Source organism: Leuciscus leuciscus, assembly GCF_965113295.1.
Source record: "Leuciscus leuciscus genome assembly, chromosome: 10".
Lineage (NCBI taxonomy): Eukaryota > Metazoa > Chordata > Actinopteri > Cypriniformes > Leuciscidae > Leuciscus > Leuciscus leuciscus.
The window spans coordinates 29,452,562-29,565,220 of NC_138734.1; the positions used below are offsets into that span (position 1 = coordinate 29,452,562).

The following is a 112,659-nucleotide window of genomic DNA, read 5'->3' on the forward strand; positions in this document are numbered from 1 at the left end:
AATTTATATGTTTGGGTGAACTAATCCTTTAAAGGTAAAAAGAAAACCATAAATGTAAAACACTATTAATGTATGCATTAAAGGGCTGACTGCAGTTTTAACTAAATCCAATTACTGTACCTGGTGAGTTACCATTTCAATGATCCATCAAACACATTGTAAGTACTAATAATTATTTGTAATCTTTGCTGACATTCTCTTTCAGCTTTACTCTGGCACTCTCAGACATGTTAAATCCTTTGAAAGGCTTTCATGTGATGCATCGGCGCTGATATCATCACAGAGCACGGCTTAGTCCCACTGTTCTTTATCAAAGTTCATCAGCTCTCAAATAAACACTTGTCTCTGACTTCAGAATGATGCCAAAGGAGGCTGAGCAAACATGTTATCTAAAACCCCAGGCTGATTTTCCCAGCATCCATTAAAAAGCAGATTTTCCAAATATTGCAACTTGGTTCAGGATAAATCCCAAATCAGTTTATCACAAATTTAACAGCAATAATTACTTTTTGATGGAATAGATCTGATGCTGCTGCTGTGAGCAAATAAGACATGCTGCTGCTGTGCAATATAGCATACATGAATTACCCATAGCAGATCTAAACAGGTGGAGCTGGGGAAGGTGGAGGGTTTCTGAAAGCACACTGCAACTGCTATAGAAAATGCTGACCAGCTATTGAAGGTTGAGCAGCAAGCTCATAGGCTACTGATACAGCCGGAACCAATCAGCTGTGCCCTTTAGAGAATGATGTGATTGCAAGCAGATCGAGTTAAGGACCTATCAGCCTGCGCCATCTAGAGTTTCATGACATAACTTTGTTTTTTGATCAAATAAATGCAGCCTCGATGAGCATAAGATACTTTCTTTTTTTTTTTTTTTTTACTAAATCTTGTAACAATGTTCAAGTTCAGGGAAAAAAGAGGCGGGAACCGGCAAACGTTCAACATACCCTTTAATGTCAAAGTAAATAAACACTATAAAATGAAGGTAAAGCGACAGCACCTCACGGACGACTGCCGCACAAACAAAAACACAACACAACGTAAGAACAGGCCTGGTCCTCTCTCCTCTATGGGACTTGCGTCAGGTGTGGCGTGCAGATTATCACTCGCGGCACCAGCCTCGTTCTGTTCCCAGGGCTCTCGGCCCCGCACTGCTTGCCATACTTACCGAACCCAAACTTTTGAATGGTGGTGTATAATGAAATTGTCATTAAAAATGTTAGTGATGATGCTTTGTTTTTGTTTTTTTTGGTTGAAATATAGCCTGAACATGCCCTTTAGATTTACCTGTTAACTGAAGACAGAAAATTGCATTAGGATAACCCTGAAAATGTTCTATTTTTCAAGACAGCAGTAGCTGCTGCTGTTGTTGTTAAGAACAGAGGTCACATAGGATAGCCATCAGTCCCTGCTCTGCAGAGCACAGTACAATACATCACATACAGTCACGCAAACACACTCAACGCTCCTACACTAAAGGCTCCGCTTTACTCACACAGCCTGGAGCACAGTTATGGAGGAGGACAGCGAGGGAGTGGAAGTAATACCCACAATTCATCTGCCTGTGTGACACTTCACCCACTACAACTCAGAGTGAGCACGCAGACACTGACTCAGAGAGATGGAGAGGAGAGATAGTGGCACCAAAAGAGACAGAAGAGATAGAAATGTAAAGCAGAGGACTAGTTTGAGTATTCATCAGCCCTGAAAAAAGAGAGGACTGACATTTATTATGGATACAAATCATGTACAGTACTACCAAACCTTAATTTGGCAAAAAGGATGCTAAAATTCCTTCCATACAGCAACAATATACACTCACCTAAAGGATTATTAGGAACACCATACTAATACTGTGTTTGACCCCCTTTCGCCTTCAGAACTGCCTTAATTCTACGTGGCATTGATTCAACAAGGTGCTGAAAGCATTCTTTAGAAATGTTGGCCCATTTAGATAGGATAGCATCTTGCAGTTGATGGAGATTTGTGGGATGCACATCCAGGGCACGAAGCTCCCGTTCCACCACATCCCAAAGATGCTCTATTGGGTTGAGATCTGGTGACTGTGGGGGCCATTTTAGTACAGTGAACTCATTGTCATGTTCAAGAATTCATTTGAAATGATTCAAGCTTTGTGACATGGTGCATTATCCTGCTAGAAGTAGCCATCAGAGGATGGGTACATGGTGGTCATAAAGGGATGGACATGGTCAGAAACAATGCTCAGGTAGGCCGTGGCATTTAAACGATGCCCAATTGGCACTAAGGGGCCTAAAGTGTGCCAAGAAAACATCCCCCACACCATTACACCACCACCACCACCAGCCTGCACAGTGGTAACAAGGCATGATGGATCCATGTTCTCATTCTGTTTACGCCAAATTCTGACTCTACCATCTGAATGTCAACAGAAATCGAGACTCATCAGAACAGGCAACATTTTTCCAGTCTTTAACTGTCCAATTTTGGTGAGCTTGTGCAAATTGTAGCCTCTTTTTCCTATTTGTAGTGGAGATGAGTGGTACCCGGTGGGGTCTTCTGCTGTTGTAGCCCATCCGCCTCACGTTGTGTTGTGGCTTCACAAATGCTTTGCTGCATACCTCGGTTGTAACGAGTGGTTATTTCAGTCAAAGTTGCTCTTCTATCAGCTTGAATCAGTCGGCCCATTCTCCTCTGACCTCTAGCATCAACAAGGCATTTTCGCCCACAGGACTGCCGCATACTGGATGTTTTTCCCTTTTCACACCATTCTTTGTAAACCCTAGAAATGGTTGTGCGTGAAAATCCCAGTAACTGAGCAGATTGTGAAATACTCAGACCGGCCCGTCTGGCACCAACAACCATGCCACGGTCAAAATAGCTTAAATCACCTTTCTTTCCCATTCTGACATTCAGTTTGGAGTTCAGGAGATTGTCTTGACCAGGACCACACCCCTAAATGCATTGAAGCAACTGCCATGTGATTGGTTGATTAGATAATTGCATTAATGAGAAATTGAACAGGTGTTCCTAATAATCCTTTAGGTGAGTGTATATATTTTTTAATGCATTAAAAAAAATATAAAATTATATATATATATGTATATATATACACTCACCTAAAGGATTATTAGGAACACCTGTTCAATTTCCCCCACCGGGTACCACTCATCTCCACTACAAATAGGAAAAAGAGGCTACAATTTGCACGAGCTCACCAAAATTGGACAGTTGAAGACTGGAAAAATGTTGCCTGGTCTGATGAGTCTCGATTTCTGTTGAGACATTCAGATGGTAGAGTCAGAATTTGGCGTAAACAAAATGAGAACATGGATCCATCATGCCTTGTTACCACTGTGCAGGCTGGTGGTGGTGGTGGTGTAATGGTGTGGGGGATGTTTTCTTGGCACACTTTAGGTCCCTTAGTGCCAATTGGGCATCGTTTAAATGCCACGGCCTACCTGAGCATTGTTTCTGACCATGTCCATCCCTTTATGACCACCATGTACCCATCCTCTGATGGCTACTTCCAGCAGGATAATGCACCATGTCACAAAGCTCGAATCATTTCAAATTGGTTTCTTGAACATGACAATGAGTTCACTGTACTAAAATGGCCCCACAGTCACCAGATCTCAACCCAATAGAGCATTTTTGGGATGTGGTGGAACGGGAGCTTTGTGCCCTGGATGTGCATCCCACAAATCTCCATCAACTGCAAGATGCTATCCTATCAATATGGGCCAACATTTCTAAAGAATGCTTTCAGCACCTTGTTGAATCAATGGCACGTAGAATTAAGGCAGTTCTGAAGGCGAAAAGGGGTCAAACACAGTATTAGTATGATGTTCCTAATAATCCTTTAGGTGAGTGTATATATCATAGATGTCATAGAGACAGACTGACCTCATAAAGATGGATATAAAACTGGTTTATTTGAATGCAGTTGCATGCTGTCAGCACGTCAAAGAAAAATGAAGGCATGAATTTGAAAGAACGGAGTAATTTGGTGAATAGAATATTAAGGGGCCGAAAACAGATTCCTGTGGGACATCCATGGAGAAAGTGTAATGCCAATGTGTTTAGTGGGTCATGCAGTGCAGTGTTGCCAAGTCTGAGGTTTTCCCACAGAATTATATGCTACTTTTAAAGTATGCCATGGCCTGATTTTTCTCAAAGGTTGAGCGTTTGACATGACAAGTTACTTGGCAATGATGACGGTTTATCAGGGTCAGTTTTTATGAATGTTTTCTAAGACTGCTACTTTAATCTAAGAACTTTGTATTTGCTTTGTAAGCAGTATTTTGAGTTTTGATTTGATTTGATGATCTTTGTCCTGGTGAGAACATTGTGACATTGACTGATGAGTTCAGAGCATTCCAGGGATTTAATGAAAAAGGGAGAAAGAACGTTTGTAGGCCATTTCTGACATCAGTCAGTCCTGAAATGTTGATATTAAAATATAATGGGACAAAACCAGTGGTGTTAAAATAGAAGGACAAGCACCTTTGCCCTTGCAGGATTAAACGGCATCCCCTATCAAAATTGGTGTGTCTCAACTGACCCCTGTTCTGTTTCACTCTGTAAAATAGGAAGAGCTTATCCAACCACTGTCAGGATGGAATGTGTTTAATCTGAGAGTTCTAACCCTCCATTTGGGTATTCACGTCTTCATATCCGCTCTGTAATCTCACATACTCGTGTACGCACATTACATAATCACGACCGTTGCTCTGTAAAAACATAACATCTGTTACTCGGGCAGCAAACACATGCTGACAGCTCAAAATATACAAGAAGAGACACACCGCAGGAAATATTTATTTTTAAATCAATATAATTGACTTTTAGATCTGCATGGCTTGTACACCTCGACACACCATGTCATAAATAACAATTACAGTTGAAATTGGACAATGTCACCAAGACATTGGGTTTCATTCTTTAATAATGTTGATAAGTATCCTTAGGTGTGCTGTTTTTTCTTTCTTTTGTGTGTGTACGTGTGTGTATGTGTGTGTGTGTGTGTGTGTGTGTGCGGGCGCGTGCGTGTATAAGGATTTAAAAAAAATACATATATGATATGAAATACTATATATATATATATATATATATATATATATATATAATATATATATATATATATATATATATATATATATATATATATATATATATATATAACATTGTTTTACATTATACTTTATATATTTAAATTTGTTCTAAAATTTGTCGTTAGTGTAGAACAATTTAAATGATGACTCATGATTTCTGCATGGAAATAATTGCACAGGTTTTATGCATAAATATATGCTCACGGTTAGAGAACAAGACCTACTGTGTTTTTACATAATCTCTTACAACCCTCCAGTTGGTCAGCTCAAGCTCTAAAGCTTTAATCCATGAGTGTCGGATATCAAGTGATACAAGTGATGAAAAGCGTTTGGCTAAGATGTGTGCTCCCTGAGCAAATCGAGTTTGTGCAAGGGACAGAGTGTCTCATTACTTCAGCTTCAGTCATCTAACATGAGAGGTTGTATTCTGTGTTAGAATATATGGTTCATTGCAGTTTCACATCACGACATCTGACAGTTTAATCATAGAAGTCAATGGCACTATTCTCATTGCATTTATTTCCTTTCTAACAGGTGCCCTCATAAATTCAGCTAACCCAACACGTGTCATTCATATAGACCTTGTCCCTCGGAAAGCTGCTGAAGTGACGAATGTAATGTATATTTTTATTGCTGTATTATGTGATAGCATCAGTGTGGTGAGTGACAGGCAGGCTCTCATTGACCACGGGCCAGCTAGCGTGTGTTTGGACAGTAGCAGTGGCAACAGCTGTGTGGCAGTGACGGCCCATAAATATTTGAGAAGAGACTCGATCTCTCAGTGTAGCACTGGATTACAGTAACCTCCCTAACTTTACACCCCCGTGGGCATGCAGAGCCAGTGAAGGTGATATTGAAGTATAACTTCTCTCCTGGTCATGAAAGTTACACCTGAAAAGTGATGCTATTTTTCTTCTGTGTTCTCTTCCACAACAACCGGGACATGAAACTCAAGGTCATCGAGTTCAGTTGCTTTGAGATGCGACGAGAAGGCCAAGGACTTCATTAGCAACCATTGGGAAAATGTGCCTCTCTCTGCATTTACTGCATTTCCAACTGAAATTAACTCTATACCAACAATTTGTATTCCTTTAACAATTATGATTACAGGGGCAGATTATCAATTAAGAAATACTTATTTTTGAATGGTTCCTTGCACAATACTATGTCCTGAGCTTAAAACGCTTTTACCATAAGCACATTATTTCAGTTCCATTTATGGCTTTTCTTTCCTGACAGGGTAAACTTGCTCAGTACCTCACCTGATACAGCATTGCACTTACGATACAACGCGCTGAGATACGAGTCCCGTGACCCACAAGTAAAAAAGCTGGTACATGTTTGTGCTAACACTGCTTGTTTGGCATTTTATGGTATTTTTTATTAATAGTTAAATCATAGTTGCATCACAGCTAAAATGTGTCAGAATACTAATGTTAACTGGAATGCAATTTTATAGTGAATTAAAGGGGAAAACCAAGTGTAAAACAACAATTTTGATTCATTTTGGCAATGCTGCTCTTTGAAGAGGCAAATATGTGTTTCTGATGGTTTTGAAGTTTAATAGGTATCTCTGAATCCAGCATGATTGTTCACTCATTTGTTACACATAAAAGCGTTCAGCAGTGCAGATGTTAACACGGCACTCCATATGCTGGGAATAGTGTCATTACGCACCTGCCTTTGTTATTCCAAATCATAGAGAGGGAACAATTATGAACCTCTAAGCAACGTCTCAATGCTGCACCACTAGAAAATGCTTTGCATTTTTATTTGAACATTGTATGTGCAGTTTGAAGTCCCTAAAAATATTTGAAATAATAGCATGCTGAGAAATTCCCCTCCAGTCCAAAACTAGTTTACAGAGACTAAGCTGCAAAGCGAATATCATAAACACTTGATCACCCATATTTAAGCAACAACAAGCATATTAAAGCATCAACAAAGCCTTTTCAGCGCTGCATAAATGTCTCAAGTTTTGATTATTATTATTTTGATTATTATTATTGTTATTATTATTATTATCATCATCATCATCATCATTAAATTATGGTTATAAGTCCTTGATAATTTCAGTCTGGCCTAAAAGTTTTTGTCTCACATGTCAGATTGATTTGGTCAGACTTTTCAAAAAGACTTATTGTTATTAAGACAGTGTTGCACCAACTACAGGGTGGGCCATTTATATGGATACACCGTGGTGGCATGGGAGTGGTTGGTGATATTGAGGTCCTGTTTGTGGCACATTAGTATATGTCATGGTCACCACCCATCTTGAGGAGTTTGCCCCCTCACATGTACAGGTGAGCCACAAACGGGACTTTGGTGTCACCAGCCATTCCCATGTTGTTGCGGTGTATCCATATAAATGGCCCACCCTGTACACTGGACTCAACAGCAAACCCACAACCTGTACAGTAAGTATGCACTACAATTTATTTCACATGCAAAGAGAGTATTCACATACGAACCGCAATGTAAAGGAACCGTGGGGTGGGGGGGCATGGGGGGGTGGGGGGGGGGATCTATTCTAATGGTCAGCAACAGCCCATGAGAGTTCATTTAGTTGCATAAAAGCTATAACTCACTTCCCTATCATTGTAATTGCAAAAAAAGAAAAAAAAGAAAAAGGATATAAAGCAATAATGAAATCCCAAAACTTTTGATTTGTAACCATATTGGATCATTCAAATGTCAAGCGCACAGTGCAGCAGATGGCCTCTGAATGTTTGCTTTCAGCTTGAAGACATGTTGAGGTCTGTATCCACATTGTTCCCAAAAGCAAACATTTACTAAATGATATGCCTGAGGTCTGGAGAGAGTGTGACTCATTAAAACAACATTGAGAGTCGAGGGCAAGACTTTTGAGATAGGTTTTATCCCCATCTTGTTTTACACTTCGTCAATTATACAGTGCTTAGTGTCTAGACCTTGCTATTGCATTACTCCATCAAGGACAGCATGTGGCAGGAAAATGCAGCTTCGGTAAGCACCTCACCTAAAAACTCATCAACAAGCCATGTCAGTCAAGCCTTCATGGTTTAAACATCCTCTCGCTCTGTGATTTATCTCGTTCATTTATTCAGAGAATGTCAATGGTGCATCTAGCTGTAAATGTTTTACTATCTATCTATCTATCTATCTATCTATCTATCTATCTATCTATCTATCTATCTATCTATCTATCTATCTATCTCTGTATATATTTCTATATATATATATCTATATATCTATCTATGTCTATATCTATATCTATGTCTATATCTATATCTATGTCTATATCTATGTCTATATATATATATATATATATATATATATATATATATATATATATATATATATATATATATAATATATATATATATGGCTTTCACTCTCTTTCTCACGCTTTCTGGGATATTGTATAAAATATCCGAGCGTCAGGGAGCCACTATCAAAATGTGGGAGACTCCTACACCTTCTGGGAGAGGTAGGATGTCTGTATAATATAATATAATAATGTATGGAATAATTGACGAAGGACTGTTAATAATATTAATGCAGTTATCAGAGAGAGAGAGAGAGAGAGAGAGATTTAGCATGTGTGAATTGCCTGAGTCTGTGCGTTTCTCAACAGTATTCGGCAGCAATGTCTCTACTAATAGAAAAAGTGTATCTGCTTCAAGAACAGCGAAGTTATTACCTCACTAGTGAGAAATGTCTTTTAGCTTTTAAGTTGCTAAACAATTTTACTGATAAAATCGTCAGAGCAGCGCTGACAACGCGTTTCTGCGCGAATGCGTCTCCGCACTGTATGTGTGTGCGTTTGAGTGGGAGCGAGAACGGGAGAAAGAGAGTATGTGCTTTCTATACATAATAAAACGTAAATTTGTGGGGGGAAAAACATGAAAATATTTCATCGTTTTTATCCTATTGTTTTCTATATTTTCTTTATTGGTCAGTGTCGTTGTGGGTTTTGGTTCTTTTGCTGTTGTAGGCTTTAAGGACCTTTGAAATAAATTAAATCATTTGGTGAAGTGATATGAACATATAATGCGGTCAAGACCAACCAATCAGATTGAAGCATTCAACTGATGTAGGATGCTGCTAGTTTTTAAATAATCCATCGAAAAGTTGCTATTCTCTTATCATTGCATGTTATTGTATGTACTGTGTTGTGTGTGATCGAAGTTGTGTACTGGCCATGTCATGCTGTCCAAGACAAATTTCCCAGAAATGGGACAATAAAGTATAAAGTAAAGTAAAGTAAAGTAACTGCCCCATAGTATACAATACAATACAATACAATACAATACAATACAATACAATACAATACAATATATACAACTGTATTATATACTCATATGTACAGCAGTTGCAGTTTATAGTGCTTTCTGTAACATAAGCTGAACCAGTAATGGTAAAAACCCACGCCATCCTCAAAACCTTCATATACCAGGCAGGATTTTTTAAGTACATAATCTCCTGCTGATTCTTGTCTATGCTCCCTCTATATCTATTATCCACAGCTGCCTATCTCTCTCTCTCTCTCTCTCTCTCTCTCTCTCTCTCTCTCTCCTGCTCTCTGACTACACACCACTACTGACTTCCTGCCTGGTCCTGATTGGTCTGTATTGAGCAGGAGGAGATTAGGGCAGTCCCTAGTCAGCTGGAAGGGTGTCCAAAGAGTGCCAGGATAGAGAGAGAGAGATGCTGTCGCTTTAAGAGTATTTTTAGGCTGATAGTTGATGATGGTCAGTGGTGGGGAAAATCAGAGTTAGTGGCGGCAGTGCAGTAGCTTCCTGTGAATATGGATGACAAGGGGAGACGCTGATGTATTGTGGATTTAACAGCTTTTATAACGCCATTAAACACACTGGACTTGGGGTATTTTTATGCGTTCAACCTTAATTTGTTGGGGCTAAAATTAGGTAAGTAGTTGCAATTATGTATTTGTTTTATTATTAATATAGAAAAGTTTTTTTGCTAGACTGAGTATTTGGACATGTTATTGGCTTCAAGATTATATATTCAACAGTATAACCGTACACTTTCATATATGCAAGCTTTATATCACGCTTGGCCTGCAGATATGAAATGATCTTATGATGGAGGATGGGGGTTGGTTGACCACTGTGAACTAGCTGTCAAGCTATTTGTTTTTCTAGCTGGACAACCCAGTCCATCTTCTTCCTCTCCGAGGCAGATATTTAAATTTAATGAAACTGGCGAACAGTGTGTGATCAAGTTACAGTATTGATTACAGCCTGACCCTCTGCTGTACTTCACATGCAGATAGGTTTGTGTGCATGTTTTCCTTTGGTTGTGTGTATGTGTGTGTGTGTGTGTGTGTGTGTGTGTGTGTGTGTGTGTGTGTGTGTGTGTGTGTGTGTGTGTGTGTGTGTGTGTGTGTAGATTATAGTAGATTATAACATCCAATTAATAATACCCGCATGTGTGCTTCAAATATACTCATATTTCATGAATATATTCTGCTGAGACAAAGCAAGAATATGCAAGACCTTGTGTGATGAGTGCACGTGTGAATGTGTATTTGTCAACATCAGCTTGTTTAGCTTGTCCATCTGTTTGTGTCCTCATGTTTTTGTAGCCTACAGTACATGTATATTTTTGCTTGCATCCTTTTCTATAACTATGTTTGTTTTCGCATGAGAAGCTGAGACACCTAAAGAGGCTGTAAGGGAGAAAGTTTGTTTAAGGACATGAAAAATGTCAAAAGGTTTAGGCATGGTTGATGGAATAACATGTCAGGGCCAGTGAAGCAGCAGAGCTTACCGAAAGCAGGAGCGAAGACTTGCTCCAACATCCCCAGACATCAATCAAACAAACACACACACACGTAAACAAACAAACAGAAGAGCTATACATTGTCCAGAGGGAAGCTTCAATAAACCATTAAAATTAGATCACAGTTTTAAAAAAAATGTTAAGGCGATCCTAATGGTCTTCTAACAACATAAATACATAAGGACAGCTATAGTGTGTGAGAAAAATATGAAGTGTAATATTATAAAGACATGTTTAAATTAATCTTGTCCTAAATTAAATGATTGGCTTTTATATTTACTAAAACAAATAAATAAAATATTATCTGGAAAATACTGCATATGTGTACATACATGTATGCAGTGGTGTAAATTATTTGAGTAAATGTAGGCTAAATAGTTGCCGTAGCCTACTTAAGTATCTTTTTGGCTACTTTGCTCTTTGACTGAGTATAAAGATATTAGCAACTCTCTACTTGACTACATTTTTGAATAAGCATAAGCACTCTTTACTCCAATACATATCTTGTGTGTTTTGCCTTTACTCACCCAAACTTGTCAAAAAGGCTACTTTACGTGAATGTGAGTGCAGGTATATGAGATGAGGACATGGCTGCAGCCGGTGAAGAGACCGAAACCAGCACATCTAGTGCAAGTAGGCTGTGACTATTTACTTAAAGGCCCACTGAAGTGCCTTGAAACATGCAGCATTATTCAATGTGTTGACGGAATTTCCACTGAAACAGGAACACAGGGTGGGACATATCGAGCAGCTCCTCCCCTTTTTTAAAATAGCCAATAGCGTTTGACAGCTTATGACAGCCACAGTCTAATAGATTCCCCTTTTAGATTTAATATGAAACTGTTACTAAAGCAAAACAGTGAACATAATCATGCTGAGGATGTGTACTTTGAGGAATTTATGTTGGTGCATGCATGGTACCAGTGTTATCACTTCTACTCGACTGTGCTGTTTCTAAAGCCGAGTCTGTCTAACCATTTCTCCTCCTACATCGCTTTAAAATGTTGCATTCTGTGTAGAATTTAAAAAGCGACTCACGCATATGATCCGCTCTGTGCCATCGTGTCTCTGGACCGGAGCAGATTGTGTGCACGCTGCGGCGGTTCGCGTGATATTAACGTGAAACCAGACTTATTTCGCCCCAATGGAGAGCATATTTACACTTTCTGAATCATTCCCTGTCTCCTAATACATTATGTGCTTTTCACCATGTAGAAAATAGTAATTGTGTGAACAAGTGACCGATTTTAGACGCAGCTTGTCTGTTTATGATGTAAATAGGTCCCCTTTAATATGTGGTTAGTGTTTCTCATCTATTGTTTTAATATTGCACAAATAATGTTATGGAATTATGTAATAATAATTTAGATTCTAGAGAGCATTGATTGGACAGAAAATCTGATGAGAGGATGAAGTGCAGGGTGATGTCATCAAAATTGTTGATCCATATTGGCGGAAGTGATGGACTGTAAGTTTTTAACGCTTAAATCTTCTAAATGCAAATGTTGTTATTGTTTTGGAGCGCACTAGCTTATAGATAACCTTAAGGCTAACATATTCATACTAAATGCTTTATTTTTTATTTTTTTATGAGGACTTTAAAGGGTTAGTGGAAATTCTGTCATTAATTACTCACCCTCATGTCGTTCCAAACCCGTTAGGGTTTAAACAGTCCATGTAACTACAGTGGTTCAAAGGCGATGAGTGTACTTTTTTTTGCACACAAAAACAAAACAAAAACAAAAATAACGACTTTATTAAAAAATGTCCTCTCTTCCGTGTCAGTCTCTGACGCTGTTCACCAGAGGTGGGAGACTCGAGTCATTATGACTTGACTCGAGTTGCAATTTTCTGGACTTGAGACTTACTTGACTAGATCTCTGAAAAGACTCGACTTGACTTTAGACTGGCTCCTTGTGACTTTAGACTTGACTCGGACTTGTGCCTATTTACTTGAAATGACTTGTGGAAAATATTTTTTTTCAATTTTTGTTATTAATTTATATATTTAAGAATGAACTATATATTTTCCAATAAGTCGGCGAACCCAACAATGCGTAAACCGCTGGACGCTATCCGGAAGCCGCTTGCCGCATGCCAAAACAGCAGATCCCTCCGCGGACAACATGGACATTCCATAGCTTAATGTGAGGGACAGAAGTCTATTTACATACGGAAACTCGTTTTACCTCCTCTGCGGCTGTCAATCATTCTCCATTCAGTATTCAAACAGCGCGCGCGCCTCTTCCGGTTGGATGCACGGTAAAACTCTCTCCAATATGATATATTCACATTATAATGCATGATATGTGGATAAAAGGCTGTGGATTTGCATAAAATGACTTTATTTTGTTGGAGTTTGTTGCTGTTTTTAAACGACTCACTACCGTGTGCTTGTTAGATCACACACATCACAAGGACTATGAATCGGCATCAAACGCACAATAACTGGAATTTAAAACTGTGAAACAAATGATCAATAAACTGTTGGACAGATATACACTAGGATTTGTGCGCTCGACATTTCTTCGCTTTGTGCCGTGAACTTTTAAATGCTTATTTATGACTCCATGTTGCTTTGAGTACATCATTCTGCACCCGCGATGCGCATACGCGCTTTGTGCGCTCTGTTTTGAAGCGTTTCATATTATCATGGTTTTGCGCACTGAAAGATTATTAAAAGCCTATATTTTTTTATACCTAGCCTGCTCAATACATTTAAAATAAGCATAATTTAATTGTATATTATTTCTGCATTTAAAGTGCTTCTTAACAATATTTTATTTATTAAACACAAGTTTATTTATTTTTGTAACCCATTGGCCCTCTGTGTCTAAATAAGTAATAAAAGTCCCAAAGTTAAAAAATGTGTAAAACGAGCCTGTGTGTGACTTGGTATGACGTATGGCGCCTTCACGTGCTATGGAAAAGATTATATTTTCCACTTGTGAACTGGTATTTACCAGTGTATTGTGTTCAAGTGCTTTTGTTGTCGTAATGTAGGTAAAAAAAAAAAGTGGACTCACAGATCCAGACCTGTTATTTGGCTAAAACAATTTTAGTTTGCTTAAGTCAGTAAATCATGGTGTCGCTGTACAAAATACACTCACGTGAGTAAATTGCCTGATCGCTCATTACTAGGAGGCTTCTTGACTGCTAGATAGCATCTGCTCTGGGTAGATAACACCAAACCATAACGGTATTTTTAAAACTGACACTGAGTGTTAACGCATTATATTACAATTGTTAATGACACAACATTTTATAGGCTACAAAAACTATCCGCTAACAGTAGCAAAAACGTTTAGTTGTGTACAATGCTTATTCACGACTCTTGCGTTGCTCTCCGCCATTTTGAAAAGGTCAAAGGTTATCTCATCTCGGCAACTCCTGCATCAAAATATTCTACGAGCTGCCCAGTGGACATGAGTGGGTGTGCATTTTCCACGTCGGCTTTTGGTATTTACCATAATTACCATAGCACGTAAAGGCACCATAAGTTGCGACTTGACTTGACTTGACTTGACAAAGAGTATGACTTGACTTGACTTGACTTGACCCTTACAACAGAATAGAATGACTTGACTTGACTTGAGACTTGCATTTAGTGACTTACTCCCACCTCTGCTGTTCACGTTGTAAACACAATGCAGCGCTTCTGGGTTCTACGTTAGAACAGCTGCTCAGTATTGGCCGGCTCCTGCGTCAGCACCACATGCATGCGTCGAGAAGTTGTTGAATAAAGTAGTCATGCTTGTTTTTTTGCGCTCAAAAAGTATTCTTTATAACATTAAGGTTGAACCACTGTACTGCCCTGCAAAGGCAAAAGACCTTAACTCGCTAGAGTGTGAAACTGAGAAAAATGACTTTAAAGTTTCTGTTTTGTCCAGACAAAAGTATTATAGGTAGGACTCCCAAAATTTGACAACTAGTTGCTATAATGAAGAAATGTTTGTATGCAAAAAATCTTGAGCTCAAACTTGACCTTTGACCCTTGTTTGGCTGTTACTGTACTCTGCCTTTGTATCATATGCCAAAAATAAGGAGTCGTGCAAAGGCAAAAGGCAGTAACTGACATATAATCAATATTTGCTTGCTGTCCCCCATACTTACATCCATTATAAGAACACCTAACCAAGGTCTAGTCATCATGGTATGTGTTTTAAATTATATAGAAGACCTTTTGGTTTGTTCCTATTTAGTGCTATAATGATCAGGATAGGGTGGCAAGCAGCACTAACAAAGTTAAACAGTATGACAGTTACAGATAAACAGATAAGTAAAACGTAAACAGATAAGTTACTTTGCAGTACAGTATGAATAAATGCAATAAATATTTCCACAAAAAAGATAATTTAATTATAATTGAATAGAAATGTATTTTAAACAAATTACAGAGGAGCAGTAATTTATCAATTTGCAACAAGAATATTTCATATTCATTAGGCGTTTTTAGGACTTTATTTTGAAATAGCAATAAACATGAAAAATCATGAAAGATTGGTAGAAAGCTCAGTTTGTTTTTATACCAAGAGTTCAAAAAATAGCACCAATTAAATGTTATATAAAAAAAAAAGTCAGATTTTTAAAAAATATATAAACAAAAATATTATGGATTCTCGATTTGTGATGCGGCTACCCGCTATAACGCACATATATGCTCTTTTTATGCGTTTATTAGAGGTTGAATTAAAATGACGGTGACAGTTAAAGGGTTAAGGGCCACCAAACTGCTCAAGATGCACAGTCAACGAACTCGACTTGGATTACTGCTTTTTAATTCTGAGATAATATAGACAGAATCAACCGAAAAAAAGTTGGAATTACTTTTACCATTTAGGTTAGCCTACTTTGTACGGACGTTAGCGATAACTAGCTTAGTGCTATATGGATTTGTGTAAGATCTGACATGAACACCTGCAAGAAGGAAATATGGCTCAAACACGTATGGATTGTTGTGGTCCGATACAGCAGATGACGTGCATTGCTATGGATTATATCGGATTGCATGGAAAGGTAGGATGCCTGTGTATTTAATAATTGGTTTTCGGCGTCTGATGTGAGGCGAGTGTCAACGTTAGCGCACAGATTAAATTTAGCTAGCTCCGGGCTGTCACTGACATTGATAGATCTGAACCATCGCCCTGAACGAAAATAACAACATTTATGACAACCTATTAGCTTGCATACCATCTAAGTATGGCTTGTTCACCTTGCTTTGTTTCTGATTGCATACTTGGAGCAGTTTTTCTGGCCAAAGATGTATTGTGTGTATGTTACGTGGTTTGGTGACAATTAAAGAGCGGCAAACTTTGACAGTATGACAAAGCCAGAGTACAGTAACATCACAGCGGCACCGTAACATCTCTCTTGATGCCAGGCTAAACAAAGTCAGAACACCGTAACTCAACTTCAGCGTGCTGGAACAAAGGCAAAGAGCCGTAACAACTGTTACGGTGTTCTGCTGTGGTTTCTCGTATGGTTTTGGAAGTTACGGTTGTCATAGCCCTTTATTTTCTCGTTAAAACAATCAAATTGACTCACGATATTTATTCACATGATAAAGGAGGTCTCAAATACCACAAAAATGACACTAACTCATTTTTGACCAAACATGATGTTACGGCGTTTTGCCTTTGTAGGGCAGTGTAGTTACATGGACTATTTTAACGAAGTCTTTACTACCTTTCTGGGCCTTGAAAGTGGTAATAACGTTGCAGTCTGTGGGGTCAGAAAGCAGTCGGATTTCATCAAACAATTACTTTATTTGTGTTCCGAAGATGAACGAAGGTCTTACGGGTTTGGAATGACATAAGGGTGAGTAATTAATGACAGCATTTTAATTTTGGGGTGAACTAACACTTTAACGTTATTTTATTTATCCGTTATATTGAAGAGACCTTTTTGAATTTTGAATTCTTTTGAATTTTGCATAATAGGTCCCCTTTAATATGTGGTTAGTGGTTCTCATCTATTGTTTTAATATTGCACAAATAATGTTATGGAATTATGTAATAATTAATAATAATGTGAACATGCATTGCGCTCTGAAGATGCCTGAATGTTTTGATAAAGTATTTGACTTGCTGCAGCCACATTATAATAGACATCGAGTTTAATATAAAATCTACAGACCAACATTACTCTGCATTGTGAAGAGTCAGTGTCAAGGTCCAGCACTTCTGAATAGTTTTCATAATCCATTTCAGAAATGGCAGGTGTCACTTTTATCACAATAATCACAATACCTGATTGGTAGAGTTAGTTTGTGGTGGCACATGCCCCTGGTGGTTTCAGTTTTTTAGTTGTGGCCACTAAATAGTGTCTATATATATATGTTTTGTATCATTTCAAATGATACAGTTGAACTGTCAATCCTATGCAAATCGGGGGGAAAAAAAGAGTGCTGTTCAGAGCGCATGTTACAACATGATACACGGGAGAAAGCGACATGTGTCACTAGGCTATTGGAGGTGCCACAACATACGCCGACATGTTCTGCAACAATGTCGGTGGCACATGACGCAATCCATCAGCGCATGTGACAAGTTTTAGTGCAACATGCCACTATCCACTGGCATATGCCAATAAGAACCGGATGTGCCACCGAATGTGCTGCTAAGCATAGCAGCATGTGCCAATGGCTTCTGTGCGTAGGATGCCATGCCACTTAATCTTAATACCACCTCTCTGGTTTTCACTAGCATGTTGAGGACTAGTACATCTTTGAGCCTACATTAGTACGCTCAAAGTCCCAGACAAAAATGCATGTTTGATCTGTTTTAACTGGAATACTATTGATTCTTGTGTGTGATTTTTATTTTTATTTTTATGAAACATAAATGAAAAACCCTTTCAGTCTTCTGAGCTTTGAAAGAGCGACATCTGAGCAATCAGAAGGGTGAGAATGGTGCTGTAACAATGTCTAGAGGAATATTCAGCCCAATCTGGCCGTGTGTACCCACACAGACACCCACCCACCCACACACCGACAAATGGTGGGAGAGGAAAAATGTTTCCAGCTTCCTAGTGTTTACGCTTCCCCACGCATGACGCAACACATAATCAGCACAACACACACACACACACACACGTCCATTCTCCCTCCCCCAACATATGACGCGCAGGCCGAGTGGGAGAGTGATGCATGGGGGACTGAAGACATGCACGACTCACCGTACACACGCTCACTCGCAGGAACAGGCTCTGGAGAAATGTGACTCTCTCTCTCTGGCTGTCTTGATCTGTGTGTTTCAATGGCAGAATTATGTCTGCCCAGTGGCAGAATAGATAAATGGGGTGAATTTCTTGTTTTACGTTAACATTACTGCATTGGAGCCAAATTAATTTCGGCAACACATATGTTTCCAGACGATTCCTGGCTCTCACCACCTACCTAATTCAAAACAGTTTTATATCCTTTATGAAAATATTTTATCTCATCACAAACCATTAACCTCATGCTAATGTAGGAAATCATATTGTATTAAAGGAATAATTTTGGCACAAATATGAAAACTGATTGTTCTATCTTTCTATCTATCGTTCTATAATTCTATCTATCATTCTATATATCATTTTGTCTATCGTTCTATGTATCGTTCTGTCATCCATCATATCATTCTGTCATCCATCATATCATTCTGTCTAATGTTCTATCTTTCGATCTATCAATCTTTTGATCTATCTATTGATCTATCGTTCTATATATCGTTCTGTCTATATCGTTCTGTCTATCTATCTATATATCGTTCTGTCTATCGTTCTATCTATCATTCATCTATCAATCATTCTATATCATTCTATATATTGTTCTATGTATCATTCTATCGTTCTATCTATCGTTCTATCGTTCTATTTATCGTTGTTTCTATTGTACCTTCAAACTATTGTACCAAAAACATCAAACTTTGCATGTTGAAAAGCCTTGTTTGAAGTTAATTTTAAAAGTCTTGAAGTTAAAAATTACAGTTAAATAAAATAAACTGAAATTCAAAGAAATGTTATTCTTCTTCCCTAAATTTCAATTTGAATTGCATTTCTGCATCCTGTTTTCTACTGTAATTTTAATTCAAATCAAATGCATTAATTAGATTGTTCTCAGTTCAGTTCTGAACTCCGGTTTCTGGGTGAACTATTCCTTTTTCTCCTTACCAATTTTATATCCTTAAACTTGGGCAACCAGGTGAAATCCATTAATGATATGGTTTCTAGACGTGCTGAATTTGCTGGAATAGACATTCCTCCTAATTGCATCTGACTCTGCATCATACAGTGAGGTGATGTATGATTATTCCATAAACCATTGCTAGACTAGACCATAGCTCAGAATGATTGAGGGCTTATTCTAAATTGATGAGAATTAATTTCCATTGGAAAGGAGTAAATGGCAGTTATAGTTTTGGGCTTAATCCCCAGAGAGATGCTGGAGAGATGCAATCTGTGATGTAGCTTCTTGGCAGATTGTTTAGACTGCTCTTGTTCAGCGCATTGCAGGGTGACAGGCTTGGTCTACTGTCTTGAATGAACTGCTTCTTGTAGAAAAGTCGCCTGGGCTGTAAGCCAAGCACTCCTGATTTATGTGACCTCAGTCCAACATGGTTTTCAGACTGGCTTCTGAATGAGCAGGTTTCCACTAGAGCAACTAGACATTTTAGAGAAATGTTTGATGAAAGGAAAAAAGAGAGAGATCGAATAAAGAGTCAATAAAATGATTTGATTTGAAAAGGTACAAGCTTGGCTTAGCTTGAAGCCTGATTAAAAGTAAAAGATAAGCACTTACTAAGAAAGAAATGTCTGGCCTTTAACAGTGTGGATGTGGTAATAGCTACTCATGATCTGCAAACATTGAAGGCTGTAAGGTTTTTATTTACCGGCCTTTTTAAATTTAACGTTTTGAAAATTCAATTCAAATGCTGACGCATATCATGAAAAAGCATCATTGCTCATTAAAGAACAGATTAACACTTCATTAGGTGCTTATGGATCTTTGCTTCTTTTTTGGTTTAAGATAAAGCCAGTTGAAAGGTAGTTCTGAAATACTTTTACAAAGTGATTCTGCAATGGTTTCGCTTCAGATTAGCAATCCGACAGCACCATATTTGTTTATTGCACAAAAACGTACTTTTTTTAAAATGTCAATGAACTGCATTGGCCCTAAATTAATTATTAAAATGACAAGACGAGAGGAAACATGACACTTTTGTAAAAGCATTAACAATATTTGCCGCAGCTGATAGGTGAATTTGTGTCAAAATGCAGTAAACTTTGTTTGAACACACAACCTTTGACAGCAACAAGTTAATATATGTAACGTATTTTCTCATCTCTTTTAATAGTTGATAATCCTAATTGTTGTGACATGCTACAATTATAATACAACCATTTTTTTTTTTTGGTTGCATCCCCAGCAGTTGTGAACCACTTCTTTAGAGACAGTAGGAAAGTAGAGATCTTATGATGGCTACTGAAATATTTGAAGTCTTTGGATTGCCGAGAGCTCTATTCTGAAGAGGGATGGTTCAGCAAAGACTCAGGTAATGGTACTGGCATGCCGGCACTGATGGTTTTTTATGGATTGACCATTAGCACTAGAGTGGAGCACATTAGATTCTCTCAGGACCATGACTGATTCTGCCAGGCAAAAACCTATAATGCAGACAGAGAAAAGCAGGCTTCTCACGCTGCCTGAGAACGGAGAGATGATGGATGTGAGTGAGTATACACAGATAAATGACAAGCAGAGAGAGAGAGAGAGAGAGAGAGAGAGAGAGAGAGAGAGAGAGAGAGAGAGAGAGAGAAGGAATTGTCATACCCTATCAATGTTTACTGTGAATTTGAAGGTGAACTGATTTAGGCCATTGCCACAGGCTCAGTGTTTCTGACTGCATTTGACCTTCTATATATTAATAAACATAAACCAGATTGCATTTTGTAGCAGCATGTATCCCGTTCAGAGTTCTTTGAAGCTTATTATTATTATTATTATTATTATTGGTTATTTTTTTATTTGGTAACACTTATTGTTACATATGTTACATGTACTTTCCCTAGTAATAACAGTAAACTATGCATTATTAAGTAGTTACTAAGTAGTTGATTACTATTACTAGGTACTTAAATATATTATATATTCAATATAATATATATAAATATATTATATTACACTGTAACAATGACACCTTAAAAAAAAGTGTAATTTATTTTACACCTTTATTTTAAGGTGATGTAGTTACATTTTACTTACTCAAATAAGTACTGAGTAATATTAATTAACCACATGTACTATAGAGTTACTGTTAGGGTTGTAATTATGGATCATTTACTGTTATTGCTATAGTAATTAGTACATGTAGTAACGTGAAACTACATACCTTAAAATAAAGTGTTACCTTATTATTTGTTGTTGTTTAACCTCTTTTGCACACTGTTGGTAACATTTATTTATTAATTTTTCCATTTAAGCACAATGGTTATCCTTTCTGACACCATGCTTGTGAATAATTGCCAAAATAGGTTTGTTGCCTAGAAGCATCATTATATATTGCAGATATGTTTTTTCATTTTTTTTTTTCATTAGGAAGATCCACTTTTTTCCAGTAGTCAGCTACTTTACATTTCAGATTTAATTTCTTGTCAGATAGAATGTTAACTAGAGACAATAATATTAATCAATAATATCATCATAATATTGAAACATTGGCAAAATAAATATATTCAAACATGTATTCACATTTCTATTAGCCTATATTATAGAATTTTAATAAAACTGCTGTTCATAAAAGTAACCTTATGGTGTTTGTCATTTATATTAATGCACTGTCAACATTCTTATGCAAACGACATCAAACCCCTTACAGATGCCCGAATAAAACATTAGCCGATTATTAGCGGAGAGTCTGTCAAAGACGAATGATTATGTCGCTTTAAATTCAATTTTCGCGAGGCGATGTATGCTGATCACCTGTCATGTGCGGCGCATGCGCAGAGGGGATGATTGTGAAAGCGGGTATGCCCTCAGTTCCTCGTAACCTCCATCCTAGACGCTGAGCAGCAAAGTCCGACTACCAAACAGCACTAGAGAGACAGAAATGGGAGAATAAATAGGGATGCTCTCACGCTGCAGGTAGGATGCTGTTTGTACGACTTCAGCTGCCCGTTCAGATGAAAATAATCGTGTTTTCCCGTGTGAACACAGTGGCAGTTTTGATGAAAGATGATTATGGTGTGTGGTAGTAGAGTAGTAGGCTACTTCTAGTCTGGAAATGCTTTCGGCTACTAGATGCTCTCAGACAGCATGCAAGAAAGCGGTTTTAGTGATGAGGCTGGGAAATCCTCCCATCCTTGATCAAATTGCAGGGCTTGATCAAGGGCGAATGCATCATGATCAGGACAGTGAGGGAACCTCCATTTCTCACCGTTTGCTATTTTATTTCCTGTTTGAAAGCATGTTATGAGGCGAGATCAGTGTGATAACTGCAGATCGTGACCGTCTGAGATTGATCATCTACCATCTACAATCTCATATCAAATAACCAACCTATTCTATTCTATAATACTATACCATTTTTTTGTATATTGACGAAAAGAATAAAATAAATAAATAAATAAAAAACTGACTTATTTATTTTATTTTATTTAATTTTTTAACTAAAACATCCAATCCTTTAAATTATGAAATATTAAGTTTTCTTTCACATAAGATTGCAAAACACCCATTGTGTTTTACACATGCAGCGAAGGTTTTCCAACCCGGATATGCCGACGGATGATTTCTGTAGACGGGTTCTGTAACTGATGTTGGTTTTGAAGGAGAACAAAAATTGTCAATATATATTTTTTAGGCTGTCTGAAGAGCAAAATGTGACATTTAACATTAATATCAGGTTATCGATGTGATTGAAATGTTGACGGCGCGCTCTCTACTGAAAAACAATCATGCTTTTGCGAGAAAATAAAATAAAATAAAAAACATACACACAGAAAACCCACTCTTTGACTCTTTAAAGTTTCTCATCATGAATGTGTCCGCATAGAGTTACTGCTGTGAATGGTATAACGTGTTGTATTTCACGCTAAACGGCAGAGCAACGTGATGCATGCGCTGAGCGTAGACCGCTGTCCAAGGTGCTGAAGGGAAACGTCCAAACACTCAGTCAATGCAGGGCAATGCAGTCACGCTTTACAAGAAAAATCTGAGTTTTATTGCTGTTACATATTCATGCTACATTTTTAAGCTGTATTACACATGTGGATGAACAACAGATGTAGTAAAATTGCCATTACCAAATTGTCTTTAGAGTTGTCACTGTAACTGCAGAACTGCACTCGTAATTTGTATGGGTAGTTATTAAACTTTTAATCAACTTATTCAACCTATAATTCTTTTTATGCTATGGCCTATAACAGATATGTTGCAGATATTGAATTCATTCTGGCATAATGCCATTCAGAAGACCAAAGATCATGGAATCTATATACAATAATTATGGAAAAATTATCTTATGAATTATGATTTAAAAAAAAATAGTTTTATATGAAGTAATGGGTGAATGCATCATGATCAGGACAGTAAGGGACCTTCTGTCCATCACTATTGTTATTTACCATTTCAATAGATGTGTGATTAATGCAGATCGTGACTGTATAAGATTGATCATCATCTACCACCACTACATGCTAGCTACCGATTACGTATTATAAAGTTCATGACCGTTTTTGTTTGTTTGTTTAATCTTATTTACTACTTTTGCGTTAATTAGGTTTTTACCTGCTTTGAAGATGACTTACAGTAGCTAGACTTAGCATGCCTGAAAATATCTTAGACAGAGTACTCTTCTCATTTTACTCAATTTTGCTTTTATAATTGTTATTAAATCATTTTGTTTTTGGAGTCTGGAACTACTAATATTTTGATTTGATAATGAATATGTTATTATGTGTGTGTGTGTGCATTAAAGGTATATATGCATTAAAGACACAATAATGTGTGACTTCTGTCTTTTTATTGTCCATTTTCTATTTTCTAAGGGACACTGGAGGTAGATGTGAGGGATAATTGCAACTGGTGAGAGAAGCCCTCCACTGGGCCCCTCCATCCCAGCCCTCCCTTACACCAACATTCCCCACAGCCAACATGTTCTCCTCCAACTTTCTGAGTGGGGGGAATCCTCTAAGTGCGATGTCCTCTGCTGTGAACAAGTTCAGTCTTTTTGGGGATGAGGCAACTGAGGAAAAGCAACAACAGCAGCCTCCAGGTCCTTCAAAGCAGAAGGATCCTCAACAGCAGGGGAACGGCCAACCAGCCTCACAGGGACCTCAGAGGCAAAGTGGACAGCAGCCGCAGGGTGTGGGACGGGGAGCCCAAGGAGCTGGACGGAGTGGACCTCAACCACAAGGAGCTGGACGTGGTGGACCTCAACCACAAGGAGCTGGACGTGGTGGACCTCAACCACAAGGAGCTGGAAGTGGTGGACCTCAACCACAAGGAGCTGGACGTGGTGGATCTCAACCACAAGGAGCTGGACGTGGTGGACCTCAACCACAAGGAGCTGGACGTGGTGGACCTCAACCACAAGGAGCTGGACGTGGTGGATCTCAACCACAAGGAGCTGGACGGGGAGGTCCTATACAGCAAGGAGCTGGTAGAGGTCTCCCACAGCAGGGAGTGGGGAGGGGGGGACTGCCACAAGGAGCAGGTGGGGGTGGATCTCCTAAGCAGGGTGTTGGGAAGGTTGGACCTCAACAACAAGGCCCAAGAGGACCTGGGTCTCATCCAGCAGGTGCAGCTGGGTCAAGGCTTCCTTCAGCAGAGCCTCAGGTGAAAGATGGAGCTGGGGTGAAATCCCTTTGTCCAGTCTGTAAAAATACAGAACTCAGTTTTAAGTCCAAGGATTCTCCCAACCATAACACCTGCACTCAATGTAAATCAGTGGTCTGCAACATGTGTGGGTTCAGTCCTCCAGATGCAACTGTGAGTACAAATTCCTAAGCATGATACGTAAAGCAGAGGTATTTTGATATGCATGACTCTTTTTTTTTTTTCTCGCTCGTTTTTGAATTAAAATAGAAATAGAATCATGATATTTTATATAATAGTGTTATTTTATATAGTCAAGCTATTTTTTTGCAAATAGACAGCTCTAGATTTACCCATCAGTTTGTACTATCAGGTGATGGTCACCATTATAATTCCAGAGTGCATTCTCTCTGAAGCATGCTTTATTGGACTATGATGGATGCTAACACTTTTTTTATAATAACTTTTTAACAAAGTTATACTACATTTTATTTGTTGATTAGAATTTTTGTTAAGTTAAAAACTAGCGATTGTATAACAGACATTTGTATCCTCAATGTACGCAGGCTAAGGAGTGGCTATGCCTGAATTGCCAGATGCAGAGAGCTCTGGGAGGGGCAGAAAGAAGTGAACCTCCTACGCTAAAAACCCAGCCACATTCCAAGGTCTCCGTACCATCACAGAACCCCGCAAAGAAAGACACACCTCATAGTAAGCAGACGCCTCCATCTGCCAGCCAGCCAACCAAACCAACAGACGGTCAGAAACCGTCAAGCCAGTCTAGCACAAGTGCAGCTCATCCATCGCCGCAAATGTCACAGCAAAAACTTATTCCACAGCAGACAACAAAAGATGCTCCTCCTGCCAAAAGTGAGCCACCATCAAAGACTGAGCCCCCTAAAAAAGAAGAAGAGTCCAGTTTCTTTGGTTTCGGTTTTGGTGCCGCTCGATCCCGCTCTCCCTCTCCACAGCCTGGTGCCTCTTCTGTTTCTGGGAAGGTTCTAGGCTTCGGTTCTTCGTTCCTTAGTTCAGCATCCAATTTGATTTCGGCTGTCCAGGATGAGCCCTCGACAACTCCACCAACCTCTCGAAAGGGTTCTGCCGTTTCCCAAACTTCTGCCAAGACCACCACACCCCCTTCTACCAGAAAAGATTCAGACAGCTCTAAGGGCTCCCCCAATCTTCCTAAATCACAGACACTGGAAGGAAACAAGCAACAGCAACAAAATAAACCCCAAGATACTCAAAAAACGACAACGAAGGAATCCTCATCTGCTCAGGCTTCTAAAATAGATCAAAGCCCGAAACTTCTCCCCAAAACCTGTCCACTCTGCAAGGCAGGCCTGAGAAGAGATCCTCCCAACTATAGTACCTGCACTGAATGCAAGGCCACTGTGTGCAATCAGTGTGGATTTAATCCTGTGCCTCATCAAACGGAGGTAAGAAACAGATGAATGTATTTTCTTGCAGTAGGTTCACATTATGGTTTGTGCAATGAACTGTGGGCAGGAAATGTCAAGAGCAATTTCAGAGGACATGTTCTGGGTGATTCCAGTGATTCTGTTGTAAAAGATGGATGTATTTTCTAGTCTCTTTGGTTTGTGTGGAGGCAGTCTTGTGGAAGGCAGACCGAAAATGGCTGTGAGAGAGACAAAATGTGCCTTGATTCTCAATTGCCTCAGACTACTCCCAGCCTAAACTTACAAAAATAAAGTGCTTGCACTCTCAAGGCAGAAAAGAAAACATCAATGTGCATATTCACATTGTTTCCTCCTTTTTTAGTTATGCTTTAAAGTGATTTACATATCCATTAAGGCTTTGGGTGATAAGTAGATATTATGAATGAATAGACATTATTTGCTTTGTGACTCATGTTATGACGTTTATCTGGGTCAAACATTACAGTTAGTGGCTTTTCTATTTTACATGCAAACGTTCCACCCAGTGTGTTGATTTCAGCCACTTTCACCACTCATTAAATGTCCCTACTACCAGACTGGTTTCATCACTGAAATAGGTGTTCTGAAAAAATATATTTGTGACTGTCGTAAGACATTTATTATTTTATTTTTTTATTAATCAGAAAACTAGCTAATCAGAAGCACTGGTTGAAGTTAGCAAAAACATCTGAAATCACTTTCATCGTGTTTAACATTAAGTTTTGTTGGTTACTTTCCAGTAGTGTTGGGATTATTTTATCCTTAATGTTGGCAAGTCATACTGAATATTATTAGGGTTTGTTAATGTACAAATTTCATTTTTAAAAATAGCATAAATGTCGGTGTGTTGCAGAAATAATGTGTGTGTAGATTTGACTAAACACAAGACTAACTTTTGTACCATCTTTGGCCATCAGGTTTTATATTAAGGGAATAGTATAGTCAAGGCCAGAGATGTGTCATGTGCTTAGTCTTAGCAGTGAATCTGCTGTAATAATATATGTTCCCTAGAGAACCCTTATCACCTCTATTGTCATCATCTGGAAGCCCTGGGCATACCAGACTGGCCCCTAAATGGCCATTTCATATTTAAAGATGTGTTGAGCACAAAATACTATTGATTCTGTAATTAAACATTCAGACTTTACGTGCAGCCTGGTAAGGAGACTCCAAGGCTATTGGGTCACATGGACCAGCTGTGTGACGAAAAAACAACAGGCAGAGGATCAGTGGGCAGTCCTCAAAGATAAAATCTAAGACTTTTCCAAGAGAGTTCAGAAACACAGAGATGAGGTGTAGATTACAGTGGCATCTGCTACTCGATAGTGCTCAGTGTCAATCACAGGTTGTTGGAATGAGATAATAGTGAAAAAAATATCTCTACAATATGAAGGTCACCTTCATTCATGGCCACAACTGTGTGTTTGGTGTTTTATCATGAAACATTCAAACCTGGGAATTGCCTTAAGTCTAGAGAATTAGCAAATGCAACACATCTGTGTATATTTTTAGTCAATGCTAAAATTATCTAAATTATTTAGTTTCCTTATTCTTAAAAAAAGAGTGCTGCTGGCTTTCTCCAGAGATTAAATGTAGGCTTCAGGGTGAGCTGTGTGCTTGAAGTGTGCATGCAGCACAAATATTGCGATACTGAGGGAAATTAATTTAACCCTCAGCTCACACTCTGAGAATGTTGAGGGATATTTACAGTTCGATTTCCCCAACATCACACAACACTTTCACTGCCTACTGCAATGCAAATGTAAATATATTCTGTAATATTTTACTTGTAATATTTTGTGTGTGTGCAGGCAGTATATGTGCTTACGTAAATACTACTGTAGGTCTTAGTAATCAATGTTTATTGTTTATTTTTTATTTGTAACACAAAAGAGCCCATTCACTAAATATTTCAAATGATTTTCATTGAACTCAAATGGGACTTTGGAGATCTTCAGAGGACTGCTCTAAAATGAAAATATTTGTTTCAGCATTCTAGTTTACTGGAAAGACCCTTTTAAGTCAGAGCAACTGTTCTGTAGACTTCTAAAACATGCATTTTCAGAATAATGAAACATTTACGAGTGTCTTAAGGCAGGTTTGAGGTGAACATACTGTGGTTTCACCTTCTAGCTTATTGGGAATGCCTTTATAAAAGTAGTCATGTAGGCCTCTAGCAGAATATGCATTTTCAGTATACTTTACAGTTGTCTGTAATGTGCAGGAGTATTCCAAGGTCATGAAACTTGAGTGTTGTTGAAGTAAGAGTTGTAAGGGCTGGTCTGACATGAACATATTCAAATTTCATCTTGCTCAGAAGAATTCTCAAGAAGTCAAAGACTTTGCAACATTCTTTCTAAAAGTCACCAAAGCATAATATGCACGAAAGTCATGATATTTATCTGTTCTAAATATTCAGATATTAATAATCAAATTCAAAATGGGTCAGCATTCAGAAATGTCTATTAAAAGAAGATCTTTTATTAGTAGCAACTTAGGTGCGTTTCCATTACAGATTTGCGCAAAACTTATTTATTTAACCCTTTCGCACGTATGATCACACCGATGTGATCAGTCTAGGCTGGTCCCTGGCGATCACACCGGTGTGATTAGAACGGTCAGTGCATCACGTGATCAACTGCTAATTTCAAATGTGCTTTCGCGCGTTGGCTGGCACTGAGCCAGAGACAGGCGCGCTCAGAGCTGTCACATTATCACAACTTTTCTGTTTTCAACCACATAATGTTTATTTTAGGTTTCAGACATATAAATTCATATAACTGCGTCTGCGGCACAAACATGGCGGCGCCCATCGCGCATACAGATAAACTAACGCGATCGTTATAAAGGTGTTTAAACACTTCCACTTGCATATACTTGACAATCGGAATATCAGATATTTCATGTCATAGCTAACAAATTTGTGAATATTTTGAATAAAAAAGGAAAAATGACATAAAAGCAGATCATCATTCAGGCTACGTTTACACGGAAACGATCTGAAGAGAAAACGCAAAAGTGATCACTTTTTATTCTGCGTTTAGACGAGCGTTATGGGGGGGGGGAATCTGCGTGCATACGGTGACGCAAAAGTGTGTGAAATTCGATGTAGTATGCACTCCAGGCGGCTCGGTGTGCAATGTGAAGCACTGATCGGTGCCTTCACTGTCTAGCAGACTTTTGCGTTTTTACCGTTTAGACGGAAACGCGACGGTGAAGCGTTTTTAAGATTTCCACTCTGGAGGGTGGTTTCACTTTTTTGCGTTATTAAGCCCCCAAAACGCCATCGCCGTCTAAACGAAAGGCACATCTGATAAAATATTTTTACGTTTTCACCCGCGAGCGATCTCGTGTAAACAGGGCCTCATTCAGTGCTGTTGTTGCAATGACGTGTCACCATGGAAACCATAAAGTGACACGTTCTAAATAACGGTCGCCTTGAAAAACTCACACTGGAGGGTCAGCCAGAATATTTTAAATTTATGTGTGAAAGGGTTAAACAAAAATATTTTCTAAATGTTGATCAACTTTTGCGAAATGACGCCGTTTCAATAAACTGATGCTATGCGACTAAAACGTAATTTTTTTTCTCCTGTGATAAGTTTTTTTTAATTGTAGGAGACGTTATCCAAGCATTAATGGCAAGGAAATCCATTTATACTTGGGAGTAGCCACGTATGAGGTGTTTCTCCCTCCTATCTGCTTCAAGGTATTGAAAAATTGTGGCATTTCTTTGTAGTTTAGAATCCAGTATTCCCGTAATACTTTTGTCTTTTATGAGTTTAATAAAGAACAGTCTTCTGTCCAAACATACCATGCCTTCTTCAAAGAATGATCGACTTTTACGTATGCCTGTGACCTGTAAATGTGAAACTGTTTCCATTGCAGTTTTTTGAAATATTCCTTTTTCAAATTGCCTGAAAAACCACCTCAAGCGAGGGTAAAAACTTTTTTGCGATATATGGGAGTTTTTGGCGAAATTGACGTGTTTCCATTGGGTGTATTTTCAATCCACAATATCAATTCGCACAATTTGAAGGGTAATGGAAACACAGCTATTGAAATAAATTAATAGACATTTTCAGAGTGCAGACCAATTTTCTCTTTTTTTTATAAAAACAACTTAAAAGACCAAAAAAAGTGAGAGAGAGAGAATACAGTACATCACCAATGTTTTGTTTTTGTTTTTTTGTTTAAATTTTTTTTAAAGCAGCAATCCTGCAAAATCTTTTTTCTCATTTGTTATTAATGTTACAAAAAATAAACAATGTGAAGAAATTACTCATAATAGATGTTTTTGCAGGCAAAAGAATGGCTTTGCTTAAACTGCCAGACACAGAGAGCGCTGAAAGGAATAGAGCCTCCAGGACAACCCACTGTAAAGCCCAGCAAATCTCAAAAAATGGATTCTACACTTGGTCCTTTAGAGAAACAGCCCAAAGCTTTGCCAACAAAGGCTAGTCATGCCAACCAACCTGCTGCTCAGAAAAAGGAGATGCATGAACAACAGACTAGTGCAGAAGGAGCAAAGCAAGCTCCCTCCCCTAAACCTTTACAGCAGCCGACAGCAAAAAATGCTCCCTCTTCTTCCGTGTCTAAAGCAGCACCAAAGGCTGAGACTGAGCAAGAACAGTCAGGATTTTTCGGCTTAGGCTTTGGTGGAGCCCGGTCACGATCACCATCCCCTCAGCCCGCCATGTCCGGTAAGGTCCTAGGATTTGGGTCCTCATTTCTGAGCTCAGCATCTAATCTTATTTCATCAGCAGTTCAAGATGAACCTTCTACAACACCACCAACTAATCCCCAAGCATCTTCAGTCTCTCAAACTTCTTCCAAGACCACTACTCCACCAACATCTGGTAAAGGCTCCACAACATCACAAGGGGCTGCAATATCAGTGTCTACAGGAAAGGCTAATGAATCAGTTGGTCAGAAAGAAGAGAAAAAGACAGAGCCAACTGCTGACCAAAAGAACAAAGCCCCAATATCTAAAGAATCTGAACCTTCTTCACAGATGCCAAAAGCAGTCAAAGGCCCTCAACCCCCACCCAAATCCTGCCCGCTCTGCAAGGTTGAAATAAAAAAGGACCTTGTTAACTACAGCACCTGTACTGAGTGCAAAAACACTGTGTGTAATCTCTGTGGATTCAACCCAACACCCCATCAAACAGAGGTAACATTATGTTGGCTTTTAATACTTTTGAAAAGTTTTTGAATGATGCATGTGTACATGAGTTAACCAATTTGTTTTATTTATTCAGTTGAATGAGTGGCTTTGTCTAAACTGTCAGACACAAAGAGCTCTCAAAGGAATGGAGCCACCAGGACCTCCAAAGTTGGAGACCGCAGAACAGCCCAACAAAAACCCTGTTTCTCAACCACTGGCTTCACCCTCAATCCAAAAGAAAGGTGCTTCTGGATTGGACAAGTTTGACAAGAAAACTGACCCTGCTCAGAAATTATTACAGGACCAACAAAGCAAGGCTCCGAATGGGACTCTGCCAATCCAAAAAGCCCAGCAGCAAGAAAATAAAGCCAAATCTGAAGTCCATGCCAAAACAGCAAAGGAAGAATCTGGATTTTTTGGTTTTGGAGGTGTTAGGTCAAGGTCTCCATCTCCTCAGCCTGCGGTGTCTGCTGTTTCTGGGAAGGTTCTTGGCTTTGGCTCTTCATTTCTCAGCTCAGCATCTAATTTAATATCTTCAGCTGTGCAAGATGAGACATCTACAACACCACCAACCTCCCGCAAAGCTTCAACAGTTTCCCAGACCTCAACACCACCCACGTCTCGAAAGAGCCCTGCTGTTCCACAGACCACAAACACAGGGGACATAAAACAACCTACCACACAAAAACAAGACACAAAGATATCTGAGTCACCTCATCTAGCCAGCAAATCTTCTGTGAAAGCAAAACCAGACCAATCATTGTCTGTGGAAGTTGATAAAACTCCCCTGCCTCTTCCCAAAATCTGTCCACTTTGCAAGGCAGGTATTACCAGTGATCCTCCTAACTTCAGCACCTGCACTGATTGCAAAAACATTGTGTGTAACCGTTGTGGATTTACCACCATGCCTCTACAAAAGGAGGTAAGATGAGATGTTTCTTTTACTCATTGGTCATATTTATTTTGATTGAAGAACAGTAATGTTGATTTGTGGTTTTGATTTTGGCCATGCAGGTGAAGGAATGGCTTTGTTTGAATTGCCATATAAAGAGAACACATGAACCTTCAACTCTAAATCCCCAGCTACAGGCTAATACTTACTCGCATCAAGACAAAACAGCTCCAAATCAGCCTCCTCCAGTAGACAGTAGAACTGATGACAAGTCAAAAACAGAACTTGGAAAACAGAAACAGAACTTGGAAACCCCAAAGGAAAAAAAAAATGCACAAAAAGAAACTCTAAACCCTCAACAGTCAAAAGATGGTACTGCTTTAGCCAAATCCAAAACTACAACAAAAAAAGATTCATCTAAAGAAGATACAGGTTTCTTTGGCTTTGGTTTTAGTGGTGCTCGATCTCGATCCCCTTCGCCTCAACCTGTTGTCACTGAGAAGGTTATGGGCTTTGGTTCCTCCTTCCTCAGCTCAGCATCTAATCTTATATCTTCAGTAGTTCAGGATGAATCCTCCACAACACCACCAACACCTCGTAAAGGTTCAACAATTTCCCAGACCTCTGTGAAGTCTACGACGCCACCCGTCTCTCGTAAGGGTTCATCAGTTTCACAGACGTCTCTCAAAACCACATCTGCTGTTGAAACAGCATCTACATCTCGCAAGGAATCTACAGCATCTCAGGACTCAACAAAAATGCAAGCTGGGGAAAGTAAACCTCTTTCTCAAAAGCAACTGGAAGACAAGAAGTCCCTGCAAACTCAACCTTTCAAAGCACCATCTACACCTCCATCAAAGCCTCAACAAGCTGATAAGTCCTCTCAGTCTCATCCTAAAGAATGCCCACTTTGCAAAGTGGAGCTCAAGAAAGATCCTCCTAATTTCAACACCTGCACTGAATGCAAGAGCATTGTATGCACATTATGTGGGTTTAATCCCATGCCTCATCAAACCAAGGTAAGATTATTTAGAATTTGCTAAATGAGCTGTGGGCTCTACTGTATTAACCTTTAATAGAAAATATCTTTGACAATATTATCATTCCACAGCTAGTTCACCAATATTGTTATGTAAATTTTTGTATTATCAAATATGTGTTTCTTAACATTTGTTTAAGAGAAAACTTTGTGAAAATAATTTTGTCTGGAGTTTCTCAGCCTCTCTCATTTGTTGCCAGGCAAAGGAGTGGCTTTGCTTGACCTGTCAAGTGCAGCGGGCATCAATGCCTTCCAATGCAGAGCAAGCTCAAGCTAAGAAAGTCGTCCAAGTGCCAAAGGAGCAGCAAGAGGTTCTAGAAACCATGCAGAAGAAACAAAACGCAGAGGAAGCCACCAATACTGGTCAGAAAATAGCTGTAGTTGGGGGAAAGAAGCCCACTGATGTTTCACCACAACAGCTGAATCAACCTAAGACCTCACAGCAGATGAAATTGGACAAGCCTCAAGAAAAACAAACCAAACTACCACCAAAGGCTCAACCTCATCAAGAGGAGTCTGGATTTTTTGGTTTTGGCTTTGGTGGGGCCCGATCCAGGTCTCCTTCACCTCAGCCTGCTGTTTCTGCTGTGCCTGGGAAAGTTTTAGGCTTTGGTTCATCCTTCCTTAGCACAGCCTCTAATCTGATATCATCAGCTGTTCAAGATGAACCTTCCACAACACCACCAACCTCGCGCAAAGGTTCATCAGTTTCCGAAACCATAGCTCCCCCCTCCCCCCGTAAAGGCTCTGCAATGTCTCAGTCATTGTTCAACAGCAGCACCTCATCTAGCTTACAAAAAGGTTCTGAGACCATGCAAGGTTCTCCGAAAGCTCTACGTAGTAAAGATACTAAACATTCACTTGGACAGAAACAAGAGGAGCAGACAGAATTACTTCAACAGGCTAAGGAGTCATCAAATAAAGTGAACGAGGATAAATTAGAGACACCAAAGGATTTATCCAAGCCTCTTCCCAAGGTCTGCCCACTTTGCAAGGTGGAGCTCAAGAAAGATCAATGCAACAGCTGCACTGAATGCAAAAATATTGTATGTAACTTGTGTGGGTTCAACCCCATTCCCCATCAAAATGAGGTGAGTAAATACTACTGTTGTGTTGAAAATGTCTTTAAAACAATATTTTGGTTTGTTAAATTCAGCATGATACGGAGGAGCATTTACATGCATTAAGAGAATAAATAGTGTCCATTTTGAGTTGATGCTGACTTAAATGAAAATCTCTATAATATTGGCATCATAATGCAGTTTTTGCATAAACAGTTTCATGTTGACAGGATAGCTTGTAATGCTCATCTCTTATTTATTCTAAATTTGAGCTACCTTGGAACATTGCAAGTTAATAAGCCTTGTGGTTTAGTCCACTGAATTGTTGGATGCTATTTAGCTTGCTTAATATACACAATGTAATTTTAAGTTGCAAAATTATTAATACATTATGCTTTACAAACTACAGGTGATGTGGCTTTGTTTGGTGTGTCAAATGCGGAAAGCACCAGAACCTCCTCCTGTGCAGCTTCAGTCACATGCCAAGGATTCTGAACCAGTTAGAATGGATATTCCCACTCCAGATGCTTTACAGAAAAAGCCACATCCTCCAGCAGATACAGTTCAAAAGGATAAGAAACCAGAATTAGCATGGAAACAAGACAATAAGCAAACTTCAAAAGAAACCGAACAACCCAGCCAAGAAACAAAAAGAAAGCAACAGCATACTGCAGAAGTTACAAATTCAGAATCTCAAAAAATAGATCCGCAACAAGACAAATCTGGATTCTTTGGTTTTGGTTTTGGTGGAGCTAGATCTCGACCCCCTTCTCCTCAGCCTGCTGTCTCTGCTGTCTCAGGGAAGGTTCTAGGATTTGGTTCCTCCTTCTTAAGCTCAGCATCTAATTTAATCTCGACGGCTGTTCAAGATGAATCCTTCAAATCACCGTCTAGTTCTCGCAAGGCTTCAACAGCTTCTCAAATTTCTGATAAGACACCACCAACCTCTCGCAAAGGTTCTGCAGTTTCTCAAATCTTCAATAAAATGAATGCCAGTCCACCTTCCTCTCGCAAGGGTTCTGCAGTTTCGCAGACATCTTTTAAAATGACTCCTCCAACCTCACGAAAGGGGTCTGAAGCTGCCGTAAACTCTAAAAACAATCTTGACAATACAGATGGGACAAAAAATAAGGTTGCAGAGAAGGGTGAAGAAACCACTAAAGGAGTTACACCACAGCAACAAGAACAAGGAAAGATGGAAGATGAAGCTGTGCCTGTGTCCTCTGAAGTGTCTAGAGGTAGATCCCAATCTCCTTTACTTCCACCTGCAGCATCTGCTGTCTCTGGAAAGGTCTTAGGATTTGGTTCCTCCTTTTTTAGCTCAGCAAGTAATCTGATCTCATCAGCTCTAGACGAGCCTTCAACAACACCGCCCACTTCTCGCAAAGGTTCCACAGCTTCCCAGCTATCTGCTAAGACTACAACCCCACCTTCTTCTCGTAAAGACTCATCTGTTTCCCAGACTTCAGACAAGATCACCACTTCACCTTCCTCACGAAAGGGCTCTGAAGTTTCTCTGACATCTCTCAAGACCAGCAAACTTCCCACTTCCCAAAAAGTATCTGACGCCTCTCCTAAAATGCATCATTCAGATGACAAAAAAGTAAATCCTGAAAATATAGAAGAGCAGAAAACAGATAAGAAATCTATGGTCAGTCTGGCACAGTCAACAACTGTATCAGTAACAAAAGATACAGCTGTACCTGAAACAACAAATACAGAGTCCACTAAATCACTTCCCAAAGCCTGTCCTCTCTGTACGGTCGATTTGCAGAAGGAGCCTCCCAATTATGATACCTGCACCGCGTGCAAAAACACTGTGTGTACTCTATGTGGCTTTAACCCTATGCCCCACAATACAGAGGTAAGCAGCCTTTTTTACATTGAAGAACATAAAAAACACCTTATTCACATTATTATAATTATTATTTTATTAGTACTGTAGTAGTATTTTGGTATTTGACATTATGGGCACCAGCATTTATAACCTCATATTACATTAAAGATATATAGTATATATATACTATATAGTATATAGTATGTACAGTAATATTTTTGTCACACCACAAAACTTTTTAAAGGTTTCTAAAACTAATACATATCAATATATGGTTAAATGTGTATTGTTACTTTATTTATTTTTTAAATATAGCAACATAATATAGTTTTGTATATTATTAGATACACATTTTAAATGCTTTTTTTTAGCATTCTAGTTTTTCTCTTTGTGATAAAATGACCACAGTGCTAGTGCATATGCTGATGCTTATTCTTAAACCTCCTCAATCTCAAACTAATTTTTGGAATTTTGTTTCAGAAAAAGGAGTGGCTATGTCTGAACTGCCAGATGCAAAGAGCGCAAGCTGAGGCTCACAAAGTACCTCCACCTGTATCACCACTAAAGAAAGTGACACCAGCTCCTGTTCCTCCACAGAAGAAGCCACTTTATGACTCCACAGATGCCACTGAAAAAGAAAAGACTGATCTATCTGCAGGTACAACACCAGGGTCTACGAAGGAAAGTTCAGTTCCATCAACACAGAAGTCACCTCAGCAGCAGGACATCAAAAGCCCAGTACAGCCAGAACAGAAGGATGATAATGTATTCACAAAATCTACTGCACTGACAAAGACTGCATCCACAAAAGAAGAGAGTGGCTTTTTTGGTTTTGGACGCTCTAGATCACCATCTCCCCAACCTGCTGCTCCTAGTGTTTCTGGAAAGGTATTTGGGTTTGGTTCTTCCCTCTTGAGTTCAGCTTCTAATCTTATCTCCACTGCTGTACAAGATGAATCCTCCACAACACCTTTTGCAACACAGGGGGTTTCAGCAGCTTCTCTTACTCCCGTGAAGACTACATTAACACCAGCTACTTCTCAGAAAGGATCAGCTGATTTGTCACCTAAACATGTAGCTAAATCTGTTGAAGAGAAGCAGAAAGACCAGAAACCAGAAGAGAAAATGACAAAAGTTCAGGAAAAAGCTGTAATAAAAAAGAATGATGACAAATCAGAGCCTCCAAAAACTTGTCCACTTTGTAAGACAGAAATAATAAAGAATCCACCAAGTTACAGCACTTGTACTAATTGCAAGAACACTGTGTGTAATCTCTGTGGATTCAACCCAATGCCACACCAAACCGAGGTGAGAAAAAACTTAACTTAAAACTTAACTTTGCAGATTTGTATGTATGTATGTATGTTTGTATGTATGTAGTGGTCTTTGTTTCTCACAATATTATATGGTTACCTTTAATCATCACCCTACAGGTGAAGGAGTGGCTGTGTTTGAACTGCCAGATGCAGAGAACTCCCGAACGTTCAGTTGTGCAACCTGGACTACAGACTACTAAATTACTTCCAACTGCATCACCACAAAAACAAGGCATTCCGGGTGTTGTAGCCGAGGATCAGAAATTGAATGCTTCTGGGAAACAAGACAAACAGAATCTGGCAGATTCAAAACAACCTACATCAGAATCTCAAATGCAGAAAAGTGATGTATTTCCTGCCAAATCTGATCAACCATCTAAACCTGAACCTCCTAAACAGGATTCCGATTTCTTCAGCTTCGGTTTTGGTGGTTCTCATTCAAGGTCACCATCTCCTCAGCCCACTGTGTCTGCTGTCTCTGGGAAAGTTCTAGGCTTCGGCTCATCATTCCTTAGCTCAGCATCCAATCTGATCTCCTCAGCTGTCCAGGATGAACCTTCTAAAACTCCACCAACATCTCGCAAAGGGTCTACAGTTTCCCAGACTTCACACAAGACCACACCAACACCCCCCACTTCTCGAAAAGGATCAGTTGCTCCCCAGAACACTAAACTAATTCCACCTGCAGTGGAATCAAAGCCAACGTCTACACCAAACAAAGAACAGGAAAAGCCACCAGATGACCAACCATCCAAACCTCAAGTAAAAGAGCCTCCAAAAACCTGCCCACTCTGTAAAGAGACCCTCAAGAAGGACCCACAGAACTACAGCTCTTGCACTTCTTGCAAGAACATTGTTTGCAATCTTTGTGGATTCAATCCTAATCCACATCGAACTGAAGTAAGTCTGTTTTATAGTTATCACATGTAAAGGCACTCGTTTTGTACAAAACCATTATTGTGTACATATTTCGTAATTTAAATGACAGAGATAAGGGTAAACATATGGTTAAAAATGTGTTAGATCAAAGGTGGTACAAATACAGTACATACGTGACTCTTTTTGAGTGTAATCTTTCTTATGATCTACAGGTAGAAGAGTGGCTGTGTTTGACCTGCCAGATGCAGAGAACTGCAGGACCTCCCCCTGGTCAGCCACAACCACAATCTAACAAAATACTTCCACAAGCATCTCCACAAAAAGAAGAAACTTTAGTGTCACCTTCTCCAGAGAAGAAGTCAAGTGTTATAGTTGAGGCAGGCAAGAAAAAGTTTGATACTTCTCCTTCCAATTCTGCTTTACCACATAAAGATGAACAGATTAAAGAAGAGTCAAGTTTCTTTGGCTTTGGTTTCGGCGGTGCTCGTTCCCGGTCTCCCTCTCCTCAAACTGCTGTCTCTGATAAGGTTTTTGGTTTTGGATCCTCCTTCCTCAGCTCAGCATCTAACCTGATCTCTTCGGCTGGTCAGGATGAATCCTCCAAAACTCCACCAACGTCTCGCAAGGGATCTACAATTTCACAGACTTCAAATAAGACTACACCAACACCACCCACTTCTCGGAAGGGATCAGTTGCTCCTCAGGATGCTAAACAAAAACTACCTGAAAAAGAATCAAAGCCAGTTGCTATATCAATGCAAGAACAAAAGCCAGTAGAGAAAACCCCAGATCCTCAACTGGCCAAACCTCCACATGGTCCAGAGGAGTTTTCAAAAAACTGTCCACTTTGCAAAGAAACCCTTAGGAAGGACCCACAGAACTATAACTCTTGTAGTTCTTGCAAGAATATTTTTTGTAATCTCTGTGGATTCAATCCCAATCCACATCAAACCGAGGTACCATATGTCAATGTATTTTACAATTATATGTTTAAAAGCTCTTTTAAAAATGCAACTAGGAATTAATTTGTATAGATTTTGCCTTAAATTATGTTTAATGGTTTAATTCACTTTTTAAAATAATCAACAGGTGAAGGAGTGGCTATGCTTGACCTGCCAGGTAAACAGAACTTCAGGACCTCCCCCTTCTCAGCCACAATCACAATCTAACAAAATACAACCAGCATCTCCACAAAAGAAAGCGACACAAGATCAACCTTCTCCAGAAAAGAAGCAGAGTGTTCCTACTGAGCAGGAGAAGAAACCTACAGCAGAAACTAAAAAACCTACAATTACTCCTGAAACAAACGCTCAAAAGTCTAAAGGTGTTGAATCTCCTTCCAAACCTGCTCTGTCATATAAAGTTGAACAGAATAAGGAAGAGTCTGGTTTCTTAAGCTTTGGAGGTGCTCAATCTCGGTCACCTTCTCCTCAGTCTGCTGCCTCTGAGAAAGTTCTGGGTTTTGGGTCCTCCTTCCTCAGTTCAGCATCTAATCTGATATCCTCAGCCGTTCAGGATGAGTCGTCAACCAAAACTCCACCAACTTCTCGTAAGGGATCCACTGTGTCCCAAGGTTCTATTAAGACAACACCAACACCACCAATTTCTCGAAAAGGTTCAGAAGCTTCACAAGCCCCACAAAAAATTAAACTGGCAGAAGAGGCCAAACTTACTGCTGTACAGAAACAGGATGAAAAAAAGAAGACAGTGGAGAATAAACCACAAGATGAAATGTCCAAAGAACCAGTCACTAATGTGAAAATTAACAAACCAGCCCTGGAACTTCCAAAAGCCTGCCCACTTTGTAAAGTGGACTTAAATAGGGATTCTCTGAATTACAACACCTGCACTGAATGCAAGAACACGGTGTGCAATCTTTGTGGATTTAATCCCATGCCACATCAAAATGAGGTAAGAGTACTTTTTTTGTGAGTTGCACATGCATCAGTTATTACATTAATTTCTCCTTAATTTCTCCCAATTATTATTCTACAGGTTAAGGAATGGCTGTGTTTGAACTGCCAGGAGAAGAAAGCAAAAGGATTTCCCTCTACCCAACCACAGTCCCAGGTTAGCAAAGCATCTCAACCAACAATACCGGAAAAAAAGGAGGCTATCATACCTACTCCAATTTCAGTTTCTCCACAAAATAAGCCAGATGTTATTGAGAAGAAAATTACATCAATTGCTACAGAGAATCAAGAGAACAAACCCACACAATCTGCAACACAACCAACTGAAATGCCAAAACTTGATCCTTCTCCTACAAAATCTGCTGTACCACAGAAACCAGAACCTTCTAAAGAGGAAACAGGTTTCTTTAGCTTTGGTTTTGGTGGTGCTCGATCTGGATCCCCTCAGCCTTCTGGTACTGTTGTCCCTGGAAAGGTTCTGGGCTTTGGATCCTCCTTTTTGAACTCTGCATCTAATCTAATCTCCTCAGCCGTTCAAGATGAGTCCTCAAAACTGCCACCAACTACTCAAAAGGCTTCAACTTCTGAAACATCTGCAAAGACTGCACCAATACCAACCGCTTCTTTGAAAGGATCTATAACTTCTCAAAAAGTTCCACCTACTGTTGACACAAAAGCACCTATAACAGAAAAACCAAAGGAGGAAAAAACAGATGAGAAGCAGGTGCAACAGGCTACAGCAGGACCTGAAGCTTTGGTTGTAGCAGCTGTAGCTCCTAAAGCAGAGACCAAAACATGTCCTCTTTGCAAAGTGGATCTTAATGTTGGTTCACAGGACACTCCTAACTACAATGCCTGCACTGAGTGTAAGAACATAGTGTGTAACCTCTGTGGATTCAACCCAACTCCCCATCAAACAGAGGTAAGAGAATACTACTATTGGTAACTACATTTAATCATTTAGCAGACAATTTGATCAAAAGCGACTTACAAATGAGGAGAGTAATAGAAGCAATTAAACTAACTGTTGATAACACTATTTTAATGCAGCAAATGTGTTTACTTACCTATAATTCAGTGCCGTTTTGTTTAGTGGTTTCCAAGAAAAATCAATATCATGTAAATGTTCCATCCATGTCATGGAAGAAAGAATTCAAGAAATAATTTTTAATCTCTAATTACAGGCCAATGAATGGCTGTGTCTGAACTGCCAGACACAGCGAGCATTAAAAGGAATGGAACCACAAGAACCTTCTAAAACAAAGACCCATGAACAACTTGACAATGTCTATACCACAGCACTACATCCAAGACCAGAAAGTACAACACAAGGGCCACCATCATTAGTTTCAACCAACATGGTTTCTGATGTTGCTGAAACCCAAAAGAAAGAGATTCAAGCTGCTGCCATCCCTGACAAAACTAAGAGCTCTGTTTCAGTGAATGTCCAAAAGAAAGAATCAACAAAACTACCAGAGAGTACCATAAAGGCACAACCTGCATCCTCTCAGAAGAAAGAAACATCAGGTCCAAAGAAAGATAAAGAGACTGACACACTCTTAAAAGAGTCCGACAAGTCTCCAGAAAAATCTGCTCCACCTCCGCAGGCAGAGCCACCAAAACAGGAACAGAGTTTCTTTGGTTTTGGATTTGGTGGTCCTAAGGTACAACCTGCTTCCAATAAGCCATCTGAGTCAACCACTGGGAAACTCTTTGGCTTTGGTGGTCTGACAGAAACAGCTAGATCTCGCTCACCCTCTCCACAGTCTGTTTCTGCTGTGTCTGGGAGAGTTCTGGGCTTTGGATCCTCTATATTCAGCTCAGCGTCTAATTTGATTAGCTCAGCTGTTCAGGATGAGCCTTCCACAACACCACCAACTTCTCGAAAAGGATCCATAGCTTCCCAGATGTCTGCTAGGACTACTCCACCCTCATCTCACAAAGGATTTGCAGTCGCACCAGACTCTAGTAATATTCCACCTGTTGGAGACACTAAACCACATGCAGCACAAGATGCAGTAAAAACAGTGGAGAAAAAACCAGAAACTAAGCAAGTAACAGCACCCAAACCACCCCAAAAACCTGATCCTAAAGAAGTCAAGACCAATTGCCCATTATGCAAAGTGGAACTCAACATTGGTTCTAAGGATGCCAAGAATTTTAACACATGCACTGAATGCAAGACAACAGTATGCAGCCAATGTGGATTTAATCCACTGCCTAATCAAACAGAGGTAAGACATTTGACATCTACTTTTTAACATGTTTAAGAATCCATGTTCCATTCTTGTTGTTATTTACTCCAACAATCAATCAATATTTACAGTGAGCCTGTATAATTTGCATTGTCATCATATTACAAAAACGGGCTAACTGAAAAACTGGCATTCTAAATGGCATTCTGAAAAATCAAAAAAACTAAAATTAAATGTAAAATATAACTACTTATTGCATTTTATTAGAAGTAACAAATTAGGAAAAAATTACATGGCAATATTTAGTTTTTCTGCGATATATATTTCGATATAAAAACAATTTCACCAGATCATTTGAATAGCTCTATTTGAAAAGAATTAAGCATTCTAGAATTATTCAGAATAATTGGGGTGATTTTGTAGGGGAGTGAATCTGCATAGAAAATAATAAAATAAAATTACAAGCATAGATAAATACAATAGAAGACAGATGCAATTGAAATAAGCAGTGTTTTATGTTTTTCAGGTAAATCTAACAGTATTCAGGTAGAGAAATTGAATACTCAAATGTAAAATAACAGTCTTCACTATATAAATTAAAAATTAATTAATATAATTTATCTTTGTTAAAGCTACAAATCATTTTCTCTTTCTCTTTTGTTGTTTGATCACCATTGGTGACACAAACAGCTGCATGTACATTAGGCTGCTGTCCCTTTAAGACGTATGCACGGACTTAATATAAATTACACATTTTATTTTTCTTTCTTTGTTTACAACACATAACCGACTGTGTTTACAAGGATACTCGCCGAGACTGGCATTTTGACTTCATTTTGTATGCACGTGTCTGTTTAAGCTCAAAAGAAAGAGAACTGATTTTGGCTCTGTGTGTGCGCACATAAAACAGCGTGCGGGAACTCTTGCTCTTGTTGCTTAAAAACACATGCAAATGAAAACTTTCACTCTATGATGGTTAAACTTTGAAATTAATCTGTGAATAACATGCATTCCAAACTGTGGGACAGCTGGCTTGTACGGATCATGGATCAACTACGACCCTTATACTTGATATTGCACATCCTGCTAAAATGTCGATGCTAAAATGATATATCGTGCAGCCCTATACCAAATACATCAAAATCTAAACCAAGACATTCATTCATGCATTTATTTGCTCTCTGTGGTTACTTTAAATGCTTTTAAGTACAGAATATATTTGACTTGTTGTCCACTAATTGCTTATTTGTCTTTTGTTTTTAAAAACAACTATTAAGAGAGGTAATTTGTATTCATGCTGTCAATGTGGCAAGCCATTGCAATTCCCAAGACATGTTCTGTAGCAGTGTGTCTTGAGGCAGTTGGTTTGTGTAATTATGTAGTATACAAATAAGTTTAACAACAGTATTTGACCCTCACTGGCTTTTTTTCTTTTAATTTTACTTAAAAGATAAAAGTAAGGGTAGAAAAAAACTGTCACACAGTCAATCTTAGGGGGCTTTCACACTGGGCTCATTTGCTGTGGTCCAAGCCCGGGCGCGATTGTTCCCAGCGCCCCCCGCAGCGTTGGTCTGGTTTCACACTCAACTTGATTTTATCGAACCCTTTTGCGTTTGCGTGCATCTTGCGTCATCCCAAACGTGCATGGCGTATGATGGAAAACAGAACGCGGGTCAATATATTGTGTTTTTTATTAATTTGGTGCTATTATGCACAGCTGATTGAACACTACAGGTTTACTGTGTCTGTGTCGCAAAAGGTGGCTTTTTGCTGTTTGCAAACAGACTCTTTTGAGGAGAGTTTGCGCGAATACACTGCAGGCTCACTCTTAAGGTAAATCATCTACCCTATCATCCCTTACATGTGTTGTATTTAACTAAATACACCATAATCAGCTAAAACTTATGCGCAGGTTACTTTACTTCCTGAACAAGCGCGTACCGAGTCTGTGTTGCTTTACACGCGGCACGGTTCGAGTGCAACCGAACTCAGACCACCTCCTCTAGGTAGTCTCGGGTCCAGTGCGCACCCGGGTCCGCATGACAGCGTTCACATTAGCGATTTTTCATGCAAACTGTGCCCCTTTCCGAACTAAACTGCCAGTGTGAAAGCACCCTTAATGACATTAATTTAAGTGGTCATTTATTTTATTGTATAAATGTATGAAGCAGCTGTTTTTAGTAGTGGTCGACCGGACGATATATCGGCCGATATTTGGCACTTTTAAAATATCGGCATTGGCCGATACGTTTTTCTGATTGGCCGATGTGTTGGAAGCGGGACTTTTATTTTGACGGGCGGCGCTGAGAACATCAGCGCCTGAGAAGAGAACGGCAGCGCCTGCTCACACAGCGCTCACTCTCATTCTCCGTCTTCATTAGTTTACGATCTCTGTCAGTCATATCTAATACTTTGTTAGACAGAACTTTTAAACAAAGAAAGTAAATGGTATGCGAAAAAGTAAAGTGTTGCTTTTATATTATTTGTTACAGAAAAGGCAAACAATAGGCTAAAATACTTTCTCATTTACTGTCAACATTCAGCAAATTCGCATCTACATCATTTAAACAAATCTCTGAATATCTAATAAACATTTAATTTCACAAACCTTGCAGATTTAATGGAATCCAGCTGTGATATCTTGTGAAGTGTGCATTTGTAGCCTGCATAAACGTGTTACTGCGAGTGACGGTCGGTCCGTGCGAAGTGAGTGAATGCGAACAGAAGATCAGCTTCACAGGAGACGCGATCGAAAAACTTTAAATCCTTCATTTTAAAATATGCTGTGCTATATCCAGTTGCCCACTGTGTCATATTTGAGTTGCCCTGTATGTAATATTAGCGTTACCTTGTCTTTATTTGAAAAAAATATGATTACCAGTGCACACAATATTACCAGATTACTGAGTGCAATGTTACAGTGTTTACTTCCTTTTTATTCACATATTCATATATTTTTTAACAATTACTCTATTTGTGAAAAATACTGTAATAGGATTGCAGATTCAATTAGTTGCCATCTAAAGTATAATCATGTTTATTTTAAAGATTTGTTTTCTAATTTATTTAAAAATAAATATAAAGTATATAATAAAAATAACGGCTTTATATCGGCCATCCTGCTCTCTAAGATATCGGCATCGGCCATCAAAAAAACTATATCGGTTGACCACTAGTTTATTAGGTTTTTCTAGATAGAAACATAACATTAGAGTAGAGGATGTGTGTCTTATTGCCATTGACTGTCCTATAATTATTGCAGGTTGAGGAATGGCTCTGCCTAAGTTGCCAGGTACAACGGGCACAGGCAGGAATAAATACATCTGAAAGTCTCATAGTGATACCTCAGCCAGTTCCCTTAGTGATGGACAACCAAACTCCTTCCATAGTTGACAAGGTAGCTACAGCACAAGTTGAGTCCAAACCTGATGAGAAGCCCACCACAGCCACAGCTGAAAAGAAAGCACCTCCTGCTCAGGAAATAAAGAAAGAGATCTCAATTCCAGGCCCTCAACAAAAGACAACTGATATAATCGTCCCTAGAAAAGAACCTCAAAAGCAAAATAATAATCAACCAGAGCCTGTGAAAATAGAACAACAGCCACTCGAAGATACAACCACTCCTGTAAAATCTGCTCCACCCACCGAGGTCAAACCCCCAAAACAGGAATCAAATTTCTTTGGTTTTGGATTAGGTGGTCCTAAAGCACAGCCTGCTTCTAAATCATCTGAGTCAACCACAGGGAAGTTCTTCGGTGGCTTTGGTGGTCTGACAGAAACAGCTAGATCTCGGTCACCCTCACCACAGTCAGTTTCTGCTGTCTCTGGGAAAGTTCTGGGCTTTGGATCCTCATTTTTTAGCTCAGCATCTAATCTGATCTCTTCAGCTGTTCAAGATGAGCCGTCCACAACACCACCAACTTCAAGGAAAGGCTCCACGGTTTCTACTGAGTCTGGTAAAGCTACCACAGCACCAGCTTCCCGAAAAAGCTCTGTGGCTTCTGCCAAGATTACACCGCCGACATCTCGCAAAGGATCTGTTGCAACAGAACCCAACAAGATACCTCCTGCAAAACAGACCAAGTCACCCGTTGAAAAGAAACCAGAGCAGCTCAATGAAGACAAAGTATCTGGGATACCTACTTCAGAAAATGATAAACATGAAACTATACAGGATAAATTAGTAAAACATCCTGAAAGTGTAGATCACCCATCCACCTGCCCACTCTGTAAAGTGGATCTTAACATGGGCTCAAAGCACCCTCCTAATTTCAACACCTGCACTGAATGTAAAAGTGTGGTATGTCATCTCTGTGGATTTAACCCCATGCCTCACCTTGCGGAGGTGAGTCATTGACTATTTACCTATTTTTAAGTCTTTTTTGCTGGTTTTTACAGGAATCGTGCCAATTATCGTCCATTTCATCATTATTTTTTATATGTGTCTTTAGTAGATAGATAAGCCCAATAAGAGTGACAAGGTTAGAAATTTGATGGATGGGGTCATGGCTAACATTTTAGTTTGATTTTATTTCTAATTAAATTTTATATCCTCACTGAAATACTTCAGACTCTCTTTGGGAGTCCCAAATGCAGCCTATTTTAAGGTGTCTAGAGAATAAGCTCTTTTGATGTCTTTCTTGTGTTTTAGCTCTTGTATTGATGACTAATCAGCCGATGTGCTTGAGTGCATGAGTCTGACAGACAGAAAATCTGTGCTGGTGGGTTCTCCAATGTGCAGTTCATAACCTCTGTAATGCCCACTCATTCTCCACATGGCTCTTTCCAAATGATTGTAATTTTACTAAAACTTCACAAGGGTTGAGGATGCAGCAGAAGAGCCAATAAATGCATTAGCGCTCTGCAGGGACCAATGAGTGATTGGCATTCTTTCAGGTTCAGCCAATAACGGCCAGTGTAGATTGAGTCAACAAAACCTTGCTAAGAAATTAAGTGACTTGTGAATCCAAAGCCTGGAAAATGAAAGTGGGCAATATTGTCCCTTTGGTGATTTAAAACTCCTAATAAATTAAACGATTTAAGGATTAAAAGCTTGGAAAATGGGAGTGGGCAGTAGTCTGTGATGATTTAATACTGCTGTTTGTGTGCAAAACAAGTCAGTTTCAAATAAGTTTTAAAATTATGCTTTCACTCTGCATTGCAAATTTGGACAAACTTTTATTTGGCGAGTTGCCCAGGCCTAAGCTCGGAGAGCAGAGGCGATTATCTGCATGAGTGTTATTTATGAGAGCATAGCTTCATGCTAATGCTGAAACGTGCCGAGCGCTGACTCTGAGGGAAGAATCCCTGTGTTTGGACAAAATGTGTGATTACGTAACAGGCTGATTGAAGAGAGCCACAGCTCACAGCACACTGTGTTCAAGTGATTGAGGGGTTGTGCAATATATACCCCTCAACAGCCTTAATATGATAGGATCGGCAGCAGCTAGGAAATGGGGAGGGGGTGTGCCTCATGATATTGCAATAAATTGAGCGGATTTTGAGTGTGGAGGTTGGGTGTAGGCTAGGGCTGGGCGGTATATTGAGTTTGAACGATATATCGATATATTTTTTAGGGCGAGCCATCTGCAAGTGAATCTCTGCTAAAATTCAAGCTTCTGTGAATGAGCGCCGCTGCGCGCCAAACAGACGGAGCACAATAGAATAGTAGCACAATAATTCTGACAAAAATATACATATTGCTAAAATATTTGTTGTTGGAGACAATAAATGTGCCATATGTGGAATTTTAAACTTACAACAATGATGTATTTTATGAAAGTGAAAATTATAAACGGGTAATCAAATGCAGGCTAATATAATTAGTTTGCTAAAAACAAAAGCATTATATTTTGTTTCTAGATTGTAATGTTACAATGTTAGAATGTAATGTGATTTTAACCATCTTTTAGCACATAATATATTGCATTTCCAGCCTACATTACATCCACTATATTTGTTTCCTTCAATATCAACATTGTTTGTAGGATATCATTGGGCAGGATGTGAAATATAACTTTTTTTTTTTTTTATATATAAATACAGATATTTGTAGAAAAACGTAGAAAGTACCAAGATATCTTAGCCTATATCACCATTTAACCAATTATTATTATTTATTTTTTTTGGCCATATCGCCCAGCCCTAGTGTAGGCGGGTAATCAAATGTTTACTCTGTGCGAGTGGACTGATGGACTAAAGCTTCCACGCCATCCGCAGTGTGAACATGGCCACATGCACATGTCAACCATCCATGATTTATGCTAATGTGACTTCCTGTGCTTGTGACCTTAACAATCTGTGTTCATTGCTTTCATCAGAGCTGTGATTGTGGAAGTAATTTAATGAGAGAACGGTTTGATGTTTGTTCTCTGTACTTTTGCAGCTGTTCTCTGTCAGTGGCACACTGGAAATCCTATACGATCATAGTGATTTTTTTTATTTTTTTTTTGTGTTGCTTTTCAATACTTTTCAATGCTGAAATGTTTCTATTTCATATTTTTTTTTAGATTTCAGTTACTTGGAAAGTATAAATGGGATGGGATAGAGATTTAAATTTTAAACTAATCAGTAAACACTTGACAGTGCCAGGAAAACAGTTTACCTGCTAAAATATACTCCCAACAGCAGCTTCATTCTCACAAACTACAGAAGCTATTTTGACAGTTAGCTTGCATCTCATTTTCTATCTGCTGTGCATGCTAATCAACAGTCTCATATGATTCACTGTTTCCTGAAATTGAGGATCTGTGCAAATACATTTATGCCCCATCTTTGTAATCAGTATATTTGCAACTTAATGTACGAGGTGTGCAGTGTAGACACAGCTGTACATAGGCAAATTTAACTGTAATATAATTGGCTCACCAGTTTCTTCTGTAAGTTCATTTAAAGGACAATGTCATCTGATGGAAAAAGTATGCACTAGACTTTTATGTGGAAATTTTTTCTGTTAGTGGATATTTGCAGTGTTTCGATAAGGGTTAAAAGTTAGTAGTTTATAAATATTTATTGTATCCAGAATGGACACATTGTTCCTGAAGTGTTTTTAGTTAGAACCAATTGAGTTTGATATTGATTTTTGACCCTTTATTATCGAATCCTTCTTCAAATGGAGCCACACTGTCTAGAACATTTTCTTTTTATATTTAAAAAGACTATGCGTAAAAGATGGCCACCTTAGAAACAGACAGCCTTGCATTTGTATGTGCTAAATCATATTTGGCATTGCACTGTCATCCTGCCCTTTTGGAGATGACACAGTCAGTCTCTTGTAATATGCCCTTAACATGAGCCTTTGACTTTGGCCTCTACAATTCTGCACCTTCACACAAGAAAACAGACCCTGTGCTTCTGATGTTAAACGAAAAATACAGTGTTTGCCCAAATAACCTTTTGTATGACATTGCATATTCACATATCTGTCATGTGTTAAGCTGAGGGCATTGCTTCAAATGCTGATGCATGATATTAAGATATTTAGTGATATGCTGTGTCCGCATCTGGCACACCGTTGGCTAAAAATATCTTTAGATTTTAATCTACTCAGCTATAGCGTTGTGACAGCGGCTCCAAGAAAGCTGTCGCTGGACCCAAGGGGACTTGTGTAATTTTGGATGCCATTTAACAGCCTGTGCTGATATCTTACTTTTTGCAATTTTACAGATTTTGCATGAAAAAAAGATTAATAATTTGTTATTTATGTACAATAGAATCATGTTGTTATATTTAGGTGAATTATAAGTAACTTTAATGTTAGAGTGATAATCTGTAATGATCTTATAATGATAGTTAAGGTTTCTTGCACCAAACAACATTTGATATTTAATTTTATATGACCATTTCCACCTTAGCCCAATGATATCCTGCAACTAGCCAAGCAACTGCCATTAAGATGAATTGGAATGCTAATCGATAGCTTTCTCCGGGTTTTATAGATCTCCCTTTTTTCTCATATCAGAAATGCAACCATTTCCAGTTTATTTAGTGCAGCTTTTATTTCAAAAGATGGTCTATTTGTACTTGAGATTATGCTTTCAGATCCATCCAGTTGTTAACATAGCTACTGTATATGAAACTCTTATTGCAAAAGAGAAATTCAATTTCATATATGACCCCTTTAAAGAACAAAGAGTGTTCTGTTGTCTTGAATGCAGTAATGGGTTGAGCAGCAGTGGTTACTGTCTGCTGTGTTTCCTCATTGTTCCTCTGGTGGCAATACACTGGTGCCCAGCTGTGCCCGAGAGAGTTCTGTGTGTTCTCTGTGGGAATGAGTTTTCTATGACATGTCATTAACACGAAACAATGCTCTGATGGTTTACACTACATGGCCATTGTCACCACACATACACACAGTTTCTCACCTATTTCTCCATTTAGTCTTGAGCTGTATGTGCATACATGTGTGAGTGTTTTGGTGTGTCTGTGCCCTAGATGCTTTATGCACAGTAATATGATCATCCCAATGGCGCAGTGCGTGGAAAAGAGTTCAAGGTGTGTTCTGCTTACTAATAAATGGTGTTTATTATTCGGAGACTCTGAGAGGCACGTAAAGCCCGCTAGACTAATTTAATGCCGTTAACTAACTCATATTGTGTAACCTCAGACCACAGTTATTCTTTTTATGGGGCCAAGTACCAAAGGCACATAGGCATACTGTATGTTGTAATGTATCCATTAGTCATGTTACTCTTCCTTTACTGCTTTTTTTCCTGTTAGTCTGCGTTAGCACAATTAAGCACAATTAAGACAGAGAAGAGGAATATCAGTATTTAAAAAATATAAAAACGCAGTAGACACTCACTAAAGGTGGGCATACACTGTGCGATGTCTGTGGGATTTCAGCAAGGTACCTACTCACACTGAACGAGTAGATCGCATGTGATGTAAAGCCAAAGCTCAGGAATTATGTGCTCACACTATATGGTCCGAACATCGAGCTGCGACTTCAATGCTCACACTACGCGTGAAATATGCGCGAATCAGCGCGATAAACCCTCGTGCCGGGTAGGGCCTATAGACGATATCATGAATCCAGAGATATTGTCAAAACAAGCATAAGCTATCAATATCAAGATGATTTAGCATTTTCAATTTATGTATTAAGTTATTATTATTATTATTATTATTATTATTAGGGAAGGCTACTTTTATTATTAAATTGATAGGCTATTATAATTAATTTGCCACGCAATAATTTCATAGCGCATCACCGCATAACCAACGCGCTGTGAGGATAATAAAAATTACATAGAAGCTTAGCTAGGCTACTCCTCCTCATTGAAAATTGTCTAAAACATTTAGGTCGATTACAATGAATTATAGGCATTAATTATTAACAGTCTATAATATGTCCAAACACTGCAATAATTAGTCATCAATGAAAATTTAAAACAGCTTTATTTCAAAAACATTGTTTAACAAATTAATAAAAGAGGCACGGTGTAGATACATCGCAGGTGGCTTGGACGTGGGTATTGGTTAATCCATTATGCAAACACGAACTGGAGGTAAGCAACAGTAATTTGTAGCTAGTTTGAACTACAGAACTTAAATATCTCACTCTTTTTGTTTTTGTTTTGTTTTTTTTGCTGCAGATTAAATGGTTAAACTTCTGTTCGCGCAGGCACAGTGAGGGAGAAAACACTGAGTTTAGGGCAATCGGTTCTTAGCCTTGCTTCAACTGTGCGATATAGTCACGAGGAGCGACCAAAATTTCTAACATGCCAGAAATTCATCCGACCATCCGATTGCCGGTCGGGAGAGGTTAATCGCCTCTCGTTTCTCCCTGTAGCCTACACTGCACGTACACTGCACGACAAACGACGCATGACAAAGCTGAAAATTGTCCCGACCTGAAAAAGAGTCGCATGAGTCAGAATTCGGCTCAAAATCGGACGAAAATTGCACAGTGTATGTCCGCCTTTAGGGAGAACACAGGGTATAAATGCATGGATAAACAAAGGTGAATGACAAGGAACAGGTGAATGAAATGACTAATCAAAGACTGTGGAAAACTAGGTCACAGGACTTAACCAAAATGAAACATAATGAAGGGGGAAACACAGAACATACGTGTTACAGTAAGACCCTAAAAACGTATGGTAAATCGTTGTGAAATTTGGCACACTGATTGAGTCTTGTTATTCTTGGTGGCAACATACTTCTACCAACTGGTGAAAGTTTTAGATACACTGCCATTTAAAACGTTTTGAGTCAGTTTGAATTTTTTTTTTTTTTTTTTTTTTTTTTTTTTACATCTTGACACTCTAGACTGGAGTAATGGCTGATGAAAATTCAGCTTTGCCATAACGGTTTAATTTAATTTCATAAATTTTATTTTAATGTAATTAATTGCATTTTTAAATCTACTAAAATAAAACATTAAATATAATATTATTCCATAATGGTACTGTTTTATTGTAGCCTGGACGCCAGCCGAACCAGTAGAGCAGTATCAGACTCATATTCTGACTAGAATCTGAGTATGACGACGTCAGGCTAGTTTTACTGTATTTTGATAAAATAAATGCATCCGTGGTGAAGATAAGGTAATTATTTCAAAAACATTAAAAAGCTTAGCTTATAACCATCTAACCAAATTACATAGTTTCATTTTCCACTCTGATTCCCTGGATTCCAGTAAGTTTAAATAACTGACGATTTTAATTTATGCCAGATATATAATTTTTTATTTTGTTGAAAGCATACTTTTTTTAACCTCATCTAATAGTTTTCATTGAATTATCCCTATTCAAACCATGTATGCCATATGTAAGGAATTATTGACAATGGGCCATTTAATTATTAGAAAAATAATGCACACCTTAGGTGGTAATGTGGCCACAATGTGAAGCGGAGTTACACCTCAGGTGTATATTATTTTTGAATAATTCAATAGCCCGCTAAAATCGTTAGAGCAGCGCAGAAAACACGTTTCTTCTCGAGTCTGTGTCTGTACTGTATGTGTGTGCGTTTGAGTGAGAGAGAGTGGGAGAAAGAGAGTGCTGTCCGTACATAATAAAACCTTATTTTGTAGCAAAAAAACATGGAAATAATTGGTCGTTTTTATCCTGTTGTTTACAAAATTTATTTGCTTGGTCAATGTCATTGTGGGTTTGGGATATTTTTCTGTTGTAGGCTGTAAAGACCTTTGAAATAACTGAAATCGTTTAGCGAAGAGATATGGAGCTGTAATTCGGTCAATACCTGCCTGGTACTACTTTAGCCATGCGTTTCCCTGAAAATAATTGCACCCCTGAGAACGTTCGTCAACCAATCAGATTCAAGCATTCAACAGCCCCGTAGTGTAAAACCAAACAATTTATATTGTACAAATGAAACAAATGATTTTATATTCAAATAGACCTCTGTCGTTAACACTCTGCTTTAGGTCAAAAGCAATAACGCAATAAAGAATCTACTAGCCTTTGAACAGTTGTTTTCAAAACACTAGCAGTTGACAGTTGTCATGACTTCACATCTGCACAACCTTACAAGGTATATTCGACAAATCTACTCTGCATTACAAAATTATATTCCATATTGTGCTTTGCTCCATAATTGTTGCTTACAGCTATTTTTTTTTTTTTTTTACTGCATAGACATAGAAATAGATAAGAGATAAGTACAGTACGTCATTTCTTTCTACAAAAGATATTGGGCTGTTTTAGAAAGATTCTGCAGCAAGCACAATTTTCAGGAATTGCACTGCAACAAATCAATTTAATTCTCTTAATCTGTGACCTACACAGTCTTAATGACATTTATAGGCTGCACGCACCCCAACACATGAAATTGCCACCATCACAAATGCTGCAGGAATCAGACAGCTGCAGGAATAGATATTTCTTGAATGTAGACAGCAACTGTTGACAAGTCAAAAAGGAGAGCTCCCCTGGAGGAGACGGTGGGTGTATAAATAGCCTGAGGCGAGACTAAAGAGATGTACCTACCCTTTTTTCCCTTCTCGCAAGCTGCTTTTAAACCTCTAACTCTAGATGCCCCTAGCTGTGTGTCTGTGCATGTTTGGCTTTTTTAATGAGAGCAGTCAAAAGAACATCACTAAGGTGGAAACAGATATTATTTTGAGACACTCAGCATAGTTTGGTCATTTGTATAGAAAATTGGAAATAGATCTTTCAACCACCTGAGATAAATTGCATGTCTTCAATTATACATTTTGCTGAGGCACTCAAGAATAAAAGGAGGATATTGTTTTTTTCTCTTCCCCTCTCTTTGTTTATCTGCGTTGTCACACCGGTGGGCGGCACGGGCTGGCTCTGTGCCTTCTGTGGCAAGCACTCTGCTTATTACAGATTAGTAGGTCAAGATTCTCTATTATCATTGGGCCTGATTTATTGGGATTGTACCGCTGCGGGGGTGGTTGAAAGCTCACTATATTAGCCAACTACAACCTTCGCCAAAGGCAGTTGCCAGGAATCAATACGGTGTCAGACACAGCCCTGCAATGCTGTGGTCCCATGAAGGGAATAGCACCTCCAATAAATAACTTTGGCTATAAATTAATCTTACTTCTCAAGTGCAAATATGTTTCTGCTCTGTAGTACAGACAGGTTGACAATAAAACAAACCCTGGCTGATACTTACTAGGCTAGTCATTTTATTTTACCTGGAATGTGCCATGAGATGTTTTAATATGTCTGTTTGAATATAATGCAAACTTGTGGCATGTGACTACTTAATGCAATTGTAGTATATTTAAAGTTTTTTGAAAAAAGCTGCAGCTTGGAACACTGTTAGTCTGCATTCACTTACAGAGATTTAGGGAGCAAGCTTTTGCAGCAATGAATGTTGAATACAAAGTGTTATTATCCTAATGGCTTTTGGCATTGCAGATTGCACTGCCCTTAGCAGATGAATGCTAGAGCTATATCTTAAAGAGCTCTTAAAGAAAAAAATGCAATTCTCTAGATGGCTGCATTGGAGAGAAACAGGTTGCAGGGGATATAGCTTGAGCGTTGTTTCAGCTATTGAAACTATGCAACTATATTGGCTAAGCCATTCTCTATTACTCCTGGCTAGTTGAATTTGAGGTAATTTAACAGATTAGAACATGGTAAAAAGTCAGATATCTCCTTCGGTTGAGTGTGCCTTCTTGTGGTGCTGTAAAGCTTGATGTGTCTCATTATAAGAGAGCTGGTGTGTTTTTCTCTTGGGTTAATCACTGAGAACAATGGCCTATGTGAGACCCATCTCCAGGCTTGCTGGCCCTCGCTAGTTGTCTATAATTAAAGAGGACTTTGCATGGAGTGCAGCCAGGCCTGGCTGGTTCAGAACCAGCTGCGTCAGGCACAGAGATTTGCGCAAAAGGATCAGCTAATGATACTACTCATGGTCATTGTGCTAGGATGCTAACAATGCAACATAATATTAGGGTAAGGACAGACAGGAACATTGGGCATAATACAGCAGTAAACACTAATGTATATGATTAGTCTCATACTTACAGAACCACTGAGGTTGGAGATGTTCATATGTTAATTTTTCTATTTTCCCCCTCAATATATTTTTTATGTTATGTTTGCATTTGTTGTATTATTTAATGTATTTTTTAAGTACTGGATGTTAAACCTTATTAGAAATACTTTAATTGCTCATGAAACCTCTCTTGCTCAGCAGTGCCCTTGAGGGCTGAAAACAAACAAAAGCATTTGTTTCTTTACAGTGTTCCCATAGTCCTGGCAAACCCCAAAATATGAGAACATTTCAAAAGCGTGATATCCAAGCCTGGAAAAGTCAATTTAATATAATGGTATTTTTTGTAGTCAATACAGTTTTTATATAGTCATTATTTCAACTATGTATATCAACTGTATGGCCCCCATATATAAAATGTTTTTTTCCCTCACATTTGTCACGTTAGTTACATTAGGCTACACACGTTCTGCATTCTGACACCGCAGTGCGCAGCCTCTGCATGGGTTGTACCATGAGAGTGAGTTCTCCCCTCCCCTCCCATAGAGTTGGTTGGCTCCATTGCCCGTCTTTTCCAAAACGTTTTCTCAGGTAGGCTACCGCGGCACCGCCGGCGCCTACCGATAGCTGGGCCGGCCGTACCGTAACGGTACGCGCCAGGGAGGATGGATGGGAGGAAGAGGCCAGGAGGGGCTGAAAAAGCCAGGTTGAAAAAAAGAAAGGCATTGGAGGAGGATGCTGCCAAATGTGCCAAGCTTACGGATTTATTTCCAAGAGGACAAACACAAGTAGCAACAGGTAAAGAGAGATAGGTCTAGTAATGATTAGCATTAGCAACGCTGCAACGTAATTATTCGGCTAATACCGTTGTAGCGTTGTCAACCTATTCACAAGCAAAATATAAAATGTAATTAAAATATTAGCCTTTTTGTATCACCCAATACACGGCGATTCATAGACTTTGCAAATATTATGCAATTTAATATCGATACCAAACCTCAAGCTTGATCTGTGTATGCAGTAAAATGACCTCTTAATTATTTTTTTGAAGCTTCTGAGCAGCAGATAAGCCAGTCCCCCACTGAAAATGAGGAGGCCATGGTGACTACAGGGACAGGTAGAGAGGATACCAGAGTAAACAATATGAATTAAAGTTATTTAACCCCCAGGTTGTGTTCAAAACCCTATAACATCTTTTGTGTTCCCAGTCAAAAATGGCCTACAAAAAATAGCTTATAAATCACTTGTTATGCTATATAATCACCCAATATTGGATTCAATCTTCAACAAATTTGTAAATATTACATAAAATATGAAAAAAAATTGCACCGTTGATCACACTAGTCTACGGTACTTTAATTTTTCAACAGGAAATTTGTTTTGAAAAACTTTTATTTTGTACAAAATGGCACATAGTCACATTTGTGGTGAACCTACAAAAAATAGCTTATAAATATCTCATTATACTATATTATCACCCAATATTGGATTCAATCTTTTTGTCAACTTGTTTTCTTTCAATAAGGACTGGTTTTATATTTCTATTTGCATCTGATTAATCATAGGCCTCATTTATCTGAGAGTAGGTATCACGTTTTTTGATTAAAAAAGGCATTGTTTTTAAATATTTTTGAATAGAAATAAATCTATAAACATTAGTTCAATTACGCCTCTTTGTGGAAGAGTGGGATACATTTAAAGGGTAACTAAACCCTAAACCAACTTTTTTTAGTTAATGATCTATAAGAATGGGGCTTTATTAGTGCTGTTCATTGATTCGAGTAACTTTTCTGACATTTGGGTATAAAGTGTTTTAATTCTACAATATATGGTGTAAAAACGTCTGAGTGCTGCCCTCTTCAGGTTGAACGGTGGCTACTGCAGTTGAATTTTCTTATTGGATGTTAGCGGTACTACGTGACGTAAGCAGGTTCCAGCTCACCACGCCCCTGGTACGAGCTCACCACGCCCTTGGTATGATGAGCTAGCGTAGATTTGTCTGCATTTAGTAAAGTGGTCAGGAGGATACGTAGGTGTAGTGTTGCTGGTTGCAAGATCACTGTTGGACTGCATAGCTTTCCAGCAGACTTGTAAATTAGGCGCCAGTGGTTGCATGCACTTGGCCTGGAAGACCGTGAGTGTGAAACCTGCATTTTACGCGGAATTGCTTTTGAAACGCAATAGAGGTGGAAATGGGCTTCTCCACACAGCTCGCGCTGAAAAGCGACGCAGTGCCAAACGCAGCTCTTCCTGCATGGACTCCACCACCGCAGCGGCGTCTTGATGTGAGTGATCATATATATTTTAATCACAATTTATGGTTAGGCTAAAGTTAATCCTCTGGGGTCGACAAACGCGTCGGCGCATTTTTTCCACATAGTGGCAAAATATGAAAATGCCTATAGAGAGAGGCTATTGACATCAACTCGATAAAACGTATAAGATGCATGTACTTTACGTCGTCTTGCGACCCTGTGAGTCACTCTCCATTTTAGAGAGTCTGACAGCAGGTCTCAGGTGCACGCCCCCTCACGATTCGTCCCCTCTATCTCCGCTGGGGTCTGCCCACTTTTCTAGCTCTGACCAGGGGTTTAGTTACCCTTTAAAATGCTTTTCTTTCTTTTTCTTTCTTTCTTTCTTTCTTTCTTTCTTTCTTTCTTTCTTTCTTTCTTTCTTTCTTTCTTTCTTTCTTTCTTTCTTTCTTTCTTTCTTTCTTTCTTTCTTTCTTTCTTTCTTGCTTTTGTTAATTTATCAACCTTATCCTTGTGGAATAGTGGAATATTTTTTGTTAACTTCTCAGCTTAAGTGAATTATTATTTAACCTTTACATTATTTGTTGAATCATGGTATTAATAAAAACTACACAATAGTAAGAGCTGAACTGTTGCTTCATTTATCCAATTTGGAAAAAGTGCTAATTTGGAATTCCACCATGGAAAAAGAGGGCCGGTCTTGGGCCTGAAACTCCCGGCTGAAAAGTGGCCCCACTCCGGCCCTGGCTGCAGCGATAGCGGGGCATATTTGGCGTGTCTGCGTGAGAGCGCCCTCTGGTGTTCAGATGGAGCAGCATTTACTACCGATCAGCCGCACTGCACTGACAAGCTGCGCATAAAATAATCGCAGCCTTTGCCTAATTGCGTGCGGTTTCATTGCGATTAATTGTGCAGCCCTACTGGGTATTGAGTTCGATACTTTTTAGGCACAGGCCGAATTGCCTCTACCATCGAGTATTTGTCTGGCTTTGAAAGTAGATGTATGAAAATAATATATTCAACCTTTCATCCAGACTAAGTTCTCTATCTGATTGATTTCTGACTGCATTTAATTGTGATGAAATTAAATGTTAAATACTCAACTGAGTTTAATACTGTCTGTATTAAGACACTATATTCAGCCTTTCACCTAGACCGTTTCTACTTGTCTGGTTGATATTTGGCTAGATTTAATTTTTGAGAAAATTAAATATGTACTTAAATCTGATTTCTGAGGCGTTAGATGTCTGTATTAATATACTATTCAGCCTTTCATCCAGACCGTGTTGTCTGGTTGATATTTGGCTGCATAACATTTTTGAGAAAATGTATTAATATGTACCCATCTGATCTTTGAGGAGTTAGATGTCGCTATTAATACATTATTCAGCCTTTCATCCAGACCGTGTTTTCTTGTCTGGTTGATCATTGGCTGCATTTAATTCTTAAGAAATAAATGGTGAAATTCCTGAGGAGAAATGAATAACACCTCATTATACGGTGCCCTCAGGGGACGTTCTGCCAACCCCATCACCTCTTGTGCTTCGGGGCACAACGGTCTCCAGTGAGTTCTAGTCTCAGACGAGCCCTTATCTCAGTGTCCGCCCGGAAATTGTCTGCCAACCCCGCCACCTTGTGTGCGTCAGGGCGCAACAGGCTCCGACGAGCCCATATCTCCGTGTTCGTCCTGAAACGTAGCGGGTCTCAGAACAGTCTGTTCGGTTGTTTCCTGCCGGTTCGCCGCACAGGGCACCGGATTGGTCGCTCGAGTAACACCTAGACCAGTCTTGAGAGTCTGGTTCTCTTAGTAGATTTTTTGGCAGCGTGGGAACTTCTGCCAAACATATCTCAACAATAGCAGAGCGTCTGCTCCCGAGCCCCCAACCACAGCCTTCAAGGGGTAAGACGGATCTGAGGACCGTCATTATTTCCAAGAAGGCTGCGGGGAAAAGGTTTCATGCACTTTCATGAAATGCGTAGATGCAGCTCTGGTGCCTCTGTGCCTGTAGGATATTCGCATCATGAACTACATCGACGATTGGTTAATTCTGGCTCAGTCGCATCTGATGTCGTTCTCGCCCACATGAAAGAGTTGGGGTTACGGCTAAATGCCCAAAAGAGTGTGCTTTCTCCACTACAGAGGACCACTTTTCTTGGCGTGGTTTGAGACTCAATGTCGATGCAGGCATACTTCCCACCGGCACGCATAGAGTCCATCCTGTCGGCTGGGAAAATAATAAAGCTAGGTTTCAGAGACTGTGGGGTCTGATGTCAGCAGTGTCCAACGTGATACCTTTTGGCCTGTTGTACATGAGACCCTTACAGTGGTGGCTCAGGACCACAGGGTTTTCCCCGAGGGCCAACCCCTTTCGCATGATATGGGTCACGCGGCGAAGCTTACTTGCCCTAGTTATGTGAAAGAAGCCTTGGTTCTTGTCCCAGGGTCCTGTGCTGGGAGCTCCTTGTTGTTGCTTAACGCTTACGACAGATGCTTCCCTCATGGACTGGGGAGTGATCATGGACGGTCGCTCTGTGCCCTTGGACGTTGTTGAGGGCACGATCACTCTAGAGCTCCCTGCACAGGAAACAAACTGGTTTCCTCGGTTTGGTGCTTGGAGCAGGAGGAGTATGGCGGCTTTGTAGCCTTGTATTAGGGGTATCCCTACAAGAGGTGTGTGATGCGGCGCACTGTTCTTTTCCGCACACACTCATCAGGTTTACAACCTAGATTTGGGCTTAACTCCTGGGTCCCAGGTGATTCTGTCTTTGTTGTGCTCGCCTGATTTCACACAAGACATGCACTTGTCACTATAGTGGTGTTGGTATAGACTTTTCCACAGCGTCATCTCGACACAACACAAGTTCCCTTGAAAGGGAACGGCTCGGTTATGACTGTAACCTCGGTTCCCTGAAGAGGGAACGAGACGTTGCGTCACCTTGCCATACTTCCGGCGTGCCTGTGATTGACTTGCTTCGACCTATCAGAAGTTGACAATGTTTGGTCTGGGTGCACTTTATAGCTTCCTGCGATGACATCACCCACCTATATGCCATTGGACTGATTTCACAAGTGCTTCAGGACGCAATCACACAGAGTGTCTCCTGAACCTTACATACCACAGACATGGGAGTAGACTCTTTGAAAAGGTGAGAACAAACCCTTTCTAATGATACCTAGTTTATGTTGCTGAGAGCTCCCTGGGCGGAGCTATAAGTACACTTCCGGTTAAAATTTGGAGTGTCAATATCTCATGAACCTTACATACCACAGACATGGGAGTAGACTCTTTGGAAAGGTGAGAACAAACCCTTTTTTTTGTAAAGCCAAAGGCAAGCCAAAGGCAACAGTGGCTAGGAACCGAAAAACTCCATCAGGTGACCTAATGGAGAAAAAAAAAACTTGGCAGAACCCAGGCTCAGTCGGGGGCCAGTTCTCCTCTGGCGTTTATGAACTAGAGGTCGGATTTAACTGTAAGATTAAAAGTATTATATGAATGCCTGGCTGAAGAGATGCGTCTTTAATCTAGTTTTAAACTGGGAGAGCGAGTCTGAGCAACGAACAGTATCAGGAAGACTATTCCAGAGTTTTGGAGCTAAATGTGAAAATGCTCTCCCTCCTTTGGTGGACCTAGAAATCCTAGGTATGATCAAAAGCCTTGAATTTAGTGATCTTAAAGAGCGCGATGGATTATAGGGCGATAGAAGATCCGTTAAATAGACTGGAGCTAAGCCGTTTAGGGCTTTATAAGTCAGTAGCAATACCTTGTAATTAATACGTAACTTTATAGGTAACCAATGTAGTGATGATAAAATTGGTGTTATATGATCATATTTTCTTATTATCTAGTTAGAACTCTAGCGGCGGCATTTTGGACTAACTGTAGCTTGTTTATTGAGGATGCAGGACAACCGGCCAATAAAGCATTACAGTAATCTAGTCTCGAGGTCATGAATGCATGAACTAATTTTTCTGCATCAGAAACTGATAGCATTTTACGTAGCTTAGCAATGTTTCTAAGGTGGAAAAGGGCAGTTCTTGTAACATATGAAAGATGATTTTCAAAAGACAGGTTGCAGTCTAGTATAACACCCAGGTCTTTTACTGTCTTCATTGACAGCCAGTAGAGATTGATGGAAGAGCCAGAGGATGAATTTCTGGTCCCCATGCAAAATGTTCATCCTGCCCAAGTTTGTGAGATTATTCTTCTGTATGGTAGGTCGCTCCAGATCTTGTGGCTACAGACTTCTCAGTCTCAACGAGAAGTTGATGAAGAGTGCATTAATCAGGCCAATGGCATGGGCCTTGACAACCATCTCACTCTTGAACATAGGGTGAGCACTGTTCGGGTTAGCAGGGACACAGGTTAGATTTAGGAAATATCCCCCATCCACAAAGGCCAGGACAATCCCCACACTTTTTCTCAGAGCACTGACCCCGTCAGCACTGTAATGTTGAAGGTCCAGATGCTTCTTTATCAGGTGCCAGTGGTTGCATACTTTGGACCCATCGACTTTACCAACAAACAAGTAATGAAGTCCAGCTGTTATGTAGCTCACATCAACTAGCTGCACCACAATGCCGTCAAAATCATAGCTGTAGTACAGTGACTCAGAAGCATCATCTACTATAGAGGCAAAAAGTGGAACCTGGACTGAATCATTCCTGAGAAATTCTTCAGTGTGTCTAAAGCTAAAGTATGATGTCAACAATCCTTTTGTGTTTTCTCTGGAAGCCACATCAAAAGGCTCATTTTCGTCGCTAAAGGACAAATTAAACATGAATTAACAACAAGTGTTGTTACACTACACTATTACACATCCAAAATGCAACAAAAAAAAACACTAAACATTTCATTTGAATGTTAATCACCCTTTGAAAGATCGCTGATATGTTTACTTTCGTTTTCAATTTGGGGTTAAATCAACACAAGCCACAGAAAAACAGCTCATTTTCATCCATAAAACGCAAGGACGTATCAGTATCAGAGAACCAAGGTTACAGTTGTAACCGAGGTTTTTTCTCCTATAGAAGTATAAATCACCCACACATTATTAATATAGTCTTTGTTATTCAGGGATCCTGATATGTCTTCCCAAAATAATGCTTGAGCAGATGTAATTGATCTCAGAGAATGATGTCTCTTCTTAAAACCCCTTACTCATCAGGGATCACTGGTGATCCCGGATTATTGTTGTTCAAAATTCATTACTCGTCAAAACATCACACTCTTACTTGATCTGGACAAACTCAGCATCATAAGGAAGGTTTAAGACTCCAGCTTCGATATTTGACCACTGTTTATGATTTAAGTGGTTTGCAGTGACATTAATTTCTTAATTAATGCCAGGAGAGCAAAATAATTAATCAGTAACAATCGTTATTTTGAATAGAAATCATCACTCACACAACATTCATTCTCGTCTTCTCCGGTTTATTTGTGCTCAAATACATATAATAAACACCATCCGCCAGGGCTATTAGTCCCATGGTGCGCACATTTTGAGAAATAATGATTAATTATTACATGCTGGTAAAATATTTCGTCATACAAAATACCATTTCCTTTTTTTTTATTATTATTATTTTTTAAATGTTTATTGGCTTTTGTTTGTACATTAAAACAATAAAACAAAATAAAAATGAATTAATAATATAAACAAATAGAAAAAAATAAATACAAAAATAAAGACAATAATGAGAAAAACATTACAGGACATCTAGAACAAAACTAAACCAATAAAATAAGAAAATTATACATTTTGATATCACAGTTCACAGCCTTACATTGTGTAGTTTAATTTGCTATTTGCTTTTGTAAAAGTCTTTTAGTTTCCCTTTAACGACATAGGTCCGTTTTTCCAAGGCAAGGTTGCAGGTAATTTCTTTAAACCACTGACTAGGGGAGGGTCCTTGGGTCTCCTTCCATTTTAAAGCAATAGCACGCTTGGCCTGAAGCAAACTGAAATCAATTAGATCTCGTTTTCTTGCATTCACCTCAAGATTTACTGGGTATATATGAAACAAACTAAATTTAGGTGCAAGAGGGACATTTTCTTCAACCAGTTTACCAATCATAAAAATAATCTCCTTCCAAAATCCTTGAATCTCATTACACTCCCATATACAATGATAAAGGGTACAAATTTCTTGTTTGCATTTTAAACAACTATCTGGAATATTTGGATTAAATTTATGTAGTTTGACTGGGGTAATGTAGGGGTAATAAATAAGCCATTTATATTGCAGCAATTTACACCTAGTATTGATGCTGTGATTTTGGGCAAATAAACAAGATTCCATCCATTCTTCTTTAGAAATGTCTTCCTGAAGATCATTCTTCCATGCTGTTAAATAAGACAGTGAACTCTCTTTTGATCCCTCTAAAAGTGTATTATAAAAGAATGACAGATTGCCCTTGTCCCTTAAATGTTTTAATGTGTGATTTTCTATAGTTGACAAAGGGGGTTCTAAATATTTTTTTATTTCAGAGTGTATAAAACTTCTTAATTGTAAATATAAAAAAAAAAAAATCTGAGGGATATCGTATTTTCTCATCAGTTGTTGGAATGACAACATTATTCCTTCCTCGTATAAATCTTTTACTTGACTTATTCCCTTATACATCCAGTTTTTAAATCCCTTATCACTTCTCCCCGGCACAAAATTTGTATTACCCCAAATTGGTGACAAACTGACAATGTAATTGCTTCATCTATAAACTTGTGAGCTTCATACCATACAGAAATTGTATTCCTAAGGAAAGGATTATGCGTAGTTTTTTTGAGCATTTTAAATGAAGATGAGTAAAGATACATCTGTAATGGAATTATTATTCCATTTTTTTCTATATCTATCCACGCTGGAGTGTCTGTATCTATGAAGTAGTACATAGCAGAACAAAGTTGAGCGGCCCAATAGTAAAGTTTTATATTTGGTACTTTAAGCCCTCCCCGTTCGTATGGTAGATAGAGGAAGGACAGACGTAACCGAGGACGTTTGTTATTCCATATAAATCTTGTGAATGTTTTCTTGAGTATAGCAAAGAAGGTAGCTGGAAGAGGAAGTGAAATTGACTGGAAAAGGTATACAAATTTTGGTAGAATTGACATTTTTAAAATACTTATACGTCCAATAGTAGAAATTGGCAAAGCATTCCATCTCTCAAGTGAGTCCATAACTTTCTTTATTAATGGGTCGTAATTAATTGGAATAATTTCTTTTAAATTTGGGGTTATCTTAATTCCTAAAAATGTAAAACCTTCAGGGGAGCTGGCGAATTGCCTGGAAGTCAGACAGTTTCTCCTGTCATCCCCATTCAATAATAGCAAGGCACTTTTATTATTATTAACTTTGTAACCTGAAAACTCTCCAAATACAGTTAGTATATTATTGAGTGCTTGAATAGAAGGGTCTAGATTTGTAAGAAACACCACAATATCATCTGCAAACAAAGATAAGCGATGTTCCCTCTCACCTATTGTTATGCCTTTTATTTCAGGACTACTCCGGATTGCCATTGCAAGGGGTTCTACTGCAAATAAAAATAACATAGGGGACAGTGGACACCCTTGTCGTGTACCTCTACTTAAATGAAAGGGTTTTGAAATTTGGTTATTTGTTATTATTTCTGCCAGTGGATCATTATAAAGTAGCCTTATCCATTTAATATACCCATCACCCAGCCCAAATCTCTTAAGCACCTCAAAAAGGTATCCCCATTCAATCCTGTCAAAGGCTTTTTCCGCGTCCAATGACAGGACCGCATGGTCCTTGGCATTTTGTTTTTTATATAGTATTTTTAGGACTCTACGTATGCTATGGAGGGCTTGTCTTCCAGGCACAAACCCATTTTAAACATTCATAACAAGGTTCGGTATAAATGCTTCAATTCTCTTAGCTAGGGCCTTACAGAGAATTTTTGTATCGCATGACATTAAAGATATGGGCCTATAAGATGATTTTTCATTGGCGGATTTGCCTGGCTTTAATATAAGGGTAATTAGTGCTGATCTCAATGATGGGGGTAATATTCCTTTTTCAAATCATTCATTGAACATTTCAAGCAAGTGTGGTAAAAGTTTCCCTGCAAACGTTTTATAAATTTCCATTGGGAGGCCATCAGGCCCAGGGGCTTTTCCACTACTCATGCCCTGTAATGCCTCTGAGAGCTCTTCTATGCTTAAATTTCTCTCTAGTTCACTTCTTGTCCCCTCTGATACTTTAGGAAACTTAAGTTTATCAAGAAAACTGTCTTGCCTTTTTAAATCGCTGGCGAATTCAGATTTGTACAGATTTTCAAAATACAATTTAAAATTATTATTTATTTCTCATTCTCTAAAGTTAATGAATTAATGACTCTATCTGTTTGTATTTTTTTAATTCTCCATGCAAGCAACTTCCCCGGTTTTTCTCCCTGATCATAATAGGATTGTTTACAAAATACCATTTCTATTCATTTTCCACTGAATTATGCGATCTGAAGAGCTCAAACAGCGAACGGAGCTAGATGTGTGTCTCCACTTCCTGATTTGCGTCAGATTTGACCTCAAACCTCTATGATTTGCTGTACAGCTGTCAATCATCTCACGTGGTTCAACGTGATCTCTTCTGCATGACGCGTCCTGTTTACACTTCCTCATTCTGGACATCCGTGATAATAAGCGAAAGTGACATCTCTTCACCTGAAACAAGAAGCTAATAAATTCACGATTGAATTATGTGTGTTTTGTGGGTGATTTTCGTGCGATTTGGGGTTTTCATATGAATAAAGAATGTTTACAGTATGCATATGCTGGGTAACATTAAGGATAGTGCATAGCTTCATCTAAAATGCTAAATATAACATATTTCAAAATCTTTTTATGACTTGAAACCTTTTTAAACCGCGACCGGAATATGATACAAATACTCGATTGGTGTTTTAAAGTGAGCTTTAAATAAAAGTGTAATATTAATAAATTAAATTGTGTCATGTAGCTTGAGGCTACCTGTTGTGCTAATGCACCTGCTGCAGGAGCTTTCTCCTGACATGGTCTCACAATAGGCTTCATAAAGTGCATAATTTTAGAGATATCATAGTCAGATTTGAAATGAAGCATGACCACAATTGTGGCTACACTTAAGTTGTGGTTATAAGTTGCTATCCTAAATTCACATAATATTTTTATACATTTAATAAATATATTCTTAATATTTGTTGTTTTTGTTTTTATGTTTGAGCTTATATATCTCAATAATAGTCTGGTTAATTTTGAGTCTTGAACTATAAACTCTCAAGGGTTGGCTTTCTAAATATATGTGTGTTATGTTTCTATTCAGAATTACTTATGAGCAGCAACCTTTTTATTTTGGGCATGTCATGTATGCAGCACTTGCCAAAATTGGGGGTGATGAGGAAGGGGTTAACTACTCTTTGTAGACAATGTAATCATCATGGTATGTAGTTAAACTGAGCTGAAAAATAATAAATCTGCTGTGCCACGGTCTCAGTTCTGTACTGGAATAAAGTAGGCAATCAGAGTAAAGGGGAGGAAACACAATCCCACCTTTTTTGTTTTCGCTGTTTTATTTATGTGCCATGATCAGCACTCTACATTGCCGTCATGCAGGAATGACAAGCAGCAGTGATGAGGACATTCACAAATTTGTACATACTGAAAAAGAGGATTGGTTCCTTTTATGGTTAATTAATCTTCTGATTGGTCTCCCTGCTTCTCCTGATTTGCATATGGATAAGCCAGTCAAGTTATCAGTTAGTGGTGATGATTGCACCTTTTACTGAAGCCACAGCCAGTATTAAAATGAGTTTGTTCTCATTTCTTTTTGCAACCATGGGCATTTCTGTTCATGTAATGGCTGTGTTTGTGAGTTAATTTATCTTGCTCTAATTGATACATTTGCGTATCTAGTTTATAGTAGGCAAGTAGTTATCTGGTATATCATGTTCATATTTGTTGTATTATTTACTGGATGTTGAACTTTATAAGAAGCACTTTATTTCTCATGAAGCCTCTCTTGCTCAGCAGTGCCCTTGAGGGATTTTCTCACTAAATAGGCTGCTCTAGGAGGTAGCCTCACCAATGTGCCATTACTACACATTATTCACACATTTGCCCAAATTCACAAGAACTACAAAGATTTTTCAAACACTTGCTGTTTATTAAGAAACAGAGTATCTTTGTAGATTAAAATAATTTACTTTGTCTTTAGTTTTACTTTAACACTTTTTTTTAAAGGGGTGGTTGATTATGATTTCACTTTTCAAACTTTAGTTAGTGTGTAATGTTGCTGTTTGAGCACAAACAACATCTGCAAAGTTACAAGACTCAAAGGCAAAGGAAGATATTTTATTGTTTAAGGACTACAACAAATGGCTGGTGGGGACTACATGACATTCCTCCTGGGTTAGTGACATCACTAACCCTAACATTTACATAAACCCTGACCCCGGGAACACGCAGTCCATGTTGAGAAGAGGAAGAGTTGTTGTAGTAGAGCACATTTGTGAGTCTGCTCAAGCTGTCGCATCCGTCTTTTCACATGCAATACAGTATGTAACACAAATGCAATAGCATGCCACTCTGTAGACATCTTACAACAGTTCCCACACGAGCGATTTTTATAGATTATCATGACGGAATATGCTAATCAAAGACTTTAGTTAACTTTAGTTAACTCCACATCAGCAACATAAATTCATCAACTAACCATTCAGAAACGTCCTGTTGCATTCTACATGTTGTTACTTCTTCTTGAGTCACTCCATCATTGTCCAACTCCAGTTTAAACATAAAAGGCAGAACAGTTTCTGACATTTTAGTGCTTGCCTGCGTGAGGTAATCGGAGCTGCTAACACACAAGAGCTGTTGAAGCTCCGCCCTCTGTGCCGGGAGCAGCAGCTCATTTGCATTTAAAGGAGAACTCCGGTCAATTTTAACATTGAGCTAATTTTTTTTGTAAATTTGGAGTGCTGTCAGTACAAAGAACAACGACAAAAATCGGTGTTGCCTACACCGTGTTATCCTCTTTTTAAAATTTGCACCCTGTTGACTTCAATGGGGCACGTTTTAAATCTGCTTTTAGCCTCTTAACATCCTTGATGTGTCATTACAAGTGCCCAGCCAATGTGAGTGATTCCTTCAGAGTGAACACCGCGTTCACTCGGAAGGAATCACTCACATTGGCTGGGCACTTGTAATGACACATCAAGGATGTTAAGAGGCTAAAAGCAGAATCTGACTGCAGTAGATGTGAAAGATATTAATAAAAATGAAGTTAATTCAGCCAGCGCACATACCTGTATTTTCTTCCTGTTTTCGGTCGAAGTCCACAGTAGTCGATTGTCGAGTTCACGCGGGTGATCATAGATACTAAACCTATGCGCGTGAACTCGACAATCGACTACTGTGGACTTCGACCGAAAACAGGAAGAAAATACAGGTATGTGTGCTGGCTGAATTAACTTCATTTTTATTATTATCTTTCACATCTACTGCACATCCCCCCCAATTAATTTAGCTTCTGAATGATGCAATGCTTTGCATGTGGTCTTCCCTTTGAAAGCATGCCTAAGGTGCCTTAAAATGTTGTCTGCTCACTAGGATTTGGTACAGAGCTAAAGGCTCTGAGAGAGAGAGAGAGAGTGAGACTGAAATACAAATGATCTACAAACAAAGACATTTAGTAGGATTTTCCTAACAGAATAGCTAAGTTGAGAATTTTTGGCTTCAGTCTGGTCTGGAGTTGGTCTTGGGATTTGTTTTTCAATTTCTTTCCTTTGAAATGCATTTGCATACCCCCTTCTTTTAAATTATTTGATTTACAATGCAATTTCTAAGAAAATTACATTTTTATAATCACAGCTTTGTGAATAAGCCTTTGAGTATGACAAAAGAGACAGAGGGGGTGTTACATCATACAAAACAGTACTCAAGTCAGACCATGTGCCAAAGAATTATGGTTTGTTTGCGTCACTGGATGTGGAAATAAACCCTAATCTCCTGTTAGGACAGAAATATGTGTGTTTAAATCCTACTGTAGCATGTTCTAAGTATGAACTTTTTTCTCTCATTCCTTCTCTCTCTCACACACACACACACACACACACACACAGACATAAACATGGTTTCCTATAGGAACAGAGACAGGTGTTTTACTGTGGCTCTTATTTGCAAGAATAATGAAAAGAGCCTTTGTAAAAATTGCTGAGGACAGTGTATTTATTGTTCATTTATTCTAAATGCACTAAGATTGTTATTTATTCAAGCATATTTAATTTCTGATAGTGTGGTGGCACTTTAACAATAAGGGCCATCACAATATGTGGGGACACTGAATTGATAGGATGCCTATATTTCTTGTATATGTATATATATAGAGAGAGAGAGATTTAGAATCTCATTGTTGTTGTTTTTTTTTTTTTTTTTTGCAGGCTGAGTGGTTGTGTTTGAATTGTCAAACACAGAGAGCTATAGCTGGGCAGCTGGGAGACATGGGGAAAATATCAATATCTGACCCTGTATCCACAAAAGACAAGCCTACAGTAACACCCAAAACACAGCTCTCCGAGACTCCTGCATCTTCACAAGCACCTACTCTAAAATCCAAGACAAAACCATCTCCTGGACAGCAGGCCGAGGAGAAAACCACCCCTACTACTGTTGGAAAGTCAGATGTGACCACTCCAGCAGTCCCTGCACCTCTTTCTGTTGTTCCAACCACAGATATGCTGCAGACTGAGATGACAGCTGTGGCGGCACCAATACCAGCTGCAGAGTCTCAGAAAGCTGTTATTACTGCTGCTGAGGTCACTTTGAAAGAAACTGGCAAAGACAAAGTCCCAGACGAGACACAAGTTGATAGAGGATCAATGTCTACACTTCCAGCAGTGCCAATGGTATAGTATTACATACACCTTATTGAGCAATACACACAGCTGTTGTTTTTTTTTACCTTATTTAAAGATTTGTTTATATTATATTATATTAAATAGTATTGTTTTGTTTTTTTAGTTTAAAGGCAACAACGACAGTAGTAATTTCATGTTTTTGGCATTACAGATTTAATTTAATAGTTGTTTCTTCATTATACGCAGGTTAAAGAGGATACGTACACTCATTCTGCAAAGAATGGACAACAAGAAGATGTTGTAATACAAATGGATAGCAATCTTTCAGAGATTTCTAAAGTAGACACCTTAAAAGCAGATGTTAAAGAGCAACAAAGAAAGGACATCATGCCGGTTTCGATAGAATCATACAGCTCAGCTGAGGAAGAGCTTAAGGAGATACAGAGAGTCAGTGAAATGGCCATAAAAGAAACTGCTACAAAACTCTTACCTGTTAGAGCACATGATAGTGTAAAACAATACCACGAGGACAGCAGTGAGAGCGAACACTCCCCTCAGATACAGAGAAGAAGAGTGATGCCTGCTTCCTCCAGCAGTGAGGACTACAAACTAGACAGTTCAAATTCTGGAGATGATGAAGAGTTCATAAGAAGACAACTTATGCATATGGGTGAAGATGAGAACTTACCATCTGATGATGAAAACCAAGTCAGAGAAGAGCAACAAACACAGCAGAAAACCAGAGAGGCCGAAAAATCTTCTGATTCCATAAAGCATAAACATGCCCTAAAGAAACTTACTGTAGAACCTGAGGAGATTTCTGATATCAGCCTGTCTTCTCATTACCAAGATGATCAAGTTGCCCAAGTCATCCCTGTTTCAGAAGTATTGGAAGAATCCATAATGAAAATAGATGAGTCAAATTACAATGAGAATATCACAACTACTGACACAGCTGTTGCCATTACACAAAAAACTTCTATTAGACAGACCACAGAGGAGTATGAGAGTCTGATCGAAGACTTGTCCAAGGGTGATGGGTCTTCCAGTGTTCAGGTATCCAGCATTACGCCAGGAACAGCTTCTCCTACTTCTGTCTCTTCTATTGATGAAGACAGTGACAGCAGCCCAAGTGATAAAAAGGCAAGAGCAGAGAGTAAACAGCAAAGAAAGGCAAAACACAGACCACACGGCCAGGCTCTTCCCACTGTAGAGGACTCGTCTGAGGAAGATGAGTTACGTGAGGAGGGTGATCAACAGATGGCGCAGGAAGATGAACGTGGTGATCAGCAGCAGTTTAGAAAGGTCACAAAAAAATTAAAGACAGAAAGAGATGATCTGGGCATGCAAAGGAGACGTGATCATTTGACTAAACCTGATAAACTACAGCTGGTTGCAGGGATGGAGGAACACAAGTCCTCCTCCTCTGAATTTTCACCTAGTGTTGAATCTGAACCAGAGAATGCAGAATACAGAACATTATCATCTGAAACACATGATGCTGCAGAGAATCCATTAAAGAGTGCTGAAGAGGTATATGAGGAAATGATGCAGAAAGCACAGGAATACAAAACATCAGAGAAATGCACACCACCTGATATTGAACCATTATATGGAGGCATGTTAATAGAGGACTATGCTTATGAAACTTTAGTTGAGGAAAAAGACCAGGCTGCAACAGCTTTTGGTAAAGTCACCCATGAGCAAGATTTCAGAAAGATGTCTGAGCATGAGTCGGTCAGGATACTTATGACACCAGATGAGGCTTATGAGGAAATGATGCATAAAAGGAACAAGATCTTGCAAAAAGAAGAGGAGGCTCAGCAAACGCATGCATCAAAGGTCGACACATCCTTGCCGCTTTATGCCAGTGACACTTGTTATGTGACTATTTCTGGAAATGATGCGCTTACTTCAGATAAAAATGCAAAGCCACTGTTGCAAACAGAGGATGCCTATGAAGAGCTACTGAAAACACAAAAAGATGTTTTAACACCAGGAACAAGTCCAACACAATCAACTCCTGTGTCTCCCGTCTCACCTCTGACTGTGTCTGAGTCATCATATGATTCTCCCGAGGTGATACTCATCCCTTCAAGTGGGGAAGAAGACAACCTTACTGAACCTATTGAGTGCATTTTGGAGCCTTACATTACAGAATCAACATCTACTCAGGATGTATCTGTGTATAAAGCTTTATATCCAATTCCTGACTTAAAGATCACTCAGTGCTCCTCTGGTGAAGAGGAAGTTGAAGAGGAGGACAGTGTCACACAAGAAAAAAATTCATCTGAGCCAAGTGATATTTCTCAAAGTGAAGAGCAACCTCAAGCCCCAGAAGAATCATTTGAGTCTGTTCCCATTTCTGTAATCTGTGAAGTTCCTTCATCAAAAAATGTTGTGGAGACATCAGCAATATCACCACTGTCTCCACCGACATCCCCAGCAGTCTCATCCCCAGATTCAAATATAGAACTTTCTGCAGTACCGTCATCATCCTCTCCAGTTTCTGACCAGACATCTACTCCAGCTAGCCCCAGTGTTGCTGATGTTTCTGCCCCAGTTGTAATTCACATGCCGGACTTTGTGTCAGAGCAAGCCACAACGTACGTTTCACTTGCAACTGCTCCTATTGCATCGTCAGACCAGATTATTGGATCCCCTTCATCAGACATTCCAGCCTCACCACACGTCTCAGAAAATGCTGGCACTTCGACTGAAACTTCTAAAGTTCTTGTTGCAAAGCCAACACTAGGTCCAAAACCAAACCTGGCTCCAAAATCAACAGTTATACCAAAGTCTACACAGGAAACAGTCCCTACTCCAGATAGGGTTTTTTCCCATACACTGGATTCAGCTAAAAAACCTTTGGCTGGTGCAATACATGAACCAACTTCAGTTGTCAAATCAGCCTCTACAGACAAACAAACTGTTGCACCAATGACTCATCCAATTGTAGAGCATGTGAAAACCCCTACAACTACTGTCGCTACACATATTGTTCAATCTCAAGAAGCACCTTTAATAGAAACTTATGTTGTTGTTCAAATGCCAGATCGTGTGCCCCCTGCATTAGAGCATCCAGTTCAAGAACAAACTTCAGTTTCAGAGCCTACATTGCCATTCACTGCACTCAAGAATCAGATTCCTACAACTACCCCCATTGTCGCCCAAATGCCTGACCTGGTCGCATCTCAATCACAGTCAATCTCTGTGACTTTTCCAGTACCTTCTCAAACCTATGCCCCACTTCCAGCAACAGTTTCAGCAGTGGATCAAGCACCTATTTCTGTTCCAACTTTGGTATCAGCCTCAATACCAGCAAATGTTCTTTCTACAGAGCAAACCAGCTCAGTTGTTGAACAAGTGGCCACACCCCCATCTGCCTGTACCACAATACCTGCTTTAGCAAGAGGTACTCAGCCACCGGCCAGTGTTTCTATTCAAATTCCTATTCAGAGACCAGTGAAAACCAGATCAGACATGGCACCCACATTAGGCCAAGCATCCTCTATTTCACCTCCAACAGATCACAGAGAGCAAATTGCTGAAAAGACAGTCTCTGTTGTTTCTCCTACTATTACTACAACTGTTGCTTTTGGAGCTACAACCTACCAACCAGTTAAATCTATACTGGCTGATATTCAGCCAAGGATGGCAGAAATACTGCAGAAAAATGTATCAGATAATGCAATTTCTTCACAACAATCAGTTTCACAAATCATTTATCCTGATGTACAGACACAGGAAGATCAAGTTGCTGCCAGACTGCCAAATCTTGAAAATGTGGTGGGTAAAACAACTACAGAAGATGGGAGAGGCCATCCTGTTATTGTTAGTGTTTCTCCTTTTACTTATCCAGCCACAGTATCAAGTTCCATCACTGATTCAACAGTTCCACCTTGTATGACATCTGCAAAACCTCATGTGTCTCAAGAAAGAACAGATAGACCAGTGATTTCATTTCCACCACCTCCCACAGCTTCACCACCAGAACTGCCATATAGGACATTGCCTAAGGCTGATTTTAACCAGCAAAAAACTGTTCCAACGCCCTCATCAGTTACAGTAACTCTACCTGAACCCCCAGCAAATATAGCCAACATGACTGTAATGACAGCTGTGACCCCAACACACAAATCACCACCCCCGGTTCCTCCCAGACCTGTCTGTATTCCCCCAGGACTGGTATTTAGTCACAGATCAAGAGAGAGCGTAAAGCCACCGGTTAGCCCTGAACCAGTAGTTTTTCAAGCAGTTCGTGCTGCAACTTTACCAAGAACAAGAGAACCTCCAAATGCATTGTCACTAAGTTTGGCTGCCCCTGTAGAGACCAAGCACAGTGCTTCATCACCAAAATCACCCTTGTCACCCAGATTTGCTAGAACTCTTGAAACGTATGTGGTGATAACATTACCCTCAGAACCAGGATCACCTGTGGAGGGCATCACAACTCAAGCACATATTGGAAGATCATCACTGCCAAGTCCCAGGCAGCAGGTTCCATATGATGCTCCAAGAGTGTTTGCTCCAGCCGTAGTGGATGTACCCGTGTCATTAATTTCAGCACAAATTGTAGCAACCCGACCAAAGGCTATCTCAGCTTTAAATGCAGCAGCGTCCTGTGTGGTGATGGCACCTGACTTTGCTTCAGTCACAATGGAGACTCATTATATCACTCCAGCTGTACATTCAACACAAAGTATTACAGCGCCTTGTGTAACAGTTCCAGAGATGCCACTTGCTTCTGTACAAACATCGGTTTCAGTACCTCTTGTAGTGGCATCATCAGAAGTAGCACAGACTACAAATATTGTTTCTCATGTCTCAATGGAGAATACAGTGCACTTCCCATCTGTGAATTTAACATCACATGATGCAGCACCAGTTGTAATGGCATCTGCTGCTATGATTTCGGCAGCACCTGTTGCAGTAGCAGCAGCTCCACCACCTCCCATTGCCATGGAACCAATTTCCTATCCAGCAATGCTGTACAGCACACCTTCCATGGGTTCTAATCTTCCCATGCCTTCAGCCTCAGTGGTGAATACATCAAAACCATCAGCAGAGGTACCAGGAGCCTTAACCCCAGTGTCAGGAGTTTCTGCTGAGTCTGTTGCTCAGCATACAGTGAGTGATGTACGACAAGAACTTGAGATGGAACAAATACTAACAACATATTCTGTACCAATAACAATAACCCAGATTCCAATCCCAGCTCAGAATGAAGACATTCCTGGTTTGGATATGGAAGAAGTACTAATAGTCTCGGCTTCAGAAGAGGCATTGACTAACGTGGATCCCTCACCAGCTCCTATAAAACAGCCAGATCCCTCACCAGTTCCAATAAAACAGCTTCAAGAGCTGCAAACAGTTTATGAGCAAAAACAAGAAACTCAATTAGTGACTTCTGCAATAGCTGTGCCACCATTACCAGTCACATTTACCCAATTTACGAAATCTATTGAGAGTCAAGAAATACATGGACAAGATAAAGTTATATCAAGCATGAGCCAAGTCTACTCTGCAATCTCAACAACTGAGCAGCATCCTGACACATTGCCTAATATTGTTACCCAAGTTGTCACAACTGAAGTGCAAAGAACAACTGTGTCAGTTGTCCAGGAGAGGATTCCTGTCGAACCAATACCTGAACCTGTGATTGCTACAGTCACAGTCCAGCCAGAAGTCTATTCAAAGCCCAAACAGAATGGAAAAATACACTACCCTGGTGATGTTATAGATCTTACTACTTTTAAAGTCAATGTTACAATGACTGATCAAGGGATGGATCTGACAGCCCCAGATTCAAGTAGGTCTTCCTTGTCAAGTGAATCAAGTGGAAGACAGGCAACTGCTGTACAGCCAGAAATTGTGAATCTAAGTGCTGAAATAATCCCTACTACAACACTCTCTGTTGTTACTGATAGCATAACAATTGTCACTTGCACAGCTACAATTGCCTACAACAATAACACAGTTGATAAGCCTCTGGACCTGGGAAATGCTGCATCAGTGCCACTTCCACTTACCGCATACAATCCATTTGAGCCACTTGCACAGATAGTGTACAGACCTGTGCATTCTCAACCTAAGCCAACAACCAGTGCAGAGATTCCTATTAATCTGTCATACCGAGCTGTTTCAAGCACATCTTCTCCTCTAATGCCTGTTCCTGTAAATGCCACTGCTGGTATGCCAATGCATACAGAGCCATCAGCAGTTGGACCTGTAGACCTCACCACTTCTAAGACAATGAAAACCATGGTTGCTTTGTCCTCATCTTCTGGAGTGATTACAACTGTTGTGGAAGATGATGGTACACCAGTTGATCTTACATCTGGAAGACAAACTGTTTGCTGTGATGTAATTTACAGACTCCCTTTCACAGGAAGCTGCAGAACACAGCCACCTGTGATCACACAACCAGACAATCAAATTGGCTATCAAATTAATATTGCCACAACACCTGTCATTGAAGATCTCAGTACCATGAAGGCTTCGATATCAAACAGTAATTTCAAAGAAACTGGGCTCTTTGGGTATGAAAGAAAGAATGGATTCACCTATCAGAATGGGGCATCTGAGGGGGCTATAGATTTGACATCAGCTAAAATGTCAACAGGTCAGTATTACAGTGCACTTGTATCTTTTTTTGTATGTTAATGTTGAGAAATGTACTTTTTATTGGTCATGTCCCTTATTTTTCTGTTGTTTACTCTCTGAATGTCTTGATTTTCATTCTTGTATTCTTCTGTTCCTTTTTTTTTAAACAGATGCATGCATTTGCCTTCGTGTTGTCCCTCAGTGTTTTGGGTTTGCATCCTGCTAATCTGATGACTCTGACAAGAAATGTGCATGCTCTTTGGCTTCCATTTTATAGTTAATTAATGCTGCATGATACAGATAAATTATCCATTTAGATGCTGATGCTGCTGCTATTTTTATTTTTTTCTCAACATAACAGAAGAGGCCTTAGACTTCTCAAAGAAAGGCACTTTGGAATTTACCGGGATCACCACTACTCCATATTCTCAAGGAACATTGTTTGGCGTTAACAGTTTGCTAAGATCGACAAATGGCATTGTTTACTCATCTGTTGCTGCACCCGTTCCCTCCACGTATGCAATTACTACCCAACCAGGTTCAATATTTAGCACAATGTACAATAGTCTGACTGATACTACGGAGCCATTTTCAGCTCTTCAAAATCAGCCTGCTCCATATGGATTTGTAAACACCACAGGCACAGACCAATCAATATTCCCACAATCTGATATAGCAAATGATATCCTACCTTCTGCATTAGCCAGTCTCCTTCCCTCATTGACTGCCTTCCCTGAGCTCTACTCAGATGCTACACTTGAGGCAATAGCAGCCTCCCTGGATACACTGGTATCACCAAATTTCCTTGATTTAGATGACAGCAAGAGCCAACAGTACAAGGCTGAACATGAGTTTTTACAATTAGAGAAGTTGAAGCAGCTGTGTCTAGCTGAAGAGCTTGAATGGGAGAGGCACGAGATACAGCGTTACCGTGAACAAGAGCAAATCATTGTTCAGAGGGAGCTGGAGGAGCTTCAGAACATGAAGCAGCAACTTCTAATGCAGAAAGAAGAGGAACGCAAAGCCCATCTGATTCTTCAACAAGAAACCTTTGCACAGCAGCAACTTCAGTTAGAGCAAATCCATCGATTACAGCAGCAACTCCAGCAACAACTAGAAGAGCAAAAGATACACCCATATGGGTTTAGGCCAAGTGAGGGTATTTCACCACCTATGAGCTCAGACATTATTCTTGACTCAAAATATTCTGGGGGAGATAATGGGCAGTACTGGCCAGTGAAGGATGACAACTCAATGTCATCTGCAGTGTCCACCCATGACTCTAGATCAGGTCAAAACTGGCTAACAACTTCTGGGGCTTTTACACAGTATAATTCAAACACTCCTGTATCAGTGAGTGCACAGACAAAGGACAAGTTGCAGTTATCCACAAACCTGCCAGATACAGCCAAGCAAGAGCAAAGTGTAGAGTTAAGTGGTAAGAAATTGGTTGAGAGTGGTGTTCAAACAGATGATGAAGATGGTGTTGAAAAGATTCCTTCTGGTAGAAGGAGAAGAAGTAGGAGAAGCGTAGATAGCTGTGTGCAAACTGATGATGAAGATCAGGATGAGTGGGACGTCCCCATTCGGAGCAGACGCAGGTCTCGTTCCAGTAGATATGTTGATGGAGAGAAGGGTAAAAGCTCCAAGGTTTCAAGTATTGCAATTCAGACTGTAGCAGAGATTTCGGTACAGACAGAGCATTCAGGGACAATTAGGAGATCCCCTGTTCGTGCTCAGGTGGACACAAAAGTAGATTTACACAGAGACGGTCAAACAGAAAGCGATTCAGATATTACATCAGACAGAGATAAAATATGTCAAACCCCTGCTGTAATAAGTGTTAACACACATCTGACAGCTGATGACGTTGGAAGCTTGTTGGTTACCAAATCTCCAAAGGTATTATGCTCCCCAGTTTCACCAGTGTCCCCTGGGAAAAGTTCACAGAAGATGCTTACTGTTGATTCATCAAGGCTTCTCAGTAGTCCAAGATCACTAAGGGCCTCACAACGATCTCTGTCTGACCCCAAGTCACTCATTCCGACAACTGAGGAGAGAATGATGTACCAGTACTCAGACACCTATTCAGTAAGTATTGCACTTTAAAACTGATTTACTCTTCATATACAGTATTTGTTTTATTTTGTCTTCTCCTAATCATTGCATTACATACCAAGTTACCATGCTGTATACTGTATACCCAGATAGCAAGCAATCATTGAAACAATCTTGAGTCAATGTTGATGCGTCAACGCTAATTGCATTGAATCAGTGTTACAAAGTGATGTTGGTGACATTTCAACAAAATCATCAATGGTAATGCCACTGAATCAACATTACACTATGATTGATTCTACATCACAGATGTGGGGGGGGGGGCTCGGGCTGGGCACCCTGTCTGCGGCCGGCTCCACGCTGAGGCTTGGGTGAAGGCTGCTGCTGTGTCCTAGCTGGAGCGGCGGCAGGGGGACGCCTTCGGCGACGAGCAGGTGGAGGATTTGCCACCGGTGGACGGGTGGGAGGCAGCAGCGGGCCACCGGGGCAGGATGTGCCGGATGGCCTCCGTCTGCTTCTGGGCGGCGGAGAACTGTTAAGCCAAGTTCTCCACCGCGTTGCAGAAGAGCCCAACCTGGGAAATGGGGGAGTCCAGGAACTGAGACTTGTCGGCCTCCCTCATATCGGTCAGGTTGAGCCAGAGATGGCACTCATGGACCACTAAGGTGGGCATCGCCAGACCGACTGCGCGAGCCACAACCTTCGTATCCCGGTGGGCAAGGTCAGTTGCGGTGTGGAGCTCATCCATGAGCTCACGGTCTGGACTACCCTTGTGCATGTCCATTAGTGCTTTGACCTGGTGGACCTGCAGCAACGCCATGGCATGCAGGGAGGAAGCGGCTTGCCCACAGGCTTTGTAAGCCTTGCCCGTGAGAACGGACGAGAACTTACTGGCCCGAGAGGGGAGACGAGGATTACCCTTCCAGGAGGTAGCGGTCGCCGGACACAGCTGCATCGCGACAGACCGCTCCACTGGAGGGATAGCCTCGTAGCCCTCCGCCGCTCCTCCGTCAAGGGAAGTGATGGGGAGGAGGGACTAAGGCGGTTTCTGGCAGAAAAAGGTGCCGTCCACAACCTAGTAACCTCCTCATGCACCTCGGGAAAGAATGGCACTGGGGCGGCGGGCTGAGGACCAGAAACCAATCATCCAACCATGACGGTTCGGGACACGGTGGAGGTTTCACTCCAGAGTCCAGCTCCCCTTCCAATGCAGCGATCGACATCCTGTCCTCAGGAGGAGCCCCGAACGAAATGGCTGGTCAGTCCACTACAGAGGGACCAGCACGTTCCACAGGGAGCTCCACCCGCTGTGGTGCCACAGAGGAGTGAGGGGCCCACGAGGACTGGTTACCGGTTGGGGACGCCCTCACTGTGATCCTCAGATCACCCATCCCACACGGTGCAGTAGGTCTCCCCTGGGATTGGCCAGAGGGGATGCTAGGGCGGGGCATGGAAATGGGGACTCCACTTTCACGAATGAAAGTGAGTCTAGATCTTAACACAGAGATAGTCATGTTCCCGCAATGGGAACATGAACTATCCACAAAAGCTGCTTCAGCGTGCTGTAAGCACAAACACGTGATGCAATTATTGTGACCGTCAGCTGGGGACAGGGGACGACCACATCCAGAAACGCACGGGTGGAATGGCATCTTGAAAAAGAAGCAGATACACCCGTGTTGCTCTTTCAGGAAATAGCGCTCTCAACCAGTGCCGGAGCACACAGGGAATGACTGCGGCAACACTGACAGGAGATGGTGCAGCCTGTACCAGTGAAGCACTCACCCTCTTCGGCCTCTAACCACCGTCAGAACAAACACACAGAAAGAATGCTGTTAAAACAGCAGTTGAGAGCTCAGAGGGCTTGCGATCACCGCTGCACTCGCGCTGTACTCACCAGCACCGGGAGAGACTTCCAGAAGAAGCACCGACACACTCGCTCGTTGTTAGAAAACACTCCAAAACTCTTCAGAGACATCAATCGATCGGCTCCGAAGCAAAAGACAAGTGGTGCGTGCATCCACTTTCGTGTTTATACCCGCGCTGCGGGGAGGAGCGCAAGATGCAAATCTCGCACGCCAATGTGCATTGGCTCGTTTTTTCAATACTCGAAGATGACAGGCTCCCTAAGTGTGATCCCAATCAGTACGGTACATCCAACTACGTCGAACGTGACCGAACTGAAAGGGAACCAACATTTTCGTTTTTTCATTTTTAAACTACAATGGATGTTTTTCAACCATTTTTCAACAGACTTGCTAAAATCATCAAACCCCCAGTGGATTAGAGCAAATTGGGTAAACCGGTTGAAAATGGCCATCATGGTTTGAAAATGCCCCTCTGATTGGGGAACACCTACTAGTGTTCTGCAGAGATACATACCTGCATGATCTTGTGGTCATCAATTACAAATCACTGTTAGTTCAATGTCACTGTCTCCACCCATGTGTGCTTTCGGCTTTCATCAAAATGTCAATGCTGATCCAACACACTTTAAGCATTGAAATGTCCATCTCAGATAAAATTATGGTTTAGATCAAAACTCAACATTATATCAATGTCGCCTTGCTATCTGGGATATATTGCCTATCATTTGCTTGTTTTTCTTTCTCTTTCTGTTTTTTATTTTATTTTTATCTACAGAGCAAAGGTTCTCAGAGTGGCACATCAGTTGGCACTCAGAAGAAAGTAAAACGCACACTACCTCATCCACCACCGGAAGAAGATACCATCATTGGCCTGTCTGAGTACACCACTGCTTCTGCCAGAAGGCGAATGTGCAGGAACACCACTATGGCACGGGCCAAAATCCTCCAAGACATAGACAAGGAGCTGGATTTAGTTGAACGTGAGTCCTCAAAACTTCGTAAGATACAGGCAGAACTTGATGAGGAGGAGAAAGAGATAGATGCTAAATTGAGATATCTGGAGATGGGTATAAATCGAAGGAAAGAGGCTTTACTGAAAGAGAGAGAGAAGAGGGAGAGAGCCTACTTACAAGGAGTGGCAGAAGAGCGAGACTACATGTCAGATAGTGAGGTCAGCAACATCAGAGAGGCACGAGGTAATGGTCATGGACTAGAACGGCCACGGACTGCCCCACAGTCAGAGTTTAACCAGTTCATCCCACCACAGACTGAGGCTGAGTCCCAGTATGCACAACTTACAAGCCCATACTCCCATTATCAATATGCATCCCAAACAAGTCAGTATCCTCAGCAGACGTTGTACCAGCAGCAGTCTCTTTTCCATCAGCAGGTGTCCCCCTACCAATCCATCTACTCATCAGTGCCCTCACTCAATCAGCAGTCCCAGCAGACTGGCTATGACCATTCCTCACTCCTTCTGATGCAACAGAAACCCCGTCAGACTACTTTGTCTGACTTAGAGCCAAAGATTACGACAAACTATGAGGTTGTACGCAACCAGCCCCTCCTAATTGTCCCTACATCCACAGAGAGTGTATATGGAGTGTCCCACCTCGGTGGTAAATACAGTAGCCTTGATCTGAGGATGGGCCTGGAAGAGAGAGCCAGCATGGCCAGCAGCCCCATGTCCAGCATATCAGCCGAGTCCTTCTATGCAGACCTCGATCATCACAATGCCAGGAACTATGTCCTGATTGATGACATCGGTGAACTCACAAAGAGCACAGCAGGCCTAAGTTCAAGCTTCAGTATCGCAGATAAGGATATCAGCAAAGCGGACAGACTTCTCCGGACTGCTGATGTTCGTCGAACAGCAGATGTGGCAGACTTTCTTGCTCCTCTTCAGGCTGCTTCCCGACTGCATTCGTATGGTAAATCTGATGAGGAGTCCATGGAGGAGCCATATGAATTGAAGATGTTGAAACAGCAAATTAAGCAGGAATTCAGACGAGGTACAGATAGCCTTGAACAGCTTACCGGTCTGCCTCACTACCTGCACTCTGACACTAGTTTTAGACATTTCCCTAAAGCTGAAAAATACAGCATTGGGAGACTAACTTTAGAAAAGCAGGCTGCCAAGCAACTGCCTGCCTCAGTTCTTTACCAAAAACAGTTAAAGAATAAAAAAGCTCTAATTGACCCTAAAATAAAGTTTTCACCTATTCAAGAGAGCAGGGACCTTGAACTAGACTACAGCAGCTTTTTGGCCTCAGCCAGCTCATCAGTTGGTGGACTGTCTGCCAGGGCAAGGCTCCTGCAGGATGAGATCACATTTGGTCTTAGGAAGAACCTAGCGGAGCAACAGAAATATTTGGGTTCAGCTCTTAATCCTAACCTGGCTCAGTCACTCAACTTTGGCCAATCTCTCAACCTAGGACCTACCATAAGGTCTTCCCTCCACGATGATGGCACCTATCCCAGCGGCACTCGGTCAAGACCTTCCTCTAGGCCTTCCTCTGTATATGGACTGGACCTATCTATCAAAAGAGACTTATCAAACTCCTCACTACGCCTGAAAACAGAGGGGGAGGGCATGGATTCACAGTTTGTATCTAGGGCTAAACCAACAAGTCTGCCAATTAGTCAGAGCAGGGGTCGGATTCCCATCGTTGCACAAAACTCAGAAGAAGAGAGTCCATTGAGTCCTGTTGGTCAGCCCATGGGCATGGCCAGAGCATCTGCAGGCCCACTCCCACCCATCTCAGCAGACTCAAGGGACCAGTTTGGCTCCAGTCACTCTCTTCCAGAAGTCCAACAGCACATGAGAGAGGAGTCCAGGACAAGTGGCTATGAACGAGACATTGCCTTTATAAAGGATGACCTTCAGGGGGCCATGTCAGATAGTGAAGGTAAATTTGTTATGAGATATGTTATCTTTAATCCCAGCTTCTGTTGATACCATCTTTTGTATGGCTCTGAATGCATTATTTATATCTGTGTGTAAATTCAATTGTTACGTTTTCCTTTACGTTTTTCATCTTTTTTTTAGATTTACTTTACAATTTGCTGGGTGTTGCATTTGCATGCCATACTCTTAAATTAAAATCTTCACCTTCATACTGTATGTATACATAGTATATATTTTTATGTATAAAAGCATGCCTATTTGCATGCAAAAAGGAACTTGTTTTCCTTTTCCACTTTTGCTTTGTCATATACATATAAGAGGAGAAACAATTTTGGAGATCTTGAAAACTATTAATTCAGCTATTTTAATTAATTATACTGTGCATTCAGTGCCTCTATTATTTATCGCAGTGCTCAAGTTGATGAGCTCTGCTTTCTATCTATGGAGTTACAGCATCCTATATTTCTGTCAGAATTATTTAGTGCCTGGCACTATTTTTGTCTGTTTTTAATTATATAAATATAATTTTGATGATAATTTTTCGTATAGGGGAAAACACTTCTAAATATAACTATAAATATAAATTCTCCCTTTATAAATTTCCGGCAGCTTTGGGCAGTGAACCATTTATTTTAATCATAATTAAACTTGTATCTTCTTTCTTTTTAAGACAAAAGAAGTCTCAAATGTTATATTCATGGGAGTACCTGGTTTAGTTTGTCTAGTTTTTATTAATCCAGAATATGTCAGGTTGCAGAAATGCAAGTGGGAAAATTAATGTAGTGAATGTATATCCTTCCCTTTTCTACCCTTGTGGAAACTAATATTGACAAATTTGTGCTTTTGACATGTGATGAGATAAAGTTGTAAATTAAATGAGGGTTAAAGGAGGTTTATCTGTTTATAACATACATTAATTGGAGCTTAGTTTTTCATCACCTCCATATATACTACTTTTAACTCGCCTGTTTTACAGTTTTCTTATTTATGTCATGTAATGTCTGTCATGGGTGTGTTTCCAATTTTCATTCTCAATAAATTCTTGCTATTACAGTTTTTTGCATGGCTTATAAATGGGAATTTAAAAACATCTTGCATGTTACATGAAGATTGATATATTTTCAGTAAATATAGCCTACTATTCATTCTCTTTCTGTGTTTTTCGTATACATTTTGTTCTTTATACTTAAGTGAACATTAAGCAAGGATTGAAATTTAAAATCACCCAGGTATTGAATTGTTTTGAAGGTCTGTCTTATAGGCAATTTACACAAATGGTTTGGTTAATGAATATAATGTTTCATTCATTTTTTCCCCCCTGTAAAACACATTTTTAATCTTTAAGCTGTCACGGGGGTCTCAGTGCCAATAAGACAACATATTGAGAAACATTTTAAAATCCCCTCTAGATTGTGATATTGTGTTGAACGTCAAGCTGTTTGGAAGGTTTACCATAAGCCAGGTGTAAAGCTGGTATAAACTGAGTGCAAATTGTGAATATATGTTGGTTTACAACACTAAATGCTCTGCTGGGTTTGCACAGATGTGACCCCATGCTCTGTTGTGAGAGTATCAGAAATGGTTTGTGTTTCTGAAACAGCCTATTTAGCTTGCTTATGTTCACAGTCAAAGGAACGTTCCAGGTTCAAAAACTTTCAGTAGTCTCAGATTGTATAAAAAAGCAGAAATCATAAATAACTGCTGTTTTTAAGCCACCCATTTTGCTTTAAAATGTTTTTTTTGTGTGGTAATTGCAAATATACCGTAGATGCTGTCAATAGAGCTTAGTTAGTTTTGAACCTGGATCATCCCATTAAGACTAGTACTGCTGGTGTTACAATAAGGCCATTTGTTAACATTAGTTAATGTATGAACTATCAATGAGCAAAACATTTGTTACAGTATTTCTTAATCTTTGTTAATGTTCGTTAATACAATTCCAGCTGGTCATTGTTTGTTCATGTTAGTTTATAGTGCATTAACTATTGTTAACAAATACAACTTTTAATTAAAATTATTAGTAAATGTTGAAACTAACATTAACTAAGATTAATAAATGCTGTATAGGTATTGTTAATGTTAACTAAAATAGCTTTTAAACGGCTCTCTAGAGTAAAATATAGATTACAATGGTGTGTTATTTAGATATTGTAGAAAATTTGATTATGGCATGTATTAGATATTTAAAATAGTACAAGTTATCCACCTGCACTGCAAATATAACAGTGTGTTTTTATTGGCACAACATAGCTCTGTTTTAAGGCTAATTTTACTATGAATTCTCTGAAATACAATGTTTGCACTACAGCTGGAGGTCCTAGCTGGAATGTGAAAGGTGAGAACTGCTGTTCAGCAACCTTCAAAATATCATTAAGCATAAACCTACTTTCATGCGTGCCATACTTTAGTCTTGAATGATGGGCATTTCTCAGTGGTGCACCTCAGACCCATCCTGGTGTTCATTATCACTGCACTTCCTCAAGATCTCTCTTACATAGCCTGATCATATCAACCAGGGCACATACATGTCTACATACACAAGTAAATATGTGTGCATACCATAGTAGAAGTATCCTAGAACAGGGTAGGCTAATTAGGAAATGTCACTCTATCAACCTTTATCTTGCCCCACCAAAATATAACTAATGTAATGGAATTGCTGTTTTGATGGTGCAGGATAAAAGTCATTAGATTGATGTGTCCTTTTGATAGTGTGTTGGCCAGAATGACAGTTTTCTATAAGCTATTGGTTTGTGCCATGGTCAATGGTTCCAATTTGGGTTATAAAGTGAATGCACTGTCGATTTAAGGTGACATTTCCTTGCAGACGGACAGCACATCAAGCTATTCATTGCGAAACTCTTGCAGACAGATCTGGTTGTCCTTTTTCTTCTCACTCTATAAGGAGATAAATGATGATTTGTGGCGTACTATAGTGCTGCCTCATGAATAAAAAAAATTATTCGCTTACACAGTTTTGTAATAAAAGCACCTGCAGGTTGTGCAAAATACCCAGTAAACAAAACAGAAGATATTGCTCGTCTGATCTATTTTAGGTATGTGCTGACATGTCTGCCCTAGCTTGAGTTATGAATTATTCTGGGAATTCCCAGTGTCTTTGAAGAAAGTGCTAGACTACCTGAAATGGAAGCTGAAAAAAACAGCAGTAGACCTATATACAGTCTTATAGGATGCTAGACTACCATATTACCAGTGCAACTCTGTAGGTGAGACCAAGTGCACTGCAAAATCCATGTCTTATTCAGTATTTTTGTCTTTTTTTCTATGATATTAAACATTCTAAATATTCTTAAAACAAAAGATACATTTAGTTGAGAGCCAAAATAGCAGATCTTAGAAATACATTGAATTCATTTTCTTACCCATTATGTTAAGCATGAATCTAACAAAATTTTATACAATTTGTGCTTATCTTATCTTACACAATTTTGCGTCTCAACTAAATTTGTCTTTAAGAATGTTTTAAAAATTTGACTGAAAAACAAGATGACAACACTGAATTAGAAAATGTTTTTTGAGGGTGCTGATTAAAGTTTGAACTAAGACAATTGCATTTTAGCATCATGAAAGTCTGGTTTTATAGAACATAAGTTGTGGTTTTGTTTGGTTTGAGTAGTGGTTTACTTGTAGTCTTACTAGTGTGCTAGAGATAGTGCTAACATAAACTGTATTTATCATTAGACATATGGTAAGGCATCTCATCATTACACTGTTGTATGATGGTGTGTGTATGTGCGTATATCTGCTGTGGTTCAGACCCACAGGAGTTTTCTATCAAACTCTCGACGCATGACATGTAGACCAGTCCTGAAGGGACACAGCATGCATGTTCATGTGTGCATGCCCGAAACATGTCCCAGATCATTGCTTTTCCTGCCCTCACCATCCTCTGTCACTGCTTTCCCTGGGGACAGGCTAATTAACTACATTTAGCATTTATCTAAATAAACTCTCTTGATTTGAGATGGAATGGAAGATAATGTCCAACCCTTTTGAAACATAGATGTTGTTCTTAGAAGCCCTAACCTAAATCCATCAAGCTGTCAGTTCAAACACTCTAGCAAAGAAGTGTCCCCAACTGGGGGTTGTGAAGGGATGGTTGTCTGGGAGAAAAGTGGTGGAGTGGGACACATGCTCCAGTTTTGTCACTTGTGATGGTACAGTGGCTGCTTTATTCCTGTCTTCTAGCATATCACCTTCAGCATGAAGAGACTGACTGGTTTGACAAACCCTGCCAGGGACGTGGTGGACCAGAAGCCGGGCCAGACAGAAGACAGGTAAAGTGGCACCCACAGAGTGTTCGGGATGTGTTCCTGGGGGCTTTTTGTTGGTCGTGGACCAACACACCTATCAAAAAACAACAACATGGTTTTAATCATTACTATTTTTTATTGACTTAAAATCTTTACAATTACAAGTCGATAACAATGCTGTCTGCTCTTCTCGTGTCGGTCAAAAATGACAGAATTGTTATAATTTTATTTCAGTTAAATGAATGTACTATATTTTAATTTGATAATGTTTTTTATTTCATATTTAGTATTTTTACGGGATTTCATGGTATACTAAATTATATTTACGCTGTATTTATAATCCATTTATTCACTTTGTAAGCATAGACCTGAAAATTTAATTTCCAACTTAAACTGGCATTAAGTTTGATCTCTTTTCAAAGACGACACTTGGCAGATTATTGCTGAAGTGAGAAAAAGTTAAAAAAGTGAACTTAAAAAAGTTATAGAATTTTACGTTTTTTGTAATCAAAAATGCACAAAACATATTTTTTTAAAAACACGTAAAACAGCAAGAAAATAAAAACCATGCATCTAAACAAGTTTGATATCTCAAAAAATAAGCTTTCAGTAAGATTTTGTTTGGCCGCTGTACCAAAAGTTTTCCAAGTTTTCATTTTTGACCGTGAGGAGCACATAATGTGGCTATTTTTTTTTTTTTTTGATCATTTAACCTTTTTGAATCATGTCCTTGATTTTATTTTATTTTTTCACATAGCAAGTGCCAAAACCTTTACCAAGTTTCGTACCAATCCGATGAAGTAAAAAATTCTTAAAATTCAAAACATAAAGTTTTTCGGTCAAAATTTACCTAAGAACACCAGAGAGTTAAGCTGCAACACTCACCGTAAAGCTGACCCTACAATCTGATTGGTTATTAGGAATGTTATTCCAGGAACATGTCCTACTTCAACCACACTTACCATGCAAACACATGGACACACTGTACTCATCTTTAAAAGAACATCAAACCATATCTGCAGGCACATAGTTATTGCAAAAGCTCTGTTAGAGCTCCAGGAATTGTTGAATCATTTGCTTCTGTATTGTGTTTTCGTTGTAGCAGATAAAAGGCAGCTATTACCCCTTCCCACACACTCATATCAAACTGCAACGGGACCCCAAGGACCACAGCATCTCAGGTATGTTTTCGCAGCAATTACTCAAAAAGATACACAGCTAAAAGTAGTTAATTAGGCCTGTAAACTAAATTACTGGAAGGAAGAACAAAACAACAATTGTAATCTACCTCGTGGATGATGTATTGGTGAAGAGATCACATTTAAAATGATACTGATATGCTCTGATTAGGATCCAATTACTAAGCCATTTATCAGTTAAATTAAACCCTTGTGATTTCAGGGAGAGGGCTGGGAATCAGAGTTGTGGGCGGAAAAGAGATTCCAGGGACCAACGGAGAGATCGGAGCCTACATCGCCAAGGTTTCAGCAGGAGGATGTGCCGAGCAAACGGGAAAAGTTGTTGAAGGTAAGAACTTCTATATTATTCTGTCCAAAAATATTAGCAAATTAAATTCTCTTACAGACATTCAGGGGTTAATGAAGCGAAAGACGTGCAATAAACAGATAAGCAAATTCTATTTATATAAAAAAGTTTATGTACATGCTTCTTTTATTCATATGTTAAAAGGTGGTTAAAATAAGCAAGCGTCAGCACATTCGTTCATTTATTTTAAGCATTCAGTAGTCTTTCAAAGCAATAAGTGCCTAATTTGGGAAGCCATTTCTCATTTTAACGGTGACGCTTGTTGTTGCAGTATGATTGCTCTCCTTGTTGACACTGCTGGCTCAGCATGCTTTGTCAATTTGGATGAGCTCCTCTGAGAGTAGCTCAACTTCCTGAACATGTTTTTTCTTGTTTGATTTGTACTCTTTCATAACTTGTGATTTTAGAAAATGCATTTTTCCTTTATAGTGTCAAAACATTTATATTTGATTTGTTTCATGCCTGAAATATGCAAGCACCAATCTTCTGGTAGATTACACAAGCATCTGTTCTCTATCTTAAGTATGCATTTCCCTTGATACAATATAATAATATCTGCTGCCACAGTGGAAAAAGTGCTAGAGAGCAGATTTAATAGCTGATAGCTGTAGCGATATTATTGTTTGGGCCAAGAATTGAATGCACGCACAATTGCACAATGCATACTCATATCCATGCACTTCAACATAGAACCACAAAGTATGTGTGCTTGTAGTGAATACAGCAGGGATCTTATATCAGTAACACACTGCACTGGCTAAAAAAGGAATAATCTTTTAACAATTTTAAGGATTAAGTTTCAACCATAAATCCCTATATGTTGCGATATGATGCAAAACATTGCTTATTTTCTAACATTAAAGCCTTTTTAAATATGAATTTGAATGCTCACTTTTATAAAGCTCACAATATTTTCAGCAAATGAACCAAATTTGATTCCAAATCAAGCATTAATCATTTCGATACTTCAAAGCTGAATTGATGATTTTGGCCTAGGGGTAATCTTGCAGAGTAATATGGAGATATGACTGACATACTTGCTGAACATTTGAGAGATTTTTGAGTGGAAATTGAAGGGATTGATTGTGTAGAGATGAACAGACATTTTAATGATGTCCTGTTGTTATCAGCCGCTGAAGCGCTCCGTATGCAAAAGACTTATCTGAAGACTCGCTTTCATTTGTGTAAGTGCCCAGGGTTTGGCTTGAAGTGGGCTTCAGTTTGCAGTGATTCTTTAAAATTTCCTCTCACCTCTGCACTTGTTTCGGTCACTGATGCTGCAGGACTGTTTTCTTGTAGTGAGTGGAGTGCTTAGGGAAGCATGCTATTGAATAAGTGTGCATGTTTTTTATGTTTGTAGGTAATTCAGTGCTTTTCCTGAATTTCCCCTCAGGAATGACAATAGCAAACATTTCCTGTCTATCTGTGTGTGAATCATAATAGTTTTTGACATGTTTCCCCAATTTACAGCGCCTTCACTTTTTTAGTGACGCACTAAACCCAACTTTGGCTCTCAATTTGAGGCTTTTAAAAATAAACTTACTGTAGGTGACTTTTATAAACAACATATCTTCTTAATAGTTTCCATAACAATCTTCTGACAAATTATGTTTACTTTTGGTCAAGACAGACTGTGAGTATCTTTTTTTACTATTCTAACATAATAAATGTATTTCACTCACTGTTCCTAATGGCATGTGTTATGTTCCTCAGGAATGCAGGTTATGGAGTGGAATGGAATCTCTCTGCTGGGAAAGACATATGAAGAGGTGCAAAGCATTATGGGTCAGCAGTATGGAGAGGCAGAAATATGTGTGCGCCTGTAAGTTACAATGATATATTCAATGTTCAAGGCTCAGTCTAGTCCACCACATAAAAAAAAAAGTACCATGTAAATGCCACGTGTATATTAATTAATTCAAATAAATTAGACTTAGACTACCTTTATTGATCCCCAAGGAGAAATTAAAGGGATAGGTCACCCCAAAACGAAAATTTTGTCATTTACTTACCCTCAAGTTGTTCCAAACCTGTATGAGTATATTTCTTCTGTTGCACACAAGATAATATATTTTTAAGAATATTTGGTAACCAGACACTTGAGGGTAAGTGACAAAATTTTCGTTTTTGGATGAACTGTGATACAAACCAACTTCAATTTTATTTTCATGAAGATATTTCTTAAAAATAAATTTCTAATAACTTTACAAAACTTTGAAGCTATTTATATATATATTAAAAAAAAACATTATGATAATAATTAATTCTAAATTTACAATAAACTGCCAAGTGTCGGCTTTCAAATGAGATCATACTTGTGCTTTTAGTGCAAAGGGTTCATGAACTGTATCTGTTTTAGTTTGGGTATGCCATTTCTGGGGATTTTTCAAAAGTGGGGTTGCTGGCTAACAGGTTAAGGTGTTACAGCAGCAACAGAAAAAACTAAAACACAAGACAAATTAGACAATACAATCAATCAATAATCACAATCTGAATATTTATCAATTACAAAATACCATGCAACGACCTAAGTAGCATTGTACACTCAACAGCACCTCCAATTCACACTTAATACTCTTACATAGTACATAGTATAATCATTAGACAAATACCACTCAAATGTCAGATCCTTAGTCCAAGCAAAATTCGATTACATGTATTTAATCAAATATACAGCTAAAATAAGTAATATTGTGAAATATTATTACAATTTAAATTAACAGTTTTCAGTTTTAATAGATTTTAAAAAGTAATGTATTCCTGTGATGGCAAAGCTGAATTTTCACCATCATTACTCCAGTCTTCAGTGTCACATGATCCTTCAGAAATCCTTCTAAAATGCTGATTTGCTCAGGAATTCCTTATTATTATAAATATTAAAATAGGCCAATATGTAGGCTATTCATATATCATGGTGGATGAATATGTTATATCAAAGTACCATGGTTACCACCTGAGACCCTCACTGTACCATGGTAGTGCAGTGCTTTTTTTGTAAGGGCATATAGTTTCACACAATTATTCATGTACTGTAAGACACTTGGAAGACATTTTTCAGTGTCAGGTTGTGCCATATTAACAATTGATGTTATGCTGATTTAACTATCAAATATGTTCTACAATACAGTGACTGTGGTCTTTAAGCCAATATGCTAATATAGTTGTTAAATTGACAACAATCTTTTTAGGGACCTAAACATGCTCTCCAACGCAGAGCACCCACAACAATTGGAGCTCCATACTCAGCAGAGAGCTGGTGAGTGTCTTTAACATTTCATTCTTCCCTTCATACTTACTTGTCTTGATGCCTTTAATAAGCTTTTCATACTAACCAAGCTTCCTTTAAGGTAAATGAGTCCACTCTGCAACCATCTTTGCCATACATTGGCTCCAAAATATTTGAATGAGGAAAGACTTAATCGAAAACAAAAACCGTGGCTAAGTTTCAATAACATATTTCAGTGATTTCGAAATTTAGCCTCTTAAGCAGGCTAAAAGAGACATTTTCAGATCCAGTTTTAGCTTATATGCATGAAAAAAGACAAGGCCTGGAAGTTGTGACTTCCTTTCCTACAGCTTTCCTTAGCACTTATTTTAACCCTGGGTTATGAGTCTTCTTGCGCTCCTGACCGTGCATGGAAAAGGTGTTTGTATCAATCAGTAGGTTAAAAAGGGTTAGTTTTGTGTTATAGCTGTTGTGTGTGTATGTGTGTTGTAGGTGAGCGTCAGCGCTCTCCAGGTGTAGACCCAAAGCAGCTGGCTGCAGAGTTGCAGAAGGTGTCCCAACAGCAGGCTCCTGTCTCAGTGCTGTCTGCTCTGGAGAGAGCGGGACACTTGCACTCTGGCACCGGATCTGCCGCTTCCAGTGGCGTCCCTAGCCCTGGACAACCCGGTTCCCCTTCCGTCAACAAGAAGCGCCATGGTAGCAAGGTACTGTATGTGGAAATGTGTGCAGGAAGGTGCATCTGCATGTGCCTCTTACTGTATATGAAGAATATATATCAAATGTTGTGTCTGCATAGGGAACTGCAAAATAATTTTATTAGGGATTTATTTTCCATTATTTTGTTTTTCAGTCAGCAGAGGTTCTGAAGCCACAACCGCATCCAATCACTGGTGAAATACAAGTGAGTCTCTGCAATTTCACAATGACCTATTTTGCATGTACTGTACAAGACTATTCCAAGGTTAATTTGAATGATATGGTTATGTTTTGACTGTGTTTGCATCATCTAAGCCAGTCAATATTTCCATTTCCAGATATTTGAATATGGCAGCCAACTGTATTAATCACAATTTGGCAACATGTTAACTGTTTTGGAATATCTTTAATCATTTTTAATTATTGTTTCAATGTCAAACCAAAGATAATTGTGTAATATGAGATGAAGAAATTCAGATTTTTGAGTAAACACAAATATTGTGCTATTCATGCTCTTGCCTGTTACTGTTAAAGGTAGGGTAGGCAATTTTTTTCATAATCACTTTTTGTTATACTGGATGAATCTCTCTTCATATCCTGATAACAAGCAATAATAGAAGTGGTCTAAATATTAAATAAATGTACATAAATCTTCTGTGGAAGTCTCAGTCCGTTTGCAATGATAGGGTGTCCTACCTACCTGTCAACGTATGTATTTGCATACCTCCGAGCACCCTGCTCGCGCAGACATCACATGTCATCAGCATGTTTCATGAGGCTATGCAGAGTTTTAGACAAACAGACACCTTTTATAGTTCCTCCTAAACCAAAACAGCGATCTTATGCTCACAACGAGCTTACGGTAACTGTGACATGCCGTGAACATAATTACGAGATGGCAACCTGTGACGTTCTACTTGTAGCTGTTAGCAGTCAGATGGTACAAGTCAGAGCTCTAAGTTGTTAACGTTCATTATTGTAATGTTATGTCCTTTGAAACATGAGGTAATGTAATGCTGTCTCTTGTGATGCTTTGCAGACTCTGCTCTGGTGTGCATGTTAATGTGTTTTGGAGGAGGTGTGGCTTTGGAGACGCTATGAAGGGAGGGTGGGATCTAATGCTTTCAAAGATAGAGATTCTGAAAATGCCTATCCTACCTTTCAGTACATGAATATTTTTTTTTGCTTTGAAATATTATATTTAAGATGCATTTTATGTCGAAAATTGTGATCAGCCTTCCCTCGCAACTTTCTCCAGTATTGACTGCTTTATTGGATTTAAATTGCAGCATCCCAGTGCTAATTTGATCAATTTGAATGGGCTGCCTAAAGTAATGTGTCATATAATTATCTTTCCCTCAGCTTCAAATCAACTATGACAGGAATATGGGCAACCTGATTGTTCATGTGCTGCAAGCAAGAAACCTCGCTCCTAGAGAAAACAATGGATACACAGACCCTTTCGTTAAGGTCTATCTCTTGCCAGGGAGAGGGTGAGTGTCCTTGTGTGTGTGTGTGTGTGTGTGTGTGTGTGTGTGTGTGTGTGTGTGTGTGTGTGTGTGTGTGTGTGTGTGTGTGTGTGTTTGTGTGTGCGCGCGTATGTTTGTGTGCGTGCAAGTGTTAAAAGTAAAAGTAAGAGTGAAGAATGAAAGATTTATAGACTCTACAGTACCTGTATTTCTTTTATGTTTGTCTTTGTCTGCATATATAAGTGTTGTAATTTTGATTAATTTATTGTCTGATTTTTCTTTTTTAAGTTACTTGAATCTTTAGTCACTTAATTTGATTCAATTCCCCTTTTTTTGGGGATAGCTCCTGTTGTTGTTTTTTCTCCCGGTCTTTCAAAAATTATCTTTGAAAATCACTTTGTTTTTATAATATAATGATGTATACAAATGATTCCATAATAATTGGAATGGAACAAAAGTGTATAAAGTGTTTCATAATCAATTGAAACACTGGATGGCAGATAATACCTATAATAACTTGCATATCCAGTGGGCTAAAAGGTCCCTTTCCTGAGTAGAAGTCCTCACCTCTTTAGTACTGAAATGACTTATTGGAAGGCTAAAGTGGAAGAGATCTTCTTTGGAGAAGTCAATTTTTATTAGCTTAGCCTTCCTCTCTTAACATGCCACCTAGTAATCAGTGCCCAGTGTCTCAGACTGCGGAGACAGCACAATCGATATGGCTTCCACCAGTATGGGGTGTGTAATGCTATATCTGCCATCTCCTAATGGCCATATCTGCAGTGTTTATGAGATTAGTTCCTATTACCTGCACACATGATCCTTCTGTCTGGTGCTAAAAGCTCGGCAGCCATGACTCCACCCAAGCCACAACTTTTTTTGGAGGGGTTTCTGTCTACCCTTTCCTTGGATTATCTGACTGTTGTCTGTTTGTCTGTCTACTTTTACTTTGCATTCCATACAAATCTCCGGATTGGTTCAGACAAGTCATGGTTGTCCAGAACGCAAGGTAGCGTGGTGATTCTTTTTCTTTTCATTTTACTTTTTCATTGGTGCGTGGGTCTGTGTGTGTGTTTGGATTTCCTTTCTTTCATTATCTAGCTGTCATTCGTGTGGTGAAACCTACTGCGTCATCTGTGAAGTGTCTCAGTCAGATCTACCTCAAAGCAACCTCTACCTCTGAAGTTTTTGATGTGAAGTCAATAAATTCTTGAAATGATTCCCTCAAAGACAGTAAATATTATGTACAGGTGTGCAACTCAACCATTTTTTAAATTCACATTAGCTCATTGTAAGAGTCTACCGCTACTGTATGCTTGCATAGATTGCCCATATACTCATGTTGAAGTAGACATTTTTCCACATTTTATTCTGTGATCTGATAATGTCATCATCATTACTGGTGCCGTGGACCGTAAATGCATCGGTGTTGACTCTTGTGATGTCCTCTCTTGATGAAACTCAACTATCCTCAAGTGTGGCTATATACATATATTAAATATCCATTGAAATGCAGAATCTAAGTCTATTGCTCCTTGTATCCTCCCTCAACATGATGACCTCACAGTGCTGAGAACAAGAGAAGGACTAAATATATCCAGAAAACTCAGAACCCAGAGTGGAACCAGACCGTTATTTATAAAAACATCCTTCTGGAGCAGGTAAGTACGACATTCATATATTTAGAGACCATAAATATTATGTATACAGTTTTTTTTTCTTCAGACATATTGTTTATAAGCATTTGCCAGTGCTATCTTCTAATGATATAAAATCAGTAAATCATTATAGCTATATGAAAAATTACATTCTTTCTCACTTCTGTGTTTTTTTAAAGTCATACATTTTTTTAGAGTCATTCTTCATACGGAATTCATCTTTCATCTCTCTTTTTTTACATCCCTCTCTCTCTAGCTCTATGTAATTTTATATATAGTCCAAGGAATATGCACAGAATGTATTACATGTAATTACTAGTCTAAGACACAAGGGAAGTTTGACATCACAGTCACATTTCCCATGTGTCCCATTTTTTTCTATCCAAACTTGACATTCCATGCTTGAAAACACTGAAAGTTGACCCAGTTTGGCTGTCATTGCTATGCTGTTTACTGAGTCACAGATTTCCTGTTAAAATATGTTTGTGCCTTCAGAATTATGTCTTCAGCCTGCATCTGACTGAAAAATTGTGTTTGTGTGTGTGTTTGGCTTAGCTGAAGAAGAAAACTCTGGAGGTTACTGTGTGGGATTATGACAGATATTCCTCAAATGATTTCCTGGGAGAAGTGAGTGTTGCTAGATGAGTGTCATTCCATGCACCAAAAAACACTTATGGCAGCGATAAACATAATTTGCATTGCATCAATCACTTAGATGTGATTCAAAGTATGCTAGCATTTTGTCTTCTCTTCCATGGGTTATTGTTATGAAATGTGTAATTCTTAAATCATTTAGCATCTGTCAGTATCTATTTGCATTATTATCGACCAAAGAATAGTTTATAATTGACTAAAGGAAAGACATTTCTCTGTAGTCAGAAGAGTAAATATAATCTAACACATTATGAATACGCTTTTTTGTAGGTGCTCATTGATCTTTCAAACACGACTCAGCTGGATAACACGCCTCGCTGGCACCCCCTAAAGGAGCAAAGCGAGAGTATTCAACATGGAAGGACCCACCCTCCACAGGGGCCCGGCGGCTCTGGGGGACTAGGAGGTCAGGGCGGCCCTGGAGGTCAGGGAGGCCCCGGAGGGCCAGGAGGGTCTGGAGGTCAAGGAGGGCAACCGGGGAACCACCAGTCCCCTAAAACCTCTGTCATCAAAAGCCGAAGTCATGGCATTTTCCCTGATCCTGCTAAAGGTATGCATACTAAACAGAAATAAACACACGGATCGCACAGGTGGTGCTTCTAGTTATATAATACAGTTCAAAGTCAACAAGACTGTATTTGTTTGATCAAAATACAGTAAAAACAGTCACACTGTGAAATATTATCACAATTCAAAATAAACGTTTTCTATTTCAATAGATTTTAAAATGTAATTTATTCCTGAGACTACAAAGCTGAATTTTCTGCAGTCATTTATCCAGTCTTCAGTGACACGTGATCCTTCAGAAATCATTCTCTAATATGCTGATTTGCTGCTCAAGAAATATATATTTTTTGCTTAATAAAATTAGCAAGAGGAAGCTGTCTGAAAGGGATGTCCAGGTACTAACCCAAATTTTATCAAAAAAATATAAAAGCACAGCTGCCCAACTCACTGCAGAATTAAATGTGCACCTCAACTCTCCTGTTTCCATCAAAACTATAATCAGTATTCATGGTCAGGCTGCTATAGCCAAACCTTTGGTCACTCGTGCCAATGCCAAATGTGGGTTTCATTAGTGCCAGCAGCGCAAATCTTGGGTTAGTTATTAATTTATTTTAAAAAATAAAATAAAAGTAACGAAACCTTGCTGACCCCAAACTTTTGCATGGCTGTGCATATTTAACAGGAGAAGGAAGGTTAAGGTATATTTGGGATCTGTGAAGGATTAATCGAGGGCACGTACTGTATGTTCACAGACACACAGGTCCCTACAATAGAAAAGTCTCACAGTAGTCCCGGCAGCTCCAAATCTTCCTCTGAGGGTCACTTGCGCTCACACGGCCCCTCACGCAGCCAGAGCAAAGGCAGCGTCACCCAAGCACACCTGGAAGAAGCCGGGAACGCCATCGCTGCAGCCGAGGCTGCGGTGCACCAGGCCCGACTCCAGCCAAGTAACCCTTACTACTTCACATGAGCTCACAGCCTATCCGTTCTCTGTCTTTCTTTCTTCCTTCCTCTCATTCTCGCACTCTTCCGCTATTTATTTTCCATTCCCTCTCGTCCTCACCTTTCTGACACATTTGTTTTATTTTTTGTTTAGTTTAGTTTTCATCATTTTATGTTAATAAATTAAAGCCTACACCTAAAATCACAAAATGAGAACTTATCTTAATAATTCATAAATAGACAGTATCTTATTGAATAATACATTTGATTGTCCTAAAGTACTTTTTAAACCTCCCAGAATTTAAATTTAGATATTTGAGTGGCAAAACGGAAATACTCTCATCTAAAAAATCTTGATTTTAAAGAAAAAAGACCAAAAAAAACATTAAATCGTTTAAACTCCTGTTAGTAAATCAAAAATCACAAACCACAAAATATTGCCTTTAGCTACAGTAAAACTGGGGTGAGTCAGCAATTAAAAAATGTATTCCCCATATAAAAGTAAATGCCAGACGTAATGCCAGGCTCAATCTTTCTTTGCAATTCCATATTAGCAGAGGAGACATTTGTTGCATTAAAAAAAGATCCCTAGAGCTGTACGCACATAGGCTGATTTTCACAACTAAAGTGCTATTCTTTCCCGAAATTCCCTGCCGTCATAGAGATACTCGATGCTAAATTTGAGTGTATATTGAAGACACTTCACACTGACATCCAGAGCATGATGAACCCCTCTGTTACCTCATTTCCCCTTGCAAGTAAAATCCCAGGCCCTTACCCCAGATCAAACCCATATCTATGTCCGCATGATTGTGGTGTGTAAAAATCATGAGCTGGTTTCATGTGAGGGCGACTATGCAATCTGTGGATGAGTCCGTGTAGAGAGACAGCCCCATCTAAAGGCAGAACTGGCCCCATACTGATCATACGACATCTTCCAGCCAATGAGAGCAAAGTATCGAGTCAGATGACCATCATGGAGGGATCTCTGCTAGAGGAGGTGAGAGACACGTGACTCCTCCCTCTCTCTAAATATAAGAATAAAAATCAACACTAATCAGCACATTACACGTCCATTTTAGAAGCAAAACACAAAAATGTTTATATCTAAAGTCAAGAAAGCCATGGGATTTGCATAAATTTCTTTTCTGTGGTTAAACCGATGTTTAAGTTATTTTAAAAAGAGTGCATTACCTTTCATTTCACCGTGGTCTCTCTTTTTTTTTGTTCTTTTGCTTTTCTTTTCCGTTCATGTGGAAAATGCATATCCATTGTTTTTGCATAAATTGTTTGAGTTAGTAATGTAAATAATAAGCCCCGTATGTATATGGCACATGTCTAATTTCAGACTTATCTCTCTTTTTTTTTTTTTTTTGTGTGTGTGTGTGTGTATGCATGTGTATTTTTACAGATAAAACAAACCACAGAATGATTGATGGGGACGGATACACTCTGGACAGTGAAGATGTCATGGGCACTAATGCTTTGGACAGCGCCATATTTCAGGTCCCTCTTCTGTAAGTATGCCTATTCAATCCTGCAATTGCAATTAATCTGCATCATATGGATTTCATGTATTTATTCAGTGAAGTGATAGGCTGATGTATTGGATATTTAAGATTATCTGCATTGGCTCGTGGAACAGAAATGCTAGTGTAAATAGTGCAACTAGTGCCACTTATATATGTAATATATGTCAAATGTTTTGAGTTAATGGTATTGTTAAAGTTTAGTCTCTTATGCTCACCAAGGCTGCATTAGTTTTGTAAAAAAAAAAAAAAAAATACAGTAAAAACAGTAATATTGTGAAATATTATATACAATTTAAAATTACAGTTTTCTGTTTTAATATATTTTAAAATGTAATTTATTCCTGTGATGGCAAAGCTGAATTTTGAGCATCATTACTCCAGTCTTCAGTGCCACATGTTCTTTCAGAAATCATGTGAAGAAATGGTGATTTGCTGCTCAAGAAACATTTCTTATTATCATCAATGTTTAAAACAGTTGTGCTGCTTTACATTTTTGTGAAAACTTTTTTTTTCTCAAGATTCTTTGACGAATAAAATGTGAAATATATATTTTGGGACATTATAAATGTTTTTACTGTCAGTTTTGATCAATGTAATGTCTTTGCTATATAAATAAACGTACAAATATAAATGTTATATAATAAATATATGTTATAAATATGTTATATAAATATAACGTGTATATATATATATATATATATATATATATATATATATATGTTAATTTCTTACAAAAAAATCTTTTACATTTAAATGTTTAATTTACTAGTGTGTTATTAACAATTTGAGTGAACATTTTATTTATTGAATTTTAATATTATTTGATTTGTTGCCAAGAACTCTGAAATCTGCAGCATATAAAATATTTCTAATTCATTTTATGTACATTTTCTTTATTTCAATATTAAAAACATAAAACTTCCAGGTTTAAATGAGATTTGAAATCTTTGTTTTTTAGACCCTAATATTTATATACTAATACAAAAAAAAAGTTGCAGTACTCACACCTTCAATTTCTTTGCTCTATTATTATTCATTTCATCAGGAAAAACATTCCTAATGGGACAGATAAAAGCAGAGGAGTTGAATCTTTGAACCTGCCAGATTCGGAAGGTAACGATCTGTTTCGTCTTCCAGATTCAGTTCACACACAATATAATCATAGTTGTTTCCATGCTCATAACAGTGAACCTTATGAGAACAAAATAAAATTGGTAACGTGTGTGTCATAATAAAGCTTTGTACTATGTTATACAGGGTAGTCAGTCAGTACAGGTCAGGTTCACCCCTGAGGTTGAATTAGCACTTGTCAGAAAGCTGTTTAGGAGACAAAGAACCTGTTAAACAGAGGAAAACAGCAGTCATCCCCTTCTGTTCTGCTCTAGACTTGCCACTGCCACACATTGCTGAATAATTCATCACAGCAGAGGGTGTGTTTTTGTTGCTGTCAAAAGAGACAGACGTCGGCACAACAAAACACGGACAAAGTGTCTAACACAAAACATTGTTTTGCATTTAGTTGCCACCAATATCTTGTTCTGATGTCTAGTATTTCATTATACTTCATGTTTTATAGTGTATATAACTATTGTTTTAACATACATACAGGGTTGGACAATGAAACTGAAACACTGACCAATATAGTGTTGTTTCACGGCTATATACTGTATGTGCTGCCTGGTGGCCAAGAGCAAAAGCTCAGCTGTACATAAAATATTGCAATCCACACAACGTAATGGGAGACATATCAGAGTTCAAAAGAGGACAAATTGTTGGTGTGCGTCTCGGTGGCTCATCTGTGACCGGGACAGAAAGTCTTTGTGGTGTATCGAGAGCTATGGTATCCAGGGTAATGTCGGCATACCACCACGTAGGATGAACCACATCCAACAGGAGTCAATGCAAGAGGAAGCTGTCTGAAAGGGATATTCAGGTATTTAACCCGGATTGTTTCCAAAAAAACATAAAAGCACAGCTGCAGAGTTAAATGTGCACCTCAACTCTTCTGTTTCCGTCAAAACTGTTCGTCGTGAGCTCCACAGGGTCAATATTCATGGTCAATATTCAAAGCCAAACCTTTGGTCACTCATGCCAATGCCAAATGTGGGTTTCATTGGTGCCAGCAGCGTAAATCTTGGGTTTTGGATAATTTGAAAAAATATTGTTGAAAAATACTTTAAAAATTTAGTTCTCTGATGAGTCCATCTTCCCTGTCTTTCCCACATCTGTGGGAGTTACGGTGTGGAGAAGCCCAAAAGAGGTTTAACACCTGGACTGTTGCTGCCCAGAGTGAAGCATGGGGTGGATCAGTGATAGTTTGGGATGCAATATCATTACCCCACTACTTGTGCTAGATGTCACTGTCAAGGACTGCTGAATCATTCTAGGGGACCATGTGCACCTAATAGTTAAAATAATGTACTCTGAAGTGGTGTTGTGTATCAGGCTGATAATGCACATATGTGACCCTGGATCACAAAACCATGCAGTCACAAGTCGCACGGGTATATTTGTGGCAATAGCCAACAATACATTGTATGGGTCAAAATTATCGATTTTTCTTTTAAGCCAAAAAATCATTAGGCTATTAAGTAAAGATCATGTTCCATGAAGATATTTTGTAAATTTCCTACTGTAAATATATAAAACATTTATTTTTGCGAGTGAATGCAGCATAATTGCGAACATAAATGGACAACTTTCTCAATGTTTAGATTTGTTGGTTTTTTTACCCTAAGATTCCAGATTTCCAACTGTTGTATCTCGGCCAAATATTGTCCAATCCTAACAAACCATACATCAATTGAAAGCTTTCATGTGATGTATAAATCTCAATTTCATAAAACTGCTCCATGTGACTGGTTTTGTGGTCCAGGGTCACAAATACACACAGCAAGACTGGTGACAGAGTGGTTTGATGAACATGAAAGTGAAGTTGAACATCTCCCATGCCCTGCACAGTCACCTGATCTAAAGACAATCAAGCTACTTTAGGGTATTTTGGAGAAGTAAGTCAAGAAACGCTTCTGGCACATATCTGTCATTCCCAAGACAAAATGGTCAATTATTAGACCAATAACTTGTGATCTAAAACCAGGTGTTTCAGTTTCATTGTCCAACCCCTGTAGTTCATTTCTTATGAACGTTTTGACTACTTAGGTTAACACCATTTCCTTTTTGCTTAGTGCAAAGTTTTAGTTAGGCACGTGCCCACTAGAGGTCGCCATTGCCCACAACTTGTATTCATTTATTTAGAACAGCTGACAATATGCAGTAAGTGAAGATACATACAACAAATATATGAAATTGAAGAGGTTGTATTTTGTTATAATTTCTATGTATGTATGTATGTATGTATGTATGTATGTATCTATCTATCTATCTATCTATCTACGTGTCTATCTACGTACTGTATGTATCTATGTATGTACTGTATCTATCTATCTATCTATCTATCTATCTATCTATCTATCTATCTATCTATCTATCTATCTATCTATCTATCTATCTATCTATCTATCTATCTATCTATCTATCTATCTATCTATCTATCTATCTATCTATCTATCTATCTATCTATCTATCTGTCTGTATGACTGTAGGTAAGATGATGGGTGAGATCAAGGTTGCATTGAAGAAGGAGATGAAGACTGAAGGAGAGCAGCTGGTTCTTGAGATCCTGCAGTGTAGAAACATCACCTACAAGTTCAAATCTCCAGACCACCTACCCGGTAATGAAATGTTCCTCAACAGATACTCATAAAAACAATTGTCATAAAGTAATGTAGTCAAGATAAGTGAATTGCATATTGAGAAAGATTTTGATTACTTGAACTTGAAATGCTGATGAATCTATTATATTTCAACTATCTTTGTAGACTTGTATGTAAAGCTGTATGTGGTGAATGTGGCAACTCAAAAGAAGATCATAAAGAAGAAGACCCGAGTGTGTCGCCATGATAGAGAGCCATCATTCAATGAGACATTTCGTTTTAACCTGAATCCTGTTGGCCACTCTATTCAGGTGAGAGAAATTACAAACTACGAATATATATAGTCACAACCGCACACTACCATAGCATTCAAAAGTTTGGGGTTGGTAAGATTTTTCTAATGTTTTTGACTCACCAATGCTGCATAAAAAAAGAAAATCTATTTACAGTTTTTCTCAGTCGCTTTGGTGCATTTCTCACATCACTATTTACATTTGCACAACAGTTAATGCAGTTCTCAAAACAATTAGTACAAACTGCAAACCCTAGTTGATAACCTGCAAAAGCGTGTCACTTGCTCAAAATGGATCGCTCATTCCTCAAAAGCAAGTATTCATGTCAATGAAAGTGTCAGTGTCATCAAGATGAAAAGTCCTGACACCATTATTTATGAACAAGATAGTCAAATGGCTTTGTCATGTTTTCATTATGACAGTTTACTCTGTAAATGTTTTCCAATGCAAAAAAGTCAGATCTTGGTGACACTACCTGAAAATGCTCAAGACAGCACTATATACTATTTGCATTTGAAAAATACAGTAAAGTTACACATTACTGTATTTAGTGAGGTAACTCGCAGAGTACAAGACACTGAATATGTATGTTTCACATTTTTACTGCATATGCTCTTTGCAATTCTAATTTGTTCACAGCATTGTGCAAAAGAAAAAATATACCCTTATTTACAACAAACATAAACTCCCTTTGGGTAGAGCTGTGCACAACTGGAAACAATATTGCAGTACATATTGGAACTGAACATACAACATACATAGTACTGTAATCATTCATGCACATCCAGACGTTCCTGTCTGTCTGGCCACATAATTTCATCTACATCACAGCGAATATCATCTCTTGCAAAAAAGATTTAATTTTTTTGTTGTAAAATTTGCTTGACAGATTTTGACAACTAGTTCAACATTTTTGTATGTAATGACTCAAGCAATGAAATGAGGACTATTAGTTTTATATGGAATGACTATTCAGCATTCACAAGTATAGTTCATTTTGACTGACATGACATAAGCAAATGATAATGTTATAAAACAGCAGAGAGTTGTATGAAAGCAATTGATGCATGTCCAAAAGCATTTGCAATTTGTTGGAAGGAATGAGAAACTGCTACTATGGATGTGCACAAATGACTAAATGTTGTGGAGGTTGAACTAACTGTTGTGCAAATGTAAATAGTGATGTGAGAAATGCACCAAAGCGACTGAGAAAAACTGTCATTTATTCCTGTGATGACATAGCTAAATTTTCAGCATCATTACTCCAGTCTTCATTGTCAAATCATTCTAATATGCTGATTTGCTGCTCAATAAACATTTAATATTATTATGTTGAAAACAGTTGTGCTGCTTATTATTTTTGTGGAAATCGTGATACATTGTTTTCAAGATTTTTTGATGACTTTTTACGGTCACTAGATAAAAGTATACATTTATTTGATTAAACTTAACTCTTTCACTCACCCTTTGTTTACCTTTTCCCCTGTCTTGCATCCCCTTCCTCTTCACAGATGTTTCTGGTGTCAAATGGAGGGAAGTTTATGAAGAAGACCCTGATTGGTGAGGCCTACATCTGGCTAGACAAAGTGGACATGCGTAAGCGGGCGGTCAGCTGGCACAAGCTAGTGGCCACCACCAATCAAACGCAGCCATAATCAGACGCCCATCCGTCTCCCATCAGTGCCCTCCAAAAAAAAAGAGAGAAATTAAACAGGAAACGGTGGGTTTGGGAATCTGGAATGGCTGACAGGTGATGGAAAGAGAAAATCAAGGTGAAGAAATAAACTGACTACTGTGTCGAACAGCCTGTAGGGTGAGACTGCTGGTTTTATAACTGAAAATTGTACTCTAAATTCCCAACCATTCCCAATCAGGATATGTAAATCCATTTCCACCCCCCATGCACTGCTGTTGTCTTTTTGCAACTACATTCTACATCTAAAATATCTTAGGCATGGGCCAATTATTACTTGAGATTTTCTACATTTCAATGCCATTTTACCTGCCATCACATGTTCAAGGTCATATTTCTCGAAAAAAACAAAAACACATTATTTACATGGATATAAATGTAGCATAATTTAAAGTTTTTGACACAATCATGATATATAATGACCATATCAGACTATGTTATGCACTGTATGGAGGTTATACTGTAAGGAAGAAAGACAATCGTAAATATAATGAATTTCCCTTTTTGAATGCAGCATCCAACCGCACACAATTTAAGATTCCTCTGTTTATATTGTCTTGAGTGTCGTCTTCAACGTTTAGGAAATGTTAAAACTTCAGACTGACGTCAGCAGTGTGACACGGATGGCTCATTGAAGTTGAGATGATTTCCACACAACCTTCTTGATGTTTGTTGGATGCTAAATGAGGGCGTACTTTGTTTTTTTAAGCATCTCAAGCCCTCAAATTAGGTTCTCTGAAGTTAAAGGGCATCTATTCTCTGTCCAGAAATATGATTGTACGTGTCCCTGATATGTGTTTGTTTTATGAAGAGCATCTTGAAGTAAATGTCATGTTAGTGGTCTGATGTTGTCATAATAGTCTCCGTTTTGTGACCAAGTTGTATGTGGAATCCAAATATGCAATGAGAAAATAATAATAATAATGAACGTATACCTTTTTGGCATTTATATAAGGGTTCTGGCTCAATTGGCTCGACTAAAATTCAGATGTAATGTTTGTTGTTTATTTAAATGGTGCAAGGTGTCTGTCCTACGTCACGTGTCACTGTTCCATGGTGGTGCACTTTTAAATATTGTTTTTCTGCTGTAAAGTTCATCTGGTCATGTCAGTTTAGCAATGAAGGATGGTTCTTTTTCATTATGATCACTGCCTCTGCACCATATCAGTGTATAGGTACACTAGTATGTGCCATTGATGGATTAAGGCACATGTTTTTGTCTGTCTAGGTCCTGAAAACACCAGTCAGTAATTTTCTTACTTAACGGTCAGTGTTTCCATGATCAATATATCAGTGGACATGTCTCACACATGGAAACAGAGTGTTTTGTAACCTGGCTAATAAAACGTACTCCAACATTTCCATTTTATTTAATCTACATCTTGCACAGGTGGTGCACAGATGTACCTGAGTAAAAGGTTGCTGTCATAGTAAGATAAACTATCGTGTGCCAACCTGATGTTTTAACCAAACCACTGGTTCTGTTTGGGTAAATCTATGCAACATGGATTATGTTCTTTGAATGCATATACCTTAACATGCAGCATCCGGCGAGTGTCTGAATATATGTATATCTGTTAAAGAAAACAAGACATAAATTATATGAATATTGTATAGTGCTTATTTTTATTTATTTATTTTTACTTACTCTTTAAGGCACAGTACATATTAATTGTATGCACTTTACGTTCTTGTTTTCATAGGTTTCCAAATGTCATCATAAATAATGACAAAAGAAATACGCTTACATACCAGAAAAACTGGTAAAAATAATCATAATGCATATTTTATATTGTGTATAATTATGATGGCCAATCAAAACCTGTTACAAGTCATTGTCATCAATTTTTCACCTATGGCATCACACCTTTCAAAGTTTTTTTCTTCAGTTGTTCCCTTTAAGCAAGCACATTTAATTTTTTAACTACTAAAAATGATCTTCTATTCTTATATTACCCCATTTCTTTTAAAATCATGATGCGTTTGATGAATTCAGTTGCCGTAAACAGTGTGAATGTGATTTTTCTTTTTCTTTTTTGTAAATATATAGGATATTTTCTACGAAAAGATGTCTGAATATTTATTTGGTCTGACGTTGAGCATGTGATTGTGATCAAGGTCAAACTCTGTCTGTACATATTGTATTTGTCTAACTGTGTAAGAAAGTAATATCTGGATTGGTTTAAAATCATGTGTTCGATCAACCCATTCCAACCTGTTTTATGAAATCAACAGCGTCTCTCAGAATGAAAACGGTAAGGTTTAAAAAACATAAAGAAGAAAAAAAAAGGAAAAAAGACAACACAAAATTTCCTGTCAGATTGAATGTTGTCAAAGAGTTTCTATGTTTTTACATAGATGTTGCATGTTTTGTTAGATGTTTGTTGATATATTTTGCCTCCAGATTCAGTTTAAAAAGAGAGAAAAAATGAACACATCACCTGAAGTTGTATGCGGACTGTAAAAATGCTTGTAAAATGAGTCTTGTTTTTCACTTCGTGTAAAAAAAAGTAGAAAAAAACTCTAATGTTATGGTTTTGTGGTTGTCCACAGGATGTCATGAAATTATGCAAATTGTGCAGTAGAGAAAAGATAATATATGAAAAATAATAAATAAATAACTTTCTCCCTGCGTCCAAATAATAAAGAATAGATTCTATTTCAAATGTGAAAATGTGTTTCGTATGTTTTGATTGTTGATGTGTTAGAATCTGGTGAAATCTTTTTTCATTCTTATTTTATGGTAGGGCTGCAAGATTAATTGAACTTAAACCAAAACCGCAATTTGGCATAGTGCGATTATGAAATCGATTTTTTATTTATTAAGTATATGCACAACTGTGATCAGTAGTAAATGCTGCTCCATCTCAGAATGCACAGCAAGTTTGAGACACTTATAATGTGCATTTCAAAAAGCAACAAGCGTCATACATATTCCCAAAATTGTAATGCAAAGCGTTCATAAACCTGTTGTCCAAAAGACATTTAATAACATGTTTTGTTATTAAACTCACTTCATAAAGTCAGTCAAGTGTTTGAAATAACTTCATTTTGAGAGCTGATGTGGTTTCTTATCATAGAATGAGACAGATAATATATTATTTTGTAGTATTCTATACAGTGACAAAGGCTATGTCGATTAACATTGCATTATACTTTATTATTTTGAAAATACCTGAGAAGGCTTGAAGAACTCAAATACACCATATATTGAGGCAGTCGTATGTTTCTTCATGTTTAATCAGTCAAAGCGTTTCTATCTTCTTTTAATTCAGCTACAGAGAATCACAGTAATAGCTTCACATTAGGGATTTCCTGTCAAGTTATATTACTAATGTGAGGCATATTTGGAGTTTCTACGCGAGGGCGCTCTCTGGCTTCCAGTATGAATGAAACAGTGTTTAGCACTCAGTAATGCTCACTGTATCCTATTTTGGGTAATAAATAGGAAAAGTAATACTTACATCTAAAGAAATTTATATGACAATCCATATGTTTTTCTCTAGTGTACTATTTTTCAGAGGCTCTCTAGAGGCTCATATTTCATACCAAAGACACGATTTTGCATACCTCCTGACAAAAATTATTACAAGAAATTATTGTCTCAGATATATATATTATAATAATAATAATTTTTATTTTATTTTTTTAATGAAAATGTTGTTACAATAGTAATATTTCTTATTTTGTTTAATTTTTTCATTTAGCAATAATAATAATCATAATTATTATTATTAGTCATATTAATATATAAGCACAAAATGTTGGGCCAAACTGTGCAGCCTTACAAACAAGCACAACAAATAAAAAAATAAAAAAATATTTTAAATGCAAAGCACAATTTTAAGCAGAAAAATCGCAATTAGATTCACTATATATATATATATATATATATATATATATATATATATATATATATATATATATATATATATATATATATATATATGTATGTATGTATGTATATGTATGTATATGTATATGTAATGGTCCTTTTAAAGTCTTTTCCTTTAAGCAAATATCGTTTCTTATTTATTTTCTATTTTATTTTATTAATTTTTTGGGGGGTAAAATATGTGAGTGAATGGATGGACAGGTTTTGTGTGATACACGGTTTTGTATTTACAGTGTTTGGTCAGCAGAGGGAGACATCTGTCTAATAATTACATGGGAAGTAACTCAGAGCCTGGCCAGATACATGAGTATCCAAAAAGAAGTTAAATTAGCTCAGCTGTTTCAGTTTATGAAAAGAAAGCAATATCTTAATTGAGTTGACCAACTAAACGATCATTGCTTGAACTGCAACAAACATGCACATACATATAAGAAAACAAATGAGGAAATAAAGGAGAAAGAGGGAGTGTGACTCATCCCGGCCTCATTATCCTTTCAGCATTTTGTCAGGGCTAAATTAAAGAAAACAAGGCAGCCTTACCAGAACGATAACAAGTCCTGCCACCACACACACACACAAAAAAAACCTACCACTCGCCACTGTAGCCTCAGGTTTGTTTCAAAGCAAGAGTAACAACAACCATATACTCGAAACCGACTGAGAGGAGTGTTTGTGAGCATCCATTCTCTCTCTGGGTAATGTGAGGCAGGGCAGGTTGCCATGGAGATGCGGGTACAGGGGTAGGAGGGCCCATGGGAGTGATGTAGCTTGGATAGCAGGATGAGCTAGTGAGTGTGTGATACTCATCATCCTCAGTTCAGTAGACCATGATAAATTATGGTTTCCGATGTGTCTAATCAGCCAGCATTACTCGATAATACTGTGCAAATGAGAACTCTTTCCCTGAAAATCGAGCGAAAGCCGCTCACGATTTTTAGCTCGATATCCGTCGCAGCATTGTTTTCACAAAAGTCTTCTTATATCTGAAGTTAATTAGCTTCCTCAAAACTCTCCCGAGAGACTATGGTGTGTTTGTTTCAGAATCAGGCCTAATCAACGCCGTAGAGTTACCGAAACAAACCTGTAATGCACACTCTTAAGTTTCATAAATGTAGTCTAGACCCAGGGGCCGGGTGCATAAACTGCTAAGAATAGTCTTACAAGTCAGTCATCAATTTGTTTTTTCTTTAAGACTGTTCATAACTTTTTTAAGTCAGTCACATAAAAACATTGGCCAAATTTAATAACGAAAAGTATGACTGACTGCCCATTGACTAACTGGTAGTTATATTAAGACACTGTCTTAATGGTGAGGTTTATGCAACTGGCCCCAGAGGGTTTTTACTCTTTTAGATGCCACTGACCCTCAAATATGAGCATTCACGTGCGAGGGACCCTTATCCTAAGATTTAAAGGTGCAGTAAGCAATTTCGGAGAAACACTGTTGAAAGTGAATTAGACTGAGCACCAAAACACACTTGTAGCCAATCAGCAGTTAGGGGCGTGTCCACTCATGAGGGGGGAGGCGCCTGTGCTACATAGCATGTTTGTGAATTTGGGGGTGGATCTATTAAGATAGGGGTGTGATACTTTTAGTGGCACGTTTGCTTTGGTGATTTCAAATATCAACAGCGTTTCTCAGAAATCGCTTACTGGACCTTTAAAAGGCAACCATCTACTGTTCCCATGTATAAAGACCCTTTTTGTAAAATAAAATTATGTGTAAAATTTTTTTTTGTAAAATGTTTAGTTTCTGTTACGTTACATCATTGCGTTTTTATTCTACTTGCTGTGGTACTGTACAGTAGATGTATTATTAATGTATTTAAATGAAATATTTATTTTTATCAGTATATTTCTTTGGTCAAATTAAGTCATTTAATTCATTGTGTTATTTATTTTGATCAAATGTATTATATAAATCCAATTTCATTTTGATCAATTTATTGTAATAAAATGTATTTATTAACTAAAATCTTAATATTGAGATTTTATTGAGATTTTATGAGATTGTATTTATTTATTTTAATCAATTCATTCTTTTAAATAAAATTACATTTATTTTAATTAATGTTTATTTTAATAAATATATTTAATCATTTTTATTATTTATTTAATTATTTAGTAAATCTTTTAACACTGCTTTTCTGATTACAAACCACAGTA

At 38.7% G+C, this 112,659-nt stretch overlaps 1 protein-coding gene across 8 annotated transcripts; it reads left to right on the forward strand.

Moving 5' to 3' along the window:
• The first annotated feature begins 9,820 nt into the window (after positions 1-9,820).
• Positions 9,821-109,272, forward strand: pclob (piccolo presynaptic cytomatrix protein b). 8 transcript variants are annotated; one of them, XM_082181702.1, is made up of 38 exons: positions 9,821-10,006; positions 23,913-24,855; positions 25,248-26,120; positions 30,424-31,293; positions 31,382-32,209; positions 32,302-33,198; positions 33,419-34,309; positions 34,689-36,143; positions 36,597-37,424; positions 37,550-38,332; positions 38,524-39,267; positions 39,401-40,222; positions 40,307-41,146; positions 41,409-42,458; positions 45,682-46,764; positions 70,540-71,004; positions 71,203-77,581; positions 77,924-79,653; positions 82,264-84,397; positions 86,705-86,731; positions 88,606-88,694; positions 89,773-89,851; positions 90,072-90,197; positions 91,929-92,037; positions 93,404-93,471; positions 93,934-94,145; positions 94,292-94,342; positions 95,500-95,630; positions 96,589-96,615; positions 97,174-97,267; positions 97,820-97,891; positions 98,189-98,468; positions 99,178-99,372; positions 100,779-100,884; positions 101,945-102,012; positions 104,502-104,630; positions 104,778-104,923; positions 106,417-109,272. In XM_082181702.1, the coding sequence occupies exons 2-38, from the start codon at positions 24,019-24,021 to the stop codon at positions 106,558-106,560; spliced, it is 25,662 nt and encodes an 8,553-aa protein (XP_082037828.1). In that variant the 5' UTR covers positions 9,821-10,006; positions 23,913-24,018; the 3' UTR covers positions 106,561-109,272. The 8 variants fall into 8 exon arrangements, 6 of the variants coding, with proteins under 6 accessions (XP_082037828.1, XP_082037830.1, XP_082037831.1 ...); XM_082181704.1 differs by having other exon boundaries at positions 89,776-89,851; XM_082181703.1 differs by lacking the exon at positions 9,821-10,006 and adding an exon at positions 21,882-22,008.
• The last annotated feature ends 3,387 nt before the right edge of the window (positions 109,273-112,659 follow it).

What these genes read in the sequence shown, in the direction of transcription:
- pclob (XM_082181702.1), top strand. Translation starts at nt 24,019, where the DNA reads ATGTTCTCCTCCAACTTTCTGAGTGGGGGGAATCCTCTAAGTGCGATG. An exon ending in ATCAGCTAAAATGTCAACAG is followed by an intron (nt 77,582 to 77,923) that starts GTCAGTATTACA and finishes TCAACATAACAG; the next exon opens with AAGAGGCCTTAGACTTCTCA. An exon ending in TTTCCCTGATCCTGCTAAAG is followed by an intron (nt 98,469 to 99,177) that starts GTATGCATACTA and finishes GTATGTTCACAG; the next exon opens with ACACACAGGTCCCTACAATA.